Source organism: Panthera pardus, unplaced genomic scaffold (genome assembly GCF_024362965.1).
Source record: "Panthera pardus isolate Hobbes unplaced genomic scaffold, ASM2436296v1 HiC_scaffold_13, whole genome shotgun sequence".
Classification (NCBI taxonomy): Eukaryota; Metazoa; Chordata; class Mammalia; order Carnivora; family Felidae; genus Panthera; species Panthera pardus.
Window position 1 is genome coordinate 22,626,548 of NW_026526688.1, and position 144,179 is coordinate 22,770,726.

Sequence of the window (144,179 nt, forward strand, 5' to 3'; positions counted from 1 at the left end):
CACAGCGGTCCATAGTCCAGTTCACCAATTTACCTAACTGGACCTATCTTCCTGTGAAAGAAGCTTTCTGCCATAGTACTAAATTGGGGGTGCTTCCACTCTGAATATCTAATCTTGTTTCTTTCATATACCTATATTGGGCACCTTTGCACCATACCTATTTTAGGCCTTTGCCTCTCCCTATCTATTCTGGGAGCTCTGTCCCCCTCTCTATTTGGGGGTGCCTTTGTACCTCCCTATTCCTGGCACCTTTACACCTCCCTATTCTCGGGGTGTCTTTGCACCCCCCTATTCTTGGAGTGCCAATCTGGTTTATCCAAACTCGGGTGGGAGCATTTTATGACTTTGTATTTCTTTATGCCTTGTTAACCCGGTATAAACCCGGGGGATTCCTGAGCTTATCCCCCACAATAGTATGAAAGTTTCCTGAGATGAAAGGGTTTGGGAATCAATGCACCACGATATCTGTTCATTTTATTCCTAACGGATGTTTCAGTTGTTTCCAGTTGGAGCGGTTACAAAACCACTTATTTGAAGATTATGGGTAGTTACATCTCTTTGTGCATATATGCAAGAATCTCTTTGAGGTATTGGGATGGTTAATTTTATGTGTCAAGTTGGCTGACCACAGGGTGCCCAGATTAAAGCTTATTGCTGGGTGTGTCTGCAAAAGGGTTTCTGGATGAGATTAGCATTTGAATCGTGAACTCAGTAAATTGCTCACCCCAGTGTGTCAGCTGGACATCAGCTAATCCACTGGGGACCTGAATAGTATTTGCACAATTGGCTCCCCTCTTCTCAGGCCTTCAGCCTCGGACTGAATTACACCACTGGCTTTCATGGATCTCTCGCTTACACGTGACAGATCATGGGATTCTCACCCTCCGTAATCACATGAGCCAATTTCTCTTAATAAATCTCCTTTACATAGCCATGTTACATCTATATACAGAGAGATCTCCTACTGGCTCTGTTTCTCTGGAGAACCCTGATTAATACAGGTGTATACTTAAAAACGAAATTACTGAGCTAGAATATCTTCTATTCTTTCATATGTTTTATTTACCAGGTAATTATTTGTAGGAATATTTCATATGGTCTGGATATCATTTTTTTTAGTTTTTAATGTTTGTTTATTTTGGAGAGAGAGAGAAACAGAACATGATCAGGGGAGCAGCAGAAAGAGAAGGAAACACAGAATCTGAAGAGCCTGATGCAGGGCTCAAACCCTTGGACCGCAAGATCATGACCTGAGCCAAAGTTGAACACTCAACTGACTGAGCCACCCAGGCACCCCTGGATATCAGGTTTTTTATATTAGGTACATTACAAGTATTTTTCTCTCATTTTGTGGCCTTTCTTGTCATTGTCCTTACTAAAACATTGTTTATATGACAATGAGTTAAGAATCTTTAAGAAAGAAAAAAAAAAGCAGAAAATAAAATCATAAAGGACTGATAGATTTGACTACCCAAAAAGTTTTTAAAATCATATTATAAAAATACCACAACAAGCCTAACCAAATGCAAAAAAAAAAAGAAGGAAATAATTATAATAATAATCAAAACACAGGAAGTCATGGTCCTCAGTACATAAGATCTCATAAAATCAATAAGGCAAAAAGAAAAACTTCAAAAGACTATCCAATGGTCAAGTGATTCATAAAATAAATGTAAATAACCAATGCACTGAGAAAATCATCTAAATGCACAAGACATATTAACAAGTTACTTGTTAACATATTACTTGTTACATATAACATATGTACATATAACATATAACATATAACATATAACATATAACATATAACATAACATATTACTTGTTACATAACAAGTAACATATTACTTGTTAAGTGGCAAAATTAAAAATAACAGAACAGTGGCGCCTGGGTGGCTTGACTCTTGATTTCAGCTCAGGTCACTATCCCACGGTTTGTGAGTTTGAGCTCTGCATTGGGCTCTGCACTGACAGTGCGGAGCCTGCTTGGGATTCTCTTTCTCCCCCTCTCTCTGACCCTCCCCTGCTTGAGCTCTCTCTCTCTCTCTCTCTCAAAATAAATAAATATTTTTTTAAAAAAATAACAGAACATGGGAATGCAAGCTGGTGCAGCCACTCTGGGAAACAGTATGGAGGTTCCTCAAAAAACTAAAAATAGAACTATCCTACAACCCAGCAGTTGCACTACTAGGCATTTATCCAAGGGATACAGGTGTGCTGTTTTGAAGGGACACATGCGCCCCCATGTTTATAGCAGCACTATCAATAATAGCCAAAGTATGGAAAGAGCCCAAATGTCCATCGAGAGGGATGAATGGATAAAGAAGATGTGAGATATATATATATATATATATATATATATATATATATATATATATATACACACACACACACACACACACACACACACAATGGGGTATTACTCCACGATGAAAAGGAATGAAATCTTGCCATTCACAACTATGTGGATGGAACTGGAGGGTATTATGCTAAGTGAAATTAGTTAGAGAAAGACAAGTATCATATGACTTCACTCATCTGAGGACTTTAAGAGACAAAACAGATGAACATAAGGGAAGGGAAACAAAAAGAATATAAAAACAGGGAGGGGGACCAAACAGAAGAGACTCATAAATATAGAGAACAAACTGAGGGTTACTGGAGGAGGTGTGGGAGGGGGAATGGGCTAAATGGGTAAGAGGCATTAAGGAATCTACTCCTGAAATCATTGTTGCACTAGATGCTAACTAATTTGGATGTAAATTTTAAAAATACAAAATTAAATTAAAACAAAAACAAAAAAATAACAGAACAAACTTCAGAGCAATAAAGATTTAAGGAAACAGGTATTTGCTTCCATGAACTGCTAACAGAAAACAAAATAGTATAATTCTGGAACACAACTTTGGTACCTACCAAATTAAGTTTTAATCTTAACTCAATGAAAGCTATTCTTAACTATATACATAATGTGATTAAATGCATGTTTTTATTTCATAATGTTGAAAGGTAGATGAAAACCAGCAATAATTTCACCACATAGGCATAATCGTTATAAATATTTTGGTGTATTTACTTTTATTGTATATGTGTGATTTTCAGTGGAGGTAGCATTGAAACAGTATGGGGTGAGGAAAAAAGAAGGAAAAAAAGTAAAAGTGTCAGAATTGCCTGGGAAAATTTTAAATTCACATCAACTCTCCCTTTGCTTTGAGATTTTAATCTGTTGTGAGCTAAAAGCACTACATTAACTGAAAAAAAGCAATATGTTAACCAGAATATATGATTGCAATCCCACTGATGGAATATTAGCATTTGACTATTTATAGATGTAGGCGTGTGTGTGTGTGTGTGTGTATAATTTTAGATATGCATTCTAAATATCCTGTAATATTTATCCTCTAATTAGATAATTTTAATGAGTATAATTGTTTTTATTATGTTATCAGGTGAGTTCTCCGTATTGTCTCTTTCAACAACTGTCCATTCCACCCTTCTTCTAGAAGGAGAGATTGAAAGCAAAAGACAAAAAAACAAAAAAGACACATTTAACATTTTCCAGACTCTCTTGCCTGGGTGCAAATTTCCCAATTAGAACAATTCTTTTGCAAATAAAGCAGAAGCGAGGTAGAGGCTGTCTTCCCAGTGTCCTGACCCATTGCTTCCGGCAAGCAGATACATGGAGCTTTGTACCCCATTCCTGAAGCAACGTTCTGAAGAATGGTGTTTATTCTTCAGTTCTCTGAGTGAGAGAAACAATTGAGGAGGCAGAGGCCTGCGCCTATTTCTTTGGGCCCAGAAACCTCCACTGGACACCTCCAAGGCAGTAGGTCCCCAGGGAGGTCGTTTCTAAATTGTTCTGGGAGAGGTTCCATGAGCCCCTACATAGACTTTTCCCTTTCAGCTCTTCTGGCAATTTTGTGGATACCTTATTTCTTGAATTAAATACTTTTCTGCTTGGGGGTGCCTGGCTGGCTCAGTATGGTAGAGCATGTGACGTTTGATCTCAGGGTCATGAGTTCAAGCCCCACATTGAGGATAGAGCTTACCTAGAAAAAACAAAAAAAACAAAAAAACAAACCGTTTTTTGCTTAAAACTCCTAAATACACTAAAGAATATAGGTTTCTGTTTTAGTGCATCGAACTCTGAGTCAAATTAAAAATATTTAAAAGTTGATAAATTAATTAAAATTCTAACTCTATAAAGCAGGGCTAGTAAATTTGTCTCATGAAGGGTCGGTCATACAGCAAATATTTTCAGCTTTGTAGGACATACACTGTCTGTCACAAATACCCATCTCTGGAGTTGTAGTAAAAGCAGCCATAAATAATATGTAAGCAAATTGTCACACCTGTATTCCAGTAAAATTATATTTATAAAAACAGGGAGTTGGCCATAATTTCTTGACCCATACTATAAGGATAAGATCATTCAGGTTATAATAAAAATTTGAGTAAAATGTCTTGAGAAACTTAAATCTGTTTTTAAATGAGATTATTTTATTAAATTCCATGACTTAATATAGATACCCACATTTCTATAATTTTCCTTTTGTTTCAGTAAATAACAGAAAATAAGATTTTGAGTTCCTGTGATTCATGAACAAGATGGCATTCTTTTTCACAGAGCCTGTAAATATAATGAAGTCGCTTTCATTCTGAAGATATTTCAAAACATTTCTGAGGGTTCTATAAAACTCCTTTTATTTGGATTTTTTTAAACTATTCACAGTGACATTTTGCAAAACTAAGATTTTAAGATGTTCCATTTTTTTTTTGAAAAGAGACAAAGTTGCTACTCTAAGAAATGGTATTTTTAATACTAACATAAATGAATTGTATTTTTATATGACATGTTATTTTTGATGTCATGTCATTTTCTTTGCAATGTGTAATTCATTATTGAATAACCTTTGCAACTGTAAGATTCTAGTGTGCTTTCCTACCTGAACTCACACTTTGCATTGCCTTAGTCCAAAAGTGACTCAGATGAAAGTATGATCTCCCAAGGAAAGTAAGGAGAACCTAGTGTTGATGAGTGCTAACACTGTCTTCCATGTACGTGTCTCCCTTCCAGCTTTTCAACCTAAACACAAGGGTGTTTTATGGTTACAAGTATTTCACCCACAAGTCTTTCAAAGTGTCTAACTCATAAAAGATCCTCAGTAAACATATTTTTGAAATGCAGGTGATGTCAAAGAATTTGACATCTACCAAAAACTACAGCAAATATACATTCCAAAGGTCCAGGAGTGCATAAATCACACCAAGAATTATTATAATGATGCCAAAGTATGGATTATTCACTCTGTGAAAGTGATGAGGGCAGGCTGAGTCCAAGAATCTAGGGGAGGACCCCACAGGACCAGCCAGGAGGGTCCTTGGCTTCACACAGGAAGAAATCAAATGTGAGCCAGAGAAAGGGAAACAGAGTTTACTGAATGCTGTAGGTGACAGATAGAGAATCGAAGCCAGTGTCTGGGAACTCTGAAAGGAAAGGAGAATGGGTCTGGTTACTGCTTGGGGCTAGGGGTTTATATTAGAAAAGGGTCTACAGTACACGCTCCTCGAGGAATCCAGGGTGGGTTCCAATCAAAGGGTAATGTCAGGTGAACGATAGGTGGTTCCATACCAAAGGTAGGGGTGTTCATGCCAGCATCAGGCAAGATTTGTTTGAAGCTAATATCCTGGGACATGTTTGGGATCTGGCTCTTCTTTGTCATCTGGTTTTGGAGCCTGAGAAAAAATTTTTTACTTCCACCTTGAAGTAGGAACATAGCTTCTTTGGCTACTTTATAGGCAAAATAAGGAACATGGGTAAATGGGGCCTAGCAGAAACATAGCAGAGACCAAATGGAGTCCCTTCTAAAGTGGGACTAAAATGGAGTCCCTTCAGATTCTCTACTTCAAAAGCACAGCTGTAAACTCATTTATTATTATTATTTTTTTAACGTTTATTTATTTTTGAGACAGAGAGAGACAGCATGAACGGGGGAGGGTCAGAGAGAGAGGGAGACACAGAATCTGAAACAGGCTCCAGGCTCTGAGCTGTCAGCACAGAGCCCGACACGGGACTCGAACTCACAGAACGCGAGATCATGACCTGAGCTGAAGTCAGACACTCAACCGACTGAGCCATCCAGGCGCCCCGTAAACTCATTTAATTTTCACAGCACACCTATGATAAATTGCTCTTTTCAGTAGTTTCCATTCCCAGCATGAAGCCCAAGGTGAGGCCGAATTCAGGACCCTGAGATCAAGACCCTGAGTCAAGACCTGAGCTGAGATCGTGGATGCTTAACCTACTGAGCGCCACCCAGGTGCCGCAGGAGCTTGCTCTTGTATTATTTTATTTTAATTTATTTTTTAATTTTTTGTTAACGTTTATTTATTTTTGAGACAGAGAGAGAACATGAGCAGTGGAGGAGTAGAGAGAGAGAGGGAGACACAGAATCCGAAGCAGGCTCCAGGCTCTGAGCTGTCAGCACAGAGCCTGATGCAGGGCTTAAACTCACAAGCCATGAGATCATGACCTCAGCTGAAGTTGGACGCTTAACCTACTGAGCCACCCAGGAGCCCCTCTTGTATCCTTATTTTATAGATGAGAAAAGCAGAGACACAATGAAGTTAAATACATTGCCCAAAAGCACATAAGTAATAAGTAGTATTTCTGGAATTTGAAGCCATATAATTTGGTTCTAGAATCTGTAGTTTTTCCCATCACGCTAGATTTGATAAGCACATAAATCATGATGATTTACATAACAGGAATCTTTTCAACCATTATAAGATTTAAATCATTAATTCAAATTGCTGAGTTATCAAGGACAAAAAAAATTCTGTCAGAGGATAAAAGTAAATAAGAGAATAGAAAATACAACAACCCTTCATTTATAATTTTTTCAGTTCAGTTTACTCGGTAAAATGGCATGTCAATATTAAAAATCAGCTGCTGAAATTAAAAGAATATGACTAATTAGTTAATATTTCCTGAGAAATTGCTCTTTTGGGAAAAAATGTAATATTAATAAAGAAGATTCAATGCTGGTGTTACATTTTCAAATTTTAACATTTCAATTTGCTGTTACCAATTCAACAATGCACTTAGATAGGAGGTTCTAGAAGCTAAGCACTACTATATGTGCTTTACAAATATGAATTTATTCAATTCTAATAGTTTGTTTTAATCCTCATTTTACTGCTAAAAAAAACAGGTAAAATAATTTGCCTGATGTCACGGTCTGTAAATTCCAGAGGCAGGATTCAACTCTTGGAAGCCCATATTAGCATCCACACTTAATCTTGCATGCTATTTAAATAAGAATTCTGTGTATGATAATGAGTAAATTAGCATAAGAAAATAAAAATATTTAGGTCCTGGAAACAGTGAGGATTTCATAATGTGTTTCTTGAATAACTAACACCATATTTCTTTATTGACTAGTTTGTTACTAGCTGCTTTATATAATTTTGTCATTAGAGGTCTCACCTTGCTCCTTTTTTTCCTATGTTGTGTGAATATAGAAAGTTATCTGAATGCAGGGAATATATTTCTAACATAAATATAATGTTACTAATGAATTTCCTAACAACTCTCCTTAATCTGTGTTAGCTGGTCAATATTTTTAAATGTAAGTACTGTAATGCAATGTTTTTTAATGTACTTTTAAAGACCAGCTGGAATATTTAAAATGCCAGTGTCCAATGTAGTTGAAACACACACGCACACATACATACATACATACATACATACATATAAACGGAATCTCTTCCATGTGATGTAAAAACCACCAGGGAAGATTGTTCCCTTTGGTGAAGATCAATGCCATGTGAAGTCTATGTAAATTTGTTGTAAGCATTATGACAGATGAGAAAGAACTCATTTAAATTTCAAAAAACTTTTGCCTCACAAAGGAATTTTCCTGAGATAATGTGTATTCGTATCTAAATAATAGAAGGCTCAAGATTAAGCACTGCAATTGCCATTTATGTTACAAAGAAAAATGCAATCTTGAGCAATTTACATTAGTTCTATTTCTTCATTTTTCTGAATCATCTGCTTCTTTGAACTATTATTCAAAAGATGATGGTGCTTTTTGTCCTTTGTGGGGTATCCTTCACTTTGGCTGATGATAAAAAATTGCTATTTCCTTTCATCCTTATTATCATATTCATGGTTCCCCTTAGTTGGGTGCTTTTTAGATGACATCTGTGTCCCACAGAGAGCTGCAGGACTCCATCAGATCTGTTCAGGCACCTGAACTAATTAACACAATTCTAACTATTCTTTTTATCATAGATTTGGTAAATTAAAGTGTTTACCTCTATGTTGCTAAGGATTGAGTATTTTTAAATGGATCGTTATTAAAGATCACAAAGCATATCTCATATTCATATTATGTTTCTAATGAGAGGAAATAGAATATGACCAGTCTCCATGTAGGAAATCCATTTTTTTCAAACTTGCCTATGATTCGGGAAAGATAGCATGCCGTTTATAAAGCTACAATTAGAATAGGGTAAACTATTAACATTTTAACTCTTTACAACAGATTGAAAAAAAGGAGAAGAAAGAAAAAGAAACAAAGAAATAAAGAAAGAGAGAGAGAGGAAAAGAAAGAAAGAAAGAAAGAAAGAAAGAAAGAAAGAAAGAAAGAAAGAAAGAAGGGAAGGAAGGGAGGAAGGGAAACTTCTGGACAATGGAGATTACCCAGAGAAAAGTAATCAGGATTCTTGAGACTATCTGGTTTCTCTACATCAGCTTCTATTTGATTACATCAAGTATCATCACCATTGTAGTAGTAAGAACTCTGTTTAATGTAAGCAGCAGTGAACTTTACTGGAAGACTATCTGGTCCCTCACAGAATCAATGGGAAGGCTAGAGAATTCAGCTTGAGAAAAGGGCACAAAGCAAAGACTTAAGCACACAAATCCAAGCCTCTTTGAGTTAAGGACGATGCTGATAGCATTACCAACACGGGATTCTTGATAACAAATCTTCCTCTAGACCCTCAGTCCTTCCACTGCCATGGATTGTTTGTTACCTATCCTAACATCTTTGTCGTATTTTCTCAAGACTCCAAACCCAGGCAGGGTTCAGTCTTGCCCCGGCCTACCTCACAGCATACACCCTAGTGATCAAGAGACAGGGAGAGAGAGCCTTGGAGCTTGCCTGGTTGGGGAAGCCTACCTGTTGAAAAGACACTCACAGTGGGGAATTTACAAATATGGAAAGGTTCTTTAATGCCATTTTGTCAGAAGACAGTGGCCCACATAGATTATCATTATCATATTTACAGATAATACAATGTGGCAAAGAATCATCAGTTATTCTGATTCAAACTGAATCCTTTACCTTCCTCGTGATTGTTCCTAAAGCAGTACCTTCTCTTAGATTTTGTTTCCTCAGTTTTAAACTAGGATTATATTATTCTGTCCAGAATATAAAGTCATTATAAAGAAGGAAATGAGATAAACTGTGTGCTTTCATTTTTTTTTCCATGCAAAAAAAGTATTAGGGCCTATTATGTGTGAGACCAAAAATAAATAAATAAATTAAATAAACAAAGGGATAGTAACAATTTATGCCCTAAAGAATGTATAAATGTGACATATTATTAACACTTTAAAATACATTGAGAATATGCATGCCTTTATTTATTCTGTTTGGAAAATAGGACAAAGAGATGAAAAGTCAAGTGACAGATTAATATGAAACTTAGGAGCACAGAACATTACTGCTGAAGTGTCCCCTCTACTAACACACCTGAGACATATTCCTTCTCCCAATCCAACCATCCATTTTTTTGTGAGAGATCGTCTTACAAAACCCCACCTTTAGACAAGAGTGATTGGTCTAGCAGCAGGCTCCTCACCAAACTTAGCCAATCAGAGCTCATTCCTGAAGCCTTTAAACTTGGAACCATTCATAAAATATGCTCCTTGGTCAGAAGCAATATTGCGTGGCATACATTAGTGTGGAATAAGGGATCCAGTGTATCTGCTGACTTGGTACTGAGAGAGATGCTGAAAGCAGGAGAGGAAACTCCACATCCTAAACAAGTGTTTATCCCAGTGAGATTGGACATTCCTCTCTGGAAGAGATCCAGTGTGATCAGGGTGCCCTCACATGACTGGTTGGGTCATATCATGATGCTTCAGTGTTTGCATCTGCTGTTGACATACCAAAAACCCAGCAGCAGCAGTATCCAGAGCAGCCCCGTTGAGAGAAAGCTCATGTTGTTCAGCCCATGAGTCACTTCCATCTCTGTTGCATTACTTTGTGTATACAGTGACTGGAAGAAAAAGCTGATTGACTTTCACCAAAGAAAGTCATCTTGTTAACCAGATCATTGGACCACCATAGTGGATGCCCTCTAGTGGACATTTACATGGGAAATGAATGTTTTCATGCCCTTGCTCATTCTGAAAATTTCATTCACATGTCATTCTCCCGAAATCACTGCTTTGCAGCGTTAATATTTGATTGTGCCCTGATCTCACTAGTCTTCCCAAGGGTCTGGAATGGCTTTTGGATTACCATCCTGGTGGAAAGGGAGAAGTCTCTAAGGCTTCTATTTGACCCTTCCTGCCATGAGAGTTTTTACCCCACAGATGAATAATATGTGGATTCTGCCAAATGTTTAATGTATCTATTTTCAATACACATTTTGTGTCTGAGGAAATAACCACAGGGTAGATCTGTAGTCCTATAGTATCTACTATGAGATGAACTTGGGTCACGACAGTCCATAGGCACACAAAGTGGCATGAATTCTGAGCCTCTATTTCACAAGCTCTGGTAAGTCACCTTAGTATATTGCTTCAGGACCCTCTGGAGAGGGCGTCAGGGGAGGTTTATGATATAGTTGTCGTTATTAACTGAATTGTGTTCTCCTAAAATTCATAAATTGAAGCCCTAAGCCCTCATACCTGAGAATGTGACTATAGTTGGAGATAGATCCTCGAAAGAGGTAATTAAGTTAAAAAGAGGCCTTTTTAAGGCCTTTTTAAGTTAAAAATCCAACATGACTAATGGAAACTTGAACACTTAAAGAGATATCAAGGGCAGTGTAAGCACCAAGGGATGACCATGTGAAAAAGAACCAAAAGGAGAGAGACCTCAGGAGAAATCAAACCTACCAACACCTTGATCTTAGACTTCAGCCTCTAGAACTGTGAGAAGTAAATTTCTACTGTTTAAGCCACCCAGTGTGGTCTTTTGTTATGGCAATCTTAGCAAACTAACACAGTCCTGTATTCGTTTTCTACTGTTGGAATAACAGACACAAACTTAGTGGCTCAAAAGAATGCAGATTTATTTTCTTACAGTTCTATAGGTTAGATGTCCAAAATGGATGTGTGAAAGAAAGGAGAGTTAGTTAGCTCTTCATATTAATGGTCCAGAAATGAAATAAATATTGATAGTCTAGGAATGTTGAGTGGCCTCTTAAGGAGCTACATGACCTATATAAGCAGAAAACTTCTTAGTCTGCTAGGCAGAAACCTAGGGATTTTAATGTCTAAATGGGCTAAACGGCAATGTGGGCTAAAACCACACTGCCAGCAGGGCTGCATTATTTTCTGGACACGTTAGGGGAAAATTTATGACCTTGCCTTTAAAAAAAAAAAAAGGTTTATTTTATTTATTTTGAGAGAGAGTGCACTGTGGAAGGGCAGAGAGAGAGAGAGACAGAGGCGAATCTCAAGCAGGCTCCGTGCTGTCAGTGCAGAGCCCAATGCAGGGCTTGATTTCATGACTGTGAGATCACAACTTGAGCTGAAATCAAGAGTCAGAGGCTTAACCAACTAAGCCACCCAGGCACCCATATACCCTGGCCTTTTTTAACTGCTAGGGGGCACCCCCAGTCTTTAGCCCAAGACCTTCTGCCTCCATTATCAAAGCCAGCAACCCTGTGTCTTTCTGGCCATTCTTCCACCATTACAACACTTTCTCTGATTTCCTTCTTCTGCTTCCCTTCTCTACTTTCAAGGATCCTGCTTATCACACTAAACCCACTCAGATAATCCAGATTCGTCTCATTTGAAGGTCAGCTAATTAGCAATCTTAATTCCCATTTACCCTGTAATATAACATTGTTCCTGGAATTAGGATGTGGATATCTTTCCGGGGGAGGCCATTATTCTGCTTACCCCAAGTCCTATGACCAGGTTTCTGGATTGTTTCTCAAGGGACCCATCGTTTAAAAAATAGTGGACTTTTGTTAACTATCATAGTTGTTGAGCTGGCTAAGACATTAAAATCCCTAGGTTTATGCCTAGCAGACTAAGAAATTTTCTGCTTGTATAGGTCATGTAGCTCCTTAAGAGGCCACTCAACATTCCTAGACAATCAATATTTATTTCATTTCTGGACCATTAATATGAAGAGCTAACTAACTCCGTTCTTTCACAAATCTGCCCAGCTGCCCACCTGCCCAACCTCATCAAAAGCCAGAGGTCAAAGAAGCCATTTGTTTCCGTATAAGAAGGATAGGCTCTTGGGGAAAATAGAAGGGGAGTGGGTTTGTAGTTGTACATGAGAAAAGCTCAGGCCCACCATCTCTCACCATCAAGTCCATTATCAAGTCCCATTACATTTGCCTTTTAATATATCTCTGTCTACTCCTCCCCGTCACCACTGACACCAACACGTCCAAGCTGTCATCACCTTCCCTGAACTTTTGCACTAACTTTCTAACTTGTCGACATGTGCTCAAACTTCCCACTTTCAAGTTGTTCTCCACGTGGCAGAGGCAATTTTCAAAATCCAAATGTGTCTTATTCATCCCACCACAAAATGAATGTCTTTCCACTGCTCTTAAGATAAAGAAAACCTCCTCCACCCGCTGGCCTCCTACCTAACTCTCTGCCCAAGCTGGAACCTTGCTTGCCACCTTCCGCTTTTTTTCACCCCACCCACATTGGCCTTGCCTCGTTTTTGATGTTTTTCCTGTTCTTATCTTCCTCGGTCATTTGAATGCACAATCTCCCCTGTGAAGTTCTTTCTTTTCAGCAATTCAGCTTCTCCTCCTTTTTCGGATGGTAGGTGTAGCCAGACTAAGTGGGTCCGCAGTGTTGTTTTTGCCTTGTGACACTACCCTACCACGCATGACCCCCTCCCCATTGTTACTGTCTTCTCTGTGCCCCAGAGGAGATGCCAGAAACTACACTGCTTAGAATCACCTTCCCCATATGGCTCCTGGCTAGGGTTTGTGGTGCTCTCAAGAGATGTGAAAGGTGAAAGACAGAGGGATCTTCATTCTTTGGCAGCCATGTTGTGGGGAGATCAAACAGCAAAAGAGCAGAAGCGCTTTGGAAGCACTTCTGGAAATCATCAGCAATAGCATCTGAAGATATAATGGAAGAAAATGAAGATGTATAGAAAAGCAATTATGTGTGTTCACAAAAGTGAAGGATCTTTGTGGTACAGTGGAAAGAACATCAGAGAATATAGACGCTTGTTTGTGTTCTGTCGCTAGCCGGATGCCCCTAGAAATATTTGTGAACAGTCTTTAAGTTCTGCATTTTAAATTGGAAATGTTTCACTCTAAAAACAGGCTATGGAACATGAGAAATTGCTATACAGTAAGTATCCACCTTGCTATAATTCCCTTGGCTAAGGTACAAATCCTGTTCTCTCGTAGAGTGCGTGGGCTCACATCTCGACAATGCCAGGAGACTTCTGGGTAAGAATTTGTTTAATGAACTTTGCTCAGGCTTAAGTTGACACTTCCACCACTTTTTTTTTTTTTTTTTTCCATTTTGGAGAGAGCGCGCGAGCGCAGGGCATAAGGAGAGACTCTTCAGCAGTCTCCCCACTAAGCATGAAGCCCAAAGCGAGGTTTGATCCCACGATCCTGGGATCATAACCTGAGCCAAAATCAAGAGTTGGAGGCGCAACTGACTGGACCACTTAGGCACCCAACACTTTTACCACTTTTAAACCTATTTAAATCGCATGGGTTTGCCACTTTAATTCTGAAGCCACGCTTCCCTAAACCCCAGGCAATGTGCATTTGTGTTTTTAAAATATCACTTAAAAATAAGCTCACATTTACTTGTTTTCTTAGCCGATATCTCTGTGTCATTAAGACATGAATCACGAGGAAAGGGTGACTTGTTAATGTTGCATTGGGGAGACAGCTGAGATGGCCAGGAAATTAGTCACTAGTATTTTGTGCACACTCTACCCCCTCCACTTCCCTAACTACCCAAGGACTGTGTGACTTTTAGGACCTGGCATGCACTTTCTTGACTTTTAGCCTGTCTTTTAATTTTGTGTTGAAAGTTAGAGATGATATATCATGTAACAGGAACCGAGGCTAATAGGCCTGGTAGTGTGAGCTTTTAGGATGACCTGGATAGGAATTTGGTTGGGCTGAGTATTTGCCGCATCTGTAGCTGTCTTTCCCTACAAACTTCCCTTTAAAAAGAACTTTGAAGTTCTTTCAGCCATAATTCACTATTATCATAGGGGAGCCACGTTGCTGGGTGGTGAGGTAGGGGGGAGGGAAGTGTTCCGTAATCCAGGACTAAATCCCAGGCCCAAACCATGTTGATAACTTGGTTTCTTAGCTCCCCCCCTCCCCCTTAAAATGGACCGGAAGAAGCTGGAGTTGGGCAATTGCCCTTCAGCCTTCCCAGGTGAGATAAGTTTCTAATAAAGCCTTTATTGTGGAGAATGCTTCTGGGTGTGTTTTAAAATGGTTACTTTTCCCCCCCTCCCTCTGCCTGAGGCACCAGGTGATTCTCCTTGGCTCTGCATTCTCAGAACCTGAGGGGCGTTCTTGGAGGCAAAGCCCAGAGAATTGCAGAGGTCCACTAAGACCGCAGCCCCAGGAGCCTCTGACACCAGCCCTCACTAGTCCTCCCAACAGTTTGTCAAAATTGCCACTTAAGTGTCCTCACTATTGTTGGATCCAGCGGCCTCTGCTCCAGGTAAGCTGCGAGTTTCTGTATTTACCTCTCTAAAATGTGGGTGGGAGTTTGCCCCAGGACCTCAATCCTCTGAGGACTCCGTGAAAAGTCATTGATTTTCAGTTCGTTTGGCTTCTTCCTTGGTGTAGGGACCTGCATTCGAAGCTCTTTGGATATTGAGGCTGGACCTAGAAGACTATCATGCCCTCCCTTAAAAACGAACACTCAAAGGAAAGTAAATATATTGGTCCCTCCACCTCACTGAGTGTTGATATATTGTTTTATTGTAATTTTATGTTAAAACAGAAACAGAAATTTAGACCTAAATTGCATGAGTGTATAGCTCCTAACCAGCTATGGAAATACGGTGCATTTGTAAATTAAATTAAAATTCCTGCAAATATCCTAAAACTTTAACCAATAATAGGACTTTAAGATGGTGTGGTTGAACCAAAACATTTTTATTAGATTTAATAGAAAGAAGATACCGTTCAGTTCTGATACCACACTTAGTCCATTTTAACTTTAATGAGTACTTCTGTAGAAAATTTCTGTTTACATAAAGTTATTTAAAATGTTACTGATAACATCAAGGGTTTTTTTTTTTTTTTCTTCTGTTTATAACCATCAAACAAAAGTCTTCTGGAATGAAAGTTTTCAATATCCGTTTGGATGAGGTATGATAGTTCTATAAATGTGTTATATTCACATGGAGAGATGTGTCCATTGCAACATTATTGTATTTAAATGGCTGCTTTGGGTTCTGAATAAGAAAAAAATAATATCTTTGCAAATTGATCGCATAAATCTGTGGTATAGCTTGGGCCCATGAGAAGTCATTTTTTCTATTTAATTGTAAAACTTTATTTGAATATTGGCTTAATGTTATATAGCCTTCACACTAGATACGTATGTTCATAAGCAACCCCCAGCTGATAGTAAAGCCACTATGTAGATGGTCTGGTATGGACCCATGTTTGTGGTTTATTTTCCATATAACATTTGTGATAAAGACCCCTGATAATACATACACCGAGAAAATGAAGAGAAAAATGTCTATTTTGCCTAGTTTTGAAATCAGACTTAATTGGGTTTAAATACCAGCTCAGGTGACTCATAGTTCTGTGATCTTCACAGGTTTACTTAATATCTCTAAGGCCCAATTTCTTAATTGGGAAAACCACCTGACAAAGTTACTGCGGAATCAGATGGAATGATGAATGTTAAGCCCGACTCCTGGACATTCCTTCTGTTCTTTCAATCAATCATTAGCTTGACCTGAACATTTTCCACCTGATCCTCTGAGGAGACATCATACATAGAGTAAGCCCTAATAGTGAATATGTAATATAGTATAAGATTAATATATGCATATATATAGTTCACCCTTAAATGATGTAGGGGTTAGGGGCACCGACTTTCCAAACCCCCCCCCACTTGAAAATCTACATATAAGTTTTGACTCCCCCAACACTTAATTACTAATAGCCTACTGTTGACCAAAGACTTAGCAATAACATAAACAGTTGATTAACACATATTTTGTATGTTATATGTATTATATACTGTATTCTGGCAATAAAGTAAGCTAGAACAAAGGAAATATTAAAATCATAAGGAAGAAAGATACATTTATAGTACTATACCTCATTTATTGAAAAAAATCCATGTATGAAGGAACCCATTTTATTCAAAGCCATTTTGTTCAAGGGTCATATGTGTATGTGTGTATATATATATGTACATATATATATATATATTTGCGTGTATGTATATATACAAACACAGAGAGTCTGGCTGAAGATTGTGGAAGGAATCAAATAGAGAAGTGGTTAGCATTATGGCAGTAAAAATGCATACATATCAATATTATAGAGACATCCCAAAAATACAGTCCACTCTGACAGAAATAAATCTCATTAGCATAGAATTTTGGAAAGTTGATCTTAGCCTGCTATTCCCAGAGTCTGACTTCTAATCACATAGTGTTGACAGGGGCACATAAATTTAACAATATACAAAGGAGTTCTTAAACTGCAGATTTTTTAAAGATGCCGAAAGGACCATATTCTATAAAATGATGTATTTACAAATGATTATAAAGGAAGTAGAGTGAGTTCTGATGTTCACCTCCAGTTCTTCTTCCCTAAGAATTTGGTGATAAATTTAAACTAATGTGGTTAAGGAGTAGCCTAACCACTATCCGTGTCTGTGATCCTGACTTCTTGTCTAAAGCTTCCTGGCTAAGTGGCTTTGCTGCTTGATTAAATGTCTCTGTTACGATTACTGCTAGCCTTTAAGAATGGCTGTGTGACACTGTTAATTTCTGTCTCCCAAACACCGTGTACTGTTCCTGCACCTGCATTCTTTCCACCAGGCCTGTTGCCTTCTGAGCTAGAGTTCTTTGGTGTCCACGGGCATCATGGCAAGGCCATTTTGGCGGTCTTTTGTTAGGAAGTATGATCCCTCCCTGTTGGGAGCACCAAGAAGTTTCCATGAAACATAAAGAAGCACTCTCCCCCAGAGGAATTAGATCTAAAAATTAATTCATTAATCGAATGGTGTATGCTTTTATGTGTGTTCTACTGGGATTTGTGATTAAGTGAGATGCATAGCAGAAATGCTGAAAGGGCGGTAGAAGGTGAAGGCAGTTTTTTTCCTGGAACCCATGTGTGAGACCTCTTTGCTTCACTGCACTCCTGGGGAAATCAACATCTTGTTAGGTGCTCAAAAGAGATCTATAAATGTTAACATCACTATAGATAGAGCTGAAGTGAGCATTATTGGACGATTACTTTTACTTAGTAGGTGTCCATATTCCTTCCCTCCTATGTTTTGTGTTTGAAGCTCAAGGTAAGAGTTACAGGAAAGAGGGTGAAATAAAAATTACTTAAACATGGAGTCTTCCCTCATGTAGAATATGAAAGAGGAGATAATTAGAATTAATAGAAGACAGTGAGATTAAACAAAAATAATAGTGATAATGTTATAGAAGGCATACGTATTTTATAGAAAGGGAAAAATTAATCTGCCACACATCATGTATCCTGTTAACCATAACCCTTGTTTCTTTTTCTTTTTACTTCTCTTTTCTTTTGTAATGTCCTAAATGGGAAGAGGAATGAGTTATCTTACAAATTTAGATTTTGCAAACTTGTGCACTGATGAGAGTACTATTGAAATGCATTGTTAAGAAAAATTTTCAACACACCAATGTGTCATTTCCTTTCTTCATGGACCAGATGCTGAAATACAATGTGATAAAGATTTTAGGTCTCAATTGTAAAGAGAGGGAAGTGGATAAATCAGTGCTGCCGTCTTTAGGACAAACGGTAAAAGAAGTTTATTTTAATGTTTTTCCAAAATTGCTTCTGTTGATTGTATGTGTCTACTGTGTGTGTGTGTGTGTGTGTGTGTGTGAGATAGGTGACATGTATAAACGTGTGTGTATATATGTATATATATGTGTGTGTGTATATATATATGTATACACATATATACATGCACACACATACATATATAATTGATTTTTTATAGAGTTTTTTATCCTAATCACTATCTCGTCTGGTTGTTTCAGTGATTTTAAAAAAAGATTTCTGCTAGGTTTTCTGGGAGCAAAAAATGTGTGTGTACATAAATATATATGAAATATATTAAATACTTTGTAGGCTAAACTAGCAAGAAATTTTTGGCATGTAATTGTCCATATTTTGTTTAAGAGTTGTTGACTTTATTCAAAATGGGATTGAGGATATTTTAATTGGTCTCATTTCCTTTTCTTATAATACTTTTGGCTTTAACCTAATATTATTACCTGTTTTTGCTTATATAACAAATATTGGTCGGATATTTACTATAAGCACTTTACTGAACTATATGTAGGGAAGGGATCAGAAAAATATAATCTATCTCCGGGAAGTCCATGATCTAAGGCAAATAGGTATAATATGATTTGAGCACCTTAAGTAGTTGTAAGAGTGCTGTGGATAACTACTATGGTGAGGTAGGAGAGGCCAAAATCACTTAGGGGGAAAGGATTTGCAAAGATCTTTATGGAGATGTGTGAATTTAGGTTCCTCTTGAAGAACGGGTAAGATTTACACAGCACAAAATGGGGGTTAGCATTCTCACTGGCCATGTGAGAATAGTGATAGAAAAGTCACAGAACTGAGATTGTAAATGTTTTATGCAGCATTTAGGAGGTAATACTCTCTAAGACATTGCCTATCTTCAAATCCAAACCTCCCTACTTCCTAGTCGTGTAACATTAACTAGTCACTTAAACATTTTAGGTCTTAGTTTCCTAACCTCGTAAAATGGAGAAAATACCGTGTGTCTCATGGAGATACTACGAAGGTAAAAGAAGAAAAGTCCATATTAAAAAGCAAAAATGGTATTTAAAAGTGATTATGTATGGATATTACCTGTGTACCAGGAAATGTATAAAAAATATTTTAAGTGTTCATAATTCTTAAACCGACACTTTAATCCTTTTTACATATATAAAAACATCCAATTAAAATATTTGCCAAAGGTCACATGGCTAGGAAATGGCACAGCCAATATTCAGACCTAGACTTCCAATTCAAGGATGAATTCACTGCCAAGGTTGGGTGTCAGTAGCATCAGGCACGATATGGATATGTCCATCCAGACCTTAATCCCTTTTATGGATATATTCCCTAAGTGTAGAGCGCTTGGAAACCTATTAACTCTGTTTTCATTCATATATACTTTTGACTGTTCATACAACACCCAACTTTTTGTTTTTAAATAATAAGGCTACAGAGTTATTATTTACCCTGAATCTTAAAGATGAAATTAAGAGTTTGATGCTAAATCTGAATAAGGAACACTCGTAGAAGAAAGAATATACATTAAATATATGTTACATATGAAGACTTTATTCATATCTACATAAAGAAACTCCTACTAGGGATGTATAAGCAATTGATAAGAAAAATAAAAAACCCGAGAAGAAAAATAAACAATAATTACTTGAAAAAATCTCCACACTAATAGGTAAAACAAATAAAAGCCACTTTGAGGTATCATTTAATGCCTATCAAAATCTAAGTGATTCTAAAATATTATTACTGAATACTGGTAAATTTGCCTAAAAACTGCCATGTTCCTCTATGACTGGAATCTTTGTGAATTTGTATAACCTTTATTCATTCATTCATTGATTCATTCAATCATTCCCATGATCTTTTTAAAGAGTTGTCAGGCAATAGATACCAAAAAGTTTAAATAATTTTTCTTTGATCTGGTAGTGCAACATATGCTGAATTATCCTAAAGAAACAAAAGGAGCACCTGAGCGGCTCAGTCAGTTAAGTGTCTGACTTCAGCTCAGATCATGATCTCATGGTTCGTGAGTTCTAGCCCCGCAACGGGCTCTGTGCTGACAGCTCAGAGCCTGGAGCCTGTTTCCGATTCTTCATCTCCCTCTGTCTCTTCTTCTCTGCCACTCATGTTCTGTCTCCCTCTCTCTAAAAACTAAATAAACATTAAAAAAACTTTTTTTATTAAAAAGAACAAAGCTAAATTATGCAAATATTTGTAATATCATCATCTATATTAGTGAAACATTGCCCTCCAAAGAGAAGGGAAAAATTTTTTTAAGTTACATTATAGGTAAATAGGTATATAAATAAGATACGTACATTTGATGAATTATTATTTGGCCCATCTGTTTAATTTGAAAAAAATAATTTGAAGTATAAAAATACTGATAAGATTTTAAGGGAAATGTGTGAGACCAGATGGTAATATACACTGTGATATTAACTGTATAACATGGCTACATATGAAGGTATTTTTTCTTATATTAAGGTGATGAGGTGACCATTTTTTTATTGAAGTATAGGTATAGTTAGTTGACATATGATATTGTATTGATCAGGTATACACTATAATGATTTGGCATTTATGTACATTACAAAGTGATCACCATAAGTCTAGTTACCGTCTGTCACCATACAAAATTATTCCAGTGTTAATAATGACTGTATTCCCAATGCTGTGCTTTACATCTCTAGTTACTTAGTTATTTTATTTTATTTTTTTAAATGTTTATTTTTGAGAGCGAGAGAGCAAGAGAGTGAACGTGAGCCCGGGAGGGGCGGGGAGAGAGAGAGATACAGAATCCAAAGCAGGCTCCAGGCTCTGAGCTGTCAATACAGAGCCAGATGTGAGATCATGAACTGAAGTCGATCGCTTAACCGATTGAGCCACCCAGGTGCCCCTTACTTCGTTATTTTCTACTGGAAGTTCGTACCTCTTAATCCCCTTCACCTGTTTTGCCCAAACCCCTATCGCGTCCCCTCTGACTACTACTGGTTTGTTCTCTGTATTTATGAGTTTGTTTCTGTTTTGTTTTGCTTTGTTTGTTTACCCGTTTTGTGAAATTATGGTAGTTGTCTTTGTCTGACTTATTTCACTTAGTATAATATCCTCTAGGCCTATCTTAGGCTGTCACAAATGGTAATATTTCATTTTTTATGGCTGAGTAATCATCATATATATATCTTAAGCATGTCTTCTTTATCCATTTATCTATTGATGGACACTTAGGTTGCTTCCATATGTTGGCTATTATAAATAATACTACAATGGGGGCTCCTGGGTGGCTCAGTCGGTTAAGCAGCTGACTCTTGGTTTCAACCCAGGTCATGGTTTCACAGTTTGTGAGTTCAAGCCTCCCATGGGTTGAACTGTCAGTGCACTGTCAGTGCAGAGCCTGCTTGGGATTCTCTCTCTCTCCCTCTTTCTCTGCCCCTCCCCTGCTTGCTCTCTCTCTCTCTCTCTCTCTCAAAAATAAACAGACTTAAAAAATAATACTCTAACAGAGTGGTGCATGTATCCTTTCGAGTTAGTGTTCTTATTTTCTTCAGATAAATCCCTAGAAGTGGAATTGCTGGATTATATGATATTTATATTTTTGATTTTTTGAGGAAACTCCGTACTTTTTCCACATTGTCTGAACCCATTTACATTCCCACCAACAGTGTACGAGGGTTCCCTTGCCTCCACGTCCTTGCCACCACTTGTCACTTCTTATCTTTTTGATACTCGTCACCCTGACAAGTATGAGGTGATACACTCACTGTGGTTTTGGTTTGCATTTTCCTAATAATGAGTGATGTCGAGATTGTTCTCATATGTTCGTTGCTCATCTGTATGTCTCCTTTGGAAAAATATTTATTCAGTTCCCCCACCCGTTTTCTAATGCAGCTGGTTTTTGTTTTCGTGGTTTGTTTTTGTTTTTGGTGTTGAGCTGTATGAGTTCTTTACATACATCGAACATTAAGCCCTTATCAGATGATAGGATTAGCAATCTTCTTTTATTTGACCCAATGTATCTTTCATATTGTTTTAATATTTTTAAAATAAACACAGGAAAAACTGAAGGGTATGTTTCCAAATAGATTAACATTGAAACACTTTCATTATGGTTTTCCTATTGTAGCTTCTGTAAACTTTTCCTGACTTTATAAAAAGCTGATATTGCAGAGATGTGTTTCACTTCTCATGAGAACATGCTTTTAATAGATTATACAAACTCAAAAGATTTCACAACCCTTTTTCAGTGCATTGACATTTGGTAGGAATTGCAACTTGAGTCAGTTTACTTTTTCTCTTAACGTAGGAAATGACATTTAAAGACACATTCGAATTGTTTGAATTGTTCACCGGCTACTGACAAAACTTTACATGAGTATGTTCTCTAACATGTCCAAAAAAATTTACAATGATAATAATCAGAGTAAAGAACTAAAGTAATCTGGCAAGTCTAATAAATGATTTGAAGGTAAAGTGAGAACGTTGGAGGTGAAAATTTTTGTTTCAGTTTCTTATGCACAATTCAGAGAAGGACCTTTCATTTCCCAATGTATAACAGAAGAACTTTTAAAACTTCCACATGAGTGAAGTATGAACTTATTTTGAGGAATAACCCCAAATATGAAAACTAATCATCTTGCAAAAAATTCTTTATTTCATTTATTTATGCAATTTTTTATAACGCATTTATATATGTGCGAAATGGCAGGAACTTAGTTTATTAAACCAAAGAGAGAAAAACTCCTGAATCCTGGATCTGTGGTGAAAGGAGACAGACAATAGACAAGATAAATAAGGAAAAAGTATGGCATGTTAGTCGGTGATAAATTTGGGCAGCAGGGTGCCTGGGTGGCTCAGTCGGTTGAGTGAGTCTTGATTTTGGCTCAGGTCATGATCTCACAGTTTGGTTTGTAGAATCGGGCCCTGTGTTGGGCTCTGCATTGGGCTCTGTGTGGGTGGTGAGGAGCCTGCTTGGGATTCATATTCTCTCTCCCTCTCTCTCTCCCTCCCTCTCTCCCTCCCTCTCCCTCCCTCCCTCCCTCTCTCCCTCCCTCTCCCTCCCTCCCTCCCTCTCTCCCTCCCTCTCCCTCCCTCCCTCTCTCCCTCCCTCCCTCTCTCCCTCCCTCTCTCCCTCCCTCTCTCCCTCCCTCTCCCCCTCCCTCTCCCCCTCCCTCTCCCCCTCCCTCTGCCTCCTCTGCTCCCCTACTTGTGTATGCACACATGTGCTCTTTCCCAAAATAAATAAAGAATAAAAAAAGGGGGGGGGGGGGGCGGGGGAAAGGACGGGAATCCAGCCAGGAAGGAGAAGAGGAAGTGAAAGAGGTAGGTTATAATTTTAAATGTGATGCTCAAGAAAGGTATGAAACAGTGAGGTTTTAGTCAGGACCTGAGCACGATGCGAAGGGGTTCACAAGTTTGGAGCGGATGAGTAAACCTTACCAGTTAGGGAGCTATTAAAACAGTCCAGGTGAGCAGGATCATGAAGCTTGAGCAAGGATGGTTGTAGCAGAGGTGATAAGAAGCGGTCAGTTTCTGCCGAGGATTTGAAAACAAACTGACAAGATGTGATGGTAGATTGGATGGGAGGCTAAGAGAAGGTGGGGGACAAGGAAGACCTCTAGGTTCGGGTCATACTAGAAATCCAAATAGTGACATTATTAGGCTGTTGCGTATACACGTCTAGACAGTTCCGGGCTAGATATTTCTAGGAGATAAAGAGGGGATAGGTTGGGAGATGAGGAGTGAGCAGGGAAAGTAAAACTCCCCTCAGTGTACGGTCTTAGCGCCTTCATTCTTCAGTTGTCCCTTCTCAACAGAAAAGCTTGGCTGTGGCCAGATTTCTGATGTACACTTAACACCTTTCATTTGTACTCATTACTCCTTTGGGATTTCTCAAGTCTGCTTCTGCCTCTACCATACAACCAAAACAGCTCAAATTCCACGTGGCAGGTTATGGATGTCCTTTTACGTCTTGAAATTCTTTTTTTTATTTTCCATGACTCTGACTTGTTTTTTTTGTTTGTTTTTTTTTTGTTTTTTTTGTTTTTTTTTTACCATGATGTCAAAGGTTCTTGGCAAAAATACTTGCTTTTCTTCCTTTACTTGCCCACTCAACCTGTTGGTTGTCAACTTTATGTCCCGCAAATTTTTTTTTCCTGAAAGATATTGTCTCCTCTGATTTTTTTTTTTTTGTCCCATTCTTTAAGTGCTACATTCTTGTGCTTGTTCATCAATTCTTTTAATTTCCTCCTCTTTTCTAATGCCTCTTGGATTCTCCACTTAATTGCCCACCCCATTGCTACTATCCAAGATGCAAGGCTGGGGTAGATAAAAAATGAGCTGAAATCGAAGAATTGAGGTAGAGAGGAAGGAATGGCTCCAGGGAAGTCAGAAGTTGTTTTACAGTCAGATATGGGTCCTGTGGGTAACAGTAATCTGGAATAAAGCCCTAACTTTTGGTTTGGGTTATCATGCTTTGCTAGCACCTCCATATTACCAATATATATACCCATATGTCCAGCTGCATCATGTATGTCCCAGTACACAACGAATAGAAGGTAATAAATAATTATAATAACAGGTAATATGAATGGATGATATGCCAACATAAAAAATTCTAGAAAAAAGAAAACTTAGGTTAATGTGGAAAATATACCATTGTGACCAGTTGTATTATTTTTAAAAATATGATTCTGAGACTTGAGATCTGAGCTGAATATACTGGCTTGGTCAGTATGCAGATAATAGTCTAAGCCACAGAAGTGGATGAGATTCTTGGAAAGAGTATGGAGTCTAAGAACAAAAGAAAGTAACAATAGAAAATACCAGCAGTCCTATGACAGCACCATCTATGATTAGCCTAAGCAGCTTTTTAACATTTTTTTTCTGGAAAAGCCTACGCCAGTGTTTCATACAGTTCAAGATTAACCACCATCTCTCATACACTGTCCTGGAAAACAAACAGAATTTCCCATGGTGCACAGGAGTAGCCAGAGGGGAGTATTTTCATTCACCATTCTACTCCACAGATTTGAGTGTTCATCTCCCTTCCAGGACCCCCCCACCCCCGTACCTCTCAGGGGTTTTATGTAGCCCACATATGGTCACTTAGACTAGTCTACTTGTAGATACATCTTAGAGGATTTTCTTTTTCAAGGTTTTAAAATATCGACTCAAAGAAACTATACTTTGAAATACAATAACTTGTACAATGTCATCTGCATAAGTCCATAAAAGGTAGATGAAAGGTTAGAGGCCTAAAGAAAAACAAAATTGAGCCTCAGCTCTATTTCTGTATGAAAGGGAGATAAATAAGATATTTAATGGGTGGTGCATATTTTATCACTTGTAATGTAAACCAGATCACAACTGCCAACGCAAAGAATAATTTTTTACTTAATTTGTATAGGTACTTCCTCAATAATATATTTTGGGTAAGTTGTGAAAGCCAGATAAATTTATGCAATCAACAAAATTAAAGAAGAAATTGATGAATAGAATTACCCCAGCCACATGCTTCTCTAGGCTCGTCTGCTCAGCCCTCTGTCCAGAACTGCTGCTTCTGTGATGCTGATCCTCTCAAGTTTCAATGCCGTCCATGCCCTTGTGCCCTTTAATAGATTTGCCATCCCTAGGATATTCTTCTAATTCCTGCTCACTTATCAAAACTTGGATAAAGGCATCATCTTTTCTGTGTTCTCACCTTGACCACCCACTTGATGACTAATTAATGACTCCTTTTTGGACTGCGTCTATGCTGTGTGTGTGTGTTTGTGTGTGTGTGTATGTGTGTGTGTGTGTGTGTATCACTGTCAGAATATTACTTCTAAAGATTTTACTCTTCCATATTAATGCATAAGAACTTTAGTGGTTGTGAATATTCTATACACATTGATCTTGGCATATTAGTGCTTTGCACAGTGCTTGATATAAAGACACAAAATAGGAATTTGTTGGACTGGCCTACATGAAGCGATAGGTATTTTGGGGGGAGGAGCGTGGGGAATAGGTATTTCTGCCTTCAGGTCATTGATTGAAGATATCCTAGAGGCACCTAGGGTGGCTCAGTCCATTAAGCGTCCAACTCGATTCCCTCATCCGGCTCACTGTGCTGAGTAGAGCCTGCTTGAGACCATCTCTCTCTCCTTCTGCCCCTCTCCTCTGCTCACTCATATTCTCTTTCTCTCAAAAAAAGAAAATAAATAAAAAAAGAAAATATCCTAATATCATCTTTTTTTTGGTTTGTTTTCATGGTGTAGCATCTAGCATTCTAGAGCCACTTAAAAAAAAAAAAAAAGTGGAATTTTTTTCTTTCTCCGAAGAAAAGTCCTTTAAGCCTGTGGGTTCTAAATTACAAATTTAGTTGAAAGAACATGTGGCACTTCTAAACAAGTATATGGATAAAAATAATTCATCCTGCTTTATTGAGGGCAAACTTAGATCAGTAAATTATCATTCTGGACTTGCCACCTTCTTTCATCTTTAATAAAATGTGTACATTTTCTATAAGAGCATTTATATAGACATTAAGAGTTGTCGTATATGTATACATAAACAGGGAATGATTTGAGAGATATCTATCTCCAAAAAGCAATTTGAGCAATCTGTGTTGTTGCTGAAGTTCATGAAGATGTTTTTTTTTTTTTTTCATGAAAACAAATCTTCATTAAAGACATGTTAACAGTCAGATTGCTCACGGCAAATATTGCAGAGAGAAAGTTCCCGACCTTCTATCCACATTGGGGATTTATGTTGAAGAGCAGTTCTCCAAGACAAATTGGTATTTGGAAATGTTATAGGGATAAAATTTTTGGAATTGTTTTGGGGGGGGCGGGGAAGCAATAATATAAGGACTAGGAAACATTATTGACATGGAGAGGGTGGCAACCAGGGATGATAAACACCCTCTACAGCAAAGATGGTCTTTTGCAAAGAAGACTTGTCCCAGCCACGATGCTCATAATCCTCCCTTGAGAACTACAATGAGGTGTGGCCGTAGCTAGGTGCCTACTGGAGCTGACAAAATAAAAATGGGTGCTGATAAGGAAAAGGGTAGGATGAATGGCAGTGTCTCAACAGCATGACTTAGTCACCCAGCCCTAAGATGTGGTTCACGTTCAAGAAAGCTATCAAAAGAGTAGGGATGCAGGAAAGGAAGGAAGTGAGGGGAGAGAAAGAAAGGAAGGAAGAAAGAGAAGGAAGGGAATGAATCTGAATCGTGGACACAACCTATTTTACTAGAAATTTCTCTGTTGAAAGAAGCACATCTATTTTAATTTATTTTGAGAGAGAGAATCCCAAGCAGGCTCCGCACTGTCCGTGCAGAGTCCAACGCGGGGCTTGAACCCACACTGTGAGATCATGACCTAAGCCGAAATCAAGATGACTGGCCACTCAACGGACTGAGCCACCCAGGCACCCCCACCTCTTTTTAAAAAAAAATTTAATGTTTATTTTTGAGAGCGAGAAAGGGAGCATGTGAGTGGGGGATGGGCAAAGGGAGAAGGAGACAGAAGATTCAAGCAGGCTCAGTGCTGTAGCACACAACCTGATGTAGGGCTTGAACTCTCCAACCATGATATCAAGACTTGAGCTGAAATCACTTAACTGACCGAGGCACCCAGGTGCCCCAGAAGCACATCTTTGTGGTCTCAATAGCTACAAACCTCCATCTTGTTTAAAAAAACAAAACTAATATGTTTAAGTCTTCCACCTTACCAAAAAAAAAAAAAAAAGTCTAGACCATTCATTCAGCAAATATTTATTTGTTCTTTCTTATAGGTTGCTATAGGTTCTTGCTAATTCAATATTGAATGAAAACAGACATGGTCACCCCTCTTATGTAGCTCACTGTCTAGAGAGATATATCAGATTCAAGAGGTTTCATCTTTTTTACAAAAATATTCCCATCTGGAAGACCAAGTAATATAAGAGATATTTCTTTTGCATTTAAGTGAAAATGAAGTTCTCGTACCACAAATATTAGGGCAAAGCCATGGTCATGGCCAAGGACAAGGGGACAGTAAGCAGCCTGACAGGACAAGATTTCTAGTTAAATGGCAAGGTATGTATAAATGTGTACTTTTTGAGCTCATTCTTTATAAGCTGAGTTAAAAGATAAAAACCTTTGCTACATAGTCCCAAGTGCTTTGAACTATAGTTTTAAAATGAATTCAGCTAAGCTTTCTTGTCGTCTCAGGTTTTAAAAGTGTTTGTTTTGCTTGGCAAGTAAAGCTATCCTCCCAATCAAATAATAGAATAAATTAAAACCAGGGAAATAGCAGGAGAGGCTCCATCTGAATTATCCAGTTTGGGTTTCTATAATGGTCAATTTTCCTAGATAATTGTCTGTTTCTTTTTCTTTGTCTCTGCCCTAATGAAAGAGGATCTAGGGCCTTCCCTTCTACCTGTGTACCCTTTGTCCCATGGCCAAACCATTTAAAGATGGTCCTTGGTCAAATCATCAGGGTTTACAGGAACTACAACCAATCCAGAGAATGATGCTTACACGAGGAGTGTCATTGCAAACTGCAAAATAAAGAATCACCTGAGTAATCCTTAAAAATATATATTGACAGTGAAGTCACATCCTTACTTGCCAATCTCCCCAGAGCAGGATGAATGTTTGCGTGTGAATGATTACCCTCCATTTCCCGGACAGGAGATGAGTTTGGTGCCCTAGAGATGCCTGTGCACTCAGTTAAAACTTCAGCTGTACTAAATCCCTAACTCAGCATTACAGAAAATAAGAAATGATCAGAAGATGTTGACTTTATGCTAAATTTATCAATCAAGTGAACTGAACTGTTTCCAAGAAAAAGTCACGCAATTTTTTTTTTTTCCCCCTGCAAAATGTTCTTCAGATGTGGTCCTCAGAATGGTGGCTGCAGCATCATTCAAAAAACTGGTTGGAATTGCAAATTCTTTTTTTGTTTTAATTTTTTTTAATGTTTGGGAACACAAGTGGGGGAGGGGCAGAGAGTGAAGGAGACACAGAATCCGAAGCAGGCTCCAGGCTCTGAGCTGTCAGCACAGAGCCTACCTGGGGCTCAAACTTACGAACTGTGAGATCCTGACCTGAGAAAGTCGGACTCTTAATGGACTGAGCCACCCAGGCCCCCCAGGATTGCAAATTCTTGTCCCCCACCTTAAATATCAGAATCTTTGGGGGTGAGGCCCATCAGTCAAGCCTCTCAAATGATTCTGATGCATCTTAAAGAGACATAGGCATAGGTTGTGTTACAGAATATAAATGTGCTTAAGCTGAAAAGACACACTTGTGTTGCTACCAGTCTATAACGAGGGAAGCCCTGAAAGAAAACAATATGGAAAAATTCCGTTTTTTTCCTGTGGTTCCTACTCTAGTGACTAGACTTTGTCTCTCTAAAGTGATAAACAGATGTCCTGGCCCAAGAAAACCTGGCTCATGAAGCTCTGATAAAAGATCACTGGAGATACTTGCTATAAATCATTCATAACTCTTTGTTCTATCCAGAACCTCTAATAAAAGATCACAGGAAATATTTGCTCCAAGTTTTGCACAACTATTAGCTCTAAGGGAATTTTTTTTTTTTCAGCTAAACAGTTGTTTTCTGTCACGTGAGAAAAGTTGTTTTTTGTGTTTTGTTTTTAGGTAAGAAAGATGTCACTTCTCACTCTCAAAAAACACACATCTACAAACACAGATACACATCTGTCCATAGAACGATACATGAGTAGATTCCATGTAGGGTAGGTCTCTCTTTAGTGTTAAAATTAAAACTTGGTAGGTACAGTATATTGCGGTGGATATGTAAATTTAAGTAATTAATGATACTTGTTTCCTTGCTAAAATTGAACTGTAAGTATAAATTTCAACCTGAGACATTCTGCCCAAGGGCCCTAGACATTTCATGGGTAACGAATGTCTTTTTCCACATGTCTGCTAGAAGTATGGAACCGTGGGATAGGTTTCCCGATCACCAGGATGATGCTGATAGCTGCTCAGAATCTGTGAAGTTCGACGCCCGCTCCATGACAGCCTTGCTTCCTCTGAGTGAGTAGAAGGGTGGGGTGCCCATGGAAGTTGTGTCCTTGTAGTTAATGACACTACGTAAAACTACAGCCCTGGGATTTACCTTACTTGTGCATGAGTGTTAACATAAGACTTATTGGATGAGTAGATCTTCTCTTCTTTTGAGACAGACTGGAAACTAAGCTTAGGTTCGAGTAAGGAAGCTTTGTCACAGGTTAAATTAGTCCACAGGTTGATGGAGTCCTCTGATTTCTCAGCCACTGGACTAGGTCCTGGCAATGGCAATACCCTTTGCACCATTAATTAATATTTGTTTTTTGTTTTTTTTTTTAATTTTTTTTTTTATTTTTTAATATATGAAATTTACTGTCAAATTGGTTTCCATACAACACCCAGTGCTCATCCCAAAAGGTGCCCTCCTCAATACCCATCACCCACCCTGCCCTCCCTCCCACCCCCCATCAACCCTCAGTTTGTTCTCAGTTTTTAACAGTCTCTTATGCTTTGGCTCTCTCCCACTCTAACCTCTTTTTTTTTTTTTTTTTTTTTTTTTTTCCTTCCCCTCCCCCATGGGTTTCTGTTATGTTTCTCAGGATCCCCATTAATTAATATTTGAAAATCAGGGGTGGTATGTACTTGTATTAGTTTCCTAGGGCTGCTGTAATCAATCACCAGAAATTGGGTGGCTTAAAATAATACTTATTCTCTCATAGTTCTGAAGGCCAGAAGTCTGAAGTCAAGATGTGCAGGCCATGCTCCTTTCAAGGCTCTAGGGAATAATCCTTCCCCACCTCTTGCTAGCTTCTATTTGCTTCTGCCAGTTCTTAGTGTTCCTTGCCTTATAACTGCATCATTCCTGTCTCTGCTTCCATCTTCACTTGGTCTTCTTCCTGTGAATTGATGTGTCATTTTCCTGTAAGGACACCAATCATTGGCTAAGGGCCCACCTTACTCCAGTATGACCTCATCTTAACTTGATTATACCTGCAAAGACCCCATTTCCAAATAAGGTCACATTCACAGGCAACTAGTGTTAAGTCTTCAACAGTAACTTTTGTGGGGGAAACAAGTCGGTGCACAACAGTACTGCACCATTTTTGCACAGGTTACAAGAGCCCAAAAGAATCCATATTCGGCTAGATCTGGACAGGCTCTCTTAAGGCAGCAGGACAGAGTTGTGTATGATTCTGCTGAGCTTCAAAGGTTGAATACATTTCACCAAAAGGTTTGGGTGGGTGAAAAGGATCCACAGAGAAATCTGAGTCACCGGAAGGAGCATATGCAAGTGACAACATCTATGAGTTCTTCTATAGACAAACCTGAAGTACAGACCACAACCCCAAGGCGCGACGGATACTGCACCACCAGTGGATGGGAGAACATGGCACCCATGAGGCAAAAGGAAAAAGACCCTAGTGAAAGCTGTTAAAGGTAGAGACGCAGAGAGATTGAGGAGGGAGGACGACAGAAACTGGAGAGCTTCTGAAAAGGCACAATGCAGAGGACTGATTGTAAATTGAACATAAGGGAGATGACTGGGTTTCAGGCTCATTCAACCTGACAAAGCGATCGCCCATCTTACCTGTATTGTGGGTTGTTCTTTTTCTTTTTCCTTAGATCTTTCTCTTCATAATTTTTTTTTCTTATTTTTACTTTAAAAAATTTTCTCTAAGTTTCCTTTCAGTCTCTCATAGAACATTATCAAACAATAGCTAAACTTGAAAACAAAATATTGTTTATTGTGTAATGAAAACAGTAGCCACAGGAAAGAATTTTTTAATGGACGTTTTATTTACTAATCAGAGAAAATGGCTTCATCTTCTAACATTCCCCTCTACATTGGGTTAACTTTTCCACAGTTAGTATCCCACTATGTGAATCGCTGTTCCAAGTAAATGGATAATATAAAAATATTAATATTTTCTGAAACACCCAGAGGATCAGCCTCATCGATCCATTCCAAAGTTTAGTCAAAATGTGAATAGTTTTCTTTCTTTTTTTCTTTTTTAGTGTATTGAAATCAAGAGATCTCCAAATACAAAATTATTGAGATGAAATCGGAAAAGAAAATTTGCATAATTACCGTTGAAAACAGATGTCTTTTACCTGATTTAAACTCTGAAAAAAATGCATAATTATGTAATGACTTGAGAAATCTTATTTTTACTCAGAATCTATTCCCCAATGAACCAGAAGAATAGCATTTATGTTTGAGTATGTTGGTATCATTATTAAAATTTATCAACTAACTAGTGCCCCAATATGAGACAAGTACAAGTTGTGGAGGACACTAACTTTGTCATAGATATTTAGTTAATGGAAAGTAAATCAGATGTTCATAGTGATACCTGTATTGGCCTATCCGGTGACTGTTCATTTTGCTTCCTAGTAAATACACAATGACCTACTTTTGTGTTTCCCTGTCATTCCAACAGGCTTGATAGTAATGATAGAATTGGAGATTGCAAAAATGTTAAGTAAATAAGAAGAGTAAGTTTTCTAACAGTAGGTTGGGCTTTTGTTGTTTTAGATCCTAAAAATGGTCCTACCCTTCAAGAGAAACTGAAGTCTCTCAAAGCTGCACTGATTGCCCTTTATCTCCTTGTGTTTGTAGTTCTCGTGCCTATCATCGGGATAATGGCAGGTACAGTATTCTAGAGTTTTGCAACTCAACAACGCATCTAGTTCTTGTAGAAACAAAATAAAGCATTCAGTCTTTCACATGTGGGAGATTCATAAGGGAAACATATGACAAAGTATTCCTCAAATTCATAAATAAAAAGATTCTTCAAAGTTATTAAGTAAAAAATATGAAATAGAGAATGGAAGATGAAGGTAAAATATAGATATGTAGAAAGGAGATGGGATGGATTAGACAGTTTCAAAAAATAGGTTATCCTCTGGAGTTTTATGCACTTCAAGCGGTGGGGGCACACATTTTATGATCAGTATTTCAGGTGCCAAGGTGAAGATATAAACAGGATCGTTTACATGAACAGTGCCTAGAACAAAACAAAACAACAACAAAACAAGCCAGTTCGAGAAAAAGCTCTTTTGTTCATAGCATTGGGAGGAGAAAGAAATATTCCTATAAGTCTTCAAAGGGAGTAGAGCTTGTAAAATAATGGTCTACGCTTCAGTAAAATCTTTGTGGTTTATGTGGTCACATGTTTCATAAGGCTATTATTTTAAATATTTCTAAAAATAACCTGATAGCATCCCTCAAACTACTTAGGAAGAATATTTTATAGGCACATGTTTCTTTGGCAAGTCTGACTTGAGTTGGGGATAGATTTGAGGGTTTCCACAGGGGTGGGTGGCCCACTTATAACTGAGTCAGATCCGTAAAAATGACTCCCCTTGGTAGCCTTTTTGGTGGATTTGATTGGCATTTGAACTTCTGTGCCTTGTGGCTGTCCTCATCTCTATGACTGGCAAAATGTCTGGATGTAGGCTCTAACAAGCGAGGGGTAAGATACATTTTTATGTGCATACTACTCAGCTTAACAAGAAAGTGCTCCTAACACAAGGCCAAACCTTCTTGGCTAAGGGGTAACCTAAAGGAATATTCTAGGACAGAGCCAAAATTTGCTAAGAGATGATGATAAAACCACAACGGTTGTGACAGTAGCTGTCATTTGGGGGCATTTACTACATTCAGCACACAGATTATCTTAATACACCTTTACAATCATCCTTGAGCAGACATACCATTATCCTCGTTATCCACAGAAGGAAACTGAGACTGTTGAGTAGTAGAACTGGAGTTCTTATCCATGATTCTTGACTCCTAACCTCTTATGGTCTACTATCTCCCAGTATAATTAAATTTTTAGAACAAAATGTGTCTGGCCAATTAAACACACACACACACACACACACACACACACACACACACACACAGAACAGTCTCCATAATTTTAGCTGAGAAAATATTTCCACAGGTAAAAATTAATTAATTCCTATTTTGGCCATTAAAAACAAATAAAAACAAAAAACAACCACAAGAAACTAAACTGACCAATCAAGCCAACCACAGCCATCTACATAAAAGGACCTAATATAGTACGTCTGTCATTAAACAACTGACTTCCTGATGAATTTAGATTATCTGTATGTTGATCATGTATATGCTTGTTCACTCAAAATGCACAATTGAAAGGTGCTTCATTGCTTGGAATAATTAGCTATAAGCCAGTTAGAATTTGGGTAAATTTCATCACTTTTATACAAACCATGGCCTGCAGAGTCAACGGCAGGTAGTGCAACTTCTGCCTAACAGGCATGTGCAGAATGGATCCATGAAGTCTGGAGAGAATTCAGTATTCTAACCAAGTTCAAAATCTTTGGGCGGTTCGAAAATACTACCAAGTTTCCACATGCATTGTTGGGTTGAAATGACTGGTCTAAAGTACTTTTGTTTCCTAAAACTAAGCAGGCACCTGTAGGATTGACAAGAAGTTAAAAATGTTCAAATCTCCTATGTTCACATTAGCATTCAAATTCACCAGAATTTGGACTAGATGTCACTATTTCTATCATACTTGAATAAACAATTGACAATCCATTTTCAACTTAAGTTACCGATCAGAATATTTTCCAAAAAATAAAAAACACCCAAATGTAATACAGATCTCTACTTGAGACAGAATAATTACAAATAAGGGCAAAATATATTCCTAAAAGATAAAAATTACTGTGTTTTTGGCAAACAGGAATTGATGGATGAAATAAGATGTTGTGCATAAAAACTCTTTCAAATTGAAAATGTCTTACACAGTGGAAGATACTTTTAATGATGAAGTCTACTCCATATGCTGTCATCTTTTAATGAAACTACTGGATCCTTGTCCTACTACAACGAAATAATATCTCTGGACAATAAAATACAATCTAGGATTAATGTATACATAATTGTTGCTGAAATACTGAAGATTCTTTAGTTCATAATAATACAAATTTTTGGCAGGAGAAGATATTAGCGACATGAAGGACTAAATGTGATCTGTGAAATCAAATATCACTCTCTCCCTGGGGGTTTGCATAAGCCATAAAAGTTTGTCTCCTTTCAAATGTGAAACAGAAAAGTCACAAAATGCCATCTCCCCAGTGATAATGAAAGAAATGAACATTTGAAAATCTGAACTCTGACGTTCTTTACCTAGATTTATGATACAGAGTTAAACAGTTTTTTGAGAAGTTAGTTCGAAATTAGTTTTTATACAGGATTTGGGAAAACAAGCAGTGTTGTGTTTGTAAATCTGTAAGCGAAATGTAGCCTTTATTGTCAACTGTATGTTGAGCTCAATGTCAGATAGAAACCCTTGATCACATGATATTCTGTCAGCTCAAGTCTTCCCTTTCCGTACTGTGGGAAAGATTTGCTCTCTCCATATGAATTAGAAGTCATTTTCAGTGAGCGAAGAATTCCATGGTTGAGCATTAGATCACTACGCTGAGTAAAATAAAGTGCAGAAAGTACAATGCTCATTGCAACGCCCCACCTTCCCCCCTGCCATGTTTTAATTTTAAACGATATTAATTCCCCCATCGATACTTTCAGTATTGTACATACAGATACATAAGTCACAGATTTGGAATCCAAAATATTAATAACAAAAAAGCTCAAAGTTAACAAATGCTTGTTGTATGCCCGGAAGTAGTGTAAGTACTTCACCTCCATTAGCTCATTTAATTACGTGAACTCTGACTGGTCGTATCTTGTCACACAGGTAGTAAAATAGAAGCATTGACAGAGGATCTTGTCCAAGATCACAGATTAAAAAGAAAAGAGCAAGAGTTGCTAACCCAGGCCATTCTACTCTAGAAACTGGATTCTTAGCTGCTACTTAAAAAAGCAATAATCATCGTGAAATGAAAATTTTTAAGGGACATCTTTGAAATAGTTTTGTAAAAATTGTTAGTTTGAGTCTCTATTACAGTCAAAATCCATTCCCGGTATGATCCTCCCAGAGTTGCTCGGACAATGCTTTATACGTAGCAGGTGCTTCATAAATAAACCAGAGAATTAAATGTATGAATGAGGCTGTCGGTCCAGAGCGTGCTCCCCACACTTAATGTAATAAATGCGATGAGATCCAACTAAAAAATACACTTTTTGTCCACTTTCTTGATAAATTAAGTATAAAATAACACACACTCTGGGATCTTGTCAAAATGTAGTGCGAGAGTTCATTCAAATAAGCTAATTTTGAAGAGAGCATAATGAGGAAAATATAATGTGCTTTTTAAAATTGGGATTGGGGCATTTGGGTAGCTCAGTGGGTTTAGCGTCTGACTCTTAATTTTAGTCCAGATTGATCCCAGGGTTGTGGGATCGAGCCTGGTGTTGGGCTGCACACTAAGCATGGAGCGTGCTTAATTAAGATTTTCTGTCTCCCTCTGCCCTTGTCCCCACTCGTGCGCACACGCTCCAAGTATATGTATATATGTATATGTATACACACACACACACACATATATATGTATATATATATATAGTTTTTAGAATTCTATATAATACTTCTAAAAACTAACTTGGGATTTAATTGCATATATAGTTTCATGCTTATTCCTCATATGATAATAGTTACAATAACAAACATTATCAAACAGCTTTTTTTTTTAATTTTTTTTTTTTAACGTTTATTTATTTTTGAGACAGAGAGAGACAGAGCATGAACAGGGAGGGGCAGAGAGAGAGGGAGACACAGAATCTGAAGCGGGCTCCAGGCTCTGAGCTGTCAGCACAGAGCCCGACGCGGGGCTCGAACTCAGGGACCGCGAGATCGTGACCTGAGCTGAAGTCGGCCACTTAACCGACTGAGCCACCCAGGCGCCCCTATCAAACAGCTTCTTTAAAGCTAGTGAAGACAGTCTCTAAGATCATGTCTTTCATGGATAAGGCACTTTAATTTGAATAGAATTTTCATAGAGGCCATTTATATGCTATGAGATTTACATGCCTTATCTCACCCATCCTCCATACCACTTAGAAGTAGTTACTACTTTTCAATCTTTGGGGAACTTAAGCAAGAAGAGAACTTTCCCAGAGTGCCTAAGCTAGTCATTGAGAAAAGGAGCTAGATTCTAGAATCAGGCAGCTTGTTCCTGGGTAAATACCAGCCTCTCATTTGTTTAAGTACCCTTGAGCTTGGAGTGGAAATAATGATCTTTTATATGTTATCTCACTGAATTCTCAAAAATCTATAAGGCTGATCATATTGCCATATCATTTTTATTAAAAAAACTGGCAAAAAAAAAAAAAAAAAACAAAGGGGGGGGCACCTGGGTGGCACAGTCGGTTAAGTGTCTGACTTCCGCTCCAGTCATGATCTCACGGTACGTGAGTTCGAGCCTTGCATCGGGCTCTGTGCTGACAGCTCAGAGCCTGGAGCCTGTTTCAGATTCTGTCTCTCTCTGTCTCAAAAATAAATAAACGTTAAAAAAACGTTTAAAAAAAACAACTGCATGTCACGTATAGCTATTTATGTAGATCTATTTTTAAACTATATGAAGTTACTCTTTTTATTGCTCAGTAATGGCCAAATATGAAAAATAAAATGTATTCCAAATAACACAAAAGACTGATAGACATGTACATAAAATAATATAGATAGATACAGAGGGAGATAGGGAAAAAATCTCACTGGCAGGGATCAAATGATACTTAACATTTTCTTTATTAGGTATAATTTTGTATTATTTTTGTCTGCAAAGCTAACATTTATGCTTTTCATTATTTGAAACTATAAACATAGTGCTCTAGATCCTTTCAGAAGGACAGTTAGCTTATTTAGAGAACATATGCCAATTTGGAAATCCATATCAGCGGCTCTGTATATCCCCCAAATACCATTTAGTAGATTCTTTTTTTTTTTTTTCTTTTTCAGGAAATGATTACTTAAAAGATTGTTTGTCAAAGCATTGGATCTCTTAGTAAAAACAGAATAAATGAAGTGGGGGGGGGCGTTGTTAAATAAATCTGGGAGTCCATTCAGAGAATATGACGTAGGTATTAAAATTATGTTTGTAATAATTGTATACTAGTGAAAAAAGACAGATTTGGTATACACACACCAAAATGTTAGCATTTAATTGAGGATGGTGAGATTAGTGGTCAATTATTCTTCTTCATTACCTGTCTTTAAAATTTTTCTGTCATGAGTATATATTTTATCATAGGTAAAGGGGAATCTTAAAAGAACAACATTTTTTAAAGTGAAAAAAATTATTTGCCCAATTTCCTGTTCCACCAATAATAAATGAGGCCTGTATAAACTGAAAATGACAATTCTCTGCCCGCTTAAGCGACTGGATGAGGAAGATGAGCCAAAAATTTGTTCATACAGTGGTTAACACTGATACTTCTACTTTTACTATATAGTGTTTTTGTCACATCATTTATCTTAGTAACAGCTAATGTATTCAACATACTTGCTTCCGACATTGTGTTAAGCATTATCTCATTTTATCCTAACGTACCTTGAGGAATAGGATACAGTGCACTTCACAATCTGTAGAATTTACTCCCACTGTCATGCCAAATGCGGTGGCTCGGAAGATGCATAGAAGCAGCAATTCAGAAAGAATGACTTGATCCTGGAATAAATTCTAAAGTAAAGTGGGAGAAGGAGAGTGTCTTCCTCTCGGCGATAGGTGTAGTGTGGTTCACACATTGTGTATTTAAAATAAACACCTGGTTTAGTTTGGATGGCTTTCGGAATGTTACAGTGGATTGGAACGATATGGAATGGAATGGTGTGTGCATTTAAGGCTACTGGTCATGACTTTGTTTATTTTTCCTTAAATATACAGCACAAGTCCTGAAGTGGGAAATGAAGAATTGCACAGTTGGTTCAATTAATGCAAACGATGTGTCTCAAAGTCTCGCAGGAAAAGCAAATGACAGTGAAGAAGAAATGAGATTTCGAGAAGCTGTAATGGAACAAATGAACAACATGGAGAAGAGAATCCAATTTATTTCAGATACAGAAGCCAATCTCATAGATTCAGAGCATTTCCAAAATTTTAGTCTGGTGACTGATCAGAGATTCAATGATGTTCTTCTCCAGCTGAGCACCTTGGTTTCCTCAGTTCAGGGACATGGAAACGCAATAGATGAAATCTCCAAGTCATTAATCAGTCTGAATATCACATTGCTTGATTTGCAGCTCAATATTCAAACACTGAATGGCAAAGTCCAAGAGAATACATTTAAACATCAAGAGGTAAGAGTTTTTGTATTAGAAGGTCACATGCCAGCACTGAATCCATCTAGATTCTATCTCCTCAGTTCAAGAAAACACAATATGTAAGCCCTGTTTCAACGTCATCTGACTTACCCTGATTCCTCTGGTAATCCTACCAGAAGATTTTACGTGAATTTACCTAGTGTCTTCTCCAGATTCCCAACAGAGGGTGATTTTTTTCCATTGGATATAGACTCTCTTAAGGTATTTTAATTTTATAAATCCTGTTATACTATCTCTTGAGACTGTCTAAGCCAATTATAATTTTTAGGTGATCTTTGTAGCTACTCTGTATTTGTGAGTTTTACAACAGACCCAGATTTCTTCATCATCAAAGAAATGGAAACATCATAGATACATACAACATCTAAATTTAAAATAGTCTATTTTGTCATTCCCAAGAAGTATACATACGTTTTAATGTGTAAAGATAACTATAATTAGAGTTGAATTTGGAATGATAGATACAACATCTTATTTTTATCGTAGGATCAAAGACCCAGGATAAGAGAGCAAGACGTGTTTAGATAGACCAGCTTGCCAGCAAAAGCTTTTATGCAAAGAGCCAGATGTAAACATTTTAGCCTTTGGGGACTCTAAGGTCTCTTTTCAACTACTTCACAAAAACAGACTTTGACCCTTGGCTTGTAGTTTTCTCACCTCTTCTATGGACTATTGTGTGGCCAACCTGCTGGATTACTTTGTACTGATGAGAAAGAAATTAAGCAAGCCCCTTATTTCAAATTGTGGGGGGGGGTTGTTGTGAAATAATTATAATTGCTCCATCCCATGAAAAATAAGTAGACGACTAAAATTTAACTACTCATGTGAAAAAATGATCTTTACATCACAAAATATCTAGGACCTAAGAACATAATTAACGTGAAGCCTATCAAATTTCTACCCTTAGCGAAGCAATGTTGGCATCTTGGTAGTAGATTTTATTTGAATAGAACCCTTTTTGATTAGTGAAGTTGTTTTCTGTATAGATACAGTATTAGCTGTAGTGATTTTTTAAAAAATGGATTATCACTTACAGAGCATCAGTAAGCCTCTAAAGTTGTAACATTAAATGAAGATCAACTAAAATATTGACTAGAGCATAGACGAAACAGTTTAAGGAAAAATAGCCTACATATTTATTTGCCAGGTACAATCACTCAGAACTTTTGAATTTCACATGATCCTGATCTTAAGGTGTCAGAAGACAATGGCATGGCTATATAATTAGGAGGACTTTGTTGGTAAACCTCATGCCAACACCAGCCTTGATACTCTGTTTCTATTCCGTATCATCTCTTCCAAAATCTCACTGTGTTTCCCACACTGTTAATAAGTATGTAAGCATATCAGCCACTTTGAAATATCATTGACTTGGGCTACCAAGGGGTAGAGATTCACTAAGAAGCAGCTGTCTACGGCGTAGATGAGTATGGGAGACGGATAAGTAAAATTTCAATGGTAAGAGTAATAACTGATTAACTTGGGGGAAAAGAGGAAAGGAGAAGGTATATTACTTTATGTAAAAACAGAAGAGCAGTGAGGTAGGCCCCCAGATTCAGTAGAGACTGTAGAATATCTATGAATTCACATCAAGAGTGGAAACCAAATTGGAAACCATATGGAAGACAGTAAAAATCCTGAGCTTGTTTAAAGTGATAATCACTGAAAATGATCAAAATGTGATGATCAGTGAACTGTTTGGGTTTGGATAGATTGCACTTATGTTTTGGACTGGGTCCCATCATTAGAAACGAAGGTACAAGGGAATGGGGGGACTTCCAAAGCTGTTTATTTTTTTAAGGCAGTAATCACTTGTAGAGATTTAGAAATTAGGTCACTACGAGCGTGTGTGCACACGTGTGCTCACTGAAAACAATATTCGGCCTCTTATCCCGTGGCTTAAACACTTTTACCATCTTTAACCTAATTCAGGAATAAGTAAATTAAATGAATGCCCAAATCAGTAAATGTTGTTTGAGAGAAAGGCTTCCAAAAAAAAGCGATACCAGCATGATGCCTATCAAGGACAGACCAAACATCAATTTGAGGGAAAAAAAGAACACCAGCGCAAAATAAGAGAGGTGGGAATTCATCATGTCCATTGTTCATAGAAAGGGCTGTAAGACTGCAAAATTAAATGCCAGTTTCCAGCAGGGCCACTGGTGGTAGAGTCTGGAAGGTGTGTGTGGCCGCTGAATAGGCTTCTTTAAAAAAATAAAACGCACTTTCCGTCTTCCCCCTAGAAACAATTGCAAGTGAAATCTGGCTAATATGAGCACCATATGCAGTTTTCAGAAAAGGGAATAAAAAACAAAAAAAAAACAACTTCAGCTTTGTGTGTGAAGAACGTGGGCAAGGAGTAACTTTTTGGTAGCAAAATCAGCTGCCAGTCCCCTGACCTCTGCTCCATGGGCGTCTTTAACTACCTAACCAGCCTACAGCAATCTGTAGGCACCCAGATTAAGCTGGGCATGTTTTTATGTTGCTATGCTTTATGAACGTCCTTGTTCACTATTCTACTTTTATACATATTTTTCCAAATTTTATTTCTTTTATTTTACTATCGAAGCACGGTTGACATACAATACTGTACAAGTTTCAGGTGTAGAGCAGAGTGATTTGACAACTCTATACGGTACTCAGTACTCACCATGAGAATGTAGTCACTGTCGGTCCCCATACATCATCACAGTGTTATTGACTATATTCCCTGTGCTGTACTTTTCATTATCATGACATACCATATTGCATGGGAAATGGCAAATAGTCAAGGAAGGAGGACACAGAGGGTAGAGATAACAAAGAATAGGGTTTTGGTTGGGGGAAGGCAGAGTTAGAGCGGTACAATTTGATAAGCTTCTCTGCTTGAGTATAGTGCACTGAAGAGACAAATCTAGATATCTGTTCATTTATCTCAAAGGCTTTACACCCGGACTGCCTTGACCCCCTCACCTCAACTTGTCAAGTCAAGGCAAGTGTAATTTTCTCTTTGTACTAGGATTACAGAGCAGTGTGTCCCTGGTTGATTTCTATATGCCAGTGGGAAATAAGAATACATCAGCAGTTAAGTAGAGATTTCCTTAGAAAAGTATAGAGCATACCATGAAGACAGAGGATGCGACCAAATTAGAATGGAGAGACAGAAAATGTAGCCAGAATGGAAGAGAAAGGTTGCCGCATCAGAAACAAGGCCCAACACCCAAAGGAAAACCAAGCCAATGTCTTGAAAGGAGAAGTAATAAACATTGTGAAAAACTTTATGACTATATATTTAACCTCATCATAATTCAAAAACCAAATAAATAGAATGATGTATTATGTATTGACTCTTAACTCTGCAAACCTAAATACGTTGAAGGTACCCAGCATATTTGGGTGCAAAAGTAGACACTGATATATGATGAATAAGGTTTAAAAAATAGTGCCATATATTTGGGGACACTGTGGCAGTATTGAACAAAAAGCTTAACATTTAGTCCCTCTGATCAGACCTACTTTCAAGCAGCTGTCCTATAGAAGCACTTGTACAAATGTGTTTAAAATATATATATATATATATAAATATATATAATTCATTACAGCATTGCTTGAAGAAGTAAAAAGAGAGTATGCAGCTCAAAACTTATCTCTAGGAATCTTGCATTATGAAAAATATATAAATATAATTCCACTAAATTGTTGAACATAATCTAGTCTCTGAATATTTTAATAGGTAAATATCTTTAATATGTTATTGAGTGAAAAGTGAAAGCATATTCTAAAATGTATGATATCGTCTGTTCACAATCTATGTATACACGTATGTATATAAATACAATATATATATGTACTTGAAAACAAAATGATATCTGAAATACATAAATAATAAACAGTGAAAGTAAGATATTATTAAAATTCTAGTTGGGATTTTACTGAATATTTTTTTAATATATTTAAAAAAAATTTTTTAATGTGTATTTTTTTTAATTTTTTTTTTTCTTAACATTTATTTATTTTTGAGACAGAGAGAGACAGAGCATGAACGGGGGAGGGGCAGAGAGAGAGGGAGACACAGAATCAGAAGCAGGCTCCAGGCTCTGAGCTGTCAGCCCAGAGCCCAACGCGGGGCTCGAACTCACGGCCGTAAGATCGTGACCTGAGCTGAAGTCGGACGCTTAACCTACTGAACCACCCAGGCGCCCCGAATGTGTATTTCTGAGAGAGAGAGAGAGAGAGAGAGAGAGAGACAGAGACACCAAGCAGGGAAAGGGCAGAGAGAGAGGGAGGCACAGAATCCAAAGTAGGCTCCAGGCTCCGAGCTGTCAGCACAGAGCCCGACGCGGGGCTCGAACTCATAGACCGCGAGATCATGACCTGAGCTGTAGTCGGCCGTCCAACTGACTGAGCCACCCAGGCACCCCGAGATTTTACTGGATATTAAAACCTATCTTGAATGTTCATTATCACTGAGATAATGAAAATCATAAAGTTTTCATTAAACTCATCCAAAAATCATATAAGTTTTTGTTTCAAATCACACAAGTTTTTATTTCATTTTCAGCATTTTGACATGTATACATTTAGGAATCAAAGCATACCTTGGATATATTCAACTAATTTTGTGGGGACATAGGGTGTAAAAATTCAGCCATTCAGTTAAAAGAGGAAATGCTTCAAAGCCAAAAAATTACTGGCTTAGCACAGTTCTCTAATTTCTACATTCTTATTCCATAATGTTCTATAGTATTCTTGTTTAAAAAAAAAAAAACAAAAAAACACCTGACTTCCAGGGCTTCTTAAACTTACATATTGATAATTATGTATGTAATAAAAATTGTGGGTGCTTTTGCTTATGTTTCACAGGACATGAGTAGATTAGAGGAGCGTGTGTACAATGCAACGGCAGAAATTATGTCTGTGAAAGAAAAACAAGTGAATTTGGAACAGGAAATAAAAGGAGAAGTGAAACTACTGAATAATATCACTAATGATCTCAGACTGAAAGATTGGGAACACTCTCAGACGTTGAAAAATATCACTTTAATTCAAGGTAAAATATTTTCTCATTCCTCCAGAAAATGACATATTAAAATGTACTGATATGTGCAGAGATTTGGTGTTTGAAATCTTATGGTATAAATTAGTTTTTGAACATATGTTTACTACAAATGTCCGGAGAAAGGAAGTTTGAGATCTCATCGAGACATGGTAAGATATCAGCATCTTGGTATTCTTTAAATGAAAATGTTAAAAAAAAAAAAAAAAAAGTCTTTAAGGTCTAATGAGTCATTATTCAAAATATCCCATATTAATGAAAATGAATACGAGTTTTCTGTAAGGCACCAAATTCTCTTCCTGTCCACATATCAAACCTGTTAATTCTGTTTTTCAAAACTTGCAGATTCTTTTTTACTTCTTACCTGACTGTATTCTTAATTAGAAAGGCTTTTGAACTCGGCAAACTAACAATAAATTTGTCAATTTCTTCTTTCGTTCCTGTTGGTAAACCACAGTAAATTGAATCTTACTGATTTTTAAATTAATATATACATACTATATATTTTTACTCTAAATTTTATTTCTTTTTTAAATATTTTCCCATATTTTACTTTGTGTTAGGTTTGTCTTCTATAAAGAACACTTTTTTTTTTATTAAAGATTTTATTTGGGGGACGCCCGGGTACCTCAGTTGGTTAAGCATCTGACTTGAGCTCAGGTCATGATCTTGTGGTTCGTGAGTGTGAGCCCGCCTACACTGGGCTCCCTGCTGTCACCACAGATCCTTGGTCTTCCTCTCTCTCTCTGCCCCTCCCCTGTTTGTGCACACACGCGTAAGTGTGTATGTGCACGCACGTAAGCATGCTCGTTTTCTCTTCCCCTTTCTCAGATAAATAAACTTAAAAAAAAAAAGAAAGAAAGATTTTGTTTTTAAGTAATCCCTACACCCAAGTGGGGCTGGGATCGAGAGTTGTGCGCACTACCCACTGAGCCAGCCAGGAGCCCCAAGAACTCTTAAAAATATGCAATCTAACCTTTCTTTTTTTCACTGTATCTATTTCTAACATCTTATTTTGTGCTGCTTTTGTCCAGTTCTATGGTCCTTTTGCTTTCCTTTCTTGTCTACTTTCAGATTGAGATTTTTCTCAATGAATTTTTCTTTCTGCAAAAGTCACCAAGAAGATTTTGGAGACTTTTTAATCTATTCCTATTTTGTTGATAGTTGTTCTTGAGTTTTATGTTAAAGTTTAAAGTTGATGTATAGCTTCACCTCAACCCTAAAGATCCAAAGAACTTAAAACAATGTATCTGATGACCCCTTTCCCTGGTTTCCTGCTGTTTTTGAGTATAGTTTATTTCTATTTTATCCAGTTTAAAAAGAAAGTTAAGAATTTAGTCAGTATATACATACAATATTTATTAAAATTTGCACATAAGTGGATTAACTTTCCCTTCTTCTAAATGCACTTCAGACATCTCTTCTGGGATCATTTCCCTTCTTCCTAAAGTATATCTTTCGGAGGTTCATTAAGTGAAAGTCCAAATGGTGAGATCTTTGGATTTCATTTTCTCTATTTTGTCCTTGATGTTTAAAATTGTTCTACTACATACGTATACAACAGCTCTTCCGGTTATTTCTACCAGTATTTGGAAGACATTTCCCTGGCTTTTTGGCTTTCTTTGCTGTGTTAAAAATGATTGCTCCGAATCTGCTCGTCATTCTTCTTGTCTTTATTACCTGCCGTTTCACTAATTGTGTTTCTTATATTGAGAATTGATTCGTATCACATGTGTTTTACTTCTCCTGTTTGTAAATTTAAGTCAATCACAAGTTCAGGAACGTTTTCAGCATCGGTCTCTTCCAATACTGCTTCTTCACAAACGTCTGTACTTTTTGTTCTGTGATTCTACCTCAATTCATGCTAGGTCCTCTTATTCGAGTCTGTTAAACTCTATTTTATGATTGTAACCCTTTTATTTTATTAGTAATTAACAGAAATCCATGAGGTTTTTATTACATAACACTAGGAAAAAATATTTTCAGTCTAATATACAAGTATTTACAGGGGAAAAAATTAAAGCAAGTCCCAGAAGACTATATAGTGTATAATTTTTGTTTCTAATGCTCATAATTTAGCAAAAGTAAACCATGTGTATTTATAGCTGCATACATATGTAATGAGAATTGGTAGCTTTTCAAGTGCAGGAAAGTGGGAACCACAAAATTCAAGTTAAAGTTTAGGTCTGGAAAGAAACAAGATGAATGTGATTGGGAAGCACCCAAATAGATACCTGTTTCTTGATTTGTGACGTTGCAGGAGTGTTCTCTTTATTATTGTGCTTTATAGCTGACTTATATAGAACACGTTGCTTCCATTCTTTAATTATTACTTTAGAAAAGCTGATAAAAGTTTGAATGAATCAACATTCCCTCTAACAGTTAGATAACTCCACTTTGGATTTCAAATCAATATCCAAAATTTTATAAATCCAGAACCAAACCCTTGATTCTCGAGCATCCCTCCCCATACACTCTGCCAGTCTGTTGAGTTCCTGGGCTTATGTGTCAGCTGTGTCATTACCTAACTAGTTACTCACCCCAAGATGTCAGAAGCTGTCTTTGATGTCTTTCTGTGGCTTCCTACATGTGATCCATGTATGAGTCCTGTTAACTCTTGTTACATACACTATTTCAAATAAAACCACGTCTCACTATCTCCTCTGTCACTATTATAATTCAAGCAACTATATTTGGCTGAGGCACTGCATCAGCTTCCTACTCATTCTCCCTGATTCTACTTTTAATCCATCCTACATAACGTAGAGCAAAAGAGCGGTGTAAGAAATTAGTAGATAGTTTAGCTCTCATGCTGAAACCCTCCAATATTTTTCCTATCGACTTAGAATGAATCTGAAATCCTCCTTGGTTTCACACCCACCTACTTATCTGCCCTCATTTTCCCACTTCCCCTCTGGTATTCTCTCTGTCTGGCTCGGAAATCTGGAAGAATGAAAGTGCTAAGTGTAAGTTAGCATAGTAACTTACATGGTAAGTAAGTTACATAGTAACTTACAAAGTGTAAGTTCCTGAGGAGGAAGTGCTACTTTCATTTCTTACTGTCCATCATGTACACTCCTGCCTTGTCTCTTGAAACGTTGTTCTCTTAGAACGCCACTCCTTGGATCCACTCAAGAACACTATTTTAGGGCTGATTTTTTTTCCCTCCTCTATTCTCATTTTCCTCCCCCCATCTCTTTATGTCATCATTTGCTTTAGCTTCCTCATAGTACTTACCACTGCGTGAAATTGTTTCATCTGTGCATTTGCTTATTTGTTTAGGATACATCTTCTCTAATAGCTCGTGAGTTTCATGAGGTTGAGTTTCACCTTTCTTGTCTATCTGTCTGTCTCCAGTACCTGTTAGAGAGCTTTCTGTGCAGTGGGTGAGCAATTATATATGTGCTGAATAAATAAGCAAAATTGGCACTTTCTTCTCCTTAAGTCACACTTTGTAATAGCAGTGTCTTGGGTAAACTTTTCTTACCACTGCTCTACCAGACTATTGAAATAGTCTCCCAATCATTTCCTTCCCCAATCTTTCAGACTGTAATTCTATCTGCATTCTTGGTAAAATGCAGTCTTCCTGAAGAGAAAAAACCCTCGATTATAAGCTTCTCTATCACTTCCTCATTCTATGTTTCTCTCTGCAGCACTCAGGATCTTGTCTAATGTGTATTTAACCACTTTTCAATACCTGATTTCCTCCTTTTCCCTTTGTGATACCAAATACTTCAATTGATTCAATTATGATTCTAACATACCAAGTACTTTTTATATCCTGACTCATGCCTTTGCCTTTGCTTGAAATATCTTCTCTTCCCTTTGTATTTGAAAATATCCTATCTTTCATTCAATGCCCATCTAATATCTGAAGCCTTCTCTAGTTCCATCAGAGTAATACTTCCTGACATCTACATCTTGTTTAATATCAAACATTAGGTATTCTTTCATAAGAGAAATCTTCACATGATAGTCATACCTAAAAGTATCTCACATCGTCTTCTAGTTCACTGTTGCCGCTTCCTGAAAACAATACATCCCTTAAAACCAGGGACTATCTTTTATATTCTCTACCACATATAAGCATAAAACAAATGTTGAATAAATACCCTTGAAATTATAACCCAAGAAAAATGAATTGTCCACGTTAATGAGTGCTTTATCACTTGCTGATTGTAGGATTTGCCATCTTTGGGTCCCTCCTCTTAATATCAACACCTGCTATGTAATCATGAAGATAAAAGAGACAAAGATATTTTAACATATTTATCAAGTAATTACAGTCATTAGCGTCTTAAGGACTAATGGAATTTCATCATTGAAATCATGAAGTAGAGTTTGGTAGGGAGTGAGGCATAGCATGATTTAAAGAATCAAAGTCAGTGAACATTCAAGGAGAGGAGTTAAGAGAAATAAACTACAATATGGCTCAGTGGTGAGAAGAGAGAATGTGATGTTTATTTGAAATGAGATTTTAGACAAATGTTCCTTGGAGGATCTAAAATCATACATATATTCATACATGTATATATTCATATCAAGGAAGAAGAATAAACAATTGGTAGAATTTAAACTTGGATATTTGTACACCTAGTTACCGTGATTTTAAAAAACTGGTGTGTTTTTCACCATGAGGTAAAAGAAAAATTCATCCCAGAAAAAAAGTGGGAAAACAGAGCCAAAAGTGAAGTCAGTTAAACACGGAATAGTGTAGCCTAGAATGTCAGGAAAGAAGTGGTCTAGTTCTGTTTTTACCCGACTAGCCTTTAAAACCTTGGACAATTTACTCTCTCTGACCTCTCTATACGTATGTTTGACTAAGAAACCTCTAAGTCCTCTTCCAGATTAAAGATATCTAAGTCAATGAGCATGAAAACTAAAAAAAAAAGAGAGAGAGAGAGAGAGAGAGAGAGGCAGGTTTAAGAACCAATAGCCAAGAAGATTTGGCAGATTTTTATGATGATCTAAACAGAAGGCAAGATTAAGACTGAAGTAGAAAATATATGATCATAATGAATAGGACACGGAGAAGCATAGCTCTGGAAATTTAGGCAGACATTATTAGTTCTTTGGTATCATCTGAGGATTTTAAATGATATGATATGCCTGGGTTTGCTTTTCCAGTGAACTGTATAATTTTGATCTCTGGTATTTATGGTTACTGAGTATTCTAAATCAGTTCTTTTTTGTGGCTATCTAGAAATCTTAGTTTTCGTTTAAAAAAAATCATAGGGAGGGAGGTAAGTAATGGATTTTGTATGTGTGTTTTATAGAGGGAATTGTCCATGGCAAATTATCGCTGCAGTGTTTATGAATTATCCCTGTAACTCTGGAGTTAGGAGGCATTAAATTTGAAGAAAAATAGTGTGAATTCTTATATGGCTTCTTGAACTAGAGCAAATCAGACATTTTGGACAATATTAATCTAGTCTTGACATCGGTTAGCAAGGGAGCTGACAGGTAGCATTATGTCCATTTATTGATGTACAGAGGTGGTTATTGATGTGATTATGGAATAGAATTTTGAGAGACTAATAATTCAGAACAAAGAAGGCAACTGCAAAGAAACTAAGTCTCCTGACTTTAAGTTCTTCGTTCTTTTTTCCATAACATGGCGGAATAGATAGCTGTATTTCTGTATAGTTGATGGAGATAGTATTTTTTTTAAGCTGGAACTTAAGGAAATATGAAGGTGAAATAGACACAATCCATTCCGACCAGATTAAAAAAAAAAAAAAAAAAGTCTAGAATACTCCAGCTGCAGGATGATTAGGATGTGAGCTACAGCAGGGATGGAGAGGAGATACCACTTTTGTAAGGTAGCATGAGAGCATTATATTCACAGTGTTCTTAAAAAGTCTACACACAAAGCTAAGAGAAAACTGGTATATGATCTGTATCCTTCTATCCCACCAAAATATGTAAAAGACACTAAAAATATTTATTGAGATACTTCCCACATTTCGGTCTAGGCAGTGGAAGAGATATAACAGTGTATAAAAATGAAACATAATAAGTGAGATTATTGTTACATGAAGAATAAAATAACAATAAAAATGTAACATCCCACACACCCAGCTAGAATTCTTTAAGGTTTACTTGGTTTTCTTACTCTGGCATTCAGAAACTTGGTATAGTATTTTATATAAAAATACAGAGAAGGATCTTTGACTCCGAATTATATAAAATAACACAGAGGTGTTTGTTATGATTGGATTAATTCTCCAACATTAGAGCTGTATACAGTTACTCTACACAGTTACCTGCAAAATAAGTGTAAGGATTGTGTTTGTGAAAGAGTTCTATTTCCTACTTGCTGAATAAATGGTGAGCACTTTTTTTTTGCTTTTAAATGTTTATTCTTGAGACAGAGACAGACAGAGCATGAGCAGGGGAGGGGCAGAGAGAGAGAGAAAGGGAGACACAGAATACAAAGCAGGCTCCAGCTTCTGTGTTTCAAACTCTTGGACCACAAGATCATGACCTGAGCCAAAGTCATATGCTTAACGAACTGAGCCACCCAGGCGCCCCAAGTGGTGGACACTCGTAATCACAGAGGCTAAGAGCCTAGATATACTCTATGGGTCCCTTGTTTCTTGTCTCACACATTCCCCTTTTTTCCTGAAATGTCTGTGTCTTGCTCTAGAGCTCTAATTACTAAATCAAAATCTTTCCTTGTACACTTTTTTTTCCTTGAGTACTGTGGATTTGCTACCTTTCAGTTTGCTCAGCAAAATCTGGGCTGCAGATTGAGTCTTTCCATCCTGCTTGCCTTAACTTTGTCACTGTATAAAGATGACTGAACCACAGCTGTGTTCTTGGTGGTGGACGTATAACCCCTGCTGTTGGGAATGTCTGCCTTCTGCATGGAATGGAAGATGTGTACAGATTGATGTAAAACCGTGACATTTCTTGTGCAACATCAAAATATGTGTGTCCAACATTAAGCCAAAGCTTAGGAGAATTTGTTTATGTGATTATATGGAAAAAAAATAGGCAGGCAAACAAAACAAAACAAAACAAAACAAAAAGTACAGACACAGGAAATAAATATTCTCTCAAGATGATAGAATTATGGGGGTGCCTGGGTAGTTCAGTTGGTTGAGCATCTGATTCGATTTCGGCTCAGGTCATGATCTCGTGGTTTGTAGGATCGAGCCCCACATTGGGCTCTGTGCTGACAGCATGGAACCTGCTTGGGATTCTCTCTTTCCCTTCCCTCTGCTCTTGCTCTCTGTCTCTCAAAATAAATAAATTTCTAAATAAAAAAGATGACAGAATTATGAATTATATTTTTTTCTAGGCTTTATATTTCTTATAATAAGTTGCATTGCTTTTATAACAAAAATGCAATGAAATATTACTGCCCCATGTTGCATTTGAAGAGAAAGGGACATTGTGCCATTGAGAAGAACAATGATGTCTTAAAAACCGGGGAAGGAAGGTTCTAAAATCTAAGTTGGACCTTGAAAAATGGAACAGATCAGAGAAAATGGAGAGAAGCAGGGATGGGACTTCAAACAAAATAAAGAAAATGAATAGAATATACTTTTTCATGAGACAGTCTTTATTTATATGGCCCTCTCCAAATTCTTCAGGTATTTTATTTCCCACCTGAGTAAAACTTGTCAACAAATGCTCTCTAACCAGTGATGCAAAATATAGTTGTGTATCATCCTTGGGCTATGTATTTGGCTGAACAACAGCGATTGAAAATGCCTCTTTTAGTTTTTTAAATAATGTTTTTAAATGTTTGTTTATTTATTTTGAGAGAGAGAGAGAGGGAGAGAGAGAATCCCACGCAAGCTCCACACTCACTACAGAGCCTGACATGGGGCTCAATCTCAGAACCGTGAGACCATGACCTGAGCCGAAATCAAGAGTCGGATCCTTAACCAACCAACTGAACCACTCAGCCACCCCAAAATGCCTCTTTTAAAGGATCTGTATTTATTATTCTATGGTATATCCAAGATTGTTTCTGCCTTGAAACAAAGGAAAATTGTAGAGTGTTCTGCATTAAGTGAAGGGGTTAATACTTGTCCTGTGCGGTCCATGTAGAAGAGGGGATACTAGCAGTGTTACCTTAAATTTCCAAAGTGCCATCATTCTAAAGAGGTGATCACTAGGTTTCTGTTTTTCTGGGCATAGAAAATTCAAAGACTACATCAGTATTGATCAAATTCAGTATTCAGGGGTCTTTGGGGAAATTGTGAGGCCAGGCAGTCAAACTTTTCCCTGAGACCTCTCCAACTTATTTTGTAGTGTCTATATCTATTTGGTCATTCTACTTGATACAACTCTATTGATCTATTTAGTCATTCTACTTGATACAACTCTAGTTGAACAATACAGGGGTTAGGGGCACTGATCTCCTGTGCACTTGAAAATGAGTGTATAACTTTTGACTCTCCCCAAACTTAACTACTGATAGCCTACGGTTGACCAGAGCCTTACCAATAAAAATCAATTGACACATGTTTTGTAAGTTATATGTATTTTATACTGTATCTTACAACAAGGCTAGATAAAAGAAATTTTATTAAGAAAATCATAAGCAAGAGAAAATATATTTGCAGTACTGTAGTGTATGTGTCCAAAAAAAGTCTGCATGTGAGAGGACCCATAGTTTAAACCCATGTTGTTCAAGGATCAACTGTGTTTTACTTGAAAAAGTATTCTTTTACTCATTTTCACCTCCCTACCTTTCCCCATGTCTCTCCCACTTACCCAGAATTCTCTTTCACCTCATTCTATCCATTCTTCAAACTACCTTTCAACTCCTATTCTATCAATAAAGGCTTTTCAACCATTGCCACTCCTGCTGATTTACATCTCTCTAACAAATATCTGAGTTTGCTATTTTCAACAATATGGGTTTTGGTTGTCTACTATGTGTGGATCACACATGATTGATAGGTCCTTACTTACACATTTTCCAGATAGCAACTAACTGAATATAATGAAATCTGCCTAGTATGTATAGAGTACTGATGTGGGTTTATGCTGTCATTGACTCAGTGTCTTTCTCTGCTCCTGGGTTCTAAGAACCTCGAAAAGTGGTAGCCACACATAATTATGTAATACATAATTAGGTTGTCTATTTTAGGGCTATCTCCTCCTTATCAGGATAGAACATTGCACTCCTCTGTAGCAGGGCATGCCTCCATTCTGGAAGGTCAGTCTTATTCGTGTTATTGCACGACAAAGAAAAGACTTTGGATTTACTTACAGAATTGTCTTTTTTTTTTTAATTTTTTTTAATGTTTATTTTTGAGAGAGAGAGACCACAAGTCGGGGAGGGGCAGGGACAGGGGAATAGAGGATCTGAAGTGGGCTCTGCACTGACAGCAATGAGCCCAATGTGGGACTCAGACTCGCGAACCGTGAGATCATGACCTGAGCCAAAGTCTGACGCTTAACCGACTGAGCCACCCAGGCGGCCCTACTTATAGAACTGTCTTGAAACGTGACAGATCCATTTTACCTATGTTTTCAAACTTTGACCAATAATTGTAATTTATTTTTTAAAGGTCCTCCTGGACGCCCAGGTGAAAAAGGAGAGAGGGGTCCTGCTGGAGAAAGTGGTCCACGAGGCATTCCAGGTGCAATAGGTATGGTAATAGTAACCACTTAATCATATACTATAGGGCCAGGTAATATGTATGTGTGTAGGGGAAAATGGTTATTCGATTTTTCTCCTGTGGAGCATGTGCGTGTGTGTGTGTGTGTGTGTGTGTGTGTGTATTAAGGGGGATATTAAGTATTTTCCAGCAGCCTAATCACTATAATGTACCATATGTAACTGCTTTAGGTTTTTGAAACAAGTTAAATGCTTTAGCCAGAGTTACCATATGGGGTTTTCAAGAAGTCTGGGGAGTGCTGTCCATGTCCTTGATCACACATAGTGTATGGCAGACCTAGCTTTAGGTCACATGAAGAGAATATGAAAATCATCTTCACATTGAATATATTTGCATTATATATATAATGTGTGTGTGTGTGCGAATATATATATACGCACACACACACACATATACACACATATGTATATATACGTGTGTATATATATGTAAAATGTAATGTATATATGTAAAATATATATTAAATGTATATAAATATAAATAATACATATACTATAGATGTATATATACGTGTGTATGTATATATGTGTGTGTATGTGTGTGTGTATATATATGTATACATGTGTATATATATACACACACACATATATATACACATATGTATATATGTGTGTGTATATATGTAAAATGTAATGTATATATGTAAAATATAAAATGTATATAAATAGTACATATACTATAGATGTATATATATGTGTGTATGTGTATGTATGTGTGTGTGTATGTATGTGTGTGTGTATATATATACGTGTATGTATACACACACACACACACACACACACACACGCACACACATCTCAAAGGAATTTGGATTCCTTGTATAGTCCTTAACTGGAATATATCTGCTTAAACTTAAGAAATCTAAATGTAAGTATTGACTAGAATACAAATGACTTCTACCTTCATTGTCAGCCACTCTCTGTATTTTGCTTCAAGCAAAATAGTTTTAAATTATTTTCCTCTGTTGATGTTGTAATCTTGAAAGCAGTATTTTGAGAGAAGATAATAGAAGACAGAAAAGGAGAAAGAGCATGAACTCTCCTTGCTCTCAAGAACATAAAGGAGACAAGAACAATAGCATGATTGTCATGTTATTCTTCACTAGAAACCAAATACCCACATGCTCTTTGAAAGTGGGGAGTATACCGCTTGGCTTAATTATATCTGGGAGGGGCTGTGCCGCCCAAAACATGTCTAAATACCATGTAGTTCATCCTATTATTCTGTCTGTTGGTTGTATAAAATGTTCTTCTTTCTGATCAATATATTGACCGGCCCGGGTTACATCAGAAAACTAACGTTTAAAAATGAAAAACCTGAATGTGACACTTCTGACCTTGGCATCATTATACTTAAAAGGCCAATGCATAGTTTACATGAAAAAGGCTTTAAAATTGTTTAAAATCTATTTGTGTATCTATTTATTACATATGTATACACAATATATACATAATTTTTTCTATTAGGCAGGTTGCTGGTATGCCTTTGAAAACATTGCCAGGTAAGATTCTTTATTCAGAAAAATCTTTCTACTTGACTAGCAATCCGGAGATCTTACCAATGGCGCGTTAATGTCATAGCAGGGGAAGTAACCAGTATTCTGTCAGCTGTCAGAGCTGCTATTGTCAAAGGTCTGTCAGCTCCTCCATTACAGACTGCAATTGTCAAAGCTTTATAACTCAACCATGTAAGTTCAGTCTGGGCTACAACTTGCTGTGCAAAACTTCATCTTGGAAGAATCTTTTGCAACTGTTTCTGAACTATGGATGTATGAAATAGAAAAAGGGATTTAAAAGTTTCAGCTTTCGTTAATACCCTGAGCAGATACCATTGCAAAGCTGCTCTGATTGTTTTAGTGAGGGTTTAGTCTGTTGCCGTTGGTACTGCTCTTTTACGCAAGTAGGCGTTATGTAGTTTCTCATGTAAGAGAGTTAGATTTCATTGTTGGGTTATAAGTTGACTCTGGTAGATTATTAAGTTGCCATTTGGTCTAGTGCACTGCAGCAAAAGTATTCAGGTTACCAGGCATCTCTCTTAATGGATTCTTCCTCGCTTGATTGGTACATTCTGTTTTGTTCGCTGCCAGATTACCTCATTGCTCAATATGGGTACTAGAATCAGGAAGTAAAGAGTATATGATGAACAGTCATGATAATTCTACTTCCTGATTACAGCAAGTTCATTGACATCTCACGAATACGTGCAGTCGAGCTTATTAAACTCCGCTTGACCAACTAACTCAAAGTCCTCTAGATTCACAACCGTGATCTCTAAACCTGACAAACTTTAATGATTATTCTAGCGGCCTGAATAACCAATTCATTAATATACTGCAGTAGATACTCAGGTACTGGGCTGGGTATTATGTTCAAATTTGCTGTATCTCAAATAACAGAAATTTCAGAGTGCCAGTTCCTTGGAAGCATTCCAGGGAGAATGACCTATGCCTTTTACTCAACAAAATCTTTGCTGAGCACTTTTCCTGTTCCTTGTGCGTTCTACAAGGCCTTGTGGATCCTATACTCAGAGGTTGAGAATTTCTGCCTGCACAAAACTTCCAGTATGATAAGTAATTCTATAAACGATAAATGTCGTGGTACAGGATTCTTGACATCCTCTGAAATCCTTTGGGGGCACTTTCTGGGTTATTCCCCCATGACAATAGTGCTTTAAGGAAAGGACGCTGAATTAGATCCTGAAGTATCCTTTCTGTAGCCATCTACTAGGTTGTTTCTGCCCACTGCGATCAATAACAGGGTAGCCTGACCTGTAGGCATGGGAGCGCTACCTACACGAGACGCCTTGAGAGGGAACCACAGGGTCCACTGGCTACAAAACATTGATCATTATCCAGTGCTGTTTACTTTTTGGACATAGCTTGAATTTTCTTCTATAAGAATCATGCTTCTGGAAGAGAAAATGAAGTCCATCTAACTGTGGTTATTGAAGGACCAGAACTAACTGTATTTCATTAATCTTTATATCTACCCGTGTCTTTACCCCACCCACCCCTCTTCTTCCAGTCTGTGGCCCAAAAAGTTTTCTCCCCCAGCCTGGAACCAGGACAGTGCTCCCCAAAATATGCATTTGAGTAAGGAACATTGCTGGCTGCAGACTCTTGCTATGAGTGTAGAAAGCAGATTTCTTTGGGAGGTAACTAATTATGCCAATGAATCCAAAAATGTCTGCAAATTATGTACATGCCATTAAATAAAATTAAATTAGCAGCCTTGACAAAAAGCTGGTGAAAATAATGATTATATTACAAAGAAGAACATCGGGGCACCTGGGTGGCTCATTCGGTTAAGTGTCCTACTCTTGGTTTCGGCTCAAGTCATGATCTCATGGTTCGTGAGATCGAGCCCAACATCAGGCTCTGTGCTGACAATTTGGAGCCTACTCAGGATTCTGTCTCTGTCCCCCCTTTTCTTTCTGCCCCTCCCCCACTCACATACACAGATGCACGCATGTTCTCTCTCTCAAAATAAATAAAAATAAAGAAGTATCATTAAATACACAAGTCACATAACTCTATAGGTCATATAGAGTCTGCCTAAATATCTCCCATCATGGAGGTCTAATGATCAAGTGATTTCTATGAAAGTATCACATGGCCTTCATTTATGGGTTCATTTGTTCACCCCCTGAAAATGTGACATAATTCCTAATTGAAGAGCTGTATTCTGAGCGTCACCGAAATGTATTCGGTAAGCCATTATTGGAGAGGTTTTTCCTGATCTCCTTGCTAGGCATCCTCTATTACATTTCTCTCTTTTTTCTAAAATTATCATCTCCAGGGGCGCCTGGGTGGCTTAGTCAGTTAAGCGTCCGACTTCGGCTCAGGTCATGATCTCGCGGTCTGTGAGTTCGAGCCCCGCATTGGGCTCTGTGCTGGCCGCTCAGAGCCTTGAACCTGTTTCAGATTCTGAGTCTCCCTCTCTCTCTGACCCTCCCCCGGTCATGCTCTGTCTCTCTCTGTCTCAAAAATAAATAAATGTTAAAAAAATTTTTAAAAAATTAAAAATTAAAAAAAATTAAAAAAATAAAATAAAATTATCATCTCCAAAATCACCTTCTTTCTTGATTTGTTAACTTTCTTGCTGTATGTCTCCATAGTGGAAGATCTGTTCAGATACGAACCTGTGTAACTCCAAGAACATATAGGGACTGACATAATATGTGTGCTCAGTGTATCTTTGTTGAATTAATGGAGAAAATTGTAAAAATGGGAGTTACCAATGAGCAGCATTCTATAAAGAGTGGGCAGTGGCCTAAGATTTAAAAACAGAGAGAGAAAGAATTTAGAGTCGGTGTTTTTATATGTAAGTTTGAGTGACCTTTTAATAACTATAAGTACAGATACTGACTGTCTTCCTTGGGTAATGAAGAAAGGTATAAGTATTAATCAATTAGCCCATCTTGAGAATTGACGATAATTCTTTTTTAGGCTGTATGCTATGAAATCCAGCTAGTAGATACTATAAGGTAGAGTGTGTTTGTGTGTGAGTTTGTGTGTGTATTCAATATATGAAAATAGCAATTTATGTATCATATATTGATATAGTTAGGTATATATAGATTTATACATATACATTTATATATATAATGCATATATACAGTATATCTATATTTATGTAAAGTAATGTATATTGAATTATTAAATTGAGATGCCCTGACTTTACTCATATTTCTAAACATAATTTATCATTTTATTGCTTTGGATATCTGCTTAATATACAATGGAAGCAAAGTTTAGGCTGGCATAAATAATATTTCTTAACTATTTAAGAATGTTAAATTTTAACTTTAAACTTTAACTTAAATGTTGAACTTAACATTTCTTAAAGAATATTTAGCTCAATTTTAGGTATCTATATGAATGTACCTCAAGAAAAGATTTTTTTTTTTTTTTAACTGAATTAAGTATGGATAAGTCCTGCCTCCTGGAACTTGTAAACTAACAACAATATATTAACAGATTGATATTGGAAAAAGATGTATAGTTTTTAAATTTTTCATAGTGTGCTTCCCAAGGAATTAACTGAAAATTGAATTAATAGAATCTCTGTGAACTGATAATAACATCTAAAATGAGATTTTTACAATAGTTTATTTCAAAACTATTTGAAATCCTGCTGGACTCCAGGATGAAATAGTTTATTCTACTGGAAAATAACACTTTTATGTGCAGTTTTCATGGTCACTACAGTAATGGTGGGGGGCTATTTTCATTTAATCACATAAAATCCTGGGTTTGTATATTTATATAATATGCACCCATAAATGGAAGCTTTGTATAGTACACACACACACAAATGTGTATATATCACATGTATATGGTCACATTATTGTTTGGGATTACAATAGAATGTGTAAAATCAAGTGCTTGAAAGAAAGCTTAATATATTCCAGCAGTAGGACCCAATTTTTTAAATATTTTTTTTATACTTCTCATTGCTTGAGTTGTGTTTTTTCAGGAACAAATCTTAAGAATTCCGTTTTCACCTCGTACATTTCAAAGTTACCATTTCAGCTACAGGCAGAATCCTGCCATTTGAGGATTCCTGATTGGATTACATAAGCCTTCTGGTTAAAACTCCAAAAATTTTTTTCTCATATGCTTTTTACTTGTAATAACAATATGTTTTTTATTGAGTATCTACATTGTACTAAATGCACTGTTTCTACCAACTGCTTATATTGTTTATCAATGGCACCCATGAAATGTTATGATCGAATATTATCCCTACCTTTGGAAATTTGCCTATTGTATATTCATTGATTTTCTTATACTCACAAACCTATATGAAAAATGATTTATTTCCACTGTGTTTTTCTTCGTTAACGACATAGGTCCTCCAGGTCCCAAAGGTGATCGGGGAGCAATTGGCTTTCCTGGAAGCCGAGGATTCCCAGGACCAATGGGGAAGACCGGGAGGACAGGTGTGGTGATCATCTAGATGTTCTTTGTAGATAATGTAATATATACATGGAGCAGAGATACTTTCCCATAGTCTTGCATAACAAAAACAATAGCCATCCCAGTATGAACAGCTGATGCACATGTAGTTTGTCTTGTGGTCTGAAACATTTAGAAACTAATTTCTGTCTACCTGAGCAGTTTCTATGTCCCAAAGGAAAAGTCTTAAAAAAAAAAAAAAAAAAAGACAACAGAGGATTTATAAACTCTACCCAACCGTAAATCACATGAAGAATGGTATCTATCTTAGAAGAAGAGAGTGGAAAGGCTCACAAAGAAAAACAAAGTATAAATATACTTTTAACTAAAATGGGCCAAACCCTGGGAAGTTACAGTCAGCAATCCACAGATAGGTCAGAAATCTTAGTCTCTGTAAGATAAACTGGCTGCTATTATATATTAGTTCTTAATAATCTGCGTGATTCAGGCTCTTTAAAATTTACATACGTGATGACATTATTTCTACTCCTTATAACAGTAGCCTAAGCTTGAATTGTGAGCTTTACAAGGAAATTTTAGAAGGAGAGAGGCTTCTTGTTTCCTAATCTCAAAGAAAATTATGACAAAGGGTCATAATCACCTTATCATTGAGGTGGGTTTTTTTTTTTTTTAATACATTTTCTTTTTTGGAGTGGTTTTAGGTTTATAGAAAAACTGCACAGAAAATACAGAGAGTTCCCATAAACCCACATCCAGTTTCCCTATTATTAACGCCTCGCCTCGGTGTGGTGCATTTATTAGAATTGATGAACCAATACTGATACATTATTATTAATTTAAGACCACAGTTTATATTAGAGTTCACTCTTAGTGTTATACATTCTGTGGGTTTTGACAAATATATAAAGACGTGCCCACCAGTGGAGTGTCATACAGAGCAGTTTCACTGCCTTAAAGATCCCCTGGGGTCCTCCTACTCCTCACCACCCCACTCCCTCCCAGCCCTGGCTACCACTAATCTGTTTGCACTCTCCGTGGTTTTGCCTTTTCCAGAAGGTCATACAGTTGAAATTATACTGTATGTAATCGTTACAGATTGGCTTATTCCATTTAGCAATACGCATTTAAGCTTCTCCACGCCTTTTTGTGGCCTGAGAGCTCATTTATTTTTAATGCTCAGTATATCCTGATGTATGGATGTATCACAATTCGTTTGTGCATTCACTTATTTGAAGGACATCGTGGTACTTTAAAGTTTGGGCAGTCATGAATAAGACTGCTGACATGAGTTTGCCTAGAAGTTCGACTGCTGCATCAGGTGGTAAACCTGTGTTTAATTCTGTAAGAAACCGCCAGACTGTCTTCCAAAGTGTCTATACCGTTTTGCACTCCCACCGCAATGAGTGAGAGTTCCTGTTGTTCCACGTCCACACTGGCCTTTGGTGTTGTCAGCGTTTGGATTTTAGCAGTTTTAATAAGTGTGCTGAGGTGTTGTTTTTTGTTAATCTTTATCTATGTAGTTTTGAGAAAGGGAGGGAGGAAGAGAGGGAGGGAGAGAGAGAGATCGATCTATCCAGATCCATCACGAGTGAAGGAGGGGCAGAGAGAAAGGGAAGATCCATCATGAGTGGACGAGGGGCAGAGGGAAACGGAAAGAGAGAACCCTGAGCACACTCCACGCTCAGCATGGAGCCCTGTGCCCATCGATCTCACAACCACCAGATTATGATCTGAGCTGATATCAAGAGTCAGACATTTAACTGACTGAGATGCCCAGGCGCCCCAAGGTGTTTTTGATGGTGTCAGTGGCAATTAAGCTTGGAGAAAAATCAGCTAGCCACCAATAAGCAGCCTTCAATCAGACCCAATTACCTGAACTGTATGGTATATTTATATACCAACCATCTCTAAAACTGTCTAGCTTTAATCAGGCCTTTTTGGCAAAATGGGAAGAAGTGTTCGTTTGTTAATTTGTTTGAAATTATCTACATCCTTCAGGAATTGCTGAATTTACTAAATGAGCAACTTGTGTGCGATAGATAAATATATTTAAAAACCCTGAATTTGACAAAATTGCAAAGCTACTTATAGTTTCCGAGATAATTTAAAATAGTTCCATGAAATGTGAAAACATATTTTATCTGTATTCTAATTTTAAAGCTAAAATGGCATGCTAATCTACTATCTCATTTATTATCCCTGGCAAAATCATGGTAATAGTTTGTTTGGGACTCTTTCTGGTACAGACTATTTGTAACTTTCTATTTACATTAAATCATAAAGGGTAACTTCATAAATGAGTATCAATATGAGCTCTGAGTAAATCAGAGCTATTAATTTGTCTTTCTGGAAAGTCTACACAAAAAGGGGAAACATGGGAAAAAATTATGAATGTTAAGAAGGCTTTATTCTTTTTCACACCCATCTGTTATGTATAATCTTCCTATATGGTCAGGGATGATGTTAGAAATAAACCACAGAAGAGCCCTGTAACTGTAACGTAACTTAGCTGATTTAATGAAAACTAAGCTTCCTCATTTATTGAGTGCCTATATTTCCTTCTACACCATGCTTGGAGCTGGGAATACAAAACTAGCCGGCTCCCCACCCTTGAGTTTTCTCCCAGAAATTTCCTCACAATGGCTACTCTTCTAAAACTTAGTCAACAAGATCATTCTGTAATGTGTAGGTGCACGATCTAATCTTACGTGGTTCATTTGAGAAGAATGAATGTTTGTCACAGTGGTTTGTATTTGAATTTCACGTTGGCACCTGGTTACTCCATGTCTGTTATTTATTTTACCCTCTTGGGAAATACAGGGAAAGCATAATATGGTAGGTACTTGACAGAAATAGCATAGTTTAACCTTAAAAAAAAAGAGCACCTCCCCACACATTTAAGCCTCTCTATGCCTCAGTTTCCTCATCTAAAAACAAGGCTATTAAGAAGACCCATATTTTAGAATTTCTGTAAAAATAAAATGAATTAATAAATGTTTTTAAGTACTTCAAACAGTTTCTATCAAAAAGAAAGCTATATATACAAGCTATATAAACATGTTAGTTATTAGCTGCTGCCTATACGGGCTCTAGTTTGTTTCTTTTTCCCCACTATCAAGCTCCTACAGTTCAACACATGCCCTCTAATCAAAGTATTTGAGAGAGCATTCACTGATTCATTCACCCAGTCAGCATAATTTTATGAGGGTTCGCTGTGTGCTGCAGATAAAACATAGCATATCCCTAAGGAGCAGGAATAAAAAAATGCAGAAGCAATTAGCTATAATGCAATGCGGGAGGTAATAAACATTCGTGAATTAGGACCGAACACTATGGAAGCAGAAAGTAGAGAGTGATTAATTCTGTAGAGCAAGACAGGGTGTTACAGAGGAAGCAGTGTTAGTGCTGGCCTAAAAGATGTATAATAGGTTTTATACCTGAAACTACTAGAATATTGTATGTGAAATATACTTAGGTTAAAAAAAAAAAAATGCATACAATTTCTTTAGGTCGGAGGTTCTCAAGATTTACCAGGCATTAGAATCGCCTGTAAGTCCTGTTAAAATGGCTTACTTGGCTCTACCCCAGAGTTTTTTTTTTTTTTTTTTTAAGTTTATTTTGAGAGAGGAAGAGAATGCATGTGGGAGCAGGGGAGGGGCAGAGAGAGAGAGGGAGAGAGAGAATCCCAAGCAGGCTCCACACTGTCAGCACAGAGTCTGACAAGGGGCTCAGTCTCTCCAACTGTGAAATCATGACCCGAGCCAAAATCAAGACTCAGATGCTTAACCAGTTGAGGCCACCCAGGCGTCCCTATCCCCCAGAGCTTCTAAATCAACAGTTTGGGGGCTGGGGGCTGGGATCCCTTGAAAATTTTTAGTCCTCACAAGTTTCCAGGTGATAGTGATGATGTTGTTTCGGGGAACACACTTTGAGAACCATATGTTCAGGTAAAGAAAAGGAGTGGAGAAAGAGAACCTCTGCAAAAATAAAAGCAAGGGCAGAGGTAAGAATTCCTTTGACAAAAGATATCCTTAGGATATCACTGCCTTATTTAAGACTCAAATTCAGTAGAAATGTGAACGTCATGCCTGGTACTACTTTAGTTATACTGTAGATTAAAACAATGAATAATAGAGTCTCTCCTCCAAAATGATCCAAAGAAGGTAGTAAAACTAGAAATAAAATCCAGTAATTGTCATATTCTAACCAATGACACGGCCTGGACTATCTGAATAATATTTAAAGCACTGACAGATTTAAAAGCAAAAAGCTTAAGAAGGAGCACCCTGTCGGGGTGCCTGGGTGGCACATTAGGTTAAGAGTCTCGCTCTTGATTTCGGCTCAGGTCATGATCTCACAGTTCGTGAGATTGAGCCATGCACTTGGCTCTGCACTGACAGCAAGGAAGCTGCTTGGGATTCTCTCTCTCCCTCTTGCTCTGCCCTCCCCTGCTCGCTTTCTCTCTGTCTCTCTCTCTGCATGTCTCTCAAAATAAATAAACTTAAAAAAAAAAAAAGCACCCTATTTATTTTCTCTTCTGCTCTCCTTTTCTTCCCCCTCCCCTTGTGTCCTTCCTTCTGCATGTAATAATTACTTGCTGTATATACACTGCAATGCTAGATCCTGGGAAATGAGGGGTAAATAAGACACGGTCCTTAATAGTCCTTAAGAGAAAGGAAAGACTTTATGTTGTCTTGATATCTAACGGATCTATAGAGTAGAGCAGTTATAATCTGACATATGTATTTCAGAAAGCTTTGAAGATTTAACTGAAATGTAACCTTACCCATCTTCAAAATCTCTGAATGTAACCTCGCTGAATGAACTAGGTTTTAGAGCCTGTAAATAAGGTGCCTCCCTTTGGCTGGAGTCACAGAGCCCATTCAAAGTCCGACTGTAAGGGTGAGTTATGGTCTTTCTTCAGAGTATCTGAAACTCTCGACCGTAAATGATCCATGTATTTATTTGACAGATAATTACTGAACATTTTCTCTGTGACATTCATGGAAATAGTCACAAATCAGTGAATATATGGGTTTGGAATTCAGAGGAGAGGCTAGAGGTAGACACACTTGTAGCTATGATTATATAAAAGTTTATTGGAATCTTTGGTTTTAATACTCTTTCATGGGCAGATGGTGAGAGGAGAAGGGGCCTAGGATGAAGCCTTAACCAGCGAGGTACAGGATCCACAGTAAAAGCCAAGCCGTAGATTGAGCAGAAGCAGCCAGGGTGATTAAGAAAAGCTGGGGGATGTGGTGAGAAAAAGCCAAAGGCAAGACGAGTTTCACAAGGTGGTTGAGTAAGATGAGCTCTAGAGAAGTCCCTTTGCTGTTGTTGCTATTGTTGTAAGGATGTCACCTTTATTTTCCATGGGGTGAGTGGAAACCAGACCGGGGGATGCTCAGAGGTGTGGAGGATCCAGGATCAGCTGGAACATGGAGGTAGAGTCAGTTCTTGAACAGTCTTGACTCTCAGAGAAGATATCAGGTGTTTCTGTGTTGTGGTATTCATTTGATTTATTTTGTTTTTCTTTGAAAGAGATTTGAATACCACTTAGATGCAGATGGCAGGATAAAATAAGGGAGGGGTTGAGGAGACCCAGGAAGAAGGGGGGAGGTTAATGAGAAGGTCAAAGGTGAAGCCTTCAGGAAACAGGAAGCAGTCTTCGGCTTAGGGCGGAGGATGGTCTCATCTAAAATTGAAATACCTGAAGACCTGGGCTCATAGGGCATGTGTGGCAAAATAAATAACCTAGTGTTCCAGCCCGTAGCAGGGGCACTAAAAAAACTTGAAATCATAATGTGATTGAAAATACCCCCTCCTCTACATAAAGTTAGAATGTCAATATATTACATACTCTTTATTTCTTGTTTTTTAATGGCTTTCAGAAATATAAGCTCCTTATTTTTGATTGAAGAGTGCCACTTATGAAAGGAGATTACCTCCAGGTTTTGACAATTCTTGGGCTCCGTTTTAGCCAAAGGTATCCTTGTAAAGGAGGGATGCACTCCTCTTCTCTAGCAAGGATGTTTCTGATGTGTTTACCTGTGAGAAAAAAATCTCCAAGTAACTTCGTCTGTGAGGAGATCTTTGAGTCATGCTAGAGTAACCTAAAACATTTGTATTTACTTATAAGAAGGAAAAAAAAAAGTTTTGTTTCATTTTATCATTTTTAAAAAGTGGTATGAAATAAAAAAGCAAAATTTAAAAAAAACCTGATTTTTTATTTATCATAAGATCCTAGAGCTAACAGGATTGAAGTGGGTCGTTCCCTCAGGACTCTGGCTGGAGCATTTCTATTTTTAAACTATCCAAAACAAATTGTAATATAAAAGGACTGCCAAGAAGAGTGTACAGCTCTTTCTTTTTTCTAAATAAAGCAAAAATGATCAAATTAAGCTTGTTTGTTACATTACCTTCTCTGAAAAGAATTAGAACTGATCATTACACCCTTTTAAGTACCCCTGTCCTGATTTTTGTTTAATATCTTAGACTTTTCCTCTTGGGGAAATGGAGATACAATATCTCATAAAAGTATATCATCGAAAAAATTGGAAAGGAGTTGTGTACTTTGATAAATTAATGATTTTTGAAAGTTTCACATTATCTGAAATGACTGAACCACAATTAAAAAGTGAATATAATTATGTACAGTGTAATCATGTATGGAAAATGGTTAGAGACAATCTATTCATACTCTAAAGAGGAATGGTTGGCATTTCATGAAATCTTCACAATGAAATTTTAATTGGAAACAGCTTATAATTTTTAAGTGTTAAATCTCAATTTTCATGTTACTTATCAATGTAATTTTATATTTTTAAATCTGATAAATTGGGGCTCAAAAAGTCTTTAAATGATGAATAAGAACAAATGTTCAAAAACAAAGGTGAATACAAAGTAAACTAAATGAGGGAAACAAAAAAATAAAAAACCCAAATAAATATTAAAACTTTAAAATTAAAAATAACTGTATCATATTCTCTCTCTCCTTCCCTCTCTCAAAATAATAAATAAATAAGCATTAAAAAAATGGTGCCATAAAATGTGAAGTGAGATGAAAAAGTCCTTTCTCGTTCACTGAGAATAAAACCACAGTGGGACCATTCTAGCTAAGCTTTGGGAGATGTCGTAAAACGGTAAGAGCTACCGTCTCTTAATTTATTCATCTCTTATGGGCAAGAGGCTTTATAAACATCGTTGCTGATTTTCAAGGTAACTCTTCAATGGAAGGTGTTATTTTTTCATTTGATGGAAGAATAAACTTTTAGTTCAGAAAGATTTGAGGGACGCCTGGCTGGCTCAGTCAGTTAAGCATCTGACTTTGGCTCAGGTCATGATCTCACGGTCCGTGAGTTCGAGCCCCGAGTGGGGCTCTGTGCTGACAGCTCGGAGCCTGGAGCCTGCTTTGGATTCTGTGTCTCCCACTCTCTGCCCCTCCCCTGCTTGTACTCTGTGCTTGGTTGCCCACACTTGTGCTCGCTCACACACAGGGTCTCTCTCCCCCTCCCTCCCTCCCTCCCTCCCTCCCACTCAAAAATAAATAAACATTTAAAAAATGAAATAAGGGTGGAGCTGTGGTTGAATAGCAACCTTTAGCAAAGATTTTAACATTGTTTCTGATACCTATTTAAATCCTGACCCTCCTATAAAATGCTAGCCTTGTACCACACCCCTATGTAAATAGATAAGGTTTCTCAAAGCCAAAGTAAGTAGGCTTAGAGGTTTAGATGCCCCTCAGACCTTCTTACCTTCCCTCAGAAGGAGGCGATCAGGATCTTAGCACTCTCAGAAATTCATTCCCAGATGTTTGGGATTTTCCCCCTTAACAAATAGAAAAACAGATGAAGTATAATGGAAAATACAGAAATCAAGGCTTAAGATGGGATAAAAGACACAAGACATCCTGAGGGGAGAGAGAAAGGCAAAATCAAAGAAAGAGGGAAAACAAACACAGAAGATGAATAAGCACAAATTGTGCTTATACCTTAGTTTTGCCTGCTTTAGGAAAATCGGATGTTTAATGCCCTTGTAGGTAATTTGAGATTATGTAACGGACCTAATAGACTTTTAAAATGATGGCCATCATTGGAGTGCCTGGATGGCTCAGTTGGTTAAGAGACAGACTCTTGGTTTCAGCTCAGGTCATAATCTCAGGGTTTGTGAGTTCAGGCTCGAGTTGGACTGCTTGGGATTCTCTTCTCATTTCCTCTCTCTCTCTCTGCCCCTCCTCTCCTTGCATTTTCTCTCTCTCTCTGTCTCTCAAAATAAATGAATAAACATTAAATTTTTTAATAAAATAAAATGATATCCATTGTTATTACCATCAACATTATTGTATTTGAGCATCTGTAGGTTGTTCTAAGTTGAGATTCCAGGTTACTTTGTGACGCTCTGTCTCCATTTAAAGCAATTAATTTTTGTCTCCATTTACAGCAATTAATTTTTTAATTAGTTACAAATAAAATTGGTGCTTTTTTTGTTTATTTCCAAGGAAATCCTGGACCCAAAGGCCAGAAGGGGGAAAAAGGGAGCGGAAGCATGCTAAGTAAGTTTATGGTTCATTGTTTTTATGTGTGCCTTGTAATAAATAAGCTTGTGATGATAGTGGTCTGGGCTCGAGGCAAATATTGGGAACTTACAGTATTGAGCCGTAGAGATTCTTTGCAAGCCAGACACAGTGTTCTACAAATAAAGCTTGCTAATTGGAGTAAAACAAATAGATTAAATTATTCAACTCTAAGTTTCATTACCCATTTGTATTTTGTTTTCTTGAGGAGCACAGTTTTCTAAAAGTTCCACATAGAAAACTGTTCACTTTTCAAGCCACTTTCAATCTCCTCAAGGAAAACCAAGTTTATGAATAGAAACAATTATAGCCTCCTTGCCTACTGAGTAAATTTACTGAAAGGCTACCTATAGGAATTTGGACAATCTGAGAACCCTGACCTGTCAATTCCCTGAAGGCTGGGGTTTTTGTGTTTTGTTTTGCATCACTAAAAACTTGAAAGGTTGTGTTCTACATCACAACCTCAACAGAATACATTTCACACTGGGATCCCTTTTGATAGGATTGTTAGAGGAGATGTCTTCAACATACCAGGCTGTAAGTCAGTTGAATGTCTGGGCTGCGTCCACAGGGATCCAGTGAAAGGATTATGAAAAGGGATTGAGGGACCCTCCCCTGCATCCCCAGTAGGACCTGTGTGTGCTGTGTGTGCTCTCTGGGAGTAGCCGCTCGCACACACAGTGATCATAATCTCTACCCAACCAGGGTCTGTTTTAGATAGATTATGGCTAATCCTTTAATGTACCAAAACTCTAGCACTTTTCAGTCGTAGTTATTTTAAAAACGTAGTACCAATCTCTCTGCCTTAGAGCAGAAGGAATTATTTTCACCTGTACTGTGCACGGATGCCACACTTAGATAACTGAGGGTCGGCACTGTGAATGCCAGCCACTAAAGCATCACATAGCCACAGGATGCTTTTCACAGTTGTTGCACTGTTGATCCCGTTGCCCCTAAACTGAACAACATTTAGTAGTGTGTACCTCCCCCACGAGCTTTGGCGTCACTCGGTGATTATTAGCGTTGCTGTTATTATATTAAGATACGGAAACATTAGTATACATTTTCTCCTTTGTGTTCATTACTTCTGGAATGTGATCACTTCTGACGGCTGGAACACTTTTTTTTTTATCCCACTTACCTTCCGTGCTCCTTTTCACTCCAGTTATTTTCACTTAAGCTCTTTGTAACTCTTTTCCCTATCTTCCTGTTGATCTCTGTCTTTATCTCTGCCTTTATCTCTGGTTCTTTTTTTTTTTTTTTTTTTTTTATCTCTTTTGCTCCCGTTCCTGAGACTTTTTCTGAGCCACTTAACCTTGACTCTGGGGAAGTTTGGCAAGGAAAGAACTTCTCTGTTTTGCAATCTATACACTGAACACCCACACTGCCTTCTGTTACCTGGGGTTACCAACGCTTTGAACGTGTTTTTCAGATACGTTCAGAAATGTTTCACTTACAGATATTTTCATGGCTGTTTTGAACTTAAGTGCACACTTGCTTTGTGAAAGCAATGATAGAGACATTTCTGTGTATGAGTGTTTATGATCTGCAGACTTCCCTCCATGCACTCCCCCCGCCCCATAGAGAGTATGTATAACTCCATAATGTTTCTAAAAGAGAGAAAAAATCCTATACACAGACATCTATACAGTATGTTCTTCTTTTTCCTCATTTAAGTCAACATGTCAGTCATCTGCCCACGTCGGTCCATGTGGCTTTAGCTCTTTTTTCTCGATGACTGTGCATTGTTCCATTATATAGCTGTGCCACAGTGACTATAGTATTCTATCCCCTAGTCAGGAGCGCCTGATGATTTCTTGCTTGCCATGGTTTGGCTTTATTAAGCAATGCTACATTTAGCAGTCTCGTACATGATCTTGTGGAAATACTCTATAACAGACTATTTGCTAGAAGTAGAATCAGTAGTCCAAAGGTGGCTTGCAGTTTACAATGTGATGGTTTCTTGTAAATGGCTCCAAAAAGGTTGGACCAATTTATTCTGCATGAAATTGGCTGATTCCCCACATCTTCAGTTACTTCTGATAAATAAAACTTTATATGAAATTATGAAATATTAAATGAAATACATTTAATATTTTTTTAGGCATGATTTAAATATAAAAGGAATAATCACTGATTTCCTCTTTTGTACATTTGTCAGGACCAGTGCAACTCCCGGATCATATTTGGGCAGGGCCCTTTTAAGATCAGGCAGGTTGGGCAAGACACCCTCTGCTACCATCTCATTAAAAGGCCCCTCACCTCCGGACAAATCATCCGCACAACTGACTCCAAGATCCCTTTGTGGCTCCTTCAAATGACTCTGGTTCCTGTGTCGTACCCAGCTTCCACATGGCTTTCTCTCCGGGTCTTTTGTGCTGTTTGGACCTCTGTTCCTATGCTCAGACCTCTTCCCACTCCAGTAACCCACCATCACCACCATCTGCCGGCACCCTTAGCTGGGTCACCTCCCATGTACTGACTGGCAAGCTGCTCCTACCAGTTCTCAGAGCAAGACCAGGAGCCCTCTGCTCCCCACTCATCTGATGTCTTACTGAACCCAAGTTAACCCACTGGGTTCTAGGAGACATCTCATGGATATTGATTATATTTGGGTTCTTTACATTCAAAAACAATACTCTCAATAAGTGATAGGGATAACATAAAAGAAAATTCGTTCATTCATTCATTCACTCTGCACATGTTCATTGTGTGCCTCCTGGAGCCGAACATAATAACAGCTAATAAGATAACTATTGTCTCTGGCCCTCATAGAGCTAATAGTCCCTGAAAGCCTAGACATGGAAACAGGTGATTATACAATACAACAGAGCTATACTGGGGGAGGAACAGGGCTGTACAGGTGTTCAGAGGAGATCAAGATTATTAAATTCTTTAAAATATTAAAAAATACTGATTTTGATTCGCTTAGTTTACCTTCTAATCTGCTTACTCTACAATTATACCACCCTCCCCCCCACCCCCGTTTTCCCCCAAGTTTATAGTGAGGTAAAGTAGAGCTTGAACAGTTCATTCAACACATTTAGACCAAAACACAGAACTTACTTCCTTCAATTACCTGGCAATTTCAAGAAAATATTTTGATCGTGAAAAAATAATGCTGAAGTTTTCTATTGCAAAAAGCTCTTTTGTATTTTACGCTTTAAGTATCTAGTATAGATCCTGAAGATAAAGAAATATTTCCATAGAACTGGAAATATTTTATGTAGGTGAAGAAAGGGATAAAAAAGAGGGGAAAGAAAAGAAAAGGCAGACCGAAACAAGGAATAGGAAAAATATAGGCTATCATGTTGTTTTTGAAGTTCTTTCTGTTTATTAGCAGATGACGTTTTCACACCTCTCATTTTCTTCACGGTTTACAAATAGTCTCAGGCGTCCCAGTCTTGAATTTCTGGTAGAATTTGAGCGTGTCCGTGGGTCCCTCAGCCCTTCCATTCCCTCTCCTGGGAAAAGGGTTTCATGACACCTACCTCACAGGGTTGTTGTGAGGGTCACGTGAGATACTGTGTGTGTGAAGATGCCCTGTAAAATCATAAAGTGCTTTAAACACGCAAGGTCTGCTTCGCCGTGGTCTCTCTGAACCGGAATTGCTGTTCCGTGCCGGAATCACGCAGACATTTAAAACCGGTCCTGAGGATAGGAGCGAAAGCAAAATGAAAATGCAAGAAGCCAAGTAAATGTCACGGACAAAAAGAGAGAGATGCTAGAGAAGAAGATGAGATTTTACGCCAGACAGAGGAATGAAAGTGTGACCAGATCACAAATCACTGAGTTTGTCTGAGCCGAGCAGAAGAGCGTAAGTTGTAAATAAAAGAAGTGACTAAACGGAGCGTGTGCCAGAGGCCAGAAGCTGTCAACAGAGGTCCGAACAAAATGTCAGTCTAATAAAACAAGAGAGTCCAGGCTCTGAAGGACGAAGCGTGAGCCCAAGACTCTGCTGATGAGAAAGCTCCAAGAAGGGTTGAAACAAATTAGAGTTGTCAGTGGTCCTCTGGGTCTGCCCCTAATGACACCAGAGTCTCCAAGAATAAAAACAAAAAAGAGGAGGGGGAGGAATCAGCCAGTCTCGAGATGGTCCTTAGTATTAGAAGACTGGCCGTGTCGACTAGCCAGTTAATGCAAACACCTGGAGGGGAGTTGAAGCTCTTTGTCCAGGGTTGAATTAGGTGTCACTTCCTACCCCACTCTGTACTGCGGGCCAACTAGAACCTGGGAACCCGTCTTCCCTTGCCATCAGGCCGTGGTCCACACTGGCCACAGAATGACCCTGATCCCAGAGATCGTGGCAGATAATTGCAGGGCACTCCATTCACAGGTTGCTTTACAGCCCAAAGTGCAAGTAGATTCTGTCTGAAATACTGATCCAGACTTTGCAAATTAGGGGAGAAGGATTTCTCTTTTCTCCTTAGACAAAAATAGATCTGAATGCCCAGCTCAGATGCACAAATTATACCACCCTGAGTAATGTGCGGGGAAGAGACAGAAATCTGCCTCGAGCTCTCCTGCTTATCACAAGGATTCCTCTGTTCTGTTCTCGCCCGACGTGGAAGTGTGTTTCAGTCAAGCAAAAACAGTTCCTACTATACAATTAAACACTTTGTGTGAGGCTCTGTCCTAAACACACCGATGACTAATGTGTCATTGGTTAGTATTTTTTAATGTGCTTTATTCATGCCCAATGAGACTATAATTAGAATGTGAATTTACAGTGTCTTAAAACTCGTGCAAGGGTGTGAAATATCAGTTTGACTTCCAATTGATTTCTGCTGAGGACAGCACAATCACAAATGAATTTTGGTCTTTCTCAAAGCATTCAGCCAACCGAAGTAAAACCTTCTCCTCCAAACACTAAATAATGATAACAGTGAACATTTAGACAACACTGGGTGTGCACCAGGGGCTTTTGATGCATTATCTCATTTAATCCTCAGAAGAGCCTTTGAGGTAGGTACTTTGTTATTCCCATTTTGTAGATTGGAAACTGAAGCTCACTGCTGATAAATGGAAGGGCAGAAACTCAAAGCCAGGTGTATCAATCTCCAACGTCCCATGTTGTAACTATGACTGCATTCGACACCCCCACACTAGTTTTATCTTTGCTAAATATAAATGCCGCAAATGCATAGCGTGGAGGGTGTGGGGAAAAGAGGGAAAGAGATTTGTAATAAGCAACTTGGTTTTCCAGAATGGGCCTAATAATTTGAAGACACAAAGCAGGTGGAAATTCTTAGAGTATGACTTCCATTATTTCAAATTAAAAAAAAAAAAAAAAAAGCATTGCCAATTAATCTTGATTTGTGTATGTTTCTACCTTCACATACTATGTAGGCTCTTGCCTCCAGTTCTGCCCCACATCTATTATTCAGAACCATAGTCTCCCCGGAACATCTGCGAAGTTTACATTGTCGGTAATAAGAGTTATTTACTTATGGGCGTGAGGAGAAGGAACCACCTGTCAATACTCTGTTTTTATTTCAGTAACTGGCTCACTCTTAACATTTTTTCAGTAACTGGCTCACAGATATATTTTTGAATATAATCTGGCTGCTTTGATGTCCCTCTTCTGTTATTGTGTCTCTTTTTCCAAACTCAATTGTGTAGTTTTCTCGGCGGCAGCACCCGTTATGATTGAGCAGAATACGCCATCGGGAGCCACGTGGCTCCAGGTAACTTAGCTAAGCCTTCTTGTTCTTGACACTCTGTGGTTTTTAAAGCTTTATGCGAGTCCATGAGGTGTTGTCAAAACGTGTAACGTTCCGTTAACACAATGGGTGTGTTCCCGAATAGTGGAGATGACTAATACGTCGTGTAAGTTGAAATAAGAGATTTAAATCGGGGATGGATCCAGCGGTCAGCATTTACCCTGTTGAGTCTCTCTTCCGAGCTGACTCAACACAGCCCGACTCCTACCTGAGCCACTTAGAAGGAAAAAAAAAAAAAAAAAAAAACCAATCAGTACAGCTCCACCCAGGTCTCTCACACCAGCAAAATTTGAAATCCATCTAGTTACGAGCCTGAAAGTGGTGGGCTAGACCCAACACACCGGTTCCCATCATTCACAGCCTCAGAAGACCAGACGGCTTGCCTGCCCCGCTTCAGAGAACCGGGTGCTGGCTTCCCACTCTGCAGTCACTGTGGTCTCACGCCAACACGAGATCGTTCCCTTTGTTCCAATTAAAGCACCGTCCGACTTCGGGCTCACAACCATACTCGCCCCCTCTCGCCCTGGACTTCTCTGGAAATGCACCATCCTGCAGAGCGAATCTCAACACCAGATTCCCCAGAACCACACAGTTGCTGGCTTGCATGTGAAGTGCCCGAGAAATAGCTCCCATTATGGCTTAACCTACAGACTGGCCCCTTCCCGGGGGTGCTCTGTGTGATTTCCATTCCCTGCTTCCCTGAATTACTCGCATTCTGCCTGACCCACTCACTGCAAAATGGAACACCTGAATCCCAGAACTTTTCAGATGCTCATTACCGGGAACTATTTAAAGGAATCTTAATGTGAATGATTTAGCAAAATGAAAACCACCCTTCTTCCTAATGATGTTCTGTGTAATTCTGATTTTCCATTTCCTAGAAATGCTGAAAGGTAAATTGCTTCACCTGAACACAAATATTCAGTCTCTGTGCACAATATTTTTGCAAAAACTCCACATGGCTTATAGCATAATTCATTTATTCCCTACAAAATGATTATCTGTTCTATTCCAAAACAAGCTTTCATGCCAAACTCTCTCCTGTTGTAGTCTCCTGTTATATTCTGTTACCTTCTATTTCACTCGCACATAGAAATACTATGTCTATACCAAAAGAACATGTATTATATTAATCACAGAAAGTAGCCAAATGAGTAATTATTATTACTGTAGTAAAACATCTAGTAAGCCCTTAATAAATACTTTTGCAGGTTTAAAAAAAAAATTTAATGTTTGTTTATTTTTGAGAGAGAGAGAAACAGAGCACAAGTAGGAGAGGGGCAGAGAAAGAAGGAAACACACAATCTGAAGCAGGCTCCAGGCTCTGAGCTCTCATCACAGAGCCCGATGCAGGGTTCGACCCCATGAACCAGGAGATGATGACCTGAGCTGAAGTCGGCCACTTAACTGAGCCACCCAGGTGCCCCTTTGCCGTTTTCTTTCTTTCTTTTTTCTTTTTTTTTTAAATAGACTCTGCTAAGCCTTTAAATAAAGTTGGCATTTCAGTGGCACAGTGATTTTGTTAAAGGGAGGTTTTTACTGTGCTCAGATCATGACGTAACAGGGATGGCTGCTTCTAACTTATAAATTAGAGAAAAAGCTGTATTTTCAAATTTATACCCATTGAGGGACTCTGTTACTCATTTCATTTGCAGCTAAACACAAAACAGAGAGGAAAAGAGAGGGAGACGTGGATTAGTCTGATAGGGTTGTGAGAACAAAGTACGACAGACAGGGTGACTAAACCCAAATCTGTTCCCTCCTAGTTCTGGACCCTGGAAGTCCAAGATCTAAGTGCCCTCAGGACACTAGTCCTGTTGAATTAGGGCCCACCCGTATGGCCTCAATCAACCTGAACTATCTCCTTAGAGGCCCTATCTCTATATATAGTCACATGGGTATTAGGATGTCCACAGTTGTGTTTTGGGTGGATGTAATTCATCCTATAACAGGAAAGTATCGAGAATTGATGTCAGTGTCTGAAGTCTCACATCTAAATCTTCGCGGGGCAAAGCTGGAACTTTCAGAATGAGGAAGATCTGCTTCAGGTGTCTCTGCCCATCTTCCTGTCCCTCACTTCTCAAGGCCTACATTGTATAGTAAGTAAATGTGAGACCTTCTGCTGTTTTTGTAGTTATAAAATCAATTTCACTTTTATTTGTTTCTTGTCAATGTTTTGTTTTGACATTTCAGGGATGTTCTTTTACATTACGGTGTTTTCATGGAATAATAAAGATCGCCAGGCTAATTCAGTTTAAGTAGACTGTAACCAATGGTGATTAATTAGATCATGAGAAAAAGAATGACCTGGGAAGCTATTTCTTGAGAATTTTTATTCTCAAATAATCACCATTTATGCCTTTGTAAGAGTTTTTTAAGTAGAAAGTAGTGGAAACTTGCTTAATGGAGACACAGAACCTATTGATTCACATAATGGAGAATTCCAAGAGATGGTTTTGCTTCAGGCTTAGTGGGATCCAGGAGTTCAAACTAAGTCATTTAGATTCAGTATCTCTCTCCTTTTCTCTCTCTCTCTCTCTCTCTCTCTCTCTCATATCCATTCATAGTCTATTAGGCTCTTGCTGTGCTGCAGAATCTGCACATTTATCCATGTCTGAGAAAGAGTGCCACCTTTTTCCTTCAAAAGAACTCTTGTGGTCTCTTTTTGGAATCTGAGTTTTCCCTTGACTAAGTACTGTCGTCTGTAAAGGATCAATACCAAATGATGGGTTGGGCAGGATCACCCCTTCAGAATCTCAGAGTGCAGGGCTAAAGTTCCTGAAAAAGTGGATCAACTTAACTGCGCTGCTAACTAATACTTAATTATATTCTTGTTAAGTGCTTATTGGACAGCAATATTAGGTCATTTCTTCCATGATGCAAAAAAATTCTTTTATTGGTCTGACATTTGTTCTCAGGCTATGGTGAGCATCAGAATGATCTCTCAGGCTTTTATCCCATATGGATGGCTGGACTCAACATACAGAGATGTTTATTTCAGGAATTTGGGTTGTGGGCTGCTATGTGCGGTTTCCAGAAGCTTTCTTTGGAATGCTGAAGCACAGTGTAGTTGAAAATTTCTTTTATACATGATACTTTTGTCGTATCATCACCGATTCCCAATTAGGCCAGAAATCTGAATTTTTAAGAAATAATAATATTCATAACAATACCTATAACAGAAAGAGTGAGTCTTCTGGGCCAGGTGTTCTACAGAGCCCTATGTATATACCTACTTCACTTAATCCTCTCAAGAAACCTATCTGTCTGCTGTTTTTCCCATGAGGATTTAGAACAGGTCATTAACCTGTGCAAAATCACACAGCTAGCATATATGAGGCCGAGTGTGAATCCCGGTTTATCTCATTTTAAATCCTATCACATTAGAGTCTCTTTAGTCTCTTTTGCAAACCTCTTCAAAGTACATTCATGGACTAAACCAGTTCTCACGAAAGTCCTAGAAGGCAATTCCACAAGATGTCATAACAAATGAAGAAGTTAAATACAATGAAAGCAGGCAAAACAATTTGTCCAAAGTCATAAAGGAAGTTTGCAGCCTGACTTCCCATCTAAACAAGCTTCCTGTTTTATGATACAGATCCTCACCGCCCACCCCCCCCCCCCCCAGCCCCCTCTGGTAAATAAGCACTAGGACCCTCTCATGTGAAATAAAGCATTTAGTACCCTAACCTAAGGACCCACATTTTGCATTATTTTCTGCTTTTCTTTCTGTTATTATCCAAACAAAATTTGCTATCCTGTGCTTTTTTTCTTGTTTCTAAGAGTATCTACTTTGATTACACAAAAACAGCCAAAGTTTAAGCTAAGCAAATGGAAGCAATGAGTCCTGGAGGAGAGAGAAACAGCTTTTATCGTTGGATATTTGAGACGTCAAGTGATGTGTCCTCAAATATTGTGGACACAGCCTTCGGACACAAATCATGGCTTCTCCTATCAAATGCAGACTGTCTATGCTATTTTCTACCGGTCCCGGCAAGTCAGTCGTGATGGCCCCCTGGAGCTCTGAAAAGTTATGAGCCTAAACAAAATATAGCACACAATGACAAAGAGAATGTATATTGGCTTTTAATTTACCTCCTGATCCAATTCAAGGGGCAAACACTCAGTTATTTTAGAAAATAATTTTCTTTTCATAAAAAGTCAAAGAATCTGTCCTGGGTTGTCAGCCTTGCCAATAACTGGACAGATAAATCTTCCTTGGGCCAAAGTTAAGACATTTTTCTCCACGAAATCCACAACTCAAAATCCCCACAGTCTATGATTTCATAGTTTCCTAGAATAACTTTCAGAATGAAATAAAATGAATAATTCTATCACTACCTTTTGTATAGTACTTTACTATTTAAAATACATTTTTTCCACATAATGTCATATTCGACACCTCAAATGTAGGAGGTACGTGTTAATATATTTATAAATAGTCAAGGCTCAAATAGGCTAAATCACTTATCAATGTCTTAACAGATTATAAAGAGGGACACAAGGACATTTATGAGGTCTGACTGATGTCTACATTTTCAGAAATCAGAAAGAATGATAATGTAATTAATGCTATTTTGTGGTGTGAGTTTTCTAAATTAGCTCCATTCAGTATCTTAATGGTTTTAAGTGAAGAGCAAATTGTAAATAGTCTAAAAATAGGCAAGTAAAATGCACCTTTATAAATTTTTTGCAGTTCTCCTCAGCAACTCTAGAAACTAAGACTCACGTAGAAATGAGACATTAAATAATAACAAAATTGGTCTAAAATGATAATCAATACCCTAATATATGGATACGGTCCCTTGAAGAAAACAATATGGTCTTTGAAACACAGACACGTCTGTTTAACTGACAATTTGGAAATCCAGTAGTAGAAGCAACATTAGCGCCCAGGATACTCACAGACAACTTACACTCCCAACCACACTTGCTTTTCTTGTCTTACTCAACCTTTGTGTTTTGTTTGTCCCCCCCCCCCCCCGCAACATAAACTTATTCTTAACCATCATATCCTTGTGGGGATCTGCACAACAAGAGAGGTATTCTTTTTAAACACAAAGTTCTTCCATCTTAAAAATTTACCACTTCTTCCAGCAAGATTCTTTTAAAGCTATCTCCGATGAGAAAGCTCAAAAACTGACAAATGAAATATAGGCAAGAATAGCCTTCTGCTACTTTTTAATTTGCACACACTGAAGTAATTCACTCCCATCCATAATTAAGTTAGATTTACTCAGTGCTGTGTGAGTTTGGTATCGTGGATTTTGAAGCAACAGATTCTCAGTCTTTAGTTATTCAGCAGTTGAACTATGAGTGTTCAGTATAATCACGGTGGAGTTTGCTAACTAATTTCCAGTGAATTTCCAATGTCGCCAAAATATCTACTACCTGCCTATTCTGCAGTCCTCAGATCTTGGGCCTTTAGTTTGTTCTTCAATGTTAAAATAAAACTGAACACCAACCTCATGTTCTAAGGCAATTTGAGTGCCTCCTATCTGAAATAGTCTGATGAAAATACAGAAAAAATTACCTTCCATCATGTATCTTCCCTGCTACCTCTGTAATACTGGGTTTAAGAATGTGAAAATTCACATCCGCATGAACCCGCAGAATATGACCTTACTTGGAAGTCGCATCTTTGCAAGTGGAATTAAGCTAAGATGAGGCCATATTGGATCCAGGTGGTCCCTAACTCAAATGGCATCTTTATGAGAGGGACACACAGACCCAGGAAGAAAACAGAGGCAGAGATTGGAGTGACACAGTTACAAGCCAAGGAACATTAATAACTGCCAGGAGCCACTAGAAGCTAGGAAAATGTGAGGAAGTATTTCTCCGAAGAGCCTTCAGAAGGAGTATGACCCTGTGGACATCTTGATTTCAGACTTCTGGATTCCAAACCTGTGAGGGAATAAATTTCTTGTTTTAAGCCACACGATGGGGATCATTCGTTGTGGTTGGTTTAGGGAACAACCTACATACCTTTCTTTCTCTCCACACTGCTCATTCCACAATGAGCACTACATCTCTGCCTTCATTTGAGGAAGAAGCCTAGTGCTGCCTGGGGATCTGAGAGGATTTTACTGAAGGTTTAGTTATAATAGGAAAATGCAAGCAGAACAGTCTACAAGGTAAAGGTGAACCTCAGATTTCATTGTCTTGAAATTCCCAGCCAGTGTAGACACTACATTTTCCTCCCTGGCCGCTCTCAATCTCCGCTGTCATCAGACTACACTGCACGCCTCTTCTCCACTAAGACCCTCTCCATCTACTTTGTGCTCTGCTCTGTCTCGGATTTCCAAAATGTTTGTCTCCTTCAACTTCCAGAGTAAGATTCAAAATCTGTTACGGTAATTTTCCAGAGAGGTTTAACTCTGTTTCTCCAGACATCTGATATCAAGGTTGTGCGGTTCATAGCTGACTACCTCATGAAGCTAATTATCATAAAGAAGACATCACTTTCCTTTCTAGAGGAATTTGGCCACATGGTGAGGACTTCCAGATCAAACTGCAATCAGATTTTTTTTTTAATTTACTAAATTTGGAAATAAATATAATAATTACCATTGTAATAAATTTAACCCTGAATTCTAATTCTAATAAATGATATGAATAAAGAAAACGTGACCATGAGATAAATGATACGGTAATAGTTGAGATAACTATACTCCTCAAGAATTGTTTTTAACCTCTGTTCTTGACTTCTACGCAAGTAGCGGTGAGGGACACATGCAAAGAAGCCCCCATAGTTCACGTCCTTCCTGATCTCTCTTTTCAAATTAGAATTTTCCCTATCTAATAGAGCCTAGTAGAGTTAGAATCCCTTTTTTTCAAACTCTTAAGACTGGCACTGAAGCACTTTTGTAACTTATTTAGGGCTCATGTGTGGCTCCATCAACAGAGCTGTAGATGTGTTCTCTTCTTTAAATAAAATATATTTTATTTAAATATATAAATATTTATATTTATACTTTTTTTAAGGGAAAAAAGATGAACATTTATAACAAACAGCTACCCAGTAGTCATGTACACATCACCTGGATTTTGGAGAATTTGACGTTTTACCATACCGACTACAGGTATTTGTTTTTTACGAAACAGAATGTTAACTAATACAGTTGAGACCCCATTTATGCCAGCGTCCCTAGCTTTTCCAGGGTGAACCTTTATCTTGGAATATATATGTCTCTTTCCATTTCTGGTTTTATACATTTGCTACATATGTATTATGCACAAACAGCAGACAATATTGTGTGTGTTCCTTCCATGAATGCCCTTATATCTCGCTCATACTGAGCTTGTTCTTTCCTCTCAATTTTGTGAATTTCAGCCTTGAGTCATTGACCCTTTACAACAGCAAGGACATTAGTGACTCTCCAGCCACCACTTCTTTTATGAATCTGAGTTTTTAAAATAATGCAATTCCAGAAAATAAGAAAAAGATTATATATTCAATTTCTTGCCCCATATACAAAATTACTGTAATTTCCTTGGGTACTTCTGGTCTTTTTGTATAATACTTGTATTATCATCTTTGTTTTTCCATTTCTACATGATCTTTTGATGTTATGCTTAATGCCCCCAAAACTCTTCATTTAATGTATATATAATAATCAACTCTTTTTTCTATTCTAAGATATTTATTATAGTTATGTTTTATTTCCTCCTTTCAAAATTAGCCCACAATAAACAAAACAAAAATAACCTCCAAAGTTGTTAACTTTTATTATGTTTTGAATTATTTCTTCACATTACATTATAAAACTTTTTGTAAATTATCTGCTCTATGACATATTTTTCTTTTGAAAAATTTTTCTTATGATCATAGAAATATGAGTGAGCTATTAGTATAATAAATATTTTATATATTGGTTTTATTTTATATACAGACTTTTAAGAATATATAGAAATTATCAGTACTATACCCTTCCCTTCAAAACTGGGAAATAAGAATAGTCAGATTGCCTGTAGGAAGTTAAACGAAAATGAATCAGAGCAGAGATATGCCAAATCACCTAACCTGATGGAATGTATTAACATATGTAAAGAAAAATGTATTAACCAAACAGTGTTGGCCAGTCCCAGAGGCAAAATCTCATTGCTGTGTCTCATTGTAAATTAATAAATTAATTAAAGTAATAATTCACTGATTGCAATTTGACTTCCTGTGCAGATTGCCCACGGGGAGAAAATGGCCTTGTCAAGTAGATACAAATATTCCAGTTTTTGAGGCAATTACATTTCTTGCTGTAAATTGAATTGACATTTAGTCCCAAGATTCTGTTTAACGTTAGTCTGCCACTAAGAAATAAATCCTCTGAACCTACAAAACTGGGTTTTAGGATATATAAAGGCTTCTGATCATCCCTCCCACCTTGGGGGGCTCTCAGTAAATAGCCACATCCTTTCTTCCCAGAATGGGACTCGTTTATCTCAGGTAAACCAGCATCTTCCCTTACTGCTTCTACACGTAGGAATTATAGTCCCTCCAGACACCTGTGAAATATTGAATTCTATGTCTTCTATTGTTTGATATTTTCAGCATTTACTAACTCCATCCACTCAGGAATGCACTTTGCACATCAGGAAGAGCTCACGGTGATTCATTCACTCACTCATACCATAACTCTTCATCAAGTGCCTCCTAAGTGAAATCCTGTGCTCTGCCAGGTGCTGAAATGTTAGCGGTAAGGATCTCAGTTTAATGGAGAAAACAAACTGGTTTAGAGTGCTTTGGTGGGTCATTAGTGCTGCTGAAGCTTCAAGACGGAAACCTATCCAAACCCTGGGACTGGAGGCGGCACGGGGAGAGCTGGATGGTGTGTGTGTGGGAGAAAGGGTGTAGGGGGTTGAGGGAGCATTTCCAACAGCGATCAAAGCTCCAGAAATAAGGGAGAGCAAGGCTTATTTGGGAAATGTGACCAGTTATGTAACAGAAGTAAAAAGCAAGAAGTGCATGGATGGAGTGGTTCTCAGCGAAGCTGGAAAGGAAAGCAGAGATGAGCCATGACCTTATTTGTTCCAGGACCACTTAGCAAAAGTATCCCTACCGAAATCCTCTGGCATTCTAGTCCATGGATTGTGTTTTCAACTACACCAGGGATTGGCAAGCTTTTTCTGCAGAGGGTGAGATAGTAGATATTTTTGGCTTGCTGAAAAACTTGGTCTTAGGGTAGTTAAACGCTTTCATAAGGTCATAGAAGCCATGTGAGAGGCGGAACTAAAATCCAGATTATCTGATTCTTGGGTTTTTCACTTCAGCTATACTCTACAGTGACAGATATGAAAAAGAAAGAAAACACATCTAAATATATAGTATAATTAATATTACATAACTATATCAAGATTTTTTTAAATATCTATTATGAGCTGGACTTACTGTCTTTGCTCAAAACTCACCTTCAATAAGGAAATAGCTCCCCTACTCTTTCTTACTTGACAAATGCATTAACACTGTCTACATGCCAACAAAGCTGGCCACACCACCGACCAAATCTGTCACCACCTTGGTCTTCGACTTCCAGGCTCCAGAACTGTGAAAAATACCACGTTGATTGTTTAAGCCACCCAGTCTATGGTGTTGTGTTATAGAGCCTGAACAGGCTAAGACGATACTAATGTTTGAGAAATACTACCCCAGGATACACAAGGCTTCTTAATGACATTTTGGGAGGGGTAAGTGGTAAAGAATACACAGCCATAACACTTTCCTACGCCTATTTGGGTAAGAAGAACATCAAGCTCATGTAATCAGCTGTTTGAATATGATGTGTTTTGTCACAGCATCATGATAAATATATTATGTGTGGGTATATTTGACTTCTGGAAAGACAAAACCTTTGGGGGTGGTACTTGTTAATACTACATGACTCTAATATTTTAAAACATTAAACAATCCACGCCTGGATTATTATTGCCCATTTTCTTAAGCAATTATAATGAATGACTGGGTCACATGGGTATTTTACTTGGTAATTGAAAGTGTGAATACTGTAACAACAAATTATTTTGCCTTTAAGAATGTTTTAAACTCATGTTTATTAAGTGAGGAATGGCTTATGCACTTGGGCCTGATTACATTAATTCAGTATTTAGCACTGAATTCTATTTTGGAAGAATCAAGAAAATAGTTATAATTATAAATACCACATATTAACATGTTAGCTTTTTATGTTTTTGAGTGGCTCAGTCAGTTTTGTTATAGAATGTTATAGAAAATTGTTGGTATTCTTTACTGGATTATGGTTTCAATAAAATTTAGAAAAAAAATGTTGCTGAGTATTTCTTCAATTAATTGAGCTTTGTAAACCCATTCCCTAACACTCCATTTTCGTATGACAGGGATATATTTGGTGATAGTCACATCTTGCTTTTTTCACTATAGTGTTTCTCAAACTTACATTAAAAAGATACATTTAAATAGAACTGTACTTATTCGTTGGCTTTTATAATTATTAGAGAATATTGTTATTTTTATTTAGCCATGAACTAAATTTTAAAAGTATTTTCTGTCTCTGCCTTTCATTCTATTCTTCAGCCAAATGATTTATAAATGAAAACTTACTAGAATAATAAAGGTTCTTTAAAGAAATTTTGATTCTCTGGGGGCACCTGGGTGGCTTAGACGGTTAAGCGTCCAACTTCGGCTCAGGTCATGATCTCGCGGTCCATGAGTTCGGGCATTATGTTGGGCTCTGTGCTGACAGCTCAGAGCCTGGAGCCTGTTTCGGATTCCGTGTCTCCCTCTCTCTCTGCCCCTCCCCTGCTCACGCTCCGTCTCTCTGTCTCTGAAAAATGAATAAGCCTTAAAAAAATAATAATAAAAATTAAAAAAGAAATAAAAAAAGAAATTTTTATTCTCCAAGTGACTTGTTTTTATAATATTTACATACTTTTATTTATCTGTCCCTAAGTTCATTATATATATATATATATATACACTATATATACACATATATATAGTGTATATATATATATATGTATATATATGTTGTTTTCTTTAAAAATAGGAGGCACGGGGCACCTCAGTGGCTCAGTCTGTTAAGTGTCTGACTTTTGATTTTGGTTCGGATCATGATCTCATCGCTGAGACAGAGCCTTGTGTCTTTGGATTCTGCCCTGGGTGTTCTCTCTCTCGTGCTCTCTCTCTCTCTCCCAAAACACAAAACAAAACAAAAAAACCAAAAGAGTCATTTAATAGTCATTTAAACGTGCACATGATCAAAATTTTATAAAGGTTTATCATATATAGCAATTTGATTAATTTTGCGAACAAAATTTTTATAGTTAAACACATAGTATATTTCTTCACAAAGTTTATTGCCTTAGTAATTTCTCAAAATATCCAAAATAATAAATATTGTCACTATAGTTATCTTGATTCTCTTGTAAAAGATAGGATGTTTGGTCATCTATTTTTATGTTTATAATTTATAAAATATCTTCCACTTCCTACATCATCGAAAGTCACTGGATTATGTGTTCCCGTTTGTGTGTTAATGTGGCAAGAAAATAACCAATTTGTTATTATTTTTACTAAGTAGTATGAAAAGTCTTTAGCATATTAATAAACTTTTAGATGTTGAATTTTAAAGTCTTTGGGGCATAATATTTGAAGTGTTCTCATATATGTAACTTATATAAATTGTATATGTCACTCATAGAAGTGTTGAGACCGAAGAAATTCGACTTCAGTTTTGACTAATGCAATATCTGCAATTAAACTCTTTACCAACAGGTGGTGCTAGAAAGTTTAATATTTGTTTCAGTAGTCCTACTTCTTGGGGGAAAAATGTGGCAATTTTTTAAGCACTATAAAACAATAGTTATATATAATTAACCCCTGCTTGCTTTTGTTCCAGCTCCACCTAAGACCGTACGATTGGTTGGTGGTAGCGGTCCTCATGAGGGCAGAGTGGAGATTTTCCACAGTGGCCACTGGGGCACAGTCTGTGATGACCACTGGGAGCTACGAGGTGGACAGGTCGTCTGTAGAAGTTTGGGTTACCAAGGTGTTCAAGCTGTGCATAAGGGAGCTTACTTTGGACAAGGTAATTAAAAGATATATTTCATATATATATATATATATATGTATATATATATGTATAGTTTTTTATATATGTATATATAGTTTTATATATAGTATATATATAAATATATATATGATATATATATATATATACTATAGTATATAGTATACTATATACTATAGTATATAGTATACAGTATATAGTGTATATATATATATATAGTATATATAGTTTTTTTTAATGAAATGTTGGCCCCTCTCTAATACATAGAATATAGTAGCAGCAGGAACATATAAAATAGGAAGAGATATCCTATGTAGGAGTTTTTTTCAAAATCCCTTCCTAGAAAGTAGAAATGAAAAGAAATAGATCTTAAAAATAAATGGCATACGCTCTCAGGCGATCTTTAGTGTTTAAACGGTGTTTAGACTCATTTGGTTCAGTAGACAACACCAGAGGAAAATAGTGATTGGTGCAGTAGAAGAGGAGAACTAGGGACAAGTGAACCATAGGCCGTCCTGGGAAGCTCAGTTTATGGATCCGGGTCTTGGGGGCATAGGAGCATTTCCCTGTGCTTGCTCACATTCTCTCCTCTGCGGAACTGGAGAGCCGGGCACCGGCTTGTGCATTTTCCTCGCAGTCATGTTCCACAGCAGTGAGATCTATCCTTGGTCCCTGATGGAGCACCTGTATTCTAAAAGGACAGTGAGGAGCCATGAAAGAGAAAGAAGCGATTACATAGGCTCTCCCTACCTGCTCCTTATGATTTCTCTAAATCCTTTAAGAAACGTGATGAGAAATAAGGGAAGAGGTAGGTTACTTTCCCCTCTATTTGAGGTTCGTAAAACACTGAGTAATTCTGTTGCTGCATGCATATTTGTGTATTTTTACCCAGCTGACTCCATAACCTGCTCTATGAATGTATTAAAGAGCTAGGAAGAGAGGCACCTGGGTGGCTCAGTTGGCCTAGCGTCCAACTTCGGCTCAGGTCATGATCTCGCAGTTCTTGAGTTTGAGCCCCATGTCAGGCTCTGTGCTGACAGCTCAGAGCTTGGAGCCTGCTTCAGATTCTTTGTCCCTCCCCTCACCACCCCCCCCCTCAAAAATCAATAAACGTTAAAAAAGAATTTTTTTTTAAGAGCTAGGAAGAAAATTTGCAGGGGCCAAAAGTATTTGAATGTATACATCTTAACATTTTTACTGTCTCATTTATTTTTCCTAAATGGGTACCTTACAACAGGTTTTATGTATAGTTAAACATATGAGCGTTTCAATTCTAAATGATAAAGAGATTAGAAAAAAGTAACCATATAAATTAGACTTTTAAAGTCACTATTTTTTTCCTTATTTACTGTACAAATCTGACAAATACATAATTAGTTTCTCTGAAATTGATGTTGACCAAAAAAATTGGCCTTCTTGATTTTATTAAGTGTTATTTTAGATATGGGCAAGAAGAATTTTCATGCAAAGTTATAAACATAAGATTATCTGGTAATGCTGCTATTTTGTCTATAGCAATAAAATAAGGGAGTATGTCAAGATAAATAAACTTTAAAAGAAGAGATAAATTGGGGCGCCTGGGTGGCTGAGAGCCTGCCTGGGATTCTCTGTCTCCCTGTCTCTTTCTGTCTCTCTGTCTCTCAAAAATAAATAAGCATTTAAAAAGAGAGAGAAATTTAAGCAGAGATCCAGGTTCCAAAGTCTTCAGGGGTCAGAAAAATCATTTAGTCTCATATGAAGAGGTGAGATAAGACAAAAGAGTGTGGTGATGGCGAGAATTTCTGTACCTAGGCTCAGCCCCTGGCCCCAGTTTTTAATTTGTGTCTTACAGCTTTGAACAAAAGAAACAAAGGAAATAGAAAAGATCCATAATTTTCTACAACCATACATCTTTGGAATTTCCATATGTTCCATCTCTACTAAGTTTTCAGAACTTTCTCCCCAGGTTGGAAAGTATGGGACTAAAATCATTCTTGCACCTCTAAAATGTACCTCCTAAAGCAAAACGTTTTAAATATCAATAAGCCAGATAATTGTTTTTTCTAGAGAAGAAAACAAAATTTAAAAATCCCCAACTCTTGGTCACTGGAGAGTCAAATGAATCAGTCAGTCATTTAGCAAGGCTGAGCTACCAACCTTGGTTTCAACAACGTATGAGGAGAGAATTTATTTCTGTGGAAACTAAGACCAATAGCATGAAAGCCCATTTATTTCAAATATTTAATCATATAAAATATTTCAGATGACTGTTAGCATCTATGAAGTGAACAACCACAGTGCTTAATGGATGAAATACAATTTTCATCAATGGTGACTTCTTCACCTGGTAGATGGATAAAATTATTCAGTTGTAAGAATAACAACATGTAGATTATTTGAATTATTAGGATGTGCCTTTGTTGACCAAGTGAAATACAGTTTGCCATTTTTCAGATAATTTAAACATGGGCTAGCTGAATAACTGAATCCAAAAAGAGAAAACTATCCTAAAATGGGGGAAAACTCACCTTTCCTCAAGATGAGTGATTTTATAGCTTACATTATACAGAGCGACATTTAACTTTGTGTCTTTAAGAAACAAGTCTCACGCACCCAGGTGACTCAGTTTGTTTAGCGTCTAACATGGGCTCAGGTCATAATCTCAAGGTTCGTGAGTTCAAGCCCACCTCAGGCACGCAGCTCTCAGCGGAGAACCCACTTCAGATCCTTTATCCCCCTCTCTCTGCCCCTCCCCTACTTGTGCTCTCTCAAAAATAATAAAACATGGGAAGGGAAGGGAAGGGAAGGGAAGGGAAGGGAAGGGAAGGGAAGGGAAGGGAAAAGCCCCACACCCCGTGGGACGCCTGGGTGGCTCAGTCAGTTGAGTGTCCAACTCTTGATTTCGGCTCAGGTCATGATCCCAGGGTCAGACTTTGCACTGAGCATGGAGGCTGTTTAAGATTCTCTGTGTCCCTCTCTCTCCCTCTGCCCTTCTCCCCTGCTCATATGCGCTCTCTCTCTCTCAAATAAAAATTACAAAATCTATGATTAAAAAAAGGAAACAAACCCTGTAGGTGCAGTTTATTAATCTCTTATACCTTGAAGTAAACCTTTCATCTATTATAAAGGGTAAACCAAATTCAGAGCAACAGCAGTAGCATATGTACTGTAATTCGCGGAAAACGAGTAACGTTTGGCAGAATATGATCTGTGGAAGGAAAGCAAACAAGATGTTGTTCCCCAGCTTCATTTCCTCACTGAATATGAAGCCTTGCCCTACACTTAAAAGCTTTTTTCTCTTGTTGTGCAAGTTTGTATTTAAATTTTAGTTTGTTGACACATAGTGTAATATTGATTTCAGGGGTAGAATTTAGTTGACTCGTCACTTACATGTAACACCCAGTACTCATCACAGTAAGTGCCCTCCTTAATGCCCATCACCCATTTAGCCCATCCCTTCGATGCAACACTTGCCAGCAACCCTCAGTTTTTTCTCTGTATTTAAGAGTCTCTGATGGTTTGCCTCCCTCTTTTTATTTTATTTTTCCTTCCCTTCCCCTATGTTCATCATCGTGTTTCTTAAGTTCGACATGAGTGAAATCATGTGATACTTGTCTTTCTCTGAATTATTTTGCTTAGCACAGTACATTCTAGTTCCATCCACGTTGTTGCACATAGCAAGATTTCATTCTTTTGATGGCTGAGTAATATTCCATTATACACACACACACACACACACACACATATGTATATACATATATATACACACAAACTATATATACACACACATACACATGTATATATACATATCTAAATATATATACACAAACCACATCTTCTTTATCCATTTGTCAGTTGATGGACATTTGGACTCTTTCCATAATATGGCTGTTGTTGTTAATGCTGCTATAAATATCACGATGTACAAAGCTGTTTTCCATTGAGTGTTTACTTTGAGTTTACCAAACATAGGTGGTAAACACAAAGTTAGAGATGTCTTAAGCTTGCATTAACATTAAGGCCTACTCTCACAAGTAAAGTATTCTTGTCCCCATAGCCCTTCTTCCTGCTTGTATCTTCAGGGATTAAGAAAAGACAGAAATAAGTATTCTGAAATCCTGGCAAGAATATGTTTTCCATTTAAATAAGTAATAAAACAATAGAATTTAGTCTAATGTGAAATGCATCATTGGGCTGTATGGAGACAGTTCTCTCATATTTTGTTTGGATAACTGACTACTTCTCGAAGATGAGGGTCCGTTTTTAGTGAGGCTGTGTTTTCACGGTAGTTGGTGATTCTATACATGATACTAGAGTGTTGTTATAATGAAACAACCAGGCATGTCTGAATTTTGTTTTCCTTTAACATTCTTAATTGCCTACTGAAGTGAATTGGAAAGACTAAGAATTTTATAACTGAGGAGATATGAGATGAAACCTTAACTCTGCTACTTCTGTCTCAGATTGTATTTTTTCCCCCAATAAAATGAGAATCATAGCACCAACCCCATCAGATTTATTCTGAATCTTAAATGAGTTGGCATACAGAAAGTACTCAACACAAAGCCTGGCTCATAGCATCGCTCAATATGGTGGCATAGATCACTGTAAGCAACGGCTCCAACTGTATCATTCCAAAGGTATTTGCCATCCTCTTTGAAAGGATCAGTACCATATTGTCGATGACATCAGGGGTATTCCAGGGCTCAAAGTTGAATGTGACTTTGTACTCCACAGAAGTGTGACTGCAGGAGTGTCTTCTGTGGGGAAGCCGACCCTGTCCTCACTCTTCTCAAGACCCTGCTCTTTTCACCTCTCTGTGGATACTTCAATACCAAACAATTGAACGATGATTATGAGAATTTTAAAATAAGGAAGCAAGCTGATCTGGGAGACATAATAGAACTGAGGTTATTTGTTCTGAAGAAAAAGACCCTGAGCAATAAATTTCATGATCTGCTTCATTGTACGTTGTATTTTAAGAACCGGGCTTACATTGTAAGCGGATTTGGGATTAGACACGGCAAACAACCTCTTTATGTGAAGCTGTTTCAACTCCTCCACTCAGGAGGAAAAGAAAAGGCAATTCCGAACGCAGGATAGAGACTGGAAAGGAAACTTAGAAATATGAGTGGAGGTGGGCATAGGGGAGAGAAAGAGAGAGATGCATTCAGGTTTTAATTACTTGTTCCCTGGGGAAGTAAGAAAAATCAGATCAACACTATATTGTACATTACTCCCAGAACTAAAACAAGAAGAAAAAAGTTTATACCCTTTGTATTTTCCCCCTTAAAGAAAAAAACACAATTCTGGACATAGTCATTCCCCTCCTCCCCCTTCTGGTTTTAAAACAGCAAACCTGACTTACCCAAGATAATCCTTGTTAGCTTTAAAAACAATTACTTTTGCAGCTGCAGGCAAAATGTTTTATAGGAATAAAGCTTAAAGCTCACTCCTTTAAATAGGTTCTTTTATTTGGATGCACCTTTTGCATACAGTGGAATGTTCTTTTTTTTTTTTTTTTTTTTTTTTTTTTTGAGTACACCAAAAGGTTAAACTTAAGGAAGCACTGAGTGGCTCCTGGTCACTGCACAGGGCAGTGCAGGGTGAGGGAGTCACTTCTCTGCCTGCCAGGCTTTCCAGTCTCTTGTTCCAGTGGCCTCCCAGCAGCGAACTTGAACGAGCTTTACCGACCATGGTGGTGCTCCAGGAGTTTGTCCCATCAGTTCTAGCTGATGCAGAAAGCTGGAGCTGGATTGGGGTAGCCAACTCGTCTTCTAAGTTTACAGGAGTTTGCGCTGCCGCTCCAAACGTGAAAGCAGAAACTAAAGAAAATTCTAAACATAAATATCATCTTTTTTTTTTTTTTACTACCCCTTTCACATTTCATAATCAATTTTCCAAGTGGAAGTTTTTAAATTACAAGAATAAATGGAAGGAGATCAAAAATATCACTGTACCTCTGAACTGACCCTTCAGTGAATGCGAGTAAAATCTCAAATATAAGATATATCAGTGACTCAGAACTCAAATTCTTACAGACTGACCCCTGCCCACTGGAAGTTTTAAAATGTAAATGTTTAGGTACACTGGGTGGCTCAGTCGGTTGAGTGTCTGACTTGGGCTCAGGTCGTGATCTCAGGGTTTGTGGGTTCAAGCCCCGCATCAGGCTCTGTGCTGACAACTCGGAGCCTGGAGCCTGCTTCGGATTCTGTGTCTCCCTCACTCTCTGCCCCTCCCCCACTCACACTCTGTCTCTCTCTCCTTCACAAATAAATAAACGTTAAAAAAATTTTTTTTAATGTAGATGTTTAGGGCCACTGGGTGGTTCAACCAGTTGAACATCCAACTCCTGATTTGGGCTCAGGTCATGATCCCAGGGTCACAGGATCAAGCCCTGCGAGCCCCGGCACTGAGCATGCAGCCTGCTTAAGATTCTCTCTTTCTCTCTCTCCCTCTGCCCCGCTCCCCTACTCATGCTCTCTCTCTCTCTAATAAAAAAATTAAAAAATAAATGGAAATAAAAATAAAAAATAAATAAAATAAAAGGTAGATGTTTGGCTGCTGGGTATTATGGAACCTGATTTGGAGCCCACTGAGTTCTTAACACATCTGTTTTGTTACTTATGGTAACAAAGACAATACGAAGTATGGGGTAATATTGTTAATCAAGTACACACTATACGATATCACTTAGTGCTCACGTTGCCTGTGAGAATAGATATTATAGCCCCAGTCTGCATAGAGAAAGTCAGTCAACTTAACAGAGCTGTCACAAAACCTGCCCAAATTTGCTCAATGGTTATGGTGGTTGTGGGGGGGAGACAAGATTTGCACCTTAACCTATTTCTTTCCGCTAGACAGAATATCCTTCTAAGTTCGTTATCTTGAAGAATTTCCAAAGAGCTTCTTTAAAATCTTAGAATCACAGAATTTTAAAGGTAAATGAAATCCCAGAGCTATATCAGCCCACCTCCTTATTCTGCATCTATGCTGAAACAGGGAAAATGTGTGTCTTCTTCAGAACCACTAAACTAGAATTGACAACTACAGTCTAAGTTTACCCATTCTCAATTCTGATTCCCATTCCGTTTCCACCTTTGATTTTTAACCTCACCAAAAAACAAAACAAAAGGCTTTTTTCTTGAAGAAGTTGTTGACTTCTCAACCAGAAGTCTTTTTTTTTTTTAATTTTTATTGTTTATTTATTTTTGAAAGAGAGAGAGACACACAGAATGTGAGTGGGGGAGGGGCAGAGAGAGAGGGAGACACAGAATCTGAAGCAGGTTCCTGGCTCTGAGCTGTCAGCACAGAGACCGACGTGGGGCTTGAACTCACAGACCCGGAGATCATGACCTGAGCTGAAGTCGGACGCTTAACCGACTGAGCCATCCAGGCGCCCCACAACTAGAAGTCTTTAAAGTAATCCAGATTGAAATCACCCAGCCATGACTAGATTTAATTAAAATTCATTCAGACTTTTAACCAACAGCGGTTTTTGCTTCTCACACACCTATTCGGCAGCTGCTCTGAAATCTCATCACTATACTACCTCTCATGAAATATGATCACCTTTTTGGTGTTTGTTGTTTCCCAGAAAAGTGGTGAGGGACTGGACAGCAGATTAAATCTGAATCTTTGAAACAGATATCCCTATCTGTAATTTTTTAAGAAGAGATTATGAGGGAATGACATCATCGGTTGAGCATATTCCCAGGCATCACAAACCAAACTCATAAAATTTCAGAAGCCGTGGACAACACAGTGATAGCTGTCTGCTTTTGGAAACACAAAATCAGTCAATTTGCTCTCCTTCCAGCCCCCGAATGGTAAAGGGAATTGTAGATGTGTACGTGGTTAGGTAGATAAATAGATAGATGGATGACAAATAGATAGGAGTATAAAATAAACTGAACACCTCAATTTTGCATAATTTCCCACTAGCCAGAAAGAAAGTTCAGAGACAAACAATAACAGCGACGGCAGCAGCATCCAAATTCCTTGTGGAATAGTTATTATGTAAAGAAATAAAAATAAAATTTGTTTTTTAATCTTTGAGGTTTACATCAAGGTAAAATTTTATGAATCTTATGCTACGTTTGAATTAATTTTTAATGCAGAAAACAATTTGGAATGAGATGGAAAGATGCATATTAAACACATGTTTCCCTTAGGCTCAATAGTCCTGAATATATTAATATAAAATTAAAACAAATCTGTGAAAATTATTTTTATAACTCTCTTTGGGCTTCTGTGCAGTCAGTGAATTGTACCTAGTCTTAAATGTCATCATGTTCTGTCTCTTGGTGTCATTCTGTTATTTTGATAAACGCAAACATTTTTCCTGAGTCTCAGTTGATGTACCTGTGAAATGGAGATAACCGCCATTATTTTACAGCGTTATTAGAAGACGTAAATTTTAAACATCAGGTGTAGAAAAGACCTAGGATGTTCACTGTGGCTGAATCTTTTCTACATCGCTAAAGACCAGAGTTACTGAATCGCCCAATATGTCTATCATATCCGGGTCCTTGGTGGAAAAAGCACCGGAATAGGAGGTAGGGGTTCTAGATACGGGTATCAACTCTGCTGCCGATTACGTATGTGATCTCAGTTGCCTCATCTACTGTAAAACATAAGCTGGAAGTCAGTGCAAGAAGGAACGGATTTCGATTCCCTTCGTTCAGGGAGGCAGGCAAAACAGATCTGCTGAACGACTGACTCTAACGACGCAGGGGATTGCAGTGAATCATTTTTTAAAGGCACTGGCTCCACGCAGATGCAGGGTGGAAATTAGCTACATGACCTTGGCCCAACTTACTTACTCTCTTCGATTTTCCCTCTCCTCAACAGTCAAATGGCACTAGAAGAGCACTTAACTTCTTAAGGTTATTTGAGGACTCAATGAGATAACAGATTAAAAGTACTTGGAACGTTTTCAGCCACATCATTAATTCGTCACAGAGTGGGCTTAAATGTTCACGATTACTACTACAGCTTTGGCATTCTGACATTTGTGACTTCCTTTACGGAGGCTGCTCAATATTTGTGTTCACATATCAGCACATGAATGGACTCTTTTCCGTGTTGTGCTACCCCTGCGAGGCTGTCCTGCTGGTGCTCCAGCCACCGGAGGGGAGGGATTCTCATTCTTAATTCTCTTTTCCCCGGATTGTGAAATGTCTGCACTGCTGAGATCGAAATCCAGTGACTGAACCTACAACGTGAGGAGTGAACGCATCACATTGCCCTGGAACAGAGACTCATAGAGCCATCCTCTTGGGCTCCCGTTATGACAGACCCATGCTGTCCCCAAAAGTTTTACTTACATTTGTTGATACACTTTATGAATGTCTGTATGTGTAATAGACACAATGTAGAAATGTCCCACTGTTTTGGCTCTCTTCTACGTGGACATGGGCAGAGCTCCACGATTTGTGCAGTTGTGATTATTTGCAGATATTTTTGAGTCCCTTTGGGGCTTCCAAAAAATTTAGATAGACTTTATACATTTACAAGGAAGCACACGTGTGCAGACACGCCCACACATACGAACACTCACAAACACAAAAAAGATGGGGCTATACCTTGTAAGAGCCCCTTGGGAACAAAAATGTATTCCTGGCAAGGTTTCTGATTTTGAGGTCATATTCCCCTAATCTTTTTCTTTTTTATCTGCCTTAAAATTTTAAGTCAAACAGGCTCAATATGGTTATAAACATTTCAAAATATACTTGAGTTCTCAGGTTACTACTTTTATAATTGAGCAGCCCAGGAAAACCTTTCTTTTCTAATAGAAATATTGTTTGGGCCCGAATGATTTAATTACTACTATATGAACTGAACAATGCAGTGTTCCGAATTACCTTGAGAACGTGAACCCAAATATAATTTTGTCTCATGGTTGGATCTTTCTAGTAGAGGCACAAATTATCCAAAGATTAAGAGAATGCCCCAATTTTATTATAGGTGGAAATAAACATTTCCTATCTAATTCTGAGAGTAAATGAAAACACAAGTCTTCAGAGAAAAATCTCTCCATACACATCCTATTAACTGTCCTTCTAGTTTACTTTCTTCTTTAATCCAACTTCTACATTTCTGTCAGATATACGTGTCTAAAATGTAGTTCTGATGATAACATTTAAAAATATATATTTTTTTTAAGTTTAAGAGAGAAAGAGAGAGTGAGTTGGGGAGGGGCAGAGAGGGGAGAGAAGGAGAATCCCAAGCAGGCTCCACACTAAGGGCAGATTCCGGTGCGGGACTCAAACCCACCAACTGTGAGATATGACCCTGAGCCAAAATCAAGAGGCAGTCTCTCAACCCACTGAGCCACCTAGGTGCCCCAATGATGTCACTTCTTTTGGCGACTCACAATATACAATTCAGAGTATTGTAAACATGGTCCTGGCTTTCTATACAGGCTTCCCCTTGATTGCTCTCCCCTCATTAATGTACTTTGTGTTTTAGATGACAGGATCCTGGTGACTGTTGTAATACATCAAGCATTACCTTGCGCCCCCACTCTATGGAATAACTTCTTTTATACATGTGGAAAACCTCTCTCCATTTTTTTTTAAGTTAGGTCAAATGTTATCCACAAAGTGGTTCCAAAATTCCCAATATTTGTAACTTATTCATATGTACACACACCACTATATTATTATGCACATCACTCACCATGTATATAAACTTTTATTTATTGAACTCATAGAATATTTGAAAAATCAGCATGAGTAATGTCATTATGTATGCCATTATAGAGGCCTCTTTGAAAAAAAAAAAAAGTCTTCACTTAATACCGTGTTTTATAAGTCACAAGGTCTGTTTCTAAGCTGAAGTGATTTCTAATTATGTTTTATATAGCTCTTTGACCGAAAGAGAACCTTTCAACATCACATTGATCTGAATTGAAGAAAATGTATTATTGATTATGCTGACGGTATTAAGATATTTATTTACCATCCACCAGACTTGCTAAGGGGTTTCTGGAAATTTAGCTGCTAAATCATCAGTTTCTTGATAGCATGAAATGTCCTTAAAAACACATCAGGAGGTTTGCATTATGTATATTTAACAAAACCCCACATCTTTCATTTAGAAGTCTTTCAAAGGTTCCATTTCTTACGTGTAAAAGAAAGGGGAATTTTTAAATGTGACACTCACAGAAAATCTTTAGAGTGTACCAGGAAAACATTTCTAAACATTATTTTTCAAATGAGCTTCTCCTGGCATGCATGGATTCCTTTCAAAAAGCAGTTGTTTTCCTTATTCATTGATAGAATAATGTCCTTCTCTTGAAAGTGGCAGTGAAGTCTGTGTATTTAGTTGGTTAAATATCTTCCGAGGAGCCTACTGCTGATGGCCATTTACCCTTTAATGTGTCTGGGGAAGAGTTCAAGATAAAGAGAGTATTAGCTCTGTCATTTTGTTGTTGTTTGTCTGTGTTTGCAATTAATAACCCATGGTCTTTTTGCAGGATAGTTTGTAAGCCCTTTGCTGATTGTATTAGACTTAGTTTAATTAAAAATAGATAATATGCTTTTTGATTGCCGATGGAACCGGAGGGTATTATGCTAAGTGGAATTAGTCAGAGAAAGACAAAAATCTTATGACTTCACTCATATGAGGACTTTAAGAGACAAAACAGATGAACATAAGGGAAGGGAAACAAAAATAATATAAAAACAGGGAGGGGGACGAAGCATAAGGGACTCATAAATATGGAGAACAAACAGAGGGTTACTGAAGGGTTGTGGGAGGGGGGATGGGCTCAATGGGTAAGGGGCACCAAGGAATCTACTCCCGAAATCATTGTTGCACTATATGCTAACTAATTTGGATGTAAATTAAAAAAAAAAAAAAATAGGTAATATATTTGGTAAGCCAGGCACACGTAAATAGCATTACACCAGAAGCTAAGAAAAGAACTCCAGTACCTGTTAATGTTTCAGAGAATGCCTCATACAGATGGCCTCAGACCATCAGGTCATTGCACATACCTATGATTAGCAAAGCTTATTTCCCTTCTTATTTCTAAAAATAAAATGAATCTGTTAAAACCAATCATTCTTTTATCTGTGATTTCATAGAGCTGTGGATATACCTTTGGTATAGATCTTACTCCGTTGTACTCTTACTAGTTTACACAGTGACAGAATATCAGGTTTTCCGGGGCAGATTAATTTTTGAATCCAAATAGAAAGCACGGCACTTGGATGTAGATAATAAGCAGCACCTTTGTCTTAAGTTAGAGGGTCAATTAATGTTTTTGTCCCATTCAGACATCAACCCCAGACCGTGTTTACTGATGCATTTGTATCTGGTTTCTTCAGGTACCGGTCCAATCTGGCTGAATGAAGTGTTTTGTTTTGGGAGAGAATCATCTATCGAAGAATGTAAAATTAAACAGTGGGGTGCGAGAGTCTGTTCACACTCTGAAGATGCTGGAGTCACTTGCGTTTTGTAATGTTTTGTTTTCTTCCACATTTATGAAACCACTGTTGCAAAATGATTTTATAAGTTTGCTGCATTAAAATCAGTCCAGTGAATGTTTAAGAGATTAGGAATCTTGTCTAAAGAAAAGGAATTGTTTAAAATCACTGGTTAAACATACTGAACGCCGTCACACTTCCTATATGTCTATATTTAAACCATTTCAACTTCTTTAGGTTTTTAAATGGAATTTCTAACATAACGACATGCATCAAAAGGAACGGATTAAAGTCTAAGGCTCCTGGATTATAAATGCCAATGATAATGGAAACACCTTCCAATCATTGACCTCAGCTGATACCTTCACAAGATGACAAGTTTTGTCATTTTTGTCTTCTCTGTAATCTTTTGAGTTGATTTTAATTAAATTACTGTCTTAATAATGAGAGGATTGGGAAGAGGTTTTTTGTGCCGAGTTCGCAAAATCTCTAACCATACACATTTGTTGAGGAAAAATTTTACCCGGCCATCAAATTCTCTGAATGTGCAATAACTTGGCTGTTAGAGAGCAATGTTCGTGACATACTTTGGCCATGATGAAAAACTTATCAGGAGATTTACAGGTCAATACAGGTCAGTAATGTGATGATAAAGAAAAACAACACGATTATTTTACGTGTTCATGTATTGACAGTTTTACTTTTTGTTTGTTACTTTGTCTGAACCGTAAATTAGTTCAAAGCAGAGCATGTGAGAAAAGGTACAGACCGCCATCACTATATGTGTGTGGATAATTGGTGGATCAAACATGTCGTTTTCAACATGGAGCTCAGTTTGTTATGCATTTTAAATTAAGTTGAATAGTTGTTATAATTCTAAGACACTGTGTTTGAAATGTAAATACATGCAATCATTCTATTTTAAATAATAGCATGCACATGTCTTGAGCACAGAAGCAAGTTTCAGCCACCCTTCTTTGGAATCTTTCATGAAGTCCCTCAATGGTTACAACCAGCAAAAGAGAGGTAAGACAGAGAGATAAAGAGAGATAAAGAGATAAAGGGTCAGTGACCCTACAGGTCTGTCTATGCAGGTCTAGTCTGTCTTAGAGTGTGAAAGGCCACCAGGAACCCAGGGCCTGTATCCTACTAAGTATACAGCCAGAAAGACCAGTGACTGCTATCTAAGCCAAGCCAAATCCAATCGAGCCCTGAGAAGAACATACTCTTTCAAGTTTCCTAAGCCCAACCCAGAGGGACACATGATTAGATAGTGGTACTACTATGGAATGGCTCTACCATTCCCTCTGTAATGGTGATAAGCAAAAAAGGGCTTATGTATTTTTTCATAGCCTGAAGTCTCACTTCACAAATGGTAACCACGTAGTAGATTCCCTACTTCTCACTTGCAAAGGCAAAAATGTTGTCTTGGAAATGGCCTGCTGAAAATGGCCTTTTACCACGTTATGTCCTTCTGCTTGTTAAACAGGATGATTTTCTCCAGGGTAATTGTGACTAAGAGAATGGATTCTCAAGGTAGACAGACTGTCTCTAGAGCCTCGCTCTGCATTCATCTGGTTATTAATTCCTTGTGCTCAACTGCACTGTATTTCCTTCATATGGGAAACAAGATGGTATGAAAAAGAATCCTTGGGGCACATGGGTGGCTCAGTCAGTTAAGCATCCAACTTTGGATGCTTGATTTCGGCTCAGGTCACAATCTCGTGGTTCGTTTGATCGAGCTCCACGTTGGGCTTTGCACTGACAGCATGAGGTCTGCTTGGGATTCTCTGTCTCCCTCTCTCTCTTCACCTTCCCTCTCACTTTGTCTCTTTCTCTCAAAATAAATAAACTTATTTTTAAAAAAAGAATCCTTTGCATATCAGCCTATATGAGATGTATGAGATCAGTGCCTATGGGTGTGTGTGCTGTACTGTCGACTGTATAGATACTTATTGTCCATGGAGGTATAGACATTTGTTTCTTGAAAACCAAGACAGGCCTTTTTGTAATTGAGGTAATCCATTACACTCCGTCCAGTCTAGAAATGGGCTTAATTGTGCCAATATATTTGGGAGTTTTACTTTGGAATGCTAAATTGCATTATCTCCTTCAAGAAGCAGTACTTTGTGATTTGGTGAAGGAAGGAAGGGAGGGAGGAAGGAAGGGAGGAAGAAGAGAGGGAGGGGGGAAGGGAGGGAGGGAGGAAAGAAAGAAGGAAGAAAGGAAGAAAGAAAAAGAAAGAACACCTGACCACAATCATTGCATCCTACTTGTCTAGCCATCTAGCATCAAAATAAGTGCAGTGTGAATTAATTAAAAAAAAAAAAAATTAAGGAAGAAACAGAAAGAAAGGAAAGGGAGGTAGAAAATAGGAATGCCAGTTGATATTTGAGAACCAAATATATTTTACCTCAGTTGCCTGAATAAATAATTTCAAGTAAAAGCCTCCAGTTTTGCAAAACCTTATGAACTATGATAGTCTGTATTCAAAAGATTTGATGAAGGCATATACCTGTCACAAATCATATAGTAATATTTGTGATTAAGGGGGAATGGAATATTTGAAACCTCAGTAATTTATGTGTGCTGAGGATTGCATTTATACTTATATCTAAGCCAGTCACTGACAAGAGATACAAACTTAGCATCATTGGATTTGCATAATAAGAATTATTCATGGGGGCGCCTGGGTGGCTCAGTCAGTTAAACGTCGGACTTCGGCTCAGGTCATGATCTCACAATTCGTGAGTTCGAGCCCTGTGTCGGGCTCTGTGCTGACAGCTCAGAGCCTGGAGCCTGCTTTGGATTCTGTGTCTCCCTCTCTGTTCCTCCCCTGCTCACACTCTGTCTCTCTCTCTCTCAAAAATAAAGACTAAAAAAAATTAAAAAAAAAAAAAAAAAGAATTATTCATTCTCCAGAGTTGGAAAAGCTCAAGGTTCATGAAAGCTCAGGGGCCCATGTTAACTAAATGAAATCCCTGTTCTGGCAGAGAGCAGGAAGAAGTGAATGGTTATGAGGTAGACCATTAACAGTGTTTCCAGAGAAAGTACAATTAGGAGATTTTTATGTTGAGATATTTTTTAACACATTGGAATGGAATATAGGAATTTTAGGAATCACTGTTTGGCACTAGATATACCTTTCTATCAGGCATATAACCACAGCATAGCCTGACATTTTAACTCTATTTTTTCTTTAGTGAATGTTAGGTACCATATCTTTAAGTGGTTTTGTTTAATCGAATCAGTCTTCTTGTCACATCACAACACTATTCCCATCTGGTATTTACCAGCTCTTTTGTTTTACAGGGTACTCTAGATTTAGAAGTTTAGTTATGTCATTTACAAAAGTTATTTTTATGCTTCTATCTCTTAACGAAAGACCTGTTTTAGGTATAGGTTATTATTTAGAATATTTACTTAATCAAAAAGAAAAATGAGGGAGCATGACGTCAGCAAAATGGTAGAATGACTCCATGAGCTCATTCCCCACAGAAACATTGAAAACCAAGTACAAACTGTCAGAACCAACCTCGTCAGGACTCTGGAACACAGTCAAGATTTTACAGCAACTAAGCAAATGCAGAGTCAAGAGAAAGGCAACTTCCAAACAGCAGGGAAGTTTTGGAACATTTCTACTCACCCTTGTCCTACCCACCCTTGGATTTGGACTTCAGACTACCACAGCCTACATTCTGAGTCTGGGGCCCTGGTCCCCGATTCCAAAGACGCAGGGCGAACCTTCTCCGCAAATGATTGTGTATGTCAGTTCTAACTCGTCTGAGTTGTTCCTGAAGGACTAATGCCAGCGTTCGTCTCTGCTGTGCCTCGCTTGAAACAAGCTGGAAAAGCAGCATGCCTTGATCAAAAACTCTGCAAACTTAACACCCCTTAGGGGCCGGGCACCAAAAGTTACAGTCGAAACATACAATAGACTGCATAAAGCTTGCTAACAAAAGCCAGAAAGAGTTTCTATGGACATTTTTTAAAAAGCCACGTACACAGAGAAATGTAGAAAACTGTGTCCATGCCCAAGGCAAGATGTATGCACATCTGCCAAGACCAGAGAGGTAGCTTTTGTTGTTATTGTTGCTGTTTTGTGTGTTTGTTTGGTTGGTTGGTTATGGGGATTTGGGGGGTGCTAGTTCCTAGCATTCAAAAACACTAATGAAACACAAGCTAAGGAACAGAGACTTCAGTGACCATGCACAACAAGGGATGCTGTCTCTGCAGAATTAGTTCAGGGAAGTAACTAAACAAATAGACTACCACAGCCTTCAAGAAACACAAACAAAGCAAACCATAGGGAAGGGAGAGAATCTGCTTTTCAGAGTCACCACATTATGATATTCAAAGGTCCAGTGTTCAACAACAACCCAAAATGACAAGGCATAAGAAGAAACAGGGAAGTAACCCACTGAAAGGAGCAAAATCAATGGACAGAAATGGCCCCTGAGAAATCTGGATGTTGGACATACTCAACAAAGACCTTAAAACAACTGCTTAAATATGATTTAAAAAAAAAACAAAAGACAACTAAGGCAATCAGAAATACTGTATTAAAATGAGAATATCAATTAAAAGATGGAAATTACAAAATGAGAAAAAACAGCCAAACCAGAATGTTGGATCTAAAAAGCTCCTAAATTACTAAAGCAAAAATATTCAGTAGAAGAGTTTAGCAGCAGCTATGAACAAGCAAAGGAAACAACCAGCCAGCTTGAAGATCAGGCCATCAAAACTACTGAATCTGAGAAGCAGGAAGAAAAAAAAAAATGGGGAAAAGAAAGAAGAGCCTGAGGTATCTGTGGGATACCATCCTATGGACCAAAACATGCACTGAAAAATCCCAGAAATATATATACAGAGAGAGAGAGGAGAGAGTCGTAGTTCTATACTAGAACTACATTTTCCAGAATTCACTTCCCTGCATTGATTTATCATGGACCTCAAAAGACATTTTGAATGGGAGTTTAGCAGGAGACACTTATTTCTTCATTTTTGTTTTCAGAGTTTATTTATTTTGAAAGAGAAAGAGCAGGGGAGGGGCAGAGAGACAGGGAGAGCGAGAACCCCAAGCAGGCTCCACGCTGTCGGCATGGAGCCCGACATGAATCGCATACTCATGAACCTCGAGGTCATGACCTGAGCCAAATTCAAGTTGGATGTTTAACCTCCTGAGCCACGCAGGCGCCCCCACTGTTCTTTTTATGTGCCAAAAGTCACTGCAGTGACAGCAGGGCCTGTTCCAAGCCTATACCGATCGTCACTGCTCTGCCAGCTTACGAGATTTGCAGGACAGCAGAACCGGTAGCTCCTAAGATCCTTCAGGAGCCTCCCTCAGATCCCCTCACTCCTGAGCCGGATACATGAACTCCATGATGAACTCATCACCTTCTCCAGCAGGCCCCCTGGATCATCAAGTTGCAGGCAGTGAGAAACATGCAGTTTCCAGCTCACCCACATGGTTTCATTTTCTCCTTGCACTCTTTCCGCTCCTGTCCAACTTCCCTTCGAAAATGCTGATGCTGCTGACCTCAGATGTCATGGCACCAGGCACAAAAACGGTAGACTGGCATAGACTACTTAACCAGCAACCCAAATCCCCCGGTGCAGAAGGCCACATCTCTTCAAGGGAAAACAGGAAGAGTTAGCTCTGGATTTTGAGACATTGGCCTTGGGCAGAAAAATGCACAGAAGAATGTAGGGCCTTTAATAATTGTAGTTGTGACCTTGATATTTAGAGTCTCTTCCAGTTTATATTAATTTTTTTAATGTTTATTTATTTTTGAGAGAGAGACAGAGTGTAAGCAGGGGTGGGGTAGAGAGAGAGGGAGACACAGAATCTGAAACAGGCTCCAGGCTCTGAGCGGTCAGCACAGAGCCCGACGCGGGGCTCGAACTCACGAGCTGTGAGATCATGACCTGAGCCGAAGTCAGACGTCCAACCGACTGAGCCACCCAGGTGCCCCGAGTCTCTTCCGATTTATAAAGCAGACAACTAAACGATGGAATTATTTTTAGTTACTTTGGCTATTGAACTGTGCTCTCTGAAGGCAACGGCTCTCTGAGAGGAAAATACATCGACCCAGGTTTTAAGAGTTAGGTAAAGTATCAAACCTTTGTGCTGTGGGTTTTTCTACAAAAATGTCAACTGTGCCAAGAATTTTTAAAAGGGTATTTACTACATTATTTCAATAACTCTGAAATTCAGTTGTGACCCTTAAGCTCTTTGGGGTTTCCTGAATAAAAAGCTTTAGGATTGCATGCTTTTAAATTTTAGGTTAGGGAGAAAAACAAGACTGAACTGTATTTGTTAATCATCCATCATGAACCTCCCTAGGGCCAACTAATTTCAACCAAACCTGTAAAACATTGCAATTAAAAAAAAACAAAAAACAAAAAACAAATCTTTGATGATTCATGCTTGGAACATCACCCTAAAAAGACTGATAAGATGACTGATGTAAGTTGTTCATTTATTTTATTTTGTTAAATTGCATCGAATCGTCCCGTTCTGAGGGTTCTATGGCAGAATACAGTGATACAGAAAACAGAAGGGCTACTATTCTGAATAAGCACCTGTTAGGGAAATCAGGCCTATCTTTTAGAAAGCTAATGAATCCTGTATCCAAGTCAGCTGCCAGAGTGATTGCCGGATAAAAAGGATAACCTGAGAAAGTTTCGAACCAAAAAAGAGAAAAGGAAGGAAGGAGACAGAGAACGAGAGAGATCTGAGGAACAGCAAATCCGTTAATCATCTCTTCATTATATGCTGAAAAATTTGAATGAGAAGGTAAGTGGGTTTCTGGTATTTTTACACATCTTATGCTAAAGAAACAAGGTAACAAATGAGTTGGGAAAAAAAAAAGGCTGTGCAGCTGTAGTATCAGACAATTATTTTTATCTTAGTGCTCAAATTCTAAATTGAATTCCTGCTCAAAAACACTTTCACTCCACATTGCGGTAGGAAGGAAATCGAGAAATTGAAAGGAACAACTTTATCCTAAAATTTTTTACCAGTGACTGGGCGCTCAAATTATATTTGGGGCAGCAATCCACCCGTCAACTTGACCTATGCTCATTCACATAACGACCACAGAAAAGCATTTCTTATTGTTGTGTTTTTCATTTTAAAATAGAATTACGGTATTGTTTTCTTGATAGGGGGAAAAGTTGCATCACATTAAGATAAAGCACAAAGACATCGCATTCTCTGTGGCTTATGTTCTCGTAGAGATGAACTTAAACAGTTGAGTATTAGTGGTCAAGTGCCTTCTCCGCGAACAAGGACGGCTGTGTCATTTCAGGAACGAAGGTTTCTGGGAAGCCGTGGGATGTGGTCAGTGCAGCGGGCAGGAAGGGAAGACCCCCATTTCTGTCCGGGCTCTGCCTCGTGCTGGCAGCACGTTCTCTAGGGAAGTCAGCCTCTAGTCCTCAAACCCTAGCACGGAAAGTGGGAATGCTTATCCGTGACCTTGTTACCCTCCGGATGTACGTGTGAGGACCAGATGACAGCATGAATTCCTGACAGGTCAGAAGTTAGGCATTTTCAGGCAGTCCTCATATTTATTAGCCTCCCCACATTTGACAAGGTTAAAAAAAAAAAAAAAAGTAAAGAAATGGAATTATTTTGTAGTTGGTTTTGTTACCTAGGCTGTTCCCTTTTTATTTTGATGTGGCTCCGAGACCTCCACACATCATAGATTCGTTAGGGTTAAAACTGTGATAATGCCCTGTAAATAAACAGAGGGTTTACTGGGTATCTAGAACTTTTCACTGACTCAGATCTGTAGGGAGGAAGAAATGCTGGGTGAATCAGCTGTGTCTAACTTAGTGAAGGAATTATGTTATAAACTGAAAAACACATAAAACAAGGGGACTTTCCAAAGCCGCCTGGGGGCGGACTTTGGCTTTGGTGTAGACACTCAGCTCTTGACATCCACAGAAGCTCTGAGAAAGAGAAGGGAAAGAAGGAGGAATTTTCACAGAGACTGATCCTACGTGGAAACCCAGCTGAAATCCCAGATCAAGAAGCCTTGGCCAAAATACTCCCAGATGAATCTGCTTCTTCTGCCTTCCAAAGATTTGATCCCTCTCCTGAGTAGTTTGCTCTCTTTACGTAGTTCTCTCCCATCTCCCCTTTCTTTACTTTCCCCTCTCGCTCCAGAAAAGGCTTGGGGTTTAATTTAAAAGCTGTTAGACTCAAACTGGCCAGTCCTCAAGAATGCCTGCCAAAGTCTTAATCCAAAGCACTTACTCATTGTCGGTCAGCCAGCATCTGACACAGCACATGCTCACCCGGACAGGCTGTGGAAAGTTACAGAGCAGTAGAAAACGAGAAAGCAAAAGGGAAGCGACTTGAGCCCTTCTTAGGAAGTGGTTATGATCTAAGGGGGGAAAAATGTGGTTTGCCACAGAGGGGATTTTATTAGGGCCACAGAAGGATAGAACCTGAACAACCTGAGCTGAACACCAAGAGCTGCAAACAAACAAATCAATCCCTCCAAGAACAAAAACTCCAACTCAGGAGATTTTAATTGGATTTAAGAGGCATCTGGGAACCCCTGTAAAGTCATGGAAAGGGAAGTAATATCTAACGATGATCGTGGCTAGAAGAAAAGCTGGTTATCTTGAGGCTTGAGGGGATTGGTGGTATATAATACCAGGCATCCGTTAAACTCAATTATGGGCTCGTTTAAGGTGAAACTGATAGTCCCCTCTGTTGCTCTATAGATTTAGCTCACTACATCCAGATTGAAGCCTCCCGATGACCCTGGTGATGAATTAGCATGAAAGTAAGCCAATGACCCTTTCCATGCTTAGCATTTTTTTCATCTTCAAAATAATATATTTACCCCTTCTACTTCAGCGTCACTGTTGTGATAAAATTAGAATCTGATACAAAAATCTGTACAAGTTGCACAGCCTAGCGTCCAGGAAGAGAAGGTGAGAGAGAGGCAAAGAAAATTTGTTTCTATTTCCTACTCAAGGACTGAGTCCAGCTTGGTATAATTCTGAGCATAGAATTAGGTGTATAGGATAAATTTTTAATATATGGTAATAGGAGTTTCTTAGTGGTTCTGATGAATCCCTGTGGCGTCCTTACCTTGCTTTATTGTATGATTCATGTTATGACATTACCAGGTGCTGCCCTCTTTAGGAAGAGAGGCGCTGCGTTCATTTCCATATATTTTTTAAAAGGCTGAAGCAAGACCCACCTTGACGTATTAAAGGTGCAGTTTTGTGTGGAAAGTTTTAGGGAAAGAATTTTGGGCACGCTGACCGTGATGGCTGGACTCCTCTCTCTCTCTTACCAGAACCTCCTGTTGTTCAGGCCTCCTGGTCAGACCTGAGTTTAAAATCACACCAGGGTTAAACTCCGCAAACATCAGCCCAGGGGCATCGAGTTTCTCGTGTGTATATAGGCGGATGATAAAAGTACTTCTAGACTCCTGTTTAAAATCCCTAAAATCATGTGAGAGCGAGCGGTGGAGGGTAATTTTTAAAGGTTGGTATAATGTACAAAATCGTTTTGAAAGAAGGGTTTCTCAACATCAAAATACTGAAGGGGACTTTATGAAAACCTTCAATAACGAGGTCGGTGGACAATGTTCTGTACACCCACTTTAATGCTTGGCGTTGAAATTCTGGCTTCCCTCATCTAGACTCTTAAAAAATACACTTGTATGATATGAAGGTACATCGTAGGATGCTGATTTAAGGAATTCGTCATTTTGAAGGATTATAATTGTGTTTTTATGGTGGTAAGTTCTTGATGATCCCGATATATATTATTTTCATGCCAGATCCATATTAAATTACAAAGCAGGAAGCTACAGCATGTAGAGTTTCTTTTTGCTCTACTGTTCTTGGAACTGGGAAGTCCTTCAAAATTAAATGCTTTAAATTTACAGTAAATGGATTGATTTCGCTCTCTACCAGCAGAGGGATACCGAGGTCTGTCCTTCCTAGTCTCTCCAGGACTTTTACTGGTGTGAACAATCAGCACTAATGTTTGACCTGTTTGACCCAGAGTTCCCATTCCTGCTTTCTCTGAGTTCATTAAATTTAGGATTTATCTTCGTGTTCCAAGAGTACCTTTTCCTTCATTGCCTCATTATGGACACCATATGAATTCCATCATTTCCCAAATATCACAAACACAAAGCCTGAGAATTCAAACACATGAGCTTCCCAATAACATCAACAACTCAGAACCCAATATTAAATACCCCTGTTGTTGACGCTCCCAACCACTGGGAACGTCTCCTTGGTTGACCTGACTTCCCCTTGGCTTCTCAAACACCTACATCTTTCTCTTTCCTCTAAGGCTCTAATGTACAGCCCGATGCCTATTAATTTTTGTGCATCTCAGATGATTTTATTTCATTTTTTTCCCCACTCTGTCCCTGACCAAGGAGTCTTAATTTTTTTTAAACCTATGGACAAACATTCACCCAATAGAGTTACCCTCTCTGAGAAGATCTGTTATGAGCTGCTAATCTTAGAGTTGAGTTTTGAAGAGCGAACACCACCATACATTTACTAAAAACTCAAAATAGGCAAGCATTTATCTGGGTTCTATGAAGAAAACAAAGATGAGTAAAATAAAACTGTTGAACAGAAAGAACGGACAGAAACAATCAGCACAGTTACACACGTAGGAGTTCATCATTCATAATCTGCCAAAGGCTTTAGCAAATAGGCTCTGTGGCTTAATGACTTGGCCTGGGTAGCTCTTGAAATAAGACTGAACACAAGTTAGAAACCCCATGTCCATCAGGCAGGTGTGATGTCAAACTAGGAGAGCAGCCAGAATCCTGGTACAAAGGCTTCCTGGGACCTTGCGGGGTGGTGTATGATGCCACTGAGTCCCTGCCAGCAACCTCTCTGTTTCACTCCAGCTGGGGCCACTGGTCCAGTAAATGTGAATGCACCCTTGCTTGTATCAAGAGAGACCGTGAAAACTACAACCTCTTGTGCCCTGATTTACGGCATTATCACTTATTATTTGGACTCCAACGGAATATCCATCTTCTTTACCCCAGTCAGCATTCAAAAGGGATGGAACTCTATTTAACTGGACCCCATCACTCTCACGCACCAAACTCATTGATCCTGCAGAATCTCTCCAGCTATCATTTGAAAGTAGTTCAACTCTTTTATCACTTCATTCTACGGGTAATGTAATCCATAATACTACAGTCCGGTGCTTCTGGACAATGCTCCATTTACAAGATAATGTGAATAACTACTAGTTCAAGCACAGAATTGCTAATAGACCATAAAAAGGTATTTGTTCATATAAAGTATCACTCATTGCTTTCCTATCATACCCTTTATCTAAGCACTGCATTAATGTCTCTATGCAGTAATAATTTCATTTTTGAACTTTAAGATAAGTCTTTAAATGACTTACGCGTCTGCTTAGCTGAGGAGGCATAACCTTCCCTGAGTGTTGCTGCCAGGGCAGATTAACTGGGCTCTCTGAACGTTTTGTGACTCCTCACCGCACATTTTAACAAATTAAAGCCTATGGAAAACAATTTACAACTTAAATAGTAGACAACTATAATAAATAAATATAACAGCTTAGTTACGCAACTTTTTCTATAGCTGAGTATGCGCTCAAATAATAATGGTGGCAACTCGGAATCAATAGCTTTCATAGAGTGGAAATGGATAGATGAAACTTGAAATAAATAGAAATGTAAAAGAGAAAACTGATGATTTCTCAGCATTTGCAATTTCTGAGGATTTATCAGGAAGGTAGAGTAGTAGGAGAAGGTGAGGGGTGACACCCCCATTTCAGCCATGGCAGCTTGGGATCCAGGGTGGGCCTGGCTGAGCAAGCTCTTCAAGGTTCAGGAACACACTTTGTATGTAGATACCTGAAACGATGCATTGGATGGATGAGCCTTAAATGGGCCTTAAATAGGCCATTTGAAGGCATACCATTCAGGTTAAGTTAAGCTAAGTTAAAAGGCACAATGGAAGGAACACAGAATCTGAAGTGCAGGAAGCCTAGGTTCAAATCCCAACTCTTCATTTCATGGGTTTGCAACCCGTGTAGACTTAGGCGAATGACTCAACCTTCCTTAAACTCACTGGTCTTATCTCTCAGAGTGATGTCATAATAATTATAAAGAACCATGGTTATATTCGGCCTCATTGGATGTCTCACTAAGTGTTGTGTGCTATAGCGTGGTTCAGGGCTTGGGAGAGCAGACCAGTTGGTCAGCATATTTGGTCAGAAATAGAATTGAGGCTCCCAGACCGAAGGTGAAGCAGGGAAAGGGGGAGGGGGAGGGGGGGTAGCGAGAGAATAGGGGCTGCTAAGACTGAAACTGCTGTTAACAGTGGAATGAAACAAATGACTCGGGGCCACCCAGGAGCCTGCAGAGGTGGGGCAGAACCTGAGGGTGGTGAGCAATTGGAGTCCTAGCATTCCGTCTTGGCGACCATGAGCCGCTGAGCCCTGCCGTGAAGATTGTAAGCACAGTACCCTACAGGAGCTGAGTTGCTGGTAGTGTTGCTGTGTCCCAGCCTAACCTAACCACGGCAGCAGCCATATTCTAAGAGATTTTCTATTCTTCTGCCTGGGGGTTGTTCCAGAAGAGTCTGTCTCAAGGTTAGATTAGTATTCAAACTAAAGGCTGTTGGGTCAGCAAAAAGAGAAGGTTACTCATTCTTGACTTCCTTTATAGATGGATGAGCAAACTCCTCCAATAATTCTCTACTAAGTCCTTAGATAAGGGTCTTCCTTACTTAGAGGTCAGTTGCTAGGCGGTTTCTCCTAGGTTGTATTTCCTGAAATAGTTCCTTGTCTAGACAGCTAGATATTGCTTTAGTGCCATCTCCAGAATTTCAGAGACAGAGTCCAGAGGATCTGTCTGCCTATGATGGCATCCCCAAACAGAGGCTGAAATGTTGAAAGGCCAAGACACCAGTACTCGAACTCTAGAGGTTCGATTCCAGGTTTACAGAACCAGGTTCGTATGCCCTTCCTGAGCTCCGCTGGTGTGTGATTCTTAGTCTGCTTGTTCCTTAGTCTCTTTCTGGAGGCAGGACTCAGGAATCCTGCTCTTGGCCCTTTATTTCCCCACAACTTAAATCTTAGCTAAACGAGGATGGCGGAAGATGGCCAGTGTGCTCCCACTTTAGTGTATCCTCAGGGACTCTGGCCTAGCGTGGTTATGAAATTCTTTCTTTCTGCTTCTTTTCACACCTTTTGGGTATGGAATGGCATGAATTAGGCAAGTACACAAAAATATATCCTAGTCCCTGTGTTCAACCTCTCTCCTCCAATAGCAATCTTAACCTTAAATATTTATCAAAAATCTCATAAAAATCTGATAACTTTGGAAGCAAATTTGAAAGGTGTTGTTTTTGTTTTGTTTTGGGTGCTCTAAGAGGCAGATGTCAAGATACAATTGCAGTGAAATAGATGAGGAAAATGTGTAAGGCATAAGGGAGAAAGAAAGTAGGAGAGCTGTAGACTGTATTGAGGGGCTGATACCTGTGGAGGGAAAGCGGAAGGAACAAGGGTTGGGTAGGAATAGTCTCAGATCACAAAGCAGTTTTAAGAAAGTTTCTTCCAGGCCACTGGGGAGTCCCTGAGCCAAAGAAACCCATCAGAGGAGACCTGAATTAAGGACCGCGTTAGGACACTGCAGTGCTCAGTCATCAGCTAGGAGCAACCTGGGGCGAGTGCAACATCACCTTCCCAAACATGGTGCTAGATCCAGAGGGGTGGCAACTGGGGCCTTCCTCGATCAACTACGTCCTCTAGTAGACACTAAGAGAGTAGAGAAGTGCATGTTCACGGTCACTACAACATAAAGCCACAAAAAAGTAGCAAGAGATTTCATCTTGATGAATAGAAAGATTGGATTTCACACATAAATCTCAAATCTTCCCAGACTAATCTAGGGTCACATGATTCCAATTCAAATGGCAACAGGATTTTAAAATCTGTTTAGTGTTGGTTTTTATTTTTGTAGAACTTAGGCTGACTCCAAAATTGCATGGAAGAGAAAAATAAAAGGAACACACACCCTTAAAGACCAAAGAATGGGTGGAATCATTTGTTTCTCCAAATATCAAAGTATCATAGCACTATACTAATGAAGAAAGGTTAGTAATGGTTCTGGAATAGACAAATAGAACAGTGGAATAGAATTTAGAGCCTGGAGTAGACCAGCACATAAATGGAAGCTTGATATATGGTAGAAAGTTGGAGAAGATGTTTTTAATTATTAGGCTGAGAAAATTAGTCATCTGTATATGGGAACAAAAATTGAAATCAGTTGGTGATTTATACTAAACACAAAAATTGAATCCTGGTCAATTAAAGTTTGAAATGTTAAAGCCAACCTGTAAAAAGGCAAAGAAAAAAATAATGCAGACAGATTACCTTTATAACTTCCTTGTAGGTAAATACTCCTTGAGTGAGACAAAAAATATAAATTATAATGAAGAGAATGATACATTTTACTGCATTAAAAAATATGGGATTATATATATATATATATATATATATACACACATATATGTGTATATATATATATATATATATACACATATATGTGTGTATATATATATATATATATGTGTGTGTGTGTATATAAGACAATAAATCATTGGTCTCCATAGAACTATAGCACATGTAAAGTCAGTATGAAAGAAAACAAAGGACTCAGAAAGTAGACTGAATATACGACAGAGAGCAAACCAAGTGGTAACTAAGGAAACAAACTAACCCACAATAAAATATCACTTAACGTTGGGGAAATTTTAAAAAGTCTAATAGTTGCAAATACTGGTAAGGGTGGAGAAAAGACAATTCTCATAATTCCAGTGGGAATTGGAGTTATAACAATATTTTTAGAGCAAACTTTCATTACTGAATAAATTTTAACATGCACATTCCTTATAACCATCCATTATACTTTCAGGTTTTAATCTTTTAGAAAATAGTATCACAGAATGGTTCATTGTAGTATTGGGGGAAAAAAAATCAACGGACAGATAAAGTGACTTTTAAAAACTTGTGAGAATTTAGACTCAATCCCATCACACTGAGTTAAACAATACTTTCCTGCCCTACAGTTAAATAAAAGTGAGCTACATTAACAATAACCCTGTAAATGATATTGGGAACAAACAAAGTAAGTTAGCTTGCTCCAAATAACGCTTGCTCCTGGAAATAAGCCTGTGACTCATCTAAAATAATCTGCTTTTAGAACTTAAGATTTTATCATTTCAAAACCACCAGACTCCTGAAGATTCACTTCAGGACCCTTGCTCTGTGCCCCCAAGGCCAAAGACATATGCCACAAACCCCGTCTAACATCAAACTTTTCTGCCTTGCAAGGCCCACCTAGAATCATCCAGCCCTGTTTCTACAACTATAATCTTTCTTTGCTTTCCCTTCTGAAATACTTTTTTTTTTTTAATATATGAAATTTACTGTCAAATTGGTTTCCATACAACACCCAGTGCTCATCCCAAAAGGTGCCCTCCTCAATACCCATCACCCACCCTCCCCTCCCTCCCACCCCCCATCAACCCTCAGTTTGTTCTCAGTTTTTAACAGTCTCTTATGCTTTGGCTCTCTCCCACTCTAACCTCCTTTTTTTTTTTTTTTTTTTCCTTCCCCTCCCCCATGGGTTTCTGTTAAGTTTCTCAGGATCCACACAAGAGTGAAACCATATGGTATCTGTCTTTCTCTGTATGGCTTATTTCACTTAGCATCACACTCTCCAGTTCCATCCACGTTGCTACAAAAGGCCATATTTCATTCTTTCTCATTGCCACGTAGTATTCCATTGTGTATATAAACCACAATTTCTTTACCCATTCATCAGTGGATGGACATTTAGGCTCTTTCCATAATTTGGCTATTGTTGAGAGTGCTGCTCTAAACATTGGGGTACAAGTGCCCCTATGCATCAGTACTCCTGTATCCCTTGGATAAATTCCTAGCAGTGCTATTGCTGGGTCATAGGGTAGGTCTATTTTTAATTTTCTGAGGAACCTCCACACTGCTTTCCAGAGCAGCTGCACCAATTTGCATTCCCACCAACAGTGCAAGAGGGTTCCCGTTTCTCCACATCCTCGCCAGCATCTATAGTCTCCTGATCTGTTCATTTTGGCCACTCTGACTGGCGTGAGGTGATATCTGAGTGTGGTTTTGATTTGTATTTCCCTGATAAGGAGCGACGTTGAACATCTTTTCCTGTGCCTGTTGGCCATCCGGATGTCTTCTTTAGAGAAGTGTCTATTCATGTTTTCTGCCCATTTCTTCACTGGGTTATTTGTTTTTCGGGTGTGGAGTTTGGTGAGCTCTTTATAGATTTTGGACACTAGCCCTTTGTCTGGTATGTCATTTGCAAATATCTTTTCCCATTCCGTTGGTTGCCTTTTAGTTTTGTTGGTTGTTTCCTTTGCTGTGCAGAAGCTTTTTATCTTCATAAGGTCCCAGTAATTCACTTTTGCTTTTAATTCCCTTGCCTTTGGGGATGTGCCGAGTAAGAGATTGCTACGGCTGAGGTCAGAGAGGTCTTTTCCTGCTTTCTCCTCTAGGGTTTGGATGGTTTCCTGTCTCACATTCAGGTCCTTTATCCATTTTGAGTTTATTTTTGTGAATGGTGTGAGAAAGTGGTCTAGTTTCAATCTTCTGCATGTTGCTGTCCAGTTCTCCCAGCACCATTTGTTAAAGAGACTGTCTTTTTTCCATTGGATGTTCTTTCCTGCTTTGTCAAAGATGAGTTGGCCATACGTTTGTGGGTCTAGTTCTGGGGTTTCTATTCTATTCCATTGGTCTATGTGTCTGTTTTTGTGCCATAAAATACTTTTAAAACGACATCAATCTTGTCCTTTACTGAAGTAAATCCAATAAATTTTGCTCGATCAACAAGTTTTTGGGGTAGTCTTTGGAGTAGTCAACAGTAGTATATTTAAACAAGGAATATGCTGTAAAAAATTGTCTAGAGTTGTAGATATCAATATGAACAAATTTTACATAATACTGACTTAAAAATAATAGCAATAAAACAAAAGTTGCTATAGAGAAATACAGTTTAGCTCCATGTATATAAAGTGTAAATAAATAGTAAAATTTAAGGAAGCATACAAATATGATCAAAGTTGAGGGCACCTGGGTGGCTCAGTTGGTTGAGCATCTGACTTCGGTTCAGGTCATGATCTCACGGTTTGTGGGTTAGAGCCCCGCATCGGGCTCACTGCTGACAGCTCTGAGCCTGGAGCCTGCTTCGGATTCTGCGTCTCCCTCTCTCTCTGCCCTCCGCTGTTCACACTCTGTCTGTGTCTCTGTCTCTCACAAATAAACGTTTTAAAAAATTAAAAATATCTGATCAAAGTTGAGAAACTACAGATACTGCACACCAAATTTAGGATTTGGGGGATGACAAGTGAAAGACATAGGATGGCAGTCAGGAAACAGATAGCAAGTTTGAACTGTATTTGTCATGTTTTAACTCCCAAGATAGGTGGTGGCCTCCTAGGTGTTCCTCAGAGTATTATTTAAACATTTTCTACAATTTTAATTATTTCATAAATAATTTTAAAGGAAAGGTGTTGGGGTATGATACTTGGAGGTGAATGCAGAAAGAGGGGACAATAGTGTCAAATGCTGTGTTAGGATGTAGTACGTTCTGATTAACAAGGTGGCCGTGCACTTGTAGGAAGGGAGCATGAGAAGAGGCTGAAAACTGTGGACGAAGAGACAGGGAGTGTGTTAAAAAAACAAAATTTAACCAAATACATTTGAAGAGCTAATTGGCTTTGTCAAATGATTCATGTATCAGGCAGCACCCCATCTAGCCAGTAAGGGAAGTTCCACTGGGCTGTAGAAAATTATAACCATTTAATATTTTTTTTAAAGCTCATAGCAAGTGAGAGTGAACTGTGGAGGGGGAGAGAGATAGGGAGAGAGGATCCCAAGCAGGCTCCGTGCTGTCGGTGCAGAGCCCGACATAGGGCTCCGTCTCACCCACTGACCATGAGATCATAACCTCATCCAAAATCTAGGGTTGGATGCTCAACCCACTGGGTCACCCAGGTACCCAGGAAAGGTTTTTAAAGCCAGAAAGGAAGCTGGGGGTGGGGGGGAAGGAAATTACTAGCAAAGAACGTATTGTTTTAGGCAAGGTCGCCCTCCAAAGGGAAACAGAGGCAGATGGATTATCTCCTGGTGTTGACCAGGAAATTCCAATTTGTCCATTCCAAGGTTGTATTTCTCAGGAAGGGGGGCTTGGTTGAAGCTGTAGTTGAGGTATTAAGCCTTGGTTTACTGCAGTAGGGCATGAACATAAGTGACTCCATCTTGGGGCTGCAGTTTTCTTTTAACAATAGAGACAACTTTTAGGAAAGAGCTCTTTTATTCCCACTGGACTCTGTTGTAAGATGGTCTGGGCACAGTTCAAAAGCAAACCTACCGTGAAGAGGTTTATCATGTATGCTTTTCTCTGTGTATATCGCCACACTTTAAACCAACAGGCGCCACACTTTAAACCAACAGGCGGTGTAATTGCCCCTTTACTGAGAGGAAGTGGAAGCACAAGTGTTGGTAGTGGACTGTTTTGCATTTTTAGAGACCATAATGGCTTTGACTACAGGCCACTTTACATAAATGACACACAGCCAAAAAAAAAGGTCAACAGGATGGTTACAGTGGAGTAAATTTACTTAAGAATTTGCAATTGTTGACTTAGCTGTAGGGGGATAGGAGGCAACGGAGAGCCAGAGAGGGATAGATCCAGGAATCAGGAAGAGACAAGAGAAAAGCAGGAGAAATAAAATCATATGAGAAGTGAGGATTAGGAAAAGCCTTCCTCAATTTGCAATTACTGACCCATGAGAGCACATTTAATACTTCCTTTGCCTTCAATAAATACATTCACAATTAAAAACACATTATCTGTGCATAACACATTGTAAAACTATGTGCTCTCTTCTTGAAGCAGCCAAGCTCAAGTATTTAACTAAATGCTTACAAAAATGTTAATCCTGTGGCAACAATGTCTGGAAAGTTCTGTATACCAAGCAAAGTCAGAAATAAATTATCACAAATGAAGGTTAAACCACAGCATGGTACTCACATATAAAGGTGGGAAATAAGAACTTAAGAGTACTAATCAGTGAAATACGGTTGCTGATAGGCTCTTACTAGAGCTACTGGGTTTAACAAACAGTAATACAGAATGGCCAGTTAACTTTGAATTTCAAATAAACAACAAATACGTTTTTCAAGCAGAAGTATGCTCCGTGCAATATTTAGGACACATTTAAATTAAAATTGAAATTTGTAGGGGCGCCTGGGTGGCTCAGTTGGTTAAGCTTCTGACTTCGGCTCAGGTCATGATCTCGCAGTTTGTGAGTTCGAGCCCCTCACCAGGCTCTGTGCTGACAGCTCGGAGCCTGGAGCCTGCTTCACATTCTGTCTTCTTCTCTCTCTGCCCCTCCCCCACTTGTGTTCTGTCTCTTTGTCAAAAATAAATAAACATTAAAAAATTTTTTAAATCAAAATTTGTGGATTACATCAAGTTCAAGTTTAACTGAGCTTTCTGTATTTTATCTGGCAGCCCTACTTTGTACATGTTCCCCGCTGGCTTTTCAATCTGCGTTAAACATTTATGCTCTTTCTCTTTCTCACCCTTAATTTCATTTTCAATTTCCCCGTCATATTTTTCTGGTTTTCCTACATTGTATTTCTTTCAGTGAAGGAACAAACTAAATAAGTTTCATTTCTCCAAGATGTTATATTTTAGACTAATTGCTTTACTCACAACCTTCTCTGAATTGTCTAGTCATGCTTTATTTGATGTATCTGGTAATAAAGTTCATTAGCATGCTAGTCCTCTGCAAAATTAATTTTGTTCAGAAGACCCAGGCCTGGCTTTTATGGCTTTGAATTGAAGGGAGGAAAACAAACTTTTTTCCTCTACCTATCTTAGGGTCACTGTCTGGGGCACTGCAAATTAGAGACAAAGACAAATTAACAAGAGAAAAACAAACACGAGTTTATTTACGCCTGCACTGCAGGTACACATGGGAGTGCCTGGTGATGACTATCTCAAAGGGGTGGTTAGAATCTGATCTTATCTAGCATCTTTAAAAAAAAAAATTTGTGGGGCGCCTTGGTGGCTCAGTCGGTTAAGCGTCCAACTTCAGCTCAGGTCACGATCTCGCGGTCCGTGGGTTCCAGCCCCGCGTCGGGCTCTGGGCTGATGGCTCAGAGCCTGGAGCCTGCTTCTGATTCTGTGTCTCCCTCTCTCTCTGCCCCTCCCCCGTTCATGCTCTGTCTCTCTCTGTCTCAAAAATAAATAAACATTAAAAAAAAAAAATTGTAGGAAGTGATAAGACAAACAAAAAGGACTTTGAGTTCCGAACGGTGACAAATTGTAGCAAAGTAAATATATGGGCAAATTAATGGAAGGTAAGGGCTAGTTAGTCAAATTGATCACGTAGATGGCTCTGGTGCATCTGTGGGCACAGCAGGGTCTAGAGTTGTCTTTGGTGATTAACTTCTGTTCTCCCCTTGGGGGAGGGGGCACCTTTGCCAACTCATGCCCTTCTTGTAGGCAAATATGGAGATGGCACAGAGTTCTTGTTTCTGCTTCTTCTGAATTGCCTTCAGTCTAAAATAGTACTCAGGCCAAAGTGACATATTTGGGGTAGTATTTTGGTTCCCTTTAAAATACTGGAATTTCAGTAAATGCAGTTGAAAAACACTGTACAGTCATACCGCCATTGTCTTTATTAAAGGAGCAAGCAATGCTATTTTACCAGAAACAAGAAATGTTTAAGATTAAAACAGGGACACCTGGGTGGCTCAGTCAGTTAATCGGCTGCCTCTTGATTTCAGCTCAGGTCCTGCTCTCACGGTCGGTGGGATCAAGCCCTGCATCAGGCTCTGTGCAGGCAGCGTGGAGCCTGCTTGGGATTCTTTGTCTCCTTCTCTCTCTGACCCTCCCCTACCCTCTCTCCCTCTCTCCCTGAAATAAACATTTAAATAAAATTAAATTAATAAATTTTTATAATGTTTAACGTTTATTAATTATTGAGAGACAGAGCATGAGCATGGGAGGGGCAGAGAGAGGGGGAGATAACAGAATCTGAAGCAGGCTCCAGGCTCCGAGCTGTCAGCACAGCGCCTGACGTGGGGCTCAAACCCATGAACGGCGAGATCATGACCTGAGCCAAAGTCGGAGTCCTAACTGACTGAGCCACCCAGGCGCCCCAAAGTTAATTAATCCTTTTGAGTCTGCTCTGTGAAATATACATGGCTAAATATGTTAATAAAGATGAATTTTTCAAACGTAGCTTGTATGAAACTATGTACCAATTTTCATCATTCCTTCTTTATAATCTGAGGCACAGTACAACAGAGTCAAGATACTCATTTAAGGACATCATCACTCCAAATACGAATAGATTTCATCACTTAATATTGTAGTTTAAGAATATGTACGTAAAAATGGATACAAATTCTCTATACCAGAGTGACAAACTTCTCCTGGTAAATTTTAAGTATACAATAAATTTTTCTTTGTTGCATGAAGATATTTTAATATGTTGGGTTTTTCTAAAACTTTTCTTGTTTTGTTACTATACTCAAGTCTATTTCCTCTGAAAATGAAACAAACTATTATAAATTGATTTACACTGAATACCAACTATTAACATTTTAAAGTTTCTTTTTTAAAGTAAATCTTTCTTAATAGAGTCTTCTATTCTTTTCCAAATAAGGTGTACTTCCAAGTAAGGTGTAATAATTGCTTATTATTATTATTATTATTATTTCTTTTTTTTTTTTTAAGAAAGAAAGAACACACGTGTGTGGGTGCCAGGCAGAGGAGGAACAGAGAGAGAGGGAGAAAGAATCCCAAATAGGCTCCACGTTGTCAGCACAGAGCCCAGTGTGGGGCTCAAGCTCACAAATGATGAGACCATGACCTGAGCTGAAATCCAGAGTTGGACGCTTAACCCACTGAGCCACCCAGATGCCCCTAGCATTGCTTATTTATTATAGAAGACGAAAAACTAATAAGTAAGTCAAGGTGAATCGAAATAAGTATATGTGAACCCAGATGTGAGGACTACAAAACTAATATATCTTATCGTTATGAAAGAGTGAAGTGTCATGGAAAATTATTTTTTTTTTCAACGTTTTTTATTTATTTTTGGGACAGAGAGAGACAGAGCATGAACGGGGGAGGGGCAGAGAGAGAGGGAGACACAGAATCGGAAACAGGCTCCAGGCTCCGAGCCATCAGCCCAGAGCCCGACGCGGGGCTCGAACTCACAGACCGCGAGATCGTGACCTGGCTGAAGTCGGACGCTTAACCGACTGCGCCACCCAGGTGCCCCGGAAAATTAGAAGGAAGAGAGAAAATAATTATTGGAGTTACTGAAATGAAAATAAGCAAATGGAATCACACTAAAACGACTTTCTGGAAGAGTTTAATATTTCAGAGTTAGAAGGGGAAATTTTCCAGGTAGTAGAGAAGTACACAGAACTGACTTAAATGCAGTGTGTGTGCAGGGGTTGAGGGCACCAAAGATGATGATAAAGCAGAAGAATAGCTTTAAACTGGGGAGTAGAAAAAAGAAGTGTTCGTGCCCACTCTGGTGACTGAGAAGGTAAAAAGAGTTGGGAGTCGTTTTAGAATGTTTAGCCAGAGGTAAAGATGCCCATGTCTTCATCCCCCAAAGCTGTGAATGTGTTACATTACACGGCAGAGGGGAACTGAGGTTGCAGGTGGAATTCAGATTGCTATTTAGCTGACCCTAAAGTGTGGAAACCCAGTCTGCCATTGCTGGCTTTGGAGTGGGGGGGGGGGGGGTTGGGGGACGGAGGGGTGGGGGCAGGGAGCCCTGCAGCAAATAATGCCGCCAGCCTCTGGAGGCTGGGAAGGGCGAGGAGATGGGTTCTCCTACAAAGCCTCCAAAGCATCTCTGCCAACACCTTGGTTTGAGCACAGTGAGACCCATGTGACACTTCTGACTATACTACGGGCACATAATAACTGTCGTGGGAGGCACCGGGTCTGTGCTAGTGTGTTATTCTTCAGGCTTCAGGGAGCTGTGAGCCTTGCATGACTCATAGCTGCGTCCCTCCAGTCTGCCTCCAACAGCCCATTGTCTCCTTCCTGTGTCCAATATCCTTTATGTCAATATTTGTTACTGAGTTTGGGGCGCAAACTGTAAAATGCAGGATGATCTCCATGCAAAGCTACTAGGAGGAAAAAAAAAAAAAAAGAAGATCCTAGGGGCGCCTGGATGGCTGAATCTGTTGAGCATCCAACTTCGGCTCAGGTCATAAACTCACAGCTTGTGAGTTCGAGCCCCATGTCAGGCTCTGTGCTGCCTGCTCAGAGCCTAGATCCTGCTTCAGATTGTCTCCCTCTCTTTCTCTCTGCCCTTCCCCTGCTCACACAGTGTCTCTCTTCCTCTCAAATATAAATAAACATTAAAAGAAGTTAAAGAAAAAAAAAAAGATCCTGTACTTGTTGGATTCTAAATTCTAAAAACATATTGTATATTACTGGGATGCTAATATCAAAATCCAGATAACAGAGAATGAGTAAACAGGAAACATGAGTGCCAAATACATAAATGAATGAATAAATGACTTTTAAAAGAGAACCAGTTCTTTGGACATCAACTATGTTACAATTTGAGAAGGCTATCAATTGATTAAAAAAAGAAGAAGAAAGCAATGGAATGAAGGGAAAAGAAACAACCCAATACAATATTTGGGGAAGATTATTTGTCTTAGGGGTTTTTTGTTGTTATTGTTGATTTCAGAAATTAGATTTTTTTTTCTTATTTGTTTTCCTTGTTTGCAAGAGATCACAATTACTTAAAAAATTGGAATTTTTTAAAATTTGCATTAACGTAAAATACCAGTAATGGATATTTTGAAACATTTGAACTGAGATTTTCAATCCTGCAATTTGGTAAGAGCTTGTGTTATCCTTAATTTAGAAAAAAAAAATAAGTAAACGGAGGGTTAAGGTCATACAGAATGTAGACAAACTAAAACTTGAATCTAGGTAAAAGAACTCTGAGTTATTCTGTATTATACCACACTGCTTTTTATAAAGTTTGCAACCATTTAACACTGTTATTTCAAAAAGTAGAATTTTTTTTTACATCTACAAAGTTAAAGTGCAATTTGTACAAAGCTTTTACTGAGCTAAACTATAGTAGATATCATCATTCCTATGCCTCTGATCAAGCACTTTGAGCTACTTTATATTTCTACTCCTCTTCTAACTCTTTTTAAAAAAAATTTTAATGTATATTTTTATTTTAGAGAGAGAGAACTCATTTATGGTATAAACAAATTTTTTTTAAGTTTGTAATTTATTTTTTATTTTTTAAAATTTACATCCAAATTAGTATATAGTGAAGCAAAGATTTCAGTAGATTCTTTAATGCCCCTTACCCATTTAGCCCATCCCCCCTCCCACAACCCCTCCAGCAACCCTCAGTTCGTTCTCCATATTTATGAGTCTTTTGTTTTGTCCCCCTCCCTGTTTTTATATTATTTTTGTTTCCCTTTCCTTATGTTCATCTGTTTTGTCTCTTAAAGTCCTCATATGAGTGAAGTCATACGATTTTTGTCTTTATCAGACTGACCAATTTCACTTAGCATAATACTTCCCAGTTCCATCCACATAGTTGCAAATGGCAAGATTTCATTCTTTTTGATTGGTGAGTAATACTCCATTGTATATATATACCACTTCTTCTTTATCCATTCATCCATCGATGGATGTTTGGGCTCTTTCTATACTTTGGCTATTGTTGATAGTGCTGCTATAAACATTGGGGTGCATGTGTCCCTTTGAAACAGCACACCTTTATCCCTTGTATAAATACCTAGTAGTGTAATTGCTGGGTCATAGGGTAGTTCTATTTTTAGTTTTTTGAGAAACCTCCATACTGTTTTTCAGAGTGGCTGCACCAGCTTTCATTGCCACCAGCAATGCAAAAGAGATCCTTTATCCACATCCTCACCAACATGTGTTGTTGCCTGAGTTGTTCATGTTAGCCATTCTGACAGGTGTAATGTGGTATCTCATGGTGGTTTTGATTTGTATTTCCCTGATGATGAGTGATGTGGAGCATTTTTTCATGTGTCAGTTGGCCATCTGGATGCATTCTTTGGAGAAGTGTCTATTCATGCCTTTGTCCATTTCTTCACTGGATGATTTGTTTTTTGGGTGTTGAGTTGGATAAGTTCTTTGTAGATTTTGGATACTAACCCTTTATCTGATATGTCATTTGCAAATATCTCCTCCCATTCTGTCAGTTGCCTTTTAGTTTTGCTGATTGTTTCCTTCGCTGTGCTTTGCTTTGCTTTGCTTTGCTTTGGTCCCAGTAGTTCATTTTTGCTTTTGTTTCTTTTGCCTCTGGAGAGATGTTGAGTAAGAAATTCCTGCGGGCAAGATCAAACAGGTTTTTGCCTGCTTTCTCCTCGAGGATTTTGATGGCTTCCTGTCTTACATTGAGGCCTTTCATCCATTTTTGAGTTTATTTTTATGTATGGTGTAAGAAAGTGGTCCAGGTTCATTCTTCTGCATGTCGCTGTCCAGTTTTCCCAGCACCACTTGCTGAACAGACTGTCTTTATTTCATTGGATAGTCTTTCCTGCTTTGTCAAAGATGAGTTGGCCATACGTTTGTGGGTCCATTTCTGGGTTCTCTATTCTATTCCATTGATCTGAGGGTCTGTTCTTGTGCCAGTACCATACTGTCTTGATGATTGCAGCTTTGTAGTATAGCTTGAAGTCTGGGATTGTGATGCCTCCTGCTTTGGTTTTCTTTTTTAAGATTGCTTTGGCTATTCGGGGTCTTTTCTGGTTCCATACAAATATTAGGATCATTTGTTCTAGCTCTGTGAAGAATGCTGATGTTACTTTGATAGGGATTGCATTGAATATGTAGATTGCTTAGGGTAGTATTGACATTTTAACGATATTTGTTCTTCCTACACAGGAGCATGGAATCTTTTTCCATTTCTTTGTGACTTCTTCAATTTCTTTCATAAGCTCTCTATAGTTTTCAGCATATAGATTTTTCACCTCTTTGGTTAGATTTATTCCTAGGTATTTTATGGTTTTTGGTGCAACTGTAAATGGGATCGATTCCTTGATTTCTTTCTGTTGCTCCATTGTTGGTGTATAGGAATGCAACTGATTTCTGTGCATTGATTTTATATCCTGCAACTTTGCTGAATTCATGAATCAGTTCTAGCAATATTTTCATGGAATCTTTTGGGTTTTCCATATAGAGTATCATGTCATCTGCGAAGAGTGAAAGTTTGACCTCCTCCTGGCCGATTTGGATGCCTTTTATTTCTTTGTGCTGTCTGATTGCAGAGGCTAAGACTTCCAATACTATGTTGAATAAGAGTGGCAAGAGTGGACATCCCTGTCTTGTTCCTGACCTTAGGGGGAAAGCTCTCAGTTTTTCCCCATTGAGGATGATATTAGTGTTGGGTGGCTCGTATATGGCTTTTATCATCTTGAGGTATGATCCTTCTATCCCTACTTTCTTGAGGTTTTTTTTATCAAGAAAGTATGTTGTATTTTGTCAATGCTTCCTCTTCATCTATTGAGAGGATCATAGGGTTCTTGTCCTTTCTTTTATTGATGTGATGAATCACGTTAATTGTTTTACAGATATTGAACCAGCCCTGCATCCCAGGTATAAATCCCATTTGGTCATGGTGAATAATTTTTTTAATGTATTGTTGGATCCGGTTGGCTAATATCTTGTTGAGGATTTTTGCATCCATGTTCATCAGGGAAATTGGTCTATAGTTCTCCTCTTTAGTAAGGTCTCTGTCTGGTTTTGGAATCCGGGTAATGCTGGCTTCATAGAAAGAGTTTGGAAGTTTTCCTTCCATTTCTATTTTTTGGAACAGTTTCATGAGAATAGGTGTTAACTCTTTTTTCAATGTTGGGTAGGATTCCTCTGGAGACCCATCTGGCCCTGGACTCTTGTTTTTTGGCAGATTTTTGATTACTAATTCGATTTCCTTACTGGTTATGGGTCTGTTCAAATTTTCTATTTCTTCCTGTTTCAGATTTGGTAGTGTATATGTTTCTAGGAATTTGTCCATTTCCTCCAGATTGCCCATCTTATTGGCATATAATTGCTCATAATATTCTCTTATTATTGTTTGTATTTCTGTTGTGTTGGTTGTGATTTCTCCTCTTTCATTCCTGATTTTACTTATTTGGGTCCTTTCCTTTTTCTTCTTGATCAAACTGGCTAGTGGTTTATCAATTTTCCTAATTCTTTCAAAGAACCAGCTTCTGGTTTCATTGATCTGTTCTGCTGTTTGTTTGGTTTTGATAACATTAATTTCTGCTCCAATCTTTATTATTTCCTGTCTTCTGCTGGTTTTGGGTTTTATTTGCTGTTCTTTTTTCCAGCTCCTTAAGGCATAAGGTTAGGTTGTGTATCTGAGATGTTGATTCCTTCTTTAGGAAGGCCCAGATTGCTATATACTTTCCTCTTATGACTACCTTTGCTGCGTCCCAGAGGTTTTGGGTTGTGGTGTTATCATTTTCATTGACTTCCGTATACTTTTTAATTTTTTCTTTAACTGCTTGGTTAGCCCATTCATTCTTTAGTAGGATGTTCTTCAGTCTCCAATTATTTGTTACCTTTCCAAATTTTTTCTTGTGGTTGATTTTGAGCTTCATAGCATTGTGGTCTGAAAATACGCACGGTATGATCTTGATCTTTTTGTACTTACTTGGGGCTGATTTGTGTCCCAGGACATGGTCTATTATGGAGAATATTCCATGTGCACTGGAGAAGAATGTACATTCCGCTGCTTTAGGATGAAATGTTCTGAATATATCTGGTAAGTCCATCTGGTCCAATGTGTCATTCAAAGCCATTGTTTCCTTGTTGGTTTTTTGATTAGGTGTTCTGTCCATTGTTGTGAGTGGTGTGTTGAAGTCTCCTACTACTATGGTATTACTATCGATGAGTTTTTTTATGTTTGTGATTAATTGATGTATATAATTGGGTTCTTCCACACTGGGCACATAAATGTTTACAATTGTTAGGTCTTCTTGGTCTATAGAACTCTTGATTATGATATAATGCCCTTCTGCATCTCTTGATACAGCCTTTATTTTAAAGTCTAGATTGTCTGATAGAAGTATGGCTATTCTGGCTTTCTTTTGTTGACCATTAGCATGATAGATGGTTCTCCATCCCCTTATTTTCAACCTATAGGTGTATTTAGGTCTAAAGTGGGTCTCTTGTAAACAGCATATAGATGGGTCTTGTTTTCTTACCGTTCTGTTACCCTATGTCTTTTGATTGGAGCATTGAGTCCATTGACGTTTAGAGTGAGTACTGAAAGATGTGAATTTATTGCCATTATGATGCTTGTAGAGTTGGAATTTGTGGTGGTGTTCTCTGGTCCTTCCTAATCTTTTGTTACTTCTGGTATGTGTGTGTGTGTACGCACATATATACATACATTATACATATATACATATATATATATAATTATATATATAATGTGTGTGTATGTGTATATGTGTGTGTGTGTGTGTGTGTGTGTATATATATATATATATATATATATATATATATATATATATAAAAATTTTTTTTTCATCTTTTCTCCTCTCAGAGAGTCCCCCTTAAAAGTTCTTGCAGGGCTGGTTTAGTGGTCATGAAGTCCTTTAATTTTTGTTTTTCTGGGAAACATTTTATCTCTCCTTCTATTTTGAATGACAGCCTTGCTGGACAAAGAATTCTTGGCTGCATATTTTTCTGATTCAGCACACTGAATATATCCCGCCACTCCTTTCTGGTCTGCCAAGTTTCTGTGCATAGGTCTGCTGCAAACCTGATCTGTCTTCCCTTGTAGGTTAGGGACTTTTTTTCCCTTGCTGCTTTCATGACTCTTTCTTTGCCTATTTTGTGAATTTGACTATGATATGCCTTATTGATGGTCAGTTTTTGTTGAATCTAATGGGAGTCATCTGTGCTTCCTGGATTTTGATGTCTGTGTCTTTCCCCAGGTTAGGAAAGTTCTCCACTAGGATTTTCTCACATAACCCTTCTACCCCTATTTCTCTCTCTTCCTCCTCTGGGACCTCTGTGATTCTGATGTTCCTTTTTAGAGTCACTGATTTCTTTAATTCTTAAATCATGCTCTTTTGCTTTAATCTCCCTCTTTTTTTTCTGCTTTATTATTCTCTATAGGTTTGTCCTCTATGTCACCGATTCTCTGTTCTGCCTCGTCCATCCTTGCTGCTGCTGCTGCATCCATCCATGATTGCAGCTCAGTTATAGCATTTTTAATTTCATTCTGGCTATTTTTTTTACTTCTTTTATCTCTGCAGAAAGGGATCCTAATTTATTTTCAACTCCAGCTAGTATTCTTATTATTATCATGATTCTACATTCTGGTTCAGACATCTTGCTTGTGTCCGTGTTGGTTAAATCCCTGGCTGTGGTTTATTCATGCTCTTTCTTTTGGGGTGAATTCCTTCGTTTTGTCATTTTGAAGGGAGAAAAGGAATTAATGAGGTAGAAAAATTGAAATTAAAAAAAATAAAATTAAATATTAAAATTAAAAATTAAAAATACACAAAAAATAGAATAGATGATGCTAGATCCTAGGTGTGTTTGTTCTGGGTGTAGAAAGTGGTTTGACGGATTAGAAAAACAAACAAACAAAAAAAAGGGGGGGAGAGGAAAAAAAAGGAAATTGTTCGAGAATTTGAAAAAACGAATACACTAAAGTAGACTAAAATGCACAAAAGTAGAGAATATAGTAGAAAAAGATTATAGCAAAAATATTTTTAATAAAAATTAAAAAGAAATAGGAATTCTTAGTTTTCTGTATTTAAGAAAAAAGAAACAAAAAAGAAAAAAAATAAAAAAATAAAGAAAAGACAAAAAAAGAAATCGCTTGAAAATTTGAAAAAGTGACTACACTGTAGTAGACTGAAATAAAATTATGGGAGTAAGATAGAACTTGAAAAAACTTACATAAAAGCAAAAAATATAGTAATAAAAATAAAAATATTTTTAAAAGAAATTGAAAGTAAAATGAAGTTTTTCTCTTTCTGCATTCAAGAAAGAGAAAAGAAATGAAAAAGAGAAAAAAGAAAAAGGAAAAAAAGGAAATTGTTTGAAAATTTGAAACTGAGTACACTGAAGTAGATGAAAATAAAATGATGGAAGTAAAGTAGAATTTGAAAAAATTTACACAAAAGTAAAAAATATAGTAATAAAATTTAAGACAGATATTTTTAATAAAAATTGAAAATAAAAATGAGTTTTTTTCTCTTTCTGTATTCAAGAAAAGTGTAAAAGAGAAAAAGAAAAAAAAGAAATAAAATTGAATAGACGATCCTGCTAACAGACTGAAGTAGGACTGAAATTGCTTCGTTTTCCCCTACAAGTCAGACTATGTAGCACTTTCTAGTCCATAAACTAAGCAGGTGGTGAGACTTGTGTTCTTGAAGCGCGAAGTTGGCCCAGTTGGGTGGGGCTCAGTGTAACATCTCCGCTCTCCACTAGATGGCGCTGCTAGCCTACTGGCGTGGATTGTGGTGGTGCTGGTCAGTGGGCATGTGCAGGAGCGGTGAAAAAATGGCACCACCCAGCCACCCAGTCTGTTCTCCGGGATCAGCATTCGCGCACCCATCCTCTGTCTTCAGCTTTCGTCCACTCCCCGCTTTTCCACTCTCTGTGACCAGGCCCCAGGCAGTATCTCTCTCCCGAGTTTTGCCTCAGATGCGGCTGTTTTCCCCGGCCCCTTACTTCCGAAGGACTGCGGCTTTGACCCGTTCTGCCCCTCTGCGGGAGGGTCTCACCGAGCAATGGCCGAATGAGCAATGGCCGAATATCAGCTGCACCCAGGAACGCTTGCTGGACCCTGCTGCTGCCGGTGCCCCGAGACTGGCCAGGTGCCAGCCCGTCCCAGAAAAAGTTCGTGAGACAGTGTAGCTGCAGCGTTTCAGGGATGATGGAAAATCACAACACACACCCGGCACCAGGCTTCACCCTTAAAGACCTTGTTCCAGCACCAGCGAATGTGGCCGCCTTCCGGGGTCTGCTGGGACCCGGTGGCTTCAACGGTCTCTCCCAAATGTCCTTCCAGCAGTGGAACTGCTTTTCCCCATGTGGCCCGAGAACCTCCCGGACCCCACTCTGTTCCTGGGGATTCACCTTTCCCACCAGAGCACTGCCAGGTATGGAGCTGCGGAGTTGCAGCCTTTACCCTCCCCTTGTTTACAGTCTTAATGGAATTTAAACCCTCTCCTTTCTCCCTTTTTAGTTTAGTCCCTGCAGCTGTTTCCAATTTTACACTTTCTCTCCAGCTGCTTTTGGGGAGGGGTGCTTTTCTCGTCTGCTCCCCCCTCCCCAGTCTTCGTCCTCTCTCTGCCCACAAAAGGGGTTACCTCTACCTTTTGGGGCTTCTTGCTCCCCAAGCTCAGCTCTTCATGTCGCGTACCTGCTGAATTCTGTGGTTCAGGTTGTGCAGATTGTTGTGTAATCTTCCAATCGGTTTTCTAGGAGTGTAGGATGGTTTAGTGTTGGTCTGGCTGTATTTCATGGACGCGAGACACAAAGAGCTTCCATGCTGTTCCGCCATCTCGGCTCGTCCCCAGTATAAACAAATTTTAATGACAGTGATGTTCCATTACTACCAGATTAGGCAAAGATACTACAAAGTATGAGAAATTGGCTTCTCTGTATCTATTCATTTTTTATTGTTAGCCCCCATTAGTGATATGACTATGCAGTTAAAGCCAACTTTAAGTTATCTGGGACCAAAATACAGAAGAATTTCCATATATGCCCCTCTCATTGTTCACTCTCCTACTGGTATGGACATTAGTTTGATGCCCACAGATGTCCCCACTCTCAGCCCATCTTACTCTGAATAGAATGACATTTCTTCCCTGTCACTATCCAGCTATCCTAACTTGGGGTTCAAATGCCATTCCCATCTTATTTTGTCATGCGTACATTCTGTTCTTTCCACTTATCCCTTCCAAGGACCTCTTTCCTGTTCCCTTTGTCCAAAACACAGAATACCCTCATGTTCTCTGGAACTTTACTCTCACCCCCCTGCTTCACTCCCTTTTCTACACAGTACTTCCAATGCCTCCACGTCCCGTTAAGAAGTTCTGTAACCTTTCAAGTATCTATTTTTGCAAGTTGAAATTATAAAGAAAAAAGTTATATGTATATACCCCTATACATGTACAGTGTAAGTTCATATCTGTAGAAAGTCTCAGTTGATGGTAAACAAAGGAATGAGACCAAGCGGTTACAGATAAGATAAGAATGGCTGATACAGTGAAGGAGAAAAAGTTCTATTTAATACTCTGGTAGAACCATTTGTCACCGTGTGGGGCTCAGAATACTGAAGATGGGTAGGAATATTCCTCCAAGAGATTTGGAGGTAAGGATAGTCTGACAAATGGGACTCATAGGCCAGGCTTCTGGCAATCATTGCTTTCATCACATCTCCTTCAAATGAATGGATAGAATTTTAATCAGGTCTCCCGAGCTAAATCAGCCTTGCATACCACTTCCACATCGATATTTCCTGAGACCTCACAACATCTTTCATCTGCCTGTGAGTCAGAAAAATTCTTAGACCCAGCTGCAATCCATGTAGAAACTCCTCTTTTGTCAATCAAGAGCAATCAAAAAGCCTTTTTCCCCCCCTCTTCCCTTTCCAGTCCCAATACCCTCATGCTCTCGGGAACTTTACTCTCACCCTCCTGCTTTACTCCCTTTTCTACACAGTACTTCCAATGCCTCCACGTCCAGTTAAGAAGTTCTGTAACCTTTTAAGTATCTATTTTTGCAAGGTGAAATTACAAAGTAAAAAGTTAAATACATACACTCCTGTACATACACAGTGTAAGTTCATCTCTGTAGAAAGTCTGAGTTGATGGCAAAGAAAGGAATGAGACCAAGTGGTTACAGATAAGATAAGAAGGGCTGATACAGTGACGGGAGAAAAAGTTCTATTTAATACTGTGGTAGAACCGTTTGTCACCGTGTGGGGCTCAGAATACTGAGAAGACGGCTGTGTGAAGTGACTTCGGCAGGATCGATTACTTGAGGATTTTGCGGACTCTGCTTAGTAGAATGGAAATGGGGGCACTAAAAAAGAGACCCGGGCATCTCTCCTCCCGGGGACACAGGTGGGAGGTCCCTAGCTTTTAGCGAGAGATTCACCACCTCTGTTTCACGGGAGGTACCGAAAAACACAGAGGAGTCACCCAACCTGGTGACTCCACATAGCTGCCACCCTGAACCCATACTCAGGAGAGCAGGTTCCTCAGCAGATGGCAATCATTATTTTACATAATATTGTCATCAGTTTTCTTTCAAGAGGCAGCTGATGGTTAAAAGCTGAGATTGTTGCCACTTTTAATGGACTCTTCTCTATAAATTGTATTTCTTTTTTTTTTTTTAATGTTTATTTTTGAGAGAGACAGAGAGAGAGAGAGAGGGACAGCATGTGAGCCGTGCAGGTGCAGAGAGAGAGGGAGACAGAATCCAAAACAGGCTCCAGGCTCTGAGCGCTCAGCACAGGGTCTGATGCAGGGCTCGAACCCACAAACCGTGAGATCATGACCTGAGCCGAAGTGAGACGCTTAACTGACTGAGCCACCCAGGCTCAGTCATACTTCTAATAAATCCTATTTCTAATTAAGAAATTGTTCTCTCTGCAGGGGCAAATTTTGCTAAATGGAAAATGTTTTCAACTCAGGTTTGGTTTTTTTGTTGGTTTTTTTTTTTTTTTTTGGTATTAAAATGTAGGAGTATTTCAGCTAAAATATTTTCACAGGCAGCGATTTTTCTTTTTTTTCTTCTTTTTTTTTTTTTTTGCCTCACTTCAGAGTACCTTTCTTTTATAAACATCTTTGTGAGACAAAAATAATAGGTTTCTATTTATGGTACTTTTGAATTTTTTGTGAACTTTAGATGCTATAAAATTACAGGGCTTCTCATTTCATTCCAGTGCAGAACTGGATGTAAATGTATCCAATTATAAAAAGAAGTACCGTTAAAATACTCTTCCCACATGTTGAAATACTCTTAAGCATACATATAATTTCAAAATTATATCTTTTATACTAAGCTTTCATCAATTAATTTGTTTAGTCCCACTTGTGCTCTTGCTGAGATTACTTTCAACGTCTTCGTGTTTGCAATCATTGTTTCCAAGACACTTAGGCATTCGTTGATATTTTTCTCTTTTCTTTTACGCTAGAATTCATAAACATTCTAATTTTTATGAATTCTAATTCAAATTTTGACCTTTGACAAGGAGAACCCTAAGTTATGTTATGAGAAATATATTTAAAAAAAAAGAATCATTCCAGATTATGAGGGAATGGCATAACAAAAAATCTGGACAAACCTTTCCAGAGATCAGAATAAGGAAGATCATTTCATTTCTGCCTATTTTCCATAAAATGTAAGATGGGAATAGAACAGAGTGAGTTATCCACTAAGACTCAAATCATCTTCCACATATCACCTGGTTGTTTCATTCCCCACCCATACATAATATAAAAAAGCTCCTAAGAGCTCTAGTTATCAAGAAAGTTAGCCTTATATTGCAAGATTTGGACAAAAGTAGAAAAAGAATTATGGACATAGATTTTTTAATGGAAAAAAAATGGATAGATACATCCTTCACAGAGGCTGAATAGGAAAACATTTGTTCTGAATTTAAACAAACTGACTATCGAAGGAAATACTAGCCTGGATTCACGATAGTATGAAAAAACAGCATAGTATGAAAAAAGCTTGATAAAAGAGGATCTAAGTTGGCATAAGGTAGGAAAAGGGGTGAGGGGGAAGATTGGATTTGGATTTGGTCGATGAGTACTCTGTAGGAGTTGGATGGAAGAAAAAATGTTAGGCATGGCGTAGGCATCCCACTAAAATGTACCATCCTGCTATGACAACCAGAGATCTCTTTGGGTCGAAGAGTCCCTTGTGAGCTACCCCTGCATCCAGGTCTCAGTCATGTTTGTGTCTCTGCCAAGGGAGGATTAATATCAGCTGAGCCTCCCACCCCCACACCTGACTGCCTAGGGCTAAACAGGTTCTATATGAGACCCTCTAAGGACAATCTAAACAATACGGCCCCATTACTTGGGAAAGATTTCAAAGTTCACAGGTTGAATAAAATCTCCTTAAGGCATCTATCACCTCCACACTCTCCTGATATCTAAATCATTTAATAATAATGTTGGCTGCTCCTCCAGATGCAAACAATAATGGTGGGGTCCATAGGAAACAGGAGTGTGAATCAGTTCTGGAATTCAACTTTTAACACAATATCAAGTTATACGAGGGTGTGATTGTGGGTAAGAATTGGGTATATTTGATGACAGTTTCTTAAATCTTGGAAGTTTTCGTTGGGAATAAGATTGAGAGTAACAGCTCCCATTCTGCAAATTTTATGAAGTTTGAGAATCCTGTCGTTTTCTTTAAAGCGGCCACTGAAGGGGCACCTGGGTGACTCAGTTGGTAAAGCGTCCGACTTCAGCTCAGGTCATGATCTCGCGGTCTGTGAGTTTGAGGCCCGCGTCAGGCTCTGTGCTGACAGCTCGGAGCCTGGAGACTGTTTCAGATTCTGTGTCTTCCTCTCTCTGACTCTGCCCCGTTCATGCTCTGTCTCAAAAATAAATAAATGTTAAAAAAAATTTAAAGTGGCCACTGAAAGAACGGAAATTTGCCTGACTGGTTTGAACACTATTGAATCACTTGCCTCATTCTATTAGTTGGAAAATCTTTCTTTAACTCATAATTTCAAAATATTGCCATGATTTAGAATTTCTTTTTCAGATTTTTTATGAGTCATGAGCTCCTTTTTAATATATTTATTTCTATTTTACCAGTGTGGTTTTCACATTTCTCTAGTATCCCTAACTGATATAGAAGGCCTTATTTATAATTTATAACGTCTAGATTTTTTAGTTTTAGGGTTACGGAGGTAATTTTTTTCTTCCTGTGACTGGTTCCATTAGAAAGAACCCTTTGTCTCTGCTCTCTATAGAATCAAAGTTCACTTTTAAATTTCCTTTGTTTCTACTTACTTCCTTTCCTTTAAAAATCAACCTGGAATTTTCTCAAATTTCTTGTTAGAGTTCATGATTTCTCTCTTTCTAGGCCCTTCTCCATTTACAATAATATCATTCAAGTCTTCTCTTGCTTGCCTATGTTTCTGCCTATTTTCCTATATCGTATTGTAGAGATTAATTAAGGTCTATGTTATTGGTACCTCACTGGAGTAGATGATTACCATTTATGTACTGGAAAATATAATTTATCTCTCACTCTACTTTCCCATTTTTTGGGGAAGCAGTCTTTCCACAAAGGCAGAAAGTCTTAGAGCAAAGGACAACATTAACTACAAGAGAAAGAAAGGAAATAGATAAACTGCCAAGTTTATAAGCAAATCTGCTTTCCTGAGTCATGTATTAAATGTGCTAAAATAGTAGAAGCAAATTTCTTATCAAAACATTTAATCATGATGGAAGTTTTTTAATATAGAAATGCATGAGGTTTGAGGTTTGGGGAACCATGCTTTTTGGTCGTTTTCCGTTTACTCTCGAGAAAACCTACAACACAAGTAATGGCGCAAGAAGATAAGAGGTAATTCAAGGTCATATTTGAGGCAAATAAGTGGATTAAACCAGCACCATTCTAATTACAGACAGAACAGTTTTATTACAAAGATCAAAGCTCTGACACTTTTGCATTGTTTTCTAGAACTCTCTAATAAATAATAGTGAAAACTTTTCTGTAAGTTTAAAAATATTTTTTGTGTCTAAGTTTTGAAGCTAGTAGCTCTTATCAGTTATTAGAAATCACACTTCTGTGGTGACTTAAAAAGGAATCTTGGAATGTGTGTGATAAAATGTTGGAAATGTTTGCAATTAGAGATAGAATAATCACAAAATATGTGCATGAAATGGCAGTATTTATTTTTTTAATGTTTATTTATTTATTTTGGAGAGAGAGCAAAACTCACCCGAGGAGCAGAGAGAGGGAAAGAAAGAGAATCCCAAATAGGCTCTGTACTATCAGCACAGAGCGCAAAGGTGAGGGGCTTAGTCTCAGGCACCGTGAGATCATCATGTGAGCCGAAATCAGGAGTCAGATGCTTTACCAACTGAGCCACGCAGGTGCCCCCAATCTTTATTTTGTATTTATTATTTTTTATAGATTTTAAATAATGTCTACTCCCACAGTGGGGCTCAAACTTAGAACTCTGAGATCAAGAGTCTCATGCTCCACCAGCCCAACTAGCCAGGCAGCCGGATGGCAGCCTTTCATAAGCATTCATCACCATTTAGAGCTGTAGAACAGAGTATCTAATTGCCCAGATGCCAGATAATCAGGAGCGAGTAAGTGCTCACTTCGGGCATGCCAAGCAGTCTTAATACAAGGAGGAAAATGCAAAGTGAAATTTAAGCTATTAGCTAAAACTATAGATTATATTAAATAAATGATAAAATAGCAAGGTTGAAGATTAAGGTTATCAGTAAGTGTAAACCATTTTAGCTTTGTTTCTTTGTTGTTTTTTTTTCAATTTTATGCTATTTTCCACCTTTTCTGCTAAAGCTGTCAAGGAAGATGACCACAATTTTATGTGAAACGTTGTGCAATTTTCTCATGGCATCGATTAAAACTCAGTGGCAAATATTCTGAGCTGCCACGACATCCACTTGAAAATGGTTCACAATCACAACAAAATAACTGAAATCTTTCTCCAAAAGCAGGGTGCTGCCATTAGGCATGGTGGGTGAATGGAGAACGCACTCACTGATGGACACCTTTATCCTGATAGTATTGTGGACCGCTTTTTGCCCCCACCATGTTACATTTTGATAACACAAATTGGGTGTACTCAGAATGCATGTTAAATGGAGTGCACTTGAGCTTTGAGAAACTGCTTGCTAAAGGGGGTGACCGTACAGGCCATGCATCCTTCGAACAGCAGTGACACTACAGCCTGACTAGTAAAGGTCCAGTGAATTGGTCACCACTCCCCGGGTGGGAGGTGCCCCTGGGCTCACAGTTTCAGGGTATTTGCTTAGAAATTATCTGGCAAAGGATCATAGACCAGGGAGTTTTGGTTCGTTTACACATTTCCTTCAAGAGTCTCTAATCCACTGATGTGAGAAAAGATTTTTTAAGTAGAATAAATCACCCCATTTACTATCTCAAAAATCCTTAAGGGAGCACGTTGCCTACAAAATCCACAATGCCTACCATGGAATGAGTGGCCCTATAAAGTCTGTTTCTACACCTAATGTTTCCCCTGCCCGAACGATGCCACTTGCTATCTGGAATGAGGTTGTCCCGGCTACGCACGAAGCTACCGGTACCCTGAGCATTTCCCTAAGTCTGTACTCCTGTTAATTTTTCCTCTGCTTAAAATGTCTTCTTCCTTTCTCTGGTAGACTGCTAAAAAATTAAGTATTGAAAACTTGCCCAGTCTTCCCGTTCTACCCTTTGCCCTGCCCCCTGCCCCAAGGAGATGCCCCTTTCTTTCTCTGGGATTTCCTGCGGCACTTTGTGCCTATTCTCTTGTTACCTTACCATACCACCACTATCTTAGTTTTATCTCCTCAAGGACAGAAGCTGTGCTTGTATCACCAGGACCAAGCAGAATGACTGACAAATCATAGAAACTTATCAACGAATTAGAGGAAAAAATAATCCCAGAGAAAGGTTAATGGAAGTTTGGGAAAGATAAAAGAGATAGAGAAGGGAGGACCTGAAGGAGGAGAGAAGAAAGGAAGAGAGGCACGGGAAAGAAGACAGGATGGGAGAATTGCACAGTTAGAAAATACGTTTCCAACTACCTGAGTGAACTACGCATCACTAATAAAAACTAAACTTTGGAGATGTGCTGATTCATGAAGTATGGTAACCAGAAAGTCGTAGACACCTATATAAAAAAAAGAAAAGATCAGGGTAGGCGACACTTAGCCAATAAATATGAGATGGATTCTATGAAATTTCATTGCAAATTGTCCTGTAGTCAAAGGGATACGCCAGTTAAGCCTTTGTCAACATTGACCTACTTTTATTGGAATCAAAAGTGAAAATCAGACAGCTGTCCTCACCTAGAGGTGAAGATAAAACATCAATTTACCTGATCCTGAAATAAACATTTTTGAAAAACAGCCAGACAACTTGTATCTATGACCGTCACAAGAATACTGGTGACCTTTTTCTAAGCTGGGTATTTTTTTAGAATTTTCTGAAAGATTAGAGTGATGATGAGAGAAATAACCTGGTATGAAAAAGAGAAGAAGAAAAAGGCAAAGGTACTTTCCCTTAATATATGCACATCTATAAATTAAGTCCATTTAAAGTGCTTGCTCTACCACTCACTGCCCCATTAACTTAAAGCAAACAAATAATAATTGCGACATGGAAACAGTTCATATATTTGAGAAAGCCTTTATGATTTTAACATAAAAGAATAGAAAAAGACAAGTTCCCAGGCAGACTGTCATGTGCATGTGAAAAAGCTCCCACTTCAGTATTTGTGCCAGTGAAGGGAGGGACTAGAGGGTTAGGCTGAATAATTTATATCCTCAAATAATCCAAATACCTCGTATTGTCAATAGTCCCAACTACTGCTTCACCATTGTCATTCATGGCCAGCTAGCAAAAAAAAAAAAAAAAAAAAAAAAGATGGGCTGGAATTCTATCATTTTTTTTTAAATTTTTTTTTCAACGTTTTTTATTTATTTTTGGGACAGAGAGAGACAGAGCATGAACGGGGGAGGGGCAGAGAGAGAGGGAGACACAGAATCGGAAACAGGCTCCAGGCTCCGAGCCATCAGCCCAGAGCCTGACGCGGGGCTCGAACTCACCGGACTCACCGGACCGCGAGATCGTGACCTGGCTGAAGTCGGACGCTTAATCGACTGAGCCACCCAGGCGCCCCTGGAATTCTATCATTTTTATTTCCCTCTCCTCTTCGTGATGCTGCTCCAAGTATGCAGTGCAATGGTCCTAAAGAGCACATTAGTGGCGTAGGTAAGGGAATCTTATCAAACCATAAAGTAGGTAATTAGACCCTGAGTAAATGGGCTTGCTGCCCTCCCGTTGAGGTCTTGAAACCCTCTGGAGTTGAATTTCATGTTCTCATTGCACATTTCTTCTTGACAGTTGCACAGTGAAAGACATGGAGAAGAAAATTCCATTTGGATACAGCATTAGCAGATAGAACATGGGGAGCCGCTCAAGGGGAAACACTGCTTCTTGTTGGTGAGTGCCTGACTTAGTACACAAAATTAGTCATAAATGGATCCATTAATGACTGAGGCAATGAGCAGGCATGAGAATTGTGTTTGCTCTTTGCATGATCTCTAGTCATGTGAACTTGAACATGCCATTTCATTTCATTGAGTATCAGTTTTCGTATCTAAGAGGTGGTAACAGAAATGGGAGTTCTGGAGGTTATCTTGAGTTTCACATGAGATGATGAATGTGAAAGCACTTTTTAACTTACCCATTACTTTTAGAACGAAAAAAAATGGGGGGTGCCAGGGTGGCTCCCACTTGGCTGAGCATCTGACTTTGGCTCAGGTCATGATCTCGCGGTTCGTGGGTTCAAGACCTGCGTTGGGCTCTGTGCTGACAGCTTGGAACCTGGAACCTGCTTCGGATTCTGTGTCTCCCTCTCTCCCTGCCTTTCCCCCCCCTCTCAAAAATAAATAAACATTTAAAAAAATGTACCTTTTTCCTTAAGATCTGGTTACATGATTTATAGATAAACTCGTCTTTTCATGATCTTTTTATTTATCTTGAGCCCCCCCAGACAAACTGAGGTGGTTTGGTCCTTAATGGTACCAAATTAAAGCTCTGGCAAAGCCAGGTTTGGAACATCCTCACCTGCCCCGAATTCCTATACATGTCTATTAGAAATTGCCTGATGTACCAGTTTCTCAGAATTTTGATGCATGCGACTCATTTCCCTCTGGTCTGATCTTTGAAGCCCTAACATTAAGTGGGCTCTCAATTCTCAGCAAATCCTTGACAGGTAACTTTTGGGTCCTGCCCTGGAGCTGGCCTACCCATTGGCCTCACCCTCAAAGCTGATGTAAGTCTCAGACCTCTTTGCACATCTACAGTGTTGAACCAACGTCCCCCTGCTGCATTGATGCTCCCAAGTAGGTCCTCCCAGACCCTGGGTCTCAGAGCCTTCGTGAGCTAACCCTCTTGCGGTAGAGAACATCAAATCCAGAATCTATCCCCCATTACATGTCAGGTGGCTGACTTTAACAGCCTCAGACTTTATTTGAATTGGAAAAAAAAATATTTACTTTTGAATTAGTATCTACAAAGTCAAAATATTTTTAAGATATACACACAAAATATCTAATTTTATGTCTTCCTGTGGCCATCTTCCCCTGTCCCCTAATAGATCAAAATCTTGAAAAAAGTTGTGAAAAAGATCTATATACTGACAGTTGTCTGCTGACAGGTGTGTATTGCTGAGTGAAAATTCATGGGGAAGAAACTGTAGACTATGTGACTTTCACGTAAGACTGTGAGGGAAGTAAGAATTTGTGTGCATAGCTTTCTATTTGTCGGTATTTGAATAGAAATGCTGGAAATGTAAACAATTAAAAAGAGTTACCAGTTTCTGAAAAAAAATAAGTTAAAAATCTCAAAATACATTTCGATTTGTTTCCCTCTGGAATTCTCTCAGAGGTTGCTTTTTATATTTTAAGGCTATATTTTCGTGGCACAAAGGTTGATGATCAGTTTTTTTCTTGATGGAATATCACTTCTATCTGTATATAATTTTCTTCTATGTTCTTTGACCTTTCCACACCCCCAGTTTCCCTTAAGACTGTTAGAAAAGCTACCGCACCTTATTTTTGTATATGTTTGCTTTTCATATAAATGTCCACTTACATTTATATGGGCTTCGAGGAATCAGGACAAACATCAGCCATGGTGCTGGAACAGGGTTCTGGGTGTCATCCCTGTGTCCAGACGTCCTTAAATAAGTAACGTAAATTATTTGTTTAACTTAACAAATAATTTACGTTACTTATTTAAATAATTAAATATTTTTTAAAAAAGTAAGTTAAATCATTGTTTGGTTTGGGGGGGTCTGTCTTTTATGGTGCTTCTGTTTCCAAGGTATGTAGGTATTTAGTCCCTTGAACTAATGTTTGCTGGGAAGAAGCTCATGATGTGTTGTTGGAAGAGGGCATGAGAAAATGACGTGAGGTGAAAACCCAGCTCTTGGCGTCCGCCCTTTCTGCCTAGTTAGAGATGGGAGTGGCATTTGCTGTAGGGCAGAGAGTTGCAGATATTCAATATAGTTCTATCAACTCTCCATCACACTTTGCCTCCCAACAGCCAATCTTGTCTTTCAAGGAATCTGTTCATACCTCCGTTCTAGGCACGGCTCTTTTCAAAGAACTGTCCTGGGTTTATTTATCTAGATGCGGTAGATGAGGAAGAATCCATGGTGTTCAGCCCATTAACACAATATAAAACTCTTATAATCCACTCGTTAGCCAGCATGCCCTTGATGCTACCCCAGTGACTCCAGGCAGCACCAAACAGTTGCCAATGCTCTTCTGCCTCCAAATATTTCTGGAACAATAAATAACCCATCAAGGGAGCAATGTGGGGAGCTGCCGAGGGGTTCTGTCTGGCACCCATTCCTTTCTACCCAGACTATTACTTCCTGAACTTAAATTAGGAACCGATCACCATCTGGCAGATGAGTAGTTTCTTGCAGTGTAAATATTAGGGTCTGGGATAAATGAAAGGTTCTCTTGCTTCTTTGATATGTGCATGGTCATGTGTGGGGATGGGAATTGGCAGCTATTGGCCATTTCATCCTGTAGTGGACCTTTCATCTCCTCCTGCCCCACCTAATAAATGCACACTGTACTGTTTACAATTAACCTCGTAGTGTTTATCCTAGAATCATGGTAGAACATATGTCTGAAAACCTCTAAGCTTTTATCACATCTCTATGTCATAAATAATTTACACACACAGGCTACTTGAAAATTGAGACCTTATACAATTGATTATTGGATTTTTCTAAATATCTGCCCAAGTCCTCTGAGCAGAGTAAGTGCACCAGGAAGATTATTTGATTTAATGGACATTTTCAACATAACCGAAACTCAGAAGGATAGCTTTCATACAAGGACAGGGATATAGAAATTCATGCTATCTAGATTATTTTGCATATGAGAAAGTTTCTGTCTCTATCATGTGGTTTCTGAATGAAGTGTTTCCATAGAATTATTTCTATTCATTAGTTTTAAAAGCCCAAAGTAGAAATCTAGCATAAAGCTCTTTCACAGCAGTGCTTGAGAGCTATACTCTGTTTTCTTTATGATCTAAAACATAACCTTACCACATATTGAGCCCAGAAAATGCAAGTCATAAACTCAGCTTTTAGAAAAGAGGTCATATTGTCTAGTGTTAAAATCCTAGGTTTTAAGACACAGCTATTTTGCAATCATATTTTTCCTTTAAGAACAACTACTAAGGGGAATTTCAAGATACCAATCTAAGATAATGGATTAAAAATGAGATGTTAGAGAAAAAGCAGAATGTAGAATAATTCCAACGTTTGGGACCATTGCGAATAACTTTTTTTTTTTCAAACAACTGATCACTCATGTATCTGGTGGCAAGCTTCCAAGTTGGAGGTGAACAGCCAACAGAGTTTCTGATGGAATTGTAACATCTATCATTACCTGAGAATCAAATCTTTATTGACAAATATGATCCTTTCTTGCCAATACTCTAAAGTCCCCTGATATTTAGACTTTTATTCACACTGGTCTTTACACCCCCAGTATAAATTGTGCAAGACCAACTGTACACATTTTTGTTGCTGGTAGCTGGGTAGCTAAATAGTGCTAGAGAAAACTATACGAGATGCATGGATATCATCATAAATGCAGAATTTCTAGCCCTCAAAACTGCTTACTGTATTTCTTTAGCTAACTCAATTTCATGCTCCCTGCTATGACCATTAGAAAATATTCTATAATTTTTTCTAACTGGGTTAGAAAATCATCTTTTCTTCAATCATCTTTTGCTAGGACTGTAGTCTCCTAACTTGTCTTTCTGATTGTGCTCTCGTTCTTCAAAAATACACTCTTCCTGAACAGCTAGAGTGAGCTTTATGCTTTTCTAAAACTTTATTAAAAAATAATGTACATGTACAAAAGTCCACACATCATAAATGTGCCACTTCGTAAAATTTCACACACTGAAAACTCCCATGTAACCGTTCCCCAGTCAAGAACCAGAATATCGCTGGCACGCACACGCTTGCCTTGTTCTCTCTTCCAGTCACTAGTCTGCCCTCAAGAGTAGACACTTCTGTGATATCCACCATCGTATTTTTGTCTGTTTTTGTGCTTTATGTGAATGGATTCATAGGAAATATATTCTTCATTATTTGTCTTTTTTTAAAAATTTAAATCCAAGTTAGTTAACATGTGGTGTAATAATGATTTTAGGAATAGAATTTAGTGATCCATCACTTCCATATAACACCCAGTGCTCATCCCAACAAGTGCCCTCCTTCATGCCCATCATGCGCTTAACCCATCCCTCCACCTGCCCCCCCACCCCCAGCAACCCTCAGTTTGTTCTCTGTATTTAAGAGTAATTTACAGTTTGTGGGAATATATTTTTGATTGAAAGTTTATTTCACTGGAAATTATGATTGTAAAGTTAATCCATGTTGTGTGTGGTTCTTGGAGAGTATTTCATTGTGCGCATGTAATACATACTTATCTACCCGTCAATGCCCATTTATATTTTGAGCAATGTGGTTAGTTTCTAATTGAAAGATATCACACAGTAGTGCTGAATTCAACCTTTGTGTTGATAACTTTTTATGAACACATGTATACCTTGCTATTACATAGGTACCTATAAGTGAACTACATATAATGCATTTATTTAATTTTACTATACACTTCCAAATAGCTTACCAAAGGTTTGTACTAATTTACACTAACAACAGCATATAAATGAGTGTGTTGCTTCAAGCGTTTTTCAGCACTTTATGTTATTTGTTTAAATAAATTTTTTAATGTTTATTTTTATTTTAATTTTTTTAAACATTTTTATTTATATTTGAGAGATAGACCGAGCATGAACAGAGGAGGGCCAGGGAGAAAGGGAT

General features: G+C 38.3%; 1 protein-coding gene and 2 long non-coding RNA genes across 5 annotated transcripts; 1 reads left to right on the forward strand and 2 right to left on the reverse strand.

Annotated features, from left to right (window-relative positions):
- The first annotated feature begins 18,086 nt into the window (after nt 1-18,086).
- Nucleotides 18,087-99,329, forward strand: MSR1 (macrophage scavenger receptor 1). Of its 2 annotated transcripts, XM_019466754.2 has the most exons (10): nt 18,087-18,252; nt 30,195-30,301; nt 32,811-32,924; nt 39,098-39,510; nt 44,377-44,563; nt 54,106-54,186; nt 60,070-60,159; nt 68,634-68,687; nt 86,296-86,484; nt 98,784-99,329. In XM_019466754.2, exons 2-10 carry the CDS (start codon nt 30,199-30,201, stop codon nt 98,915-98,917), a joined length of 1,365 nt encoding a protein of 454 aa, XP_019322299.2. In that variant the 5' UTR covers nt 18,087-18,252; nt 30,195-30,198; the 3' UTR covers nt 98,918-99,329. The 2 variants fall into 2 exon arrangements, with proteins under 2 accessions (XP_019322299.2, XP_019322300.2); XM_019466755.2 differs by lacking the exons at nt 86,296-86,484; nt 98,784-99,329 and adding an exon at nt 70,870-72,279.
- On the reverse strand, nt 39,246-48,133 carry LOC109277214 (uncharacterized). Of its 2 annotated transcripts, XR_002085039.2 has the most exons (3): nt 47,807-48,131; nt 46,804-46,912; nt 39,246-39,468 (listed from the first exon to the last, which is right to left on the reverse strand). It is a non-coding gene; the product is annotated as an uncharacterized LOC109277214 (long non-coding RNA). The 2 variants fall into 2 exon arrangements; XR_008421563.1 differs by lacking the exon at nt 46,804-46,912 and having other exon boundaries at nt 47,807-48,133.
- LOC109277215 (uncharacterized) lies at nt 92,083-107,227 on the reverse strand. The gene is made up of 3 exons (XR_002085040.2): nt 107,146-107,227; nt 106,538-106,621; nt 92,083-92,270 (listed from the first exon to the last, which is right to left on the reverse strand). It is a non-coding gene; the product is annotated as an uncharacterized LOC109277215 (long non-coding RNA).
- Between the last annotated feature and the right edge of the window lie 36,952 nt (nt 107,228-144,179).

Coding starts and splice junctions, on each gene's coding strand:
- MSR1 (XM_019466754.2), top strand. CDS start 30,199: ATGGAACCGTGGGATAGGTTTCCCGATCACCAGGATGATGCTGATAGC. Junction 60,160..68,633: donor GGGGAAGACCGGGAGGACAG/GTGTGGTGATCA, acceptor TTTATTTCCAAG/GAAATCCTGGACCCAAAGGC. Junction 68,688..86,295: donor AGGGAGCGGAAGCATGCTAA/GTAAGTTTATGG, acceptor CTTTTGTTCCAG/CTCCACCTAAGACCGTACGA.